Raw genomic sequence first — 123,802 nt, forward strand, 5'->3', positions numbered from 1 at the left:
TGGCCACCTGGGCACACTGCCGGCTCACATTCAGCCGGCTGTCCACCCAGGTCTTTTTCTGCCAGGCAGCTTTCCAGACACACCACCCCCATCCTGTAGTGCTGCAGGGGGTTGTTGTGACCCAAGTGCAGGACCCGGCACTTGGACTTGTTGAAACTCACATCATTGACCTCGGCCCATTAGTCCAGCCTGTCCAGATCCCTCTGCAGAGCCAACCTACCCTCAAGCAGATCAACACTCACGCCTAGTTTAGTGTCACCTGCGAACTTACTGAGGGTGCATTCGATCCCCTCATCCAGATCATTGATAAAGATCTTAAAGAGAACCGGCCCCAGCACCAAGCCCTGGGGGACACCACTTGTGACTGGACACCAACTGGATTGAACTCCACTCACCACCACTCTCTGGGCATGGTCGCCCAAACGGTTTTTTACCCAGCAAAGAGTACACCTGGTCCAGGCCATGAGCACCCAACTTCTCCAGGAGAATGCTGTGGGAAACAGTGTCAAAAGCTTTGCAAAAATCCAGGTAGATAACATCCACAGCTTTTCCCTCATCCACTAAGTGGGTCACCTTGTCATAGAAGGAGATGAGGTTTGTCAGGCATGACCTTCCTTTCACAAACCCATGCTGACTGGGCCTGATCACCCTATTCTCCTGCATGTGCCATATAATGGCCCTGAGGATGATCTGTTCCATGACCTTCCCAGGCACCGAGGTCAGACTGACTGGCCTGTACTTCCCTGGATCCTCCTTCCTGCCCTTCTTGTGGATGGCTGTCACATTTGCCAACCTCCAGTCAGCTGGGACCTCCCCGGTTAGCCAGGACTTCTCATAAATGATGCAAAGTGGGCTGGTGATCACTTCCGCCAGCTCCCTCAGTACCCTTGAGTGGATCCCATCTGGCCCCATTGATTTGTGTACCTCCAGGTGCTGAAGCAGGTCCCTCACCATTTCCCCTTGGATTACAGGGGATGCATTCTGCTCCCCATCCTTGTCTTCCATCTCAAGGGTCTGGGCACTCAGAGAACAACTGGTTCTACTGCTGAAGACTGAGGCAAAGATGGCATAAAGTACCTCAGCCTTTTCCTCATCCTTGGTCACGATGTTACCGGTCCCATCTACTAGAGGATAGAGATTATCCTCAGTCTTCTTTTTATTGCTAATACACTTATAGAACCTTTGTTTGTTGCCCTTGAAAACAGGAGCCAGGTTTAGTTCTAGCTGGGCTTTGGTCCTTCTGATTGTCTCCCTACATAGCCTCACTACCTCTTTGTAGTCCTCATGAGTGTCCTGCCCTTCCAAAGGCCATAAATCCTCTTTTTCTCCCTAGGTTGCAACCCTAGCTCCCCGTTCAGCCAGGCCGGTCTTTTTCCCCGATGGCTTGTGTTTCGGCACAGGAGGACAGCCTGCTCCTGCGCCTTTAAGACTTCCTTCTTGAAAAACATGCAGGCTTCCTGGGCTCCTTTGCCCTGGAGGACTGCCTCCCAGGGGACTTTGTCAACCAGGCTCCTGAAACCCCCAAGTCTGCCCCCCGGAAGTCCAGGGTAGCAGTTCTGCTGACAAGTACGATAGATGGGACTCCTTGTTTTGAACTACAGAAATTCAACAGACCTCGTAAAGGAATAGTTCATCACTTTAGAGAATTATATTTTTGCGTGTGTGTGTATATATACATTAGAAGACAAATATAACAGTAATTTGAGTGAGACTGCACTTTTAGAGGACTCTAGTGTCTGAATTTGTGACTATATTTACTTTATAGCCAGCTGTGGTGTGTGGGTTTCGAGGTCTCAGCGTTTTCGAGCTCGCCCGGTGCGGGGACCTCAGGAGGGAGACCTCAGCACTCAACCCAAGCTGCCACCATGGTTATTTCATACCATGAGCGTCGTCACATTCAATATAGATTAGAAAGTTTGCTGCAAAGTTCATTCTCTCCCTTGATGGCTGCCATCCTGAGAACTTCTTCCCCAGTGCCAGATCCCCCGGCCCTCCCCCTCCTCCCGAAGCTGTAGCGCTCGCAGTGTCCCACATTTACTGTCCACTGCTGGGAGTGCACAGCTTCCGACTGATATCGTTGGCTGAGTGTAGTCTTTGTATATTTTGTATTGGTATCTGGATCCATATTGGTTCTTTGGTGTTAGTAATATAAATTATCCAATCTTTGTCTATTAAATCTGTTGACATTTCCACCCATGTGTTTGCTTGGTTTTTGCCTGATTCCCCTTCCTGGATGGGCAGGGGTCATCGGGTGACAGAGTGATTGTCTAAAGGACCATAAATTGTGAGGGGTTTCTCAAACCATAACACAGGCACAACTTTATGGTGAGGCTCTGGACTTGGTTTCTTCTTCCCCATTGCTCGGGGAAGCCGGGAGGTGGTGTGCGGTTTTCCTACACTCGGCCTTGCTCACCCTCAGACCCCACCACCCCCAGGAAGAGCCCTGAGCCACCAGTGAGGGGCAGGACATGCCTTCCCAGGGCCTGGGGGTCAGGGGTTGGCCTTTCTGCTGCATCAAACCAACCAAGGGGTTCCTCAGCATTACAGCCACCTGCACAGTACCTTTGCCTATCTGCAACCACAGCCTCCAGTTATCTCCTCTAACGAGCCCATGGGGAGACTTTGGCAGTAAGGACCCTCAGTGGGGCCAATCAAGGCTTCAAGGTACTTTGCTTCTGACTTGGACTGCTGGAGCACTTTGTTCAGTCTCCTCTCACTGTCTGAGGTTGATGGAGTCAGGGTCAAATACATCATGGGGCTCCTTAAAGTACAGAAAGTCCTAATGAGCTATTTCTCTCCCTGTCATTTGCTTCAAGTCTTCAATAGAGCTAATTGGAGATGTTTCCTAGTGTAATTTAGAAGGAAGATTTTAAAGAGAACCTAATAGAAAATATTTTTTTAATTTATTTCAAAGGTTCTTTTTATTAGCTTTTCAGTTATAGAAGAGGTGATAGAAGCAGTCAGCAGTTGATATTGATGCAGAGGGTCTCCTCAAGAGGTCTGGACAGCCAGGAAAAGCAGTCCCCTGAGGTCTGAGACTGTATGGACAGCCTTGCTCCTCACCTCCCCTTCCTCCCCATCCCTGTCATTGGCCAACTGGGATTTGCATCACTTTTCCTTACCTCAGACTTCTCCACTGAAGTCTGCAGCGGGGTGTTACAGCTCCATTGCACCATCTCCCTCCTGTGCTCCTCAGAGACCTGGCTGCACCCAGGCGCAGGAGGAGTTTTCCTCTTTGCAAGCAGAGAAAAGTAAAGCATGATCAAGTTTGATAAACAATAAAACACCCTCTGCAACCAGATGCTCAGGACAAGCTGCCTCTAATAAGGTTGCTTTGCTACAAGGGATGATCTTATCAGAAATGCTTTAGATGGACACGTACAAAAAGAGAGATATAAACGTAGTTACAGACTTGGCTAAAGGAGATAATTAGACGACGGAAAGACAGGCAAACTTGTAACTCCCTGAAGCTCAAAGCAGCAGCTGGATAGGTGACAGGAATCTGAATGACCAAAGAGGAAGGGCAGGAGAAAAGTGGAGTGCAATAGAAAAGGCCTTTGTCGAGACAGTCTGCATCTGAAAAGCTGAGTTTAGAAATGGTCATTGTATATAAACAGGTGATACAGGTCTGAAAGATGAGAGACATTCAAACCACTTTATTAACAGGCAGAATAGTGGCAATGAAGTCACAGGGGAAGATCTATACTTCTGTGGAATATAATTTTTGAAAGGTCATTGGATTTGTAGAGGTCTCGTGAGAGAGGACAATCAAGTGTTGGACCCAACTTTGAAGGAGGCCAAAAGTGCAGCTCAGGGAACTACTGGCCCAGAAAGCCAACCACATCCTGGGCTGCATCAAAAGGAGCGTACCCATAATGTGTCCTACAGCCCTAGGCAACAATCCCCGTAGTCCAAATGGTGATCCAGAGAGCTGCTCTCTGTGATTCTTCTTGATGGGTTTCACACCTGGGGCTGATGGCTGTTCCAGGGCAACCCTGGAAGGAGCTGAGCTGAGATGTTCGTTCCTCAGGAGTCTGTAATTGGGGTTTCCATCTGCCACTGTGCCTCTGTGCTCTTCTTGATTTCTGGAGATGGGCTCTTGATGAGCTGATGGCTCTGCTGTGGTGGGTCGGGGAGCAGGACATTAAGTGAGTTACACCCCTGACATTGCTTGTGCCTTCTTCAGTTGCAGATGAGCTTCTTATCACTCAACCTAAATCAATCCAATGAGAACATAAATCTCCTGAGACATCTGTGTTTGGTGGTTATATGCATATTCATTGGTATTATTTAACATAGGAGAGCAGATCATTGGAGTTGCTGTCCAGAAAGGCATCGTGATTGAGGGAAAAGCTATCGTGTTGCACGGGCAATGGCTTCATTCAGGGCCAGTGTCACAGCCTTGTTTCTAAGACTGTAGATGAATGGATTTAAGAATGGGTATAGGACAGTGTTCAGCAAAGCTACCATTCTGTTTGCCTCCAAGGAAACATCTCCTGAAGGATGCACATAGAGAGCAATGCAGCTCCCGTATACAATGGCCAAGGTGGTGAGATGAGAAGAACATGTAGCAAAGGCTTTTTTCCTGCCGGAGGCTGCTGGGAGGTGTAGAATACAGGAAAGGATGCCTATGTAAAATGCCAGAGTTAAACATAAGGAACCGAGAATGACAAACGAAAATAAAACCGAGTCTATTTTCCAAATCAGGCTGGTGTCAGAGCAGGACAATTTGAATAAGGGGGAGTTGTCACAAAAAAAATGATGGATCTTGTTTGAGCCACAGAAAGTCAGCTTGTAGAGGAGGACCGGACGGTAAGTCAAGAGTGTGATGCCCATGACCCAAGCAGCAAGAACCAGGTGGACGCAGAGCTGAGGCTTCATGATGGCAGTGTAACGCAAAGGCTGGCAGATGGCAACATAGCGGTCAAAGGACATGACAACAAGTAGAACAAACTCTGTACAGCCCAGGGCAAAATAGAAATAGGATTGGGCAAAGCAGCTGCTTAGTGAGATTGTTCTCCTACCAGAACCCAGGATCACAAACAATTTGATGCTCGTGGAGGACGTAAACCATATTTCCAGGAAGGACAGGTTGCTGATGAAAAAGTACATGGGGGTTTGCAGGCGGTGATCCACACACACGAGGAAAATGATGGTTGTGTTCCCCATCACTGTTGTCAGGTATATGAGCAGAAGGACCAGAGAGAGAAATAGCTGTAGTCTTTGATCAAGCCCCGAGAAACCCTCGAGGATGAACTCAGTAACTGCAGTTTCATTTTCTGGTCCCATGCTGAATTTCAGTTCATCCTGCCGAGACAGGAACACGGCACAAAGCCAAGTGTGATAATTTCATGGTCTGGATGACAAGGTCTGTCCTTCCTCTTCTACTTCTTTCCTTTCCTGCAGTCTTCCTATAGAACACAGAGATAGTCCTCCAAGCATTTCTCACACCCTGGCTTTTATGTTTTACATTTCAGTCCCCAGAGTATTTGTCATCTTCTTTCTACCTTTTTCAAACACTCACAAAGGGTTCTTTCTGCAGAACAGAAGATTTTAAAGAGGCTTTTAGCCATTTCAGCCCATTCCTGGGAAATTCCAAATTCACTCAGACCTATTGCAAACATCTGTCATACCTATGTGCCAAACTCATCTCTTCTATTGCACAAATGTTAAACATCAAATCAAATCAAATCAAATCAAATCAAATGTGTATGTTGAAAGCTCTTTTTTGTACTTTTCAGTACTTGCCTTTTTGGGCTAGGAATCCCTGAGGATTTGTTGATTTCAAACCAAGTAATATCAAGCACCTCTTTTGTAATCCCCTGCTCTCCTCCACAGATTCTTGCTCTCTTCTTGCTTTCTTCCGGAAAGGGGGAGGGGGTGGAATAGGGACCACATAGAACTTGTCTTCTTCAGTATTCTAAATAATGATTGAAATTTACCATGGTTCCACACACTCTGTCACACGGTCTCCTCTGACATTCGTCTGTGCCGAAATGCAGTGGTTTCCAAACAGCGGCTCATTGCTATTACTACCAAATGTCCTGACCTAAATGCAGGGCGAGAGAAGAGTGTCTGGAAGAGATTTGTAATCTTTCTTTGGCATGCCAGTTATGGGTTGGGAGGACCCAGCCTCTAGCATTTTCTCGTGTCTCCATTGACTGTAGAGGGAGCCTTGGGGAAGCAAGTTCTCATAGGCACCTGCAACAAAGTACATGAAACTCATTATTCAAGTCTCAAATCTCTGACTCATTAACTTACTGTTGTTTTTTTTTTACATCAAAATACACATCTAACAGAAGGAAGCACAAGAAAAAATACATGCAATGAAGACTGATGTTTTCCCCTTCATCTTTGCACTTGCTTTTAGACATAGAAAGAAGCAGAGCAGATGACCCCCAAAGTTAGGATGATTCAAAATGCAAGGGGAGGAGAGGGACGGAAGGAGATGGTGGGTTTGAAGCAGGGATGCAAAGCTTCTCCACAGCCTGTGTTGTCCCCGCAGGCTCTGTCCCAGGGCAGAATGGGTAGCACTCACCCAAGGAGTAAAATGGGAAGTTCAGTATAGGGCGGTGCCCCATGCTTGCATGGACATTTGAGCCTGGGGCTCAGGCTTGTCTTAGAACCCAATCGCCCAGCTTGTTCTTTGCCTCTAGTCTGGCACAGGGGAATTTCTGCACTGGCTTTGCCTGGAAAACTTTCTGAGGTTAAACCACTGGCTGGATGCGGCTCAGGCTCAGTCACCTACAGCAGGATGAGCATAGTGAGTCAGTGCAACAGAGGTCACAGTCCCAGTTTCCATTTTCTGGGTCAGTTCAAACACCCAAAGGGTTGTGTGTTCTTAATCTGTTGGGTGACACCTAAATTATCTGAAAATAAGAGGAGAGAGCAACGCTCATGTTTCATAGTAGCTGGTGCCCACGCGGGCTGCTCCCGGCAAAGGGACAATGCCGCAGAAGAAGCAGTCTCTACACCGGGCACAGAGGGTCCGATGGCATACAAGTTGGTGGGCTGAGCATGGATAGAGTTGTCATTGCCCAGCAGCTAAAGATAAGCATGGAGCACAACCAGGAGTTCGTAAGGACAGAATAGTATGAGGGGTTGCAAATGGCACTGCAGCAAAGGAAACACATCACAACACATAGGTTAAACTCAGCTGGGCCCAGGAAGACAGAGGAGAAGGTCTGTGACTTGTAAGCAGCCACAGAGACTGCCAAACATGTTAGGGGAATGACCAAAGTGAACCAAATGGCCAAGAAGGACAAGGTGCTGAGGAAGGGATCCATGGGGGTGTGGTACTAGCAGCAGAGTCAAATGACGGCAATGGTGACTGCATTCCCCGTGACAGTGAGCAGATAAATCACCAGCAGCGGTGTGAAAAGGAGGACTTTCCACTCTGGAATGACTGGAAAGGTCTTCAGGAAAGATGGGGTACGGTTGTGAGGATCCATTTTGAGTACCCAGTCAGTTGAATGCATGACAAGGGTAACTAATACCATGTTGTGTTTTTGACCCTTCCTTCCCTTTTCTTGGGGTTCCTCTTCCTTCTTGAAATGGGAGACCAGAACTGCCCTCTGTAAGGATTCTGCTTTTCTCTGTGTTTTTACCCAGTGGCATGAAACAAATACTGATCCAGCCCACTTGTCTTCAGACTCAGGAAATGCCTCTCCAGCCTTGCTGGTTTGCATGGGTATTCTGGACTGCCAGCTAGGAACTGATATTTCTGGCAAAAGCTGTATGAATTCTGTTACATTTCTCATGGTGGTGTAGCTGGGCATCAAGCCTGTGCAAGTGTGCAGCCAGAGCACTTCAGTCATTAATCCCCTGGGTGGTCCAGGGACCCTCCCAACTCATCATCTACATCGGCAAGAGGAGACACTGGTCTGAGAGAGGGGATTGACATGGAACCAAAGGATTGAGTTGAGTCACCCCCTTCAAAATTAACCAGCTCCAAAATGAGCCAAAATGAGTCACCTTCAGAATTAACCAGCTCCAAAATGAGCCAAAATGCGTCACCTTCAAAATTAACTGCTGGACATGGCAGTGTTTGGTTAACAGTTGGACTCGATGATCTTAAAGGCTTTTTCCAACCTCGATCACTCTATGATTCTATGATCATTTCAGAAGCATCTCTTCTACAGACCCACGCAGCCATTGCAAAAGTCTCCTTGCAATTTCCGTTTAAGCCCTCCCTTGACTAGGATGCCTACAGCACCATAATCTGTGTATTGCTATATACATCCTGAAATCGGGACTCTCACATAAGTCCCTGTTGTGTGTAGCCCTGGAAAACTCCTTTTGAGTGTAAAGGAAAACAGAACCAGCAGGAAAGTGGTTTGGCAACAAAATAGGAAAACAGAGCAATGGGGAAAAAAGGGACCGTGTGAGTGGAAACAGGTTTCTAGTCAGCAGGCTTCTCTGATGGAGCCCTGCAGTAGCCTGTGTCCCGTGTTCTCATTGGAGCCGATTTCCAACTACCTTCTGTGCGGGCGCATCCTCTGTTCTTAGTGGGCATGTGTGAATGGCAGTGAACTTCAAGCTGGAATCACCGGTGAGGAGGATACGAGGTCTGTCTTCCAGCAACTGGAGCAGGGCTGCAAACATCCTGGACTCCAGTGCCTGGGTGCAGGCAATGAGGAGACCATGAAGACCAGGGTCCAGCAGCTGGATAGAACCAGTGCCTAAGGCAGACCTGGGTCTTCTCCTAGAGAGACTCATGGGCTGGAGAAAGCTGACTGGCTCTCTCCTGCCCTCTGCACAAGGCTCACTGGGCCGTGCTGACCATAGACCTCAACGTTGCAAGAGCTGAGGAACTCCTGGAGGAGCAGCATGGTACAACTTGGCAAAATGGGCTCTGACTCCTTGCCTGGCCTGACTTTCCAGACTGTACCTGCACAGGTTGATCAGGACACACTTCTTCAGCTGCCACCAGCCTCAGGTAGGCACCAGTGAGGACCCTCAGCTCCCTTCAGTCAGGGGAGCAGTGTCTGGAAGCAAGCTGTCTTGTAGAGGAAAAAGGTGGCCAAGGTGTCTGGGAGTCACTATCAGAACCCAAGTGGGAAAGGAAAAATGCTCTTGTTTTTGACAGAAAAGCTCATCTGGAGTTAAAGCGTGGGTCAGACCTTAACTAGAGCCAAGAGTGAACGTAAATATCATCCAGGAAAAAATTCCTTCAGGTGCACTGGCTCAAACCAGATCACTCACAGAATCCCAGGATCACACGGGTAGGGTTTTGGAGGGGGTCTCTGGAGATTGTCTTGTCCCACCCACCTGCTAAACCCCCCTTCAGCTAGTGTGCCTGAAGGGTGGTGGGATATGCCGAGGGAGGGCTGCTCATGGGCCCCTCATCCCCCCGCTCTGGCCTCACACACATCGAAAGCCACCAACAGCTGGGGCACATCTGGAGCAAGGCTTCATGTGTGATCAGAGATGGATCTGCAGAGACCCCCACCAGGAACGGCTACAACCTTACAGTTACAAAAGGACTCTGCTTGTGAAGAAACCATTAGCCTTGGTAACTACATGGTTCCATTCTTATGATGCAAGTGGATGGAGACCTCTCTTATGAAGAGAGGCTGAGAGAGTTGGGGTTCTTCAGTCTGCAGAAGAGAAGGCTCCAGGGAGACCTTACAGTGGCCTTTCAGTACTTAAAGGGGACCTACAAGAAAGCTGGAGAGGGACTTTTTACAAGGGCATGTAGTGATAGGACGAGGGGGAATGGCTTCAAACTGGAAAAGGGGAGATTTAGATTGGATATGGGAAAAGAAATTCTTCGCTCTGAGGGTGGTGAGACACTGGCACAGGTTGCCCAGAGAAGCTGTGGCTGTTCCATCCCTTGAGGTGTTCAAGGCCAGGCTGGATGGGGCTTTGAGCAACTTGGACTGGTGGAAGGTGCCCATGGCAGGGGGTTGGAACAAGATGATTTTTAAGGTCCCTTCCAACTCTAACCATCCTAGAAGTCTATGATTCTATAACCTGAAACGGGAGATTCTGACCTGGAACAGGAAGAACATCAGACAGACAGACATTGGAACAAGTTGTCCAGGCAGGCTATGGAATGTCCACTCTTTGAAGTTTTCAAGACCCTACTGGGCCACAGCTCTGACCACCAAGTCTGACTCCACTGGAGACAATGCTCTGTGCAGTTGCTACCCTAAATGATGTCTCAGGGTCCTTCTCTCCCTTTGCACTCAGAGGAGAGACCTGAGGGGTCCACCTGTCATGAGGAGCAAGTCAGCAGAGCTGAACCTAAGTCAGCTCCCTTATCCTAAAGCTGGAGCCAAGCAGAACCCTGTGCACCATTCCTCTAGGAGGGTGGAGTCCTAACTGTCACTCTAGATCAGCAGCTGAGCTCACTTTAGCCCCCACCACAGAATCACAGAATCACCGAATAGTCAGGGTTGGAAGGGACTTATGGAGGTCATCTAGTCCAACCCCCCCTGCCAGAGCAGGGTCACATACAACAGGTTGCACAGGACAGCGTCCAGGCGGGTTTTCAACATCTCCAGAGAGGGAGACTGCACAACCTCTCTGGGCAGCCTGTTCCAGTGCTCTACTACCCTCAAAGTGAAGAAGTTCCTCCTCATGTTAAGATGGAACATGTTCAAGCTTGTGCCCATTACCCCTTGTTCTATCAATGGGCACCACTGAAAAAAGACTCCTCCCATCCCTCTGGCATCCTCCCTTTAAGTATTTGAAAGCATTAATAAGATCCCCTCTCAGTCTTCTTTTCTCTAGACTAAAGAAACCCAAGTTCCTCAGCCTTTCCTCATATGAAAGATGTTCTAATCCCCTAATCATCTTCGTAGCCCTTTGCTGGACCCTCTCCAGCAGTTCCCTGTCCTTCTTGAACTGGGGAGCCCAGAACTGGACGCAGTACTCCAGATGCGGCCTCACCAGAGCAGAGTAGAGGGGGAGGATGACCTCCCTCGACCTGCTGGCCACACTCTTTTTGATGCACTCCAGGATGCCATTGGCCCTCGTGGCCACCAGGGCACATTGCTGGCTCATGGTCATTCTGTTGTCCACCAGGACTCCCAGGTCCCTTTCCACACAGCTGCTCTCCAGGAGGTCAGCCCCCAACCTGTACTGATGCGTGGGGTTATTCCTCCCCAGATGCAGTACCCTACATTTACCCTGTTGAATTTCATTAGGTTCCTCCCTGCCCAACTCTCCAGCCTCTCCAGGTCACGCTGTAAAGCAGCACAGCCTTCTGGCGTGTCAGCCACTCCTCCCGGTTTAGTGTCATCAGCAAACTTGCTGATGGTACACTCTATCCCTTCATCCAGATCATCGATGAATATATTGAACATCAAATAAAGCACCCTGGCCTCTGGGGAAGGTTTGGGTTTCCCCTCTCCTTAAAGGGCAGAGCCTGGCACCCCTGTGGGGACTTATCCTGTCCCACATTTCCAGTCTCCTTAGCTTGGAGGAAATCACTCCTTCCTCCCCAACAACCATTCGTGGAGTCTAGAAGGAGAAGCTGTGAGGAGCATCTCATTATAGTTCTGCTCCGTGAGCTGGAAGAGATCACGGCTCATTCCCCAGCTTGTTTCCCCGCCTCCGAAGAGCACAGAGGTCCAAGGGAGGGCAGCTCAGGGCTTTCATCCCCCCAGGGCTTCACTTGCACAGGGCTCACTTTCTGTGACACAGAGAGTTGAGCTGCAGCAGGAACCTTCAGGAGCCTCTTCTATAAACCCGGGAGGCACTGCAGAGAAGGGGATATTCAGGTGCTGCTGAAGACTCTCAGAAGGAGATGGTGACAGGTGAGTGCAAGGACAGAGCAGTGACTAAGTCATGGGTCAGGGTCTGCAGGCAGAATTGGAAAGGGGAGGGTGGAATGGAGAAGAGGCAGGAGATAGCCCCCGACCTTGCCTTTCATGCTCCATTCCCCTCAGAGGAAGGGCTGTGACATCCTGCTGGGGACTACAGGTAGGTGCTGGGTTTGCTGAGGTGGGTGTCATTAATGTGCCAATGGCTCTTTGCACAGCGGCCAGTAGAAGTGGGGCCATGTGTCTTGGTACAGCCCTGTCCTGCATGTCTTCTTCTTCCAGCTCACTCTTTCCTCTGGATACCCTCCCTGGGTCCTTGACACCACTGAACAGATAGAGGCAGCGTGGTTGTCAGTGCAGAGACAGAGCTGCGGGGCATCAGCTGATGGGCACTCGGACACCTCCGTGGACATGAAGAGGTTGGAGAGGAGGGTATGGGGCCAGCGTGCCAACACACGTCCTTTAATGTCTCAACTCTTATTCTCTCTCTGTCTCTTTCTCCATCTTGCTTGTGTCTTAGGGTTTCACCTCAATGCCTCAGCTCTCTCACAGCTGTCTCTCAGCCATCCACATGGGGTGTGATTTACTGAGAGCACTGGCTCTGGGGCACCCTCCCCATGGAAGCACCTTCTGGAACAACGCATCCCAGTGTAGGTGCACTAACTCACTGAGTCAAAGGGCTCCTCCATCCCAGGAACTCTCTGGGCTGTCCAGGTGCCTGCCTTGGCCATCTCCAACTCTGTAAAATGTGTGAAGTTTGAGGCAGAGCATCATCAGGGACAGTGTTTTGTCTGACCCGAGTGTTATGGAAGCCCGGAGAGGTGGTGTGGGCTTTCTCTTTCAGCCACAGGCGTTCCCTGGGCAGGCAACCAGGTGTGTATCAGGAATTTACTGGAAACCTGTGCTTCATGAGGATCCTGCACCGCCTCAGCCCCCACTCACCCCCAGGACACTCTTGTGTCTTCATTGCAGTGCTGAACAGGGAGCCCTGAGCACTCAGGTGGCAATGCTGAGGTCCAGGTGCTGCGCTGCTGCAGGGAGGCAGCCCAAATGCACCCAGAAATGTAAGGTGAGGAGGAAGAGATGTCCAGCAAATGATCGTCACCCCTGTCTTTTTTGCCTCCTCCTTGTGCAACATCACTTTTCCTCATTTGGCTTAGAACCTCAGGTACCTCTTCTCTGGAATCCCGTTTTTCCCACCCTTCTCTCCCAAGTTCATATCTGCTTGTGAGTGTCCTGGCTAACAGACCCTTTGCAGTGCCTTCAGCTACCAAGCTAGTAAGTCCTGGACACTCTTGGTCAGTGGAAAGAGATGGCCTGTCCAGGGACAGAATTGCGTCATCAGAAAGCAAATGTTTCAGGGAGTTGAGACCTCTAGCCCTCTTCGGTGTCCATTCTTCCTCAGTGGAAAGAAGCTGTCTATGGCACGATGCGTTCCCCTAAAGGCTTTTTTGCATGATGGAGTTTTCCTCTCTGGCCCATCTTTCTGTTGCTTGAAATTTGGCTAAAACCTATGCTGGGTACTCCTGGCAATAACTTCACGCATCACAATCTAATATGATCAAATGAACATTCTCTTTCATTCCACAGAAATAGGCACCTCGATGCGGCAACTCACCTCTCTAATCAAAGGAGATTCTTCAAAGAAGAGCAGTTTGGCCCTCTCAAAGAACCTTTTCTTGCCCTTTCGCCAGGAATGATGCCCCTAAACCAAGTCGGAATTCAGTCAAATGGGGGAAAACCTCCATGTTGTCTCTGGCAGTGACTTCTTCCCAGTTCATTTTCACAAAAATCACAGAAACACATGCCCTTCCCCAGGTTCCCTTCCTGCCTCATGGGGAAAAGAAAGTCCTACAGCACCTCATGGAGAAAGAAGAATGGGACAACCAGACCTCACCAGTGGTGTTCCTCCTGCTGGGATTGAGTAACGTCCCCAAGCTTCAGGTGCCTCTCTTCATCCTCTCTCTCATGATCTACATGGTGACCATGTTTGGCAACATCCTCGTTGTTGTGCTGGTGGTGGCACATCGGCATCTTCACACTCCCATGTACTTCTTCCTGGGGAATTTATCCAGTGTAGAAATCTGCTATACCTCCACTATCCTGCCCAGGCTGCTGGCCAGCTTCCTAACCAGGGACAGAACCATTTCTGCTCAAGGCTGCATGACGCAGTTCTTTTTCTTTGGCTGTTTTGCAGGTGCTGAGTGCTACCTGCTGGCCACCATGTCCTATGATCGGTACTTGGTCATATGTCAACCCCTGCTCTATGCAAGCCTCATGAACTGGAAGCTCTGTCTCCAGCTGGCGGCTGGGTCCTGGCTAGCAGGATTACTGATGTCTACCATAGTCACTGGACAATTTTCCAAGTTACACTTCTGTGGTCCCAATGCAATTGATCACTTCTTCTGTGATTTTGCCCCGTTGCTAGAGCTCGCCTGCAGTGACACCACCGTGCTTAGACTGGTGACTTTCATAATCTGTTTTCTGGATGTAGTCGTCCCGTTTGTAGTCACTTTGGTATCCTACATCTGCATCATAGCTGCGATCCTGAGGATTCCGACCACCATGGGGAGGCAGAAGGCCTTCTCCACCTGCTCCTCTCACCTCATGGTGGTCACTGTTTTCTATGGCACCCTCGTCGTTGTCTATATGATACCCAGGACAGCCTCACTGAGGCAGCTCAATCAAGTGCTCTCCTTTTTCTACACCATCCTCACGCCCATGGTCAATCCTCTCCTCTACAGCCTGCGGAACAGGGAGGTCAAGGGGGCTCTAGGAAATGCACTCAGAAAAACTGTGGCCTGCGTCGAGAGCTCATACTAGTTGAGATCCACCAGGAAGACACAGGTTGTGGGTCTCCTTTGACCAAGCATGGACAATTCCTAAGTGCATATTTTGTGTCCCAGGTCTATCTTTAGAAGTGCAGAATCTGTGGACTGGTTGTGGAATGAGAAGTGGGAGAGATGAATTTGTGTCTTAAAGAAATACAGGTCCGGTGTTGAAGAGTGTCAAATCTTCCCTGGCTTGCTTCCTTCTTTAAAGTAAACACGATTGTGATCCTGCAGGCGGGAGCTGTGAAATGCCACACCTGCCCAGGAGTGGGAGAAAACTTACGCTAAACATTCTGTTTCCTCTTCCGTTACCCAGCCAAGCTGAGGGCTGCCATTCTTGCATGCCTGGGACTCCTCAGGGCACCTCCCTATTGGCAGTGAGAAGTGGGCAGCTGAATCAAGCCCCGCTAGTGGACACGTCTAAATTCCAGTAGATGCATGCCAGCCCTCGTGTTCTCTGGGCTTCCTAGCAGAGGACAACTGTGACAGCTAGTCTGACAGGGTCACCCCCCCGAAAGAAAAACCAAGATCCATCTTCAGAAGACAGGCAAACAAGCTGGGTCTTGGCTTCCCAATGTTTTAACACAGCAATCATGACTTTCCCCCCTCTTTCCTTCTCCTAATCTGCCTCCCCCTCTCCAACCCTCCTCTCCCAATATCTTTACTTTTTTGTTTCCCACTGGCTGACTGAGGTATGGCAAACTCAGTCCTCCTGTTTTCTTCTTTCTTGCATGAGAGAACAAGGTCAGCTCCTGAGGCTTGACTGAGTACACACACCCCCAGCAGCGGGCATGCCCCATTTCCTGCCCTGAGGCATGCACACAAGATGGAAATGTCTCCATCATCCCTGATTTGCGCAAGGGCCTTCGGCCCTGACATACTGCCACAACACGCTTATTCCTCCTCCAAGCACAGACGAAAATTCCTTCCCACTTCCAGGCTCAAATCACAGTTGCAAGAATTTGCTGCCCTTCAGAAGAGGCCTTGAGCTTCTTGGATCTTCTTGGTGCTCATGGCAATGTTCTTGGCTGCCTCCAGGGTTGATGGGCTTCTTGTCTATAGCAAGGACATTATGACAAACTTTTAGGAAATGTTTGCTTTTCTGTCATTCCGACATGTAGAAAGAGTAGACATAGAAAAGAGTGAAATACACGGAAATGGATGCTGAGCTAAGGGACAGTAAGAACCAGGTGAGACACCCCCATAGCTGTGGCTTCCTGGCAAGAAGTCCATCCTGCAAAGGGGCTCCAGCCTCTGCCGCTCTGGAGTGGGGAATCAGCAGTGTCCATGCCACCTGGGGACACAAACAGTGACTTTTGAAAGACCACCCTTCCTCTGAACTGCTTTGGATTTGTTCTTGAGGATGGGGTATCACGGCTCACGCTGCAAATACTGATTTCACTGGCACTGCCCAGAGCAGCTGTCCAAGATGCAAACTGCTGCATTTAGATTTAGGCAGATTAATGTTTGTGGGTGACTTTGGATTGTTTTTTTGTGATTGGTTGGGCTTTTGTTTAATTTTGGGGGAGGGTGTTACATTTTTTAGATACTGATAGGGAAGTCAACCTCCTGAAGGATTGTTGGAGGATTACTGACAGAAGGCCCCGCATTTCTTGCATCTCAAGGCATGAGATGCCAGAGGCCAAGGGAAAGATGGTTTGGGCACTACCTTGGGATTTGGGGAACAGATATGTGCTCCCCTCTCGCAACACCCTGCTCTCCTCAGTGAGGGCTGTGAGAAACTCTGCCAACCAGGTCTGAACTCACATTTGTCTCAGGTAACTTATGTCTAACTGCAGCCAATGTGGTCCACAGCTCAGGATTTGAGTTTCCATTGGAGGACAAATCATTTCAATTCACACTTCTTTTCCATCTTCACTCTGACACTGAATGTTGTGTGACACAACTGTCCTGGTTCTCCGGGCAGGATGGGCAAAAGTTTGATACCTGAACGGGAACTTTTGCCCTTGCTGGAAATAGGAATGCAGCAGGCTCGAGCCAAGAGACCCAAGAAACAAAACTTCCCATAGGGCCAACTAATGAAAACGTGCCACAGGCTGTGGGACCTTCTCTTTACTGACAGAGAATTAGTGAGTCTAGAAAATACAGCTTCACCTATTTTTCCCTTTCTTTGTAACTTGGCTCTCAGAATTTATGTAGAATAGAATCATGGAATCATAGAATCATAGAATCATAAAATCATGGAATCATAGAATCATAAAATCGTGGAATCGTTTAGGTTGGAAGGGACCTTTAGGATCATTGACTCCAACTGTTAACCAGGTCCACCACTAAACCATGTCCCTCAGCACCACCCCAACATGTCTTTTCAATACCTCCAGGGATGGTGTCTCAACCCCTTCCCGGGTAGCCTGGTCTAATGCTTGATAATCCTCTCAGTCAAGACGTTTTTCCTAATGTCTAATGTAAACCTCCCCCAGTGCAACTCGAGCCCAATTCCTCTTGTCCTATCGCTTGTTACTTGGTAGAAGAGACCAAGCCCCACTTGGCTACAACCGCCTTTCAGGTAGTTGTAGAGAGCAATAAGGTCTCCCCTCAGCCTGCTTTTCTCCAGGTTAAAAACCCCCAGTTCCTTCAGACACTTTGAAGCTGCTTTGCCACTTTGAAACTGTCTCTGAAAAACTAGCTCAGGATACATTTTTTATATTTGATTGAGCCCCAATTAACGTGCTGCATTTAAGTGAGTTTCCATACCTGGAGCAGCTTTGCACAATGTCTGCTCAAAGAGGAGAAATAGCTCAGCCTGCAGTTGGAAATGGGTGAAGCTGGGGGCAATAAATGTGTTGCTTCAGATAATATTTGTTACGCATAAAATACAAAAAGGTTGTGAAGGTGAATGGGCAGGAAAGAAACGGAAAACTGGTCACCCAGTGGAGCTCTGCAAGAGGAGGATGGAGCTGTACATAACATGAGGCCATATAAGTGGGATCAGCATGAAGAGAAGACAACTTTTGTAGGGAAGATGTTTCAAGGGAGTACCTTGACTTCGCCCAACTGCAAAACTGAGTTTGGGCATAGGGCAGAAGTGACGGACAGAGTTGTCCTGGGTTAAAAGACCTTCTCTGAGAGAAGGCTTGTGGGATTTTAGTTGGAGAGATTTGAGGCAGTCCTTTCAAGATCTAAGGTGGCTGAGTTTTGGAAAGAAGGAAGAATCAGAATGCATCTCAAGGATAGTTTGGAATTAGTTGTACTATCTTTTCTCTCTCTTATAATGTAAAGATTACAGTAGTGTCCTTAAGTCATCCATGCTCCATATCTTTGTTCCCTCCTTTTATGAAGAGAGGGAGGTGGAATAGGGGAGTAGTTTCTCAGGCCGATGGAAAGATCCCAGGTTAGTGAAAAGGCACAAAGACAGGCAAATCGGTGATCACACCAGAAGATTACCTGTGTTTCCATTCTCGGAAGTCCGAGCTGTGCAGCAGAGAGCTCAGAGCTGCCTTCATCTGCCCCGCATTCCAGCATGGAAAATGAAACTAATCTAGTCCAAAGGTTGGGTTTGATTCTCTTCACATCCTAAAGCACCACATGGGGCCGGAGACAGGCAGGACACTGAAAGAGGAATCACACTTCCCCACTTCCCTGGACAAAATCTTAGGTGCTTGTGGGAATCTCAGGAGGCATGGCATACCGATTTCTGGGTTCAACAAGCTGGTCAAATGCCTTGTCCCCGTGTCTGTAATGGCGTCTTTGATGTGTGGCTCTCGTGTGCAGACTCTGCACTGGGACGCTGCTGTGTCTTGAGCAACCTGCTCGACCTCAGAGCTAGCCCTGCTTGGAACTAAAGGTCGAAGTAGAGACCCACTGATCACAGGACAGTTCCACCCTGAATTGTCCCATGAGCATCTGCTGTAGCCACCCTCACATCCAGGCTCAGGGAAGGGCTGTAGGGAAAGGGTTTGCTGGGGTCTCTGGTCCAGGCTCCCACCAAAGGGTGGGAAATAGCCAACCTCAGACTCTGGTCGGTTGTGACTGTGGAGCTGAAACCTGAAAACCTCCAAACATGGAGATCAAAGATCCTCTGGGAGGGTCCCGCTGCAGTGCAACACCACCCTCCTACTCAGTTTTCACTCTTATGTCCTCCAGGTCATTATAAACATTTCAAACAGGGCAGGTTATGATATCGACCCCTGCAGGACCCTACTGGTGAGATACCTCCAGGCACAGTACCACACAGGAACCACGAGCCTCTAAGCCCAGCAATTCAGATCGTATTTTACCCACCTGCTTATCTACCCATGCAGATTCTACTGTCCTCAGTTAGAAACAAGCTGGGGGTGATGCTGAATGCCTTTCTGACTTCCCAGTAAAAGTTACCGCTCTCTCTGCCCAGCAATCCTGTCCTTTCAGCACAGAAAGCAAAGAGGATGGCCAGGTGCGATCTGCTTTGGGTAAATCCCGTCACCTTCTGTTTCAAACACACAGAAGAAGTCCCTGAGTGGACATGCTCTGGGGCACAGCCTTCAGCTCCCCTGCTAATTCTTTGGGGCATGCACGTTTTGGGCGCTGCCAGTGAGCAGACAATTCCCCCAGTCTCCGTGATCTTCCAAAGACAAAGCAGAGTGACCACTGTGACACTGGCTGCCCTCTCAGCTCCCTCAGTTTCCACCTCTCCTGTCCATAGACTGGTAAGGATTGTGTTTGCTCGAGGACTTGACCCCAGCCGTTGCTGGTGGTTCTCCTGCAGGTTCCATCCTTGAGCCCGAGGCCTGGGAGACCTTGCTGGGGCAGACTGAGGCGAAGAGTACATGGAGTATTTCAGATCTATCAACACCTGTTCTTATGAAACTCAGCAGTGGCCACACAGTGGCTTTGTTTCTCCTTGAACTGTTCCTGAAGGAGTAAACACTCATTCTGGTGCCCTTGAATTGCCTTTCAGGGTTAGATTGAATTGCCATCTGGACTGCAGCTAAGCTTGAGTCCTTGAAGACCAGCTGGACTGAGCTCTTGCACAATGTCACAGCTCTGTCTACCACAGGAACGGCTCCAGCTCGTCCTGTCTGTGCCCCTGGCTGAGATCATTGCTGCACGTTTGGGCTGAAGCCTCCCCAGCTGTGGCACCAGGCAAGCGGTGACTTGCCATAAGGACTCCTGGTACCAAGAGTCCAAGACAGTGTGTGTGCTACTGATGGGACAAGAAGAGGAGGTACTCGTGCCCAGCTCTTCTTCAGCTGGGAGAAATGACACAGATGGAAGTAAGTGTCTCTGCACAGCTGAGGGAGGGAACATCAGAGATTGCATCAGCCTTTTTCACAGGTGGTTCCCCTGGAGCCCCAGGGACACCTCCAAGGAGGAGCCCAGAGGGGACAGAGAGAGTGGCACCGTGGGCTGGTCCTCTGCTGCTGAGCTGGGCTGGGCTGCTGGGCCGGAGGGAGGTCCTGGCAAGTGGGCAGCGCTGCAGAGAGACAGCTCTGCCCAGGAGCAGGGCTGGGGGCACTGCCTGCAGAGGGGAGACCTGCGAGGCAGAGAGAGCTTAAAGGCAGTTGGGAGTGGGGGGTGCTGAGAGCTCACTGGGGCAGAAATATTCACCAGCTTCTGCGTGGTAAGTCTTGGGGTGCCGGGCAATGCAGCTCCAGTTCCTGGAGGGATCTCCTCAAGCTGGTCCATCTGAGAGCTGCTGGGCTCTGTCAGGAGGACTCTCTCAGTTTCTGTGCTGTAGAGGAGGAGGATGTGCTCCAGAGCAGGGCTTCCCTGCTGCCCAGTGAGAGGGACAGGGCCCGAGGGCTGCCTTCTGCCGGGGATGGTTGTGGAGGTGTGCGTAGGGGTGTGCAGGCAGGGGTGGGCAGGGCTGTCCTTGCCATCAGGGTCCTTGCACCCCAGGGGCTGTGTGCCGGGGCAGGGACTCTGCCAGGGTCAGCTCTCCGCCTGCCCGGGGAGCTCCCACGGAGCTTCTGTGGGGAGAAGCAGTGGGTGGAAGGAGTGACTGCCAGCAAGGCAGATGCCTTCTGTTGCTGAGATGGACCCGTGTGGGTCAGGGCTGCTCGGGATCCCCATCACCCCCAGGACATTTCCAGAGGGCCCTTTTGAAGAAGGACATCGAGGCACCTTTCCCCTGAAAGGGAACAAGTCTGTGCTGTGGGATTTCTCCTCTCGGGTGCTGGGTGGGCAGTGGGAGGTGGGAATGGATTTCTCCTTTACGAAGAAGGCACAGAGACCCCCATTCTCGTTAGCACTTCCCTGAACCCCTCCTGAGCCCCCGCACACCCAGAGATGCCCCCGGGCAGCGCTGTGCTGCCAGGAGGGGTCTGCAGGGCAGAGCTGAGCACACAGCGGGTGTGGGGCACTGGCAGGGAGGAGACCCGGGGGCAGAGAAGCAGCTCCAGGCAGGGGCAGCTCCTGGCAGCCCAGACATAGGCAGGGACAGAGAGGGAGCTGCTGCCAGAAGTGCCCAGGCAGGGGGGATCCTGGCACCTCCGGCCACCCCATGACCTTCAGACAACTTCTCGGCAGGAAGCCTCTGCTCTCCTCTCACACCCGCCCCACAGCCAGTGGGTCCAGAGCCCGAGATGCCTTCTCGGCAGCTGCACCTGCAGTCAAGGAGATGTGTGATTGTCCTACAAGTGATGCACAACATAAAAGCAAGTGCCCTGCAGTGTCTCTGTCTGGAGACACTGTCACTGAGGAGAAGGCTTCACTGCACGCCTGTCTGACTCCCTCTCCTCGCTTCCTTTTTTCAGAGCACAGACGCATTTCTCCTTGTTTCCCCACCCCTCTATTGAACTCTGCATCTCAGGAGTTGGGAGGAGGTGTGGGTCAGCTTCTCTTCTGCCTCTGACTCTGCCTCTGACTCCTGCCCCAGAGGTGCCCTCATGGAAAGTAGGTGTCGAAGCAGTATTTTACCTGATAAGAGAGAGTGTCACTGAGTTTGTGGGGTTGGGAATGAGCTGGGTCATTCCTCATTCAGCTGTGGGAGGGGGATTTCTGTGAGGAGTGGCATGGGGATTTCCTCAGAGAAGTCTCTCCCAGTTTGTCACTGCCTTTTCCTCCTTGGACAGGTCCCCCTGCCCAGAGGCAGCAAATGTCCAACAGCAGCTCCATCACCCACTTCCTCCTCCTGGCATTGGCAGACACACGGGAGCTACAGCTCTTGACCTTCGGGCTCTTCCTGGCCATCTACCTGGCTGCCCTCCTGGGAAACGGCCTCATCATCACCGCCATCGCCTGCGACCACCGCCTCCACACCCCCATGTATTTCTTCCTCCTCAACCTCTCTGTTCTTGACCTGGGCTCCATCTCTACCACTCTACCCAAAGCCATGGCAAACTCCCTCTGGAACACCAGGGCCATCTCCTATGCAGGATGTGCTGTCCAGCTCTTTTTCTTTCTCTTTTTTATTTCAGCTATTTTCTCCTCACCATCATGGCCTATGACCGCTATGTTGCCATCTGCCATCCCCTGCACTACGGGACCCTCCTGGGCAGCAGAGCTTGTGTCCACATGGCAGCAGCTGCCTGGGGCAGTGGGTTTCTCAATTCTCTCCTGCACACGGCCAATACATTTTCACTGCCCCTCTGCCAGGGCAATGCCATGGACCAGTTTTTCTGTGAAGTCCCCCACATCCTCAAGCTCTCCTGCTCACACTCCTACCTCAGGGAAGTTGGGCTGATTGTGGTTAGTGCCTGTTTAGCATTTGTGTGTTTTGTTTTCATTCTGCTGTCCTATGTACAGATCCTGAGGGCGGTGCTGAGGATCCCCTCACAGCAGGGACGGCACAAAGCCTTTTCCACATGCTTCCCTCACCTGGCCGTGATCTCCCTCTTTATCAGCACTGCAGTGTTTGCCCACCTGAAGCCCCCCTCCATCTCCTCCCCACCTCTGGACCTGGTGGTGGCAGTGTTGTACTCGGTGGTGCCTCCAGCAGTGAACCCCCTCATCTACAGCATGAGGAACCAGGAGCTCAAGGATGCCCTGTGGAAACAGGCCCAATGGACGCTGTTTCACCGACAATAACCTACTGCCTCTTCTCCGCACATTGCCCAGAGTTTATCTTAGACCACGAGCCTGAAGTTTTCTCTCGTGATAATCCTGCTTATTGATATTTTTCTGGGTTTATACTACTTTTTCTGAGGTTTGATCCTACTGGGTCTGACCCTTGCACAACACTGAGTCAGATGTAGCTGGTCAGATAACAGCTCTTAAATGAAATGGGATGTCCCAGGTAGAATAGGGAGAAAATGGAGAAATGGGAAAAAAAAGACATGGGCTGAGATAAATAATGTTTAAAAGAACAGTAACAGAAAAGATACTATTACTGCTACTACTACTAATAATAATAGTAAACAAAATAAAGTGATGCAAAACAAATTGCTGTCACTTCCCAATGATTAACTCCACAGCCTGTCCGGAGACGTGATCACCGATCCCTGCCCCCCTGCTAACTCCCATTTATATACTGAGCATGACGTCTATGGGATGGAATATTCCTTTGGCCAGCTTGTCTTGTCTGTGGCCCCCCACCTTCAACAGGAAGTTGAAAAAGTCCGTGACAATATAAGCATCACTCAGCAACAACTAAAACAATATGAGTTAGCAATGTTATTCTCATAGTCAATCCAAAACACAGCAGCTACCAGGAAGGATATTAACTCTATCCCAGGCAAAACCAGAACAGCGTCCACCCCTTATTCTATACCATCTACCTCATGCCCAGGACTTACACTTTTCCATAAATCACCACCATTTTCCTGTCTTTGATATATGTATATATGCACACAGATATCATTCCCTTAGTCCATGGCCCATCCCACTGAAATGTCCATTGAGTTCATTTAGTCCATGACTTTGGGCTCCATCTGTTGTAACTGTCTTTCCCGGCAGGAGATGTGGTGTGTGGTGTTGAATTGTTGCGTGCTGCATCTGGAGCTCACAGCTGGTGTAGCCGGCAGGGCCCATGCCCATCATCTGTGGGTCACTCTCACTGTAATATCATGGCTAGAGCATACGACAACTGTAGTAGTGATGGCATATAGTGGTAATTTAGCAATAAATATCATATAATTTGATTCATTGGCCATTCTCACCAAAATCAAATCCCCTTGAGGAACACGTCGGTCATCCCCATCCTCCCGCATCACCCACCAAGTGCACCAAGGGCCCTAAACAAAAGAAATCCCACGGATAGGATTGCCTTTGCCTGTATCAGGAATAACCCGGATTTTCTTCCCGAACATATTCTTCATGTGCCCTGTGGGGACTTTATCTCCTTCCACAGGATGGAAAAGTTCTCACCGGGCAGGGGCAGCTCCATAGCAGATCCTCAAATGTTACCTAACCAGGTGTCCTTTGCTAAATGGGCATCCCAGCATTTGAAGGTCCCACCACCCATGGCTCTCAGTGTAGTTTATAGCAGTCCGTTGTATCGTTTGATCTTCCCAGAGGCTCGTGCATGGTAGTGTATGTGATACACCCACCCAATTCCATGCTCTTTGGCCCACTGAATGCTCTGCCTGTGGGATGAGGGTGTGCAGGCCCCGTGGCAGGCAACAGCGCCTGGCTCCGAGCACTGCCTGCTGACAGCTCGCAGGAACAAACCAAGAATGGCATCATTGCCCTTTGGGCAGTGCCTGCTGCGACAGGGCAATGGGTAATAGTTCTAAGGTAGAAGAGGGTCGATTTAGACTACATAGAAGTCTTTTCCTCTGTTTTACCAGGTAGAGAAGGGAGCAGCCAGAAACGGACTCATAATGCATGTCAACTCCTGGCTACGTGGCTGGTGCTATCATGAGGGTTTTTGCTTTTATGACAATAAAATATGAACATGGCCTTTTAGAGAGGGATGGGATCCACCTGTCTAGAAGAGGCAAGGGAGTCTTTGGCAGCAGGCTGGCCAGCTTGGTGAGGCAGGCTTGAAACTGTCACATCCAGCTGGGCAATAACCACAGCCAACCAGAGCAGTGACAAATATTCCTTAGCGGACTCCCAAGGTGATATCCAGAAAGCCAACCACCTCCACTGCGTGTACGACTGTGATGGATCCTCTCGCTCTCCTCCAGGGAACCTGCATGCTTGATGACCTCTCTGAAACGCCTGTACACACGCAGCGTGGTTAATGGACAGGAAGAATTACAGATCTGTGTGCGGTCACAGGGCCATGGTTTCATTGCAATTACAGAGACATGGTGGGATAGCTCGCAGGACTGGAATGCTGTCACAGATGGCTATGTACTTTTTTGGAAAGACAGGCCAGCAGGGTGAGGTGGTGGAGTTGCTCTCTATGGGACAGAGCAACTGGAACTCATTGAGCTCTGCCTGCAGCTGGATGAAGAATGTGTTGAGAGCTTATCGTTAAGAATTAAGGGACAGGCTAATGTGGGAGTCACTGTTGTGGGTGTTTACTACAGACCACCAGATAAGGAAGAGGAAGTTGATGAGGCCTTCTACAGACAGCTGGAAATAGCCTCATGGTCACAGGCCCTGGTTCTCTCGGGGGACCTCAGCCACCCTGGTATTTGCAGGAGAAACAACACAGCCAGGCACACAGAGTCCCAGAGGTTTCTGCAGAGCATTGATGAGAACTTTCTGACACAGTTGGTGGGGAAACCAACGAGGAGAGGTGCACTGCTGGGCATTTTACTGACAAATAAAGAAGGACTAGTTGGGGATGTGAAGGCTGGGGGTAGCCTTGGCTGCAGTGACCATGAGATGGTAAAGTTCCGGATCCTGCGTGGAAGCAGGGCAAAATGTAGGACTGGAGCACCTCTTTTATGAGAAACAGCTGAGAGAGCTGCGTCTGTTGAGCCTGGAGAAGAGAAGGCTGAGAGGGGATCTCCTCAATGCTTATCAATATCTAAAGGGAGGGTGTCAAGAGGATGGGGGCAGACTCTTTTCTTTGCTGCCCAGCGAAAGGACAAGGGGAAATGGGCACAATCTGGAACACAGGAAATTCCATCTTAACACAAGGATAAATGTCTTTACTTTGAGGGCACCAAAGCACTGGAAGAGGCTGTCCAGAGAGGCTGTGGAGTCTCCTTCTGTGGAGATATTCAAAAGCCGCCCAGCTGCATTCCTGTCACACCTGCTGTAGGTGACCCTACTTTGGCAGGGGGGTTGCACTAGATGATCTCCAACGGTTCCTTCCAACCCCTACAATTGTGTGATTCTGTGATCCTGTGATTCTGTGATCTTCTATGTTTTCCGTTGGCCAAAGGGATTCCCCACCAGTGCCCACGGATGCTGCCCTGTCTCTCAAAATTGCTCCATTAGAGCTTGCAGTTCCCTGCACGTGTCCTGAACCACCTCTGGCACCTCAAATGTCACCCGATGTTTGCATCGGAAAAGCTCCCTCCTGGCCTCTGTCTCCATTGCTCACAGGGCAGCTCAGAGAAGGAGCTCACTCTGATTTTGGGCAGCTGAACTGAGGCAAGAGGAATCCCCGCTCCCGTCTCCCCAGAGCCTTCTCTTCTCCAGGCTGAACAACCCCAACTCTCTCAGCCTTTCCTCACAGCAGAGGTGCTCCAGCCCTCGGAGCATCTTTGTGGCCTCCTCTGGACCCACTCAAACGGGTCCATGTCTGTCCTGTGCTGAGGGCTCCAGAACTGGAGCAGCACTGCAGGTGGGGTCTCACCAAAGCAGAGCAGAGGGGCAGAATGCCCTCCCTCGACCTGCTGGTTATGCTTCTTTTGATGTATCCCAGGATACCGTTGGCTTTGTGATCTGCGAGCGCACATTGCCAGCTCATGTCCAGCTTTTCACCCCCCAGTATACCCAAGTCCTTCTCGGCAGGGCTGCTCTCCATCCTTTCATACCCCAGGTTGTACTGATATCAGGGATTGCCCGAACCCACGTGCAGGACCCTTCACTTGGCCCTGTTGAACCTCATGCTGTTCATACGGGCTCAGTTCTTGAGCCTGTCCCGGTCCCTCTGGATGACATCCTGTCCGCTGGGAGTTTCAATCGCACCATTCAGCGTGGTGTCATCAGCATACTTGCTGAGGGTGCACTCGATCCCACTGCCTATGTCACTGATGAAGATATTGAACAGTACTGGTCCCAGTATGGACCCCTGAGGTTCACCCCTTGTCACCAGTCTCCATCTGGATGTGAGGCCGTTGACCACTACTGGATGGGACTATCCAACCAGTTCCTCATCCACCGAACAGTCCACCCTTCATATCCATGTCTCTCCAGTTTCACAGAATCACAGAGTGGTCAGGGTTGGAAGGGACTTCTGGAGATCATCTAGTCCAAGCCCCCTCCCAGAGCAGGGTCACCTACAGCAGGTTGCACAGGATAGCATCCAGGCGAGTTTGGAATGTCTCCAGAGTGGGAGATTCCCCCACCTCTCTGGACAGCCTGTGCCAGTGCTCTGCCACCCTCAAAAGAAAGAACTTCCTCCTCATGTTAAGATGGAACTTCCTACATTCAAGTTTGTGCCTGTTCCCTATAGTCCTATCACTGGGCACCACTGACAAAAGACTGTTCCCATCCCCCTGGCACCCTCCCTTTAAGTATATATAAGCATAGATAGGGTCCCCCCTCAGTCTCCTTTTCTCCAGACTAAAAAGCCCCAAGTCCCTCAGCCTTTCCTCATAAGAGAGGTGTTCCAATCCCCTCATCATCTTTGTAGCCCTTTGCTGGACCCTCTCCAGCAGTTCCCTGTCCTTCTTGAACTGGGGAGCCCAGATCTGGACACAGTACTCCAGATGAGGCCTCACCAGGGCAGAGTAGAGGGGGAGGATGACCTCCCTCGACCTGCTGGCCACACTCTGCTTGGTGCACCCCAGGATGCCATTGGCCTTCTCGGCCACCAAGACACATTGCTGGCTCATGGGCATCCTGTTGTCCATTGGGACATGCTGCTGCATGTTCCCCCAAGATCTTCCTTTCTTCCAGCTGGACAAGCCCAGCTTTTTCAGCTTCTTCTCACAGCACAAATGCTCCAACCCTGACCACCTTGGTGTCCCTCCACTGTACGGGCTCCAGTTTACCAGTGTCTCTCAGGCATTGCAGCGGGTCAGAACCTGGGAGAGTGTTCTGGATCTGTTCTCAAATGTGCTGAGCCCAGGGCGGTAATCACTCCCACTGGCTGTGCTCCTGTTCCTACCACCCAGGATGCTTTTGGCCTTTGCTGACGGCTCCATGTTTTGGCTAATGAAACCAAAGGACCACCAGAGCCTTTCCTGCAGTGCTGATACCAACCTAGGCAGTCCCTGCCCTCTGTCACTTCAGGCCCTTAGTCAACCTCAGCGAAAGAACTTTAGATCTGTCCTTGTTGGATAACATGATGTTACTGTTGGCCTGTCCTTCAAGCCTGTCTAGGTCCCTTGGGATGGCAACCCTGCCCTCTAATATAGTGTCTGCTCTCCTCAATGAGGTGTCATCTACAAATGGTATAAAAAAAGCATTTTGTCATCTCCTTTGGGTAATTAAAAGCCCTTGAAACATGGTGGAACCCGACTAGATACATCCCTCTGGGCAGAACACTATGCGTTCACCACGTTCTTCCAAGCCCGAGTACTGATCTCAGTTATTACCCATCTACTTATCCACCCAATCAGACCATAATGTCCTAACTGGACACAAGAATACTGTGGGGAATGAGGCTGATAGCATAGTGTTCGGCGCACAGTCTAGTTGGAGGCCTGTAAGTAGCAGTGCTCCCCAGGGGTCAGTACTGGCCAGTCTTGTTCAACATGTTAATCAACGTCCTGGATGAGGGCACAGAGTGTACCCTCAGCAAGTTTGCTGACATCTGTTGGAAGGGTAACACAGCAGGGCATAGGCAGTCCAGGAGGTTCTTGGATTGTATTGACGACAACTTTTTTCTCCCAGTGGTAGAGGAGCCAATGAGGAGAGGAGCTCTGCTGGACCTTGTCCTTACCAACAAGGAAGGGTTGGTAGGCAGTGTCAAGCTCAAGGGCAGCCTGGGCTGCCATGACCATGAAATGGTCGAGTTTGAGATCCTCAAGGCAGCGAGGAAGGTGCGCAGCAAGCTGACCACCCTGGGCTTTAGCAGAGCTGACTGTGGCTCCTTGAAGAATCTGCTTGGTATAGTGCCATGGGATGAAGCGCTGGAGGGAAGAAGGGCCCAAGTAAGCCAGTTAATATTCAAGGCTCACCTTCTCCAAGCTCTGGAGTCATGCATCCCTACAAAGAAGAAGGCAGGCAGAAAAGCCAGGAGTCCTGCATGGATGAACAAGGAGCTCCTGGACATGCTCACAAGTGAAAAGGAGGCCTATAGGGGGGTGGAAACAGGGGTGGGAAGCCTGGGAGGAATACAGAGAAATTGTTCAAGCAGCCAGTGATCGGGTTAGACAAGCTAAAGCCCAGATAGAACTAAATCTGGCCAGGGGCATCAAGACAAACAGAAATCCTTCTTTAAGTATGTCAGCGAGAAAAGAAAGACTAGGGAAGATGTGGGCCCTCTCCGGAAGGAAATGCAAGAACTGGTCACCCGGGACAGAGACAAAGCTGAGGTCCTCAATGACTTTCTTGCCTCAGTCTTCACTGGCAAAGACTGCAGCCACAATGCCCATGATGCAGAGGGCAAAGGCAAGGAGTGGGAAAATGAAGAACTGCCCACTGTAGGTGAAGATCATGTATAAACCACCTGAGGAACCTGAAGGTGCACAAGTCCATGGGACCTGATGAGACACATCCGCGGGTCCCGAGGGAACTGGCAGATGAAGTTGCTAAGCCACTGTCCCTCATATTTGAGAAGTCGTGGCAGTCTGGTGCGCTTCCTGCTGACTGGCCAAGGGGAAACATAAGCCCTGTTTTCAAAAAGGGAAATAAGGAAGACCTGGGGGACTACAGGCCAGTCAGTCTCACTCCTGTGCCTGGCCCGATCATGGAGCGGATCCTCCTGGAAACTCTGCTGAGGCACATAGAAAATAAGGAGGTGATAGGTAGCATCCAGCATGGCTTCACCAAGGGCAAGTCATGTCTGACAAAATTTGATGCCCTTCTATGAACGGGTTACATAGTCTATGTTACATGTCTATGTCCTTTGCCATGCCAGCCTTTCCTACCAGGGTAGTGTTTTCAAATCCTATGAAAAAGAACACTTGCATCTTCTCCAGGTCCTTAAAAACATGATAAACAGGGCAGGTGGCAGGACAGACCCTTTCAGGAGCTTTCAAGCTAGATGCCTCAAGGCAGAGTACCACGCATTGACCACAGACCTCTGAGCCCAATCAGCCGTCTGGTTAGTTACCCATCTACTTATCTACCCATGCAAGCCATGACATCCTAATTCGGGCACAAGCATACTGTGGGGGAAGATGCTGAAAACTTTGCTAACTTCCAACTTAAAAGACCAGCACTGCTCTCCCTGCGCTGAGCAATCGTTTTCTTCCATCACAGGAAGCAGAGAACGGTGGGACACAAGCTGCCCTGGGTAAATCCAGGGTTTCAGACACCCACAAATGGGTTCTGAGCGGACACACTCTGGGGCACAGCCTTGAGTTCCTCTGCTTATCCGTGGGCCATTTTTCTAAAAGAGCATGCAATATTTGGATGCTGCCAGTCATCAGGGAGTTCCCTCCCTCAACCTCCATGGCCTTTCAATGATTACGGAGTGTCATTGAATACGCTGGCACATTGGCTTACCCTGTCATCTCCCTCAGCTGCCACCCCTCCTGTCCCATAGACTGGTAAGGATTGTCTTAGTTAAGGTGACTTGGGAACAATCCACTGCTGGTGGCGTTCCTCCAGATTCCTGCCCTGAAGTCTCAGAGCTCTGGGAGACCTTGCTGGGGCAGAATGAGGCAAAGAGGATGTAGAGAATCTCCGATATAGCTCCACCTGCTCTATGAAACTCAGCAGTGGCCACACAGTGGCTTTGTTTCTCCTTGAACACTTCCTGAAGGAGTAAGCACTCATTCTGGTGCCCTTGAATTGCCTTTCAGGGTTAGATTGAATTGCGATCTGGACTGTACCTGAGCTTGGAGGAGGCTGTCCTTGAAGACCAGCTGGACTGAGCTCTGCCACCATGTCACAGCTCTGTCTGCCACAGGAACGGCTCCAGCTCGTCCTGTCTGTGCCCCTGTCTGATATCATTGCTGCACGTTTGGGCTGAAGCCCCCCAGCTGTGGCACAAGGCAAACAGTGATTTGCCATAAGGAATCCTGGTACTAACAGTCCAACACCCTGTGTGTGCTACTGATGGGACAAGAAGAGGGGTTACTCATGGCCAGCTCTTCTGCTGGGAGAAATGACACAGATGGAAGTAAGTGTCTCTGCGCAGATGAGGGAGGGAACATGAGAGATTGCATCAGTCTTTTTCACAGGCGGTTCCCCTGGAGCCCCAGGGACACCTCCAGGGAGCCCAGAGGGGACAGAGAGAGTGCCACCGTGGGCTGGTCCTCTGCTGCTGAGCTTGGCCGGGCTGCTGGGCCGGAGGGAGCTCCTGACAAGCAGGCAGTGCTGCAGAGAGACAGCTCTGCCCAGGAGCAGGGCTGGGGACACTGCCTGCAGGCAGAGAGGGGAGACCTGCGAGGCAGAGTGAGCTTAAAGGCAGTTGGGAGTGGGGGGTGCTGAGAGCTCACTGGGGCAGAAATCTTCACCGCCCTCTGTGTGGTAAGTCTCAGGGTGCCGGGCAATGCAGCTCCAGTTCCTGGAGGGATCTCCTCAAGCTGGTCCATCTGAGAGCTGCTGGGCTCTGTCAGGAGGACTGCACCCCGGGGCTGTGTGCCGGGGCAGGGACTCTGCCAGGGTCAGCTCTGCGCCTGCCTGGGGAGTTCCCACGGAGCTTCTGTGGGGAGAAGCAGTGGGTGGAAGGAGTGACTGCCAGCAAGGCAGATGCCTTCTGTTGCTGAGATGGACCTGTGTGGGTCAGGGCTGCTCCCGGATCCCCATCACTCCCAGGACATTTGCACAGAGTCCTTTTGAAGAAGGACATCGAGGCACCTTTCCCCTGAAAGAGAACAAGTCTGTGCTGTGGGATTTCTCCTCTCGGGTGCTGGGTGGGCAGTGGGAGGTGGGAGTGGATTTCTCCTTTGTGGAGAAGGCACAGACACCCCCGTTCTCGATAGCACTTCCCTGAACCCCTCCTGAGCCCCCGCACACCCAGAGATGCCCCCGGGCAGCGCTGTGCTGCCAGGAGGGGTCTGCAGGGCAGAGCTGAGCACACAGCGGGTGGGATGGGCTCTGGGGCACTGGCAGGGAGGAGACCCGTTGGCAGAGAAGCAGTTCCAGGCAGGGGCAGCTCCTGGCAGCCCAGACACAGTCAGGGACAGAGAGGGAGCTGCTGCGAGACATGGCCAGGCAGGGGGGATCCCGGCACCTCCTGCCATCCCCTCACCTTCAGACAACTTCTCCGCAGCAAGCCTCTGCTCTCCTCTCCCGCCCACCCCACAGCCACAGGGTCCATGGCCCGAGATGCCTTCTCGGCAGCTGCACCTCCAGTCCAGGAGAAGTGTTTTTGTCCTACAAATGATGCACAACACAAAAACAAGTACCCTGCAGTGTCTCTGTCTGGAGACACTGTCACTGAGGAGAAGGCTTCACTGCATGCCTGTCTGACTGCCTCTCCTCACTTCCTTTTTTCAGAGCACAGACGCATTTCTCCTCGTGTCCCCACCCGTCTGTTGAACTCTGCATCTCAGGAATTGGGGAGGGGGTGCGGGTCAGCTTCTCTTCTGCCTCTGACTCTGGGAGTCCTGCCCCAGACGTGTCCTCATGGAAAGTAGGTGTCGAAGCAGTATTTTGCCTGATAAGGGAGCGTGTCACTGAGTTTGTGGGGTTGGGAATGAGCTGGGTCATTCCTCATTCAGCTGTGGGAGGGGGATTTCTGTGAGGAATGGCATTGGGATTTCCTCAGAGAAGTCTCTCCCAGTTTGTCACTGCCTTTTCCTCCTTGGACAGGTCCCCCTGCCCAGAAGCAGCAAATGTCCAATGGCAGTTCCATCACACAGTTCCTCCTCATGGAGTTTGCAGAAACACGAGAGCTGCAGCTCTTGACCTTCGGGCTCTTCCTGGGCATCTACCTGGCTGCCCTCCTGGGAAACAGCCTCATCATCACTGCCATCGCCTGCGACCACCGCCTCCACACCCCCATGTACTTCTTCCTCTTCAACCTCTCTGTTCTTGACCTGGGATCCATCTCCACCACTCTCCCCAAACCCATGGCCAATTCCCTCTGGAACACCAGGGCCATCTCCTACGGAGGGTGTGCTGTCCAGCTCTTTTTCTTTCTCTTTTTTATTTCAGCTGAGTATTTTCTCCTCACCGTCATGGCCTATGACCGCTACATTGCCATCTGCCATCCCCTGCACTACGGGACCCTCCTGGGCAGCAGAGCTTGTGTCCGCATGGCAGCAGCTGCCTGGGGCAGTGGGTTCCTCAATTCTCTCCTGCACACGGCCAATACATTTTCACTTCCCCTCTGCCAGGGCAATGCCCTGCACCAGTTCTTCTGTGAAATCCCCCACATCCTCAAGCTCTCCTGCTCACACTCCTACCTCAGGGAAGTTGGGCTGATTGTGGTTAGTGCCTGTTTAGTCTTTGGGTGTTTTGTTTTCATTGTGGTGTCCTATGTGCAGATCCTGAGGGTGGTGCTGAGGATCCCCTCACAGCAGGGACGGCACAAAGCCTTTTCCACGTGCCTCCCTCACCTGGCCGTGGTCTCCCTATTTATCATCACTGGAGTGTTTGCCCACCTGAAGCCCCCCTCCATCTCCTCCCCATCTCTGGACCTGGTGGTGTCATTTCTGTACTCGGTGGTGCCTCCAGCAGTGAACCCCCTCATCTACAGCATGAGGAACCAGGAGCTCAAGGATGCCCTATGGAAACTGACCCAATGGACGCTGTTTCACCGACAATAACCTGCCACCCCTTCTCTGCACATTGCCCAGGGCTTATCTTAGATCATGAGCCCAATTTTCCTCTTGTCATAACCCTGCTTATTCATATTTTTCTGGGTTTATACTACTTGTTCTAAGGCTTCATCCTACTGGGTCTGACCCTTGCACAACACTGAGTCAGATGTGGCCGGTCAGGTAACAGCTCTTAAATGAAACGGGATGTCTCAGGTAGAATAGCGAGAAAAGGGAAAAGCAGGGAAAAAAAAAAAAAACAACCATGGGCTGAGATAAATATCGTTTAATAGAACAGTAACAGAAAATAAAAGCAGTAGCAGTAACAACAACAATAATAATAATAAGTATATATAGAATAAAGTGATGCAAAATATATTACTGTCACCACCCAATGATCATTTGCCCCGCCTGTCTGGAGAAGTGATCACCGATTCCTTCCCCCAAGCCAACTCCCATTTATATACTGAGCATGACGTCTATGAGATGGAACATTCCTTTGGCCAGCTTGTCTTGTCTGTGCCCCCCCACCTTCTACGGGACGTTGAAAAAGTCTGTGACTTAATATAAGCATCACTCAGCAACAACTAAAACAATATGAGTTAGCAATGTTATTCTCATAGTCAATCCAAAACACAGCAGCTACCAGGAAGAATATTAACTCTATCCCAGGCAAAACCAGGACAGCGTCCGCCCCTTATTCTATACCATCTACGTCATGCCCAGGTCTTACACTTTTCCATAAATCACCACCATTTTCCTGTCTTTGATATATGTATATATGCACACAGATATCATTCCCCTAGTCCATGGCCCATCCCACTGAAATGTCCCTTGAGTTCATTTAGTCCATGACTTTGGGCTCCATCTGTTGTAACTGTCTTTCCCGGCAGGAGACGTGGTGTGTGATGTTGAATTGTTGCGTGCTGCATCTGGAGCTCACATCTGGTGTAGCCGGCAGGGCCCATGCCCATCATCTGTGGGTTGAAGATGTCGATCTCAAGACAATTCCCGGGTGCCAGTTGCTGCAGCCACTTCTGGTTCCATCACTTCTGCACTTTGCTCAGTTTCATCAAAGTTCATTCTTCATTAATTTAGGTCACTTTCACTGCAATGCCATAGATAGAGCATATAGCAACCGTATCAGTGATGACATATAGTGGTAATTTAGCAATAAATATCATATCATTTGATTCATTGGCCATTCTCACCAAAATCAAATCCCCTTGAGGAACACATCGGTCATCCCCATGCTCCCGCATCACCCACCAAGTGCACTCAGGGCCTTAAAAAAAAGCAATCCCACAGATAGTTTTGCCTTTGCCTGTGTCAGGAATAACCCAGACTGTCTTCCCAACGATATTCAAATCCTCAAATGTTACCTAACCAGGTGGCGTTTGCTAAATGTGTATCCCGACTTTTGAAGGTCCCATCACCCATGGCTCTCAGTGTAGTTTATAGCAGTCCATTGTATTGTTTCATTTTCCCAGAGGCTCGTGCACGGTAGGGGATGTGATACACCCGCCCAATGCCATGCTCTTTGGCCCAGGTGTCTATGAGGCTGTTTGGAAATGAGTCCCATTGTCTGACTCAATTCTCTCTGGGGTGCCATGTCGCCATCAGACTTGCTTTTCAAGGGCCAGGATAGTTGTTCAGGTCGGTGGCATGGGGTAGAGGGTGTGTTTCCAGCCGTCCGGTGTTTGCTTCCACCGTTGTGAGCACGTGGCGCTTGCCTTGGCGGGTTTGAGGGAGTGTGATAGAACCAATCTGCCAGGCCTCCCCGTATTGATATTTCAGCCAACGTCCTCCAGATCAAAGAAGCTTTAACCGCTTGGCTTGCTTAAATGCAGCACACGTTTCACATTCGTGGATAACCTGTGCAATAGTGAACGTGATCAAGTCCACCCCCTGGTCACAAGCCCATCTATATGTCGCAATCTCTTCCTTGATGGCTTGAGGCGTCATGGGCCCACCAAGCTATGAATAGTTCACCCTTACGTTGCCAGTCCATGTCCACCTGAGCCACTTCAATCTTAGCAGCCTGATCCACCTGCTGGTTGTTTTGATGATCCTCAGTGGCCTGACCCTTGGGTACGTGGTCATCTACACGATGTACTTTCACAACCAGATTCTCTATCTGGGCAGCAATGTCTTGCCACAGTTCAGCAGCCCAGATGGGTCTACCTCTGCACTGCCAGTTGCTCTGCTCCCACTGCTGTAACCACTCCCACAGAGCATTTGCCACCACCCATGAATCAATATGGAGGTAAAGCGCCAGCTGCACGGGGGCTCACAGCCGGTCCCGGGTCACCCCTGCGCCTGTGATTTCACTTTGGGGCACATTCCAGAGCCACCAGACAGGCAGGGGTTGGGAGACGGTGTTGGAGGGAGGGCACGGACAAAGCGCTGTAGCACCTCCAGGAGAAGCACTTTCCACTGCCACAGGCTGTGACGTGGGCGATAGCTTGGCTCCCAGCGACACTCATCCTCACCCAGGGAGAGGAAGATGAGTGCTGTGCTTTGCACCGCCTTCAGTGAACTTTGCCTGGAGGAGAGACTCTGCGATGTGGTTCTCAGCGTGGGTGGCATTGAGTTCAGTGCTCACAAGAACATCCTCTGTAGCTGCAGTCAATAGTTCAGGTCAGTGCTTGGAACAAGAGGGGATGGGGACACACAGCATTTCCCAGGCTGTGTCACGCTGCCTTAGTGTCTCTCCAGTGCTTCCCTCGGCACTGAACCTCTTTTCCAGCACTTCCCCATAGTCCTGGTGCCTCCTTGGACACTGGAATTCATCCCCAACCCAAGATCTCACAGCAGCGCTGGAAGCGGTGCCTGACGAACCGCCCGATGCGGTGCAGGGCTGGAGCGTGGCCAGCCGGGCTTGTCTGCCGTGGGGCGGGAGGTGTTCCTTCCCCACACAGCGCCATTCTCTGTTGGTCTTGTTGAAGCAACGGGGGCACTGGCCCTGTGCCTCTCTGTGCACAGCCGGAGGCGGTGACTCCTTGTTAAAACAACCGGCTCGTAACACATGAATTAATAAACCCCACAGCCTCCCAGCGTGGCTACTGCGTGTGCCCAAATTGGTGCCCCGGGAAGGAGGCACAGGGGATAACAGGGTCCGGGTTTAATGCAGAAAGATGCTTTTCCCCCAGCACTGCTTTGCTTTGAAAAAAGCCCTGAAAAGGGCTTTGTTTTCCACCCACTGGAGCAATGCCGGGAACGATGTCTATAAAATCCCTGGCACTCCACCTGAAATGATGCGGCTCATTATCAAGTACGCCTACACCGGCACAGTACCGGTCACGGCCGACAATGTTGAACGTTTGCTGATAGCGGCCGACCAGTTCAACGTCATGGGCATCGTCAGACTGTGCTGCGAGTTCTTAAAGTCCCAGCTGTGCTTGGAGAACTGCGTCGGCATCTGGAGATTCACCGAATATTACTACTGCCTTTATTATTGACTTTATTATTGACCTGCGAGAAGAAGCCCATGCTTTCATCTTCCATCACTTGGAGGGGGTGACCAGTGTGTCGAGAGAGTTTCTGCAGCATTCCGTCAAAGACCCCCTGTGTGTCCTGCAGAAAGAGGAGCTCAGTGGGAAAGAAGAGGCCGTGTTCAAGGCCGTTCTGCAATGGATGGCTCACGACCCGCAGAACAGGAGGCAGCAGTCTTGCTGGGCAAGGAAGAGTGGAAGGGGGGACAGAGGGCATTTATTTAAAACAAAAAAAGTCTAGGTTATTCTTAGCTTAGAAAAAATAAACTCAGCATTTTTGACAGTAAGGACTTTGCTTGAAACTTTTGAAATCCTGCCTTCACAAGGGTATAAATTTGTAGTTCATATTCACTGTACATACACACCACTCACCCAAATCCCATTGCTTGTTGGCATGTGCATGGTTTCCGAAGGCACACACACTGACACTGACACTATGGAAATGATCAGGTATGTGTTGTCTATGAGTGCCCAGGCCACAGTTGTGTGAGGCATTGCACAAGCATCGGAAATCCTTGCCCAAAAGAGTTTGCAAACCACCTGTTCCTTTCGACTGGGCTCGAAAGGGGGACCATCTTGCAAAGGGGAGGATGGCACATCGCTCTCATGTTCTTGAGGCAGTCCTATTCGAGTCATGGTTTCAGTCAGAGTCCTTCCTGAACGATCATTGCCTGGGAGGACAGCACCATAAAGGCAGTCAAGTGCCTTCTGGGCCACCCCTGGGGACAATTCTCGGCCTTCGAGGATAACATCATGAAAACTTTCCAACTGCCCATGCTGTCCCAGGAGAGAGACTGGGACACAAAGTATGGAATTACACGAGTGATTCTCTGTTCACGAGTACGAGCGGTCCCAGTCAAATTGGGACACCCCAAATGCAGTTTCACACATGGTTCTTATACCTTTAGAGCATTCAGGTACAACACAATTTGAGTGATCGCTACTTAACACGCACACGCAGGCTACTGTTTGGCAAAGCAACTCTCATGCTGTGGCATCATCATCCACCTGCTGCTCTCCTAATGGAGACGTCCCTGGAGTTGGTCTTGCTGCAGTTCCTTATCTCTGATGCCAGATCAGGGGAGGGTTTCACAGGGGTGTCAGAGGGGCTGGGAGTCTGGTGTCATCCGGGCAGTGCTGGAGTATCCTTTCTTCTTCAGGCTGGGGGCTGTCTTCTCCTCCCGACAATGAGCTGGGTCCTGTAGTCATGCTGACTGAACCATGGCTATGCAGTACGCAATAGAAATGCTGTATATCTTAAGAAAGTTCATACAATTTCCTACTCTAAAGAGTAATTGTTACAATAGTTCAGGAAAGAGATTTTCCTAACAGTCCCTCCTTTTCCTTTCACCGTCAGGGTCACACTATACTCTTCATTATTTAAGTCGTAAGTCAAGTTCATAAGGTAATACTACACTGTAAACACACCCATCTAATTAGAAAGCAAAACAAGAGAGTGAATACAACAACCCAAATCCTTTCAGTTCACAGTCCTGTTCCTAAGTCTGGGAGCCAAGAGGTTAGCCACCCAAAGAGATTTAGGGGAGATCCCTGCCCTATTTTGTGTAATATTTTTAAATGAGTCTTTCTCTTGTTTCTCTCAGTTTTGTTTTTCTGGTCTTGACTGACATAAAAACCCCAGCAGCTGTTTTTCAAGAACGCACCTACTGTGTCCTGTACTTCTAAAGGGTGCTCTAGAGCTAAGCCATTCTATATTACCATTTTTGATAATAATTTGATTTCTTTCTCTAAGGCTGTCATACTGCCTGCCCTCATTAATGGCTTTTTCTAATTCTCTTGACGCATTTGGAGTAGCCCTTTCTAGTTTTGCAGCCCCTCACTGTGGGATAAAATCTGATACAGACAGGTGGAACTCAGTGCCACATTATCAAAGGCATTTATGAAAGGCAGGTCCTGCTTGACTAACCTGATCTCCTTCTACAACGTGGTCACGCGCTCAGTGGATGAGGGAAAAGCTGTGGATGTTGTCTATCTGGACTTTAGTAAAGCCTTTGACACTGTTTCCCACAGCATTCTCCTGGAGAAACTGGCTGCTCATGGCTCGGATGGGCACACGCTTTGCTGGGTAAAAAACTGGCTGGAAGGGCATGCCCAGAGAGTGGTGGTGATTGGAGTTAATTGCAGTTGGCGGGCGGTCAGGAGTGGTGTCCCCCAGGGCTCAGTGCTGGGGCCAGTCCTGTTTAACATCTTTATCAATGATCGGGATGAGGGGATGGAGTGCTCCCTCAGTCAGTTTGCGGATGATACCAAGTTGGGTGGGAGTGTTGATCTGCCTGAGGGTAGGGAGGCTCTGCAGAAGGATTCGGACAGAATGGACCCATGGGCCAAGGCAGACTGTAGGAGGTTCAATGAGGCCAAATGCCACCTCTCACACTTTGGCCACAACAACCCCCGCCAACGCTACAGGCTTGGGGAGGAGTGGCTGGAAAGCTGCTCACAGAGAGGGACCTCTCTTGTTGGTTGATAGCGGCTGAAAGTGAGACAGCAGTGTGCCCAGGTGGCCAAGAAGCCCACCGGCATCGTGGCCTGTATCAGGACTAGTGTAGCCAGTAGGACCAGGGAGGAGATTTTCCCCCTGTACTGGGCAATGGGGAGGCCGCATCTTGAGTACTGTGTTCACTTTCGGCCCCCTCACCACAAAAAGGACACCAGAGCGTGTCCAGAGAAGGGCAACGAAACGGGTGAGGGGTCTGGAGCACATGTCTTATGAGGAGCGGCTGAGGGAACTGCGATCGTTTAGCCTGGAGAAAAAGAGGCTGATTGGAGACCTTATCGCTCTCTAAACATATCTGAAAGGAGGTTGCAGAGAGGTGGGTGTCGACGTGTTCTGTCAGGTAACGGGTGTTAGAACAAGAGGAAATGGTTCAAGTTGCGCCAAGGGAAGTTTTGACTGGGTATTAGGAAGAATTTCTTTACTGAAAGGGTCATCAGGCATTGGAATGCGTTACCCAGGGCAGTGGTGGAGTCCCCATCCCTGCAGGTGTTTAAGGGTCATGTAGTTATTGTGCTGAGGGACATAGTTTAGTGATGGGCTTGTCAGTGTTAGGGTAATGATTGGACTATGTGATCTTACAGGTCTTCTCCAATCTAGGAAATTCTGTGATACGGTGATTCTGTGATGATGGCCCTGGGACAACTTCCCCGGGGTGTCCATTGAGCACAGGCACAGCCCAGACCCTGCTCTGCTGGTCCCTCATGCCCCTTGTAGGAGCCCGGCTGTGCCAGGACACTGCTGTGTGCCCCGACCCTGCACATTCCCTCACTTCAGCTCTTCCCTGGGGTTCTCTCCTCTAGGGCACTTGCCAGCCCTGCCAGCCCAGACCCTCCCTGAATCTGGCCACCTCCTGCCCTCTCCCAGCACAGACCAGCAGAGCAGCCCCATTGGGACTGGTCCCACAGCAGGACACAGAGGCCAGTGAGAATTTCCACCCATCCGGCATGATGAGGAGATCTCTGCCCCAGGCAGCTTGCAGCCCCACCTGCCAAACATCCTTCCCAGGATGGCATGAGAGAATTGGCCCAGGGCACCCTCAGGAAGGTCCTTTGGCCCCAGGGACAGGGCAGCCTGCCCTGAGCTGTCCCACCAGAGCAAAGGGTTCCTCTTGCCATGGCTGCCCTGCACACACGCGGTGCCCTGCTCTTCTCCCACCACAGCCCATCTCCCCTCAGAGCCTTTTCCTGAGAGAGCTCATCTGTGCTGGCCTGGCCAGCCGTTCCTGCACCCCCTCCCCAGGCGTCCCACAGCCCCCGAGCTGGTGGTGCAGCTCTGCAGAGCCGGGGGCTGTGGTGCCCAGGGCCATGCTGGTCAGGCTGGGAGGCAGACCCAGCTCAGATCACTCCTGCCCCCTCCACCTCAGCACACAGACGTGGCCCCTGCACCTCCAGAGAAGTTCTCGGAGAAAGGATGTCAGACAAACAAGTCAGTGCAGGGTCCTTCAGTTTTTCAAAAACAAAGAGAGAACAGTTTCTTATTTACACAAAGTCTGTGGCTCCCACAACACAGATCCTGACATAGCAATAGGATAAAGGATGATTCTTCACTTTTATTGACAGCATTAACAAACCCCAGAAAAGCTAAAAAACACATAAATGAAAGGAAAAATGTATTAAAGACAATGTGGGCCTGTAATGAGTTACATCATGTGTGATATGCAGAAGATGGGCAGTTCATTGCTGCTTCTGACAAGATACCAGTCATCAGTTTCCACAGGGCATCCTTGAGCTCCTGGTTCCTCATGCTGTAGATGAGAGGGGTCACTGCTGGAGTCACCACTGAGTACAGAAATGACACCAACAGGTCCAGAGATGGGGAGGAAATGGTGGGGGGGTTCAGGTGGGCAAACATGGCAGTGCTGATAAACAGGGAGATCACAACCAGGTGAGGGATGCCCGCGGAAAAGGCTTTGTGCCATCCCTGGTCCGAGGGCATCCTCAGCACAGCCCTCAAGATCTGCACATAGGAAAAGAGAATGAAAGCAAAAGCCCTGAATGCTAGTAAGACACTAAGCACCAGAAGCCCAACTTCCCTGAGGTAGTCTGAATGTGAGCAGGAGAGCTTGAGGATGTGGGGGATTTCACAGAAGAACTGGTGCAGGGCATTGCTCTGGCAGAGGGGCAGTGAAAATGTATTGGCCGTGTGCAGGAGAGAATTGAGGAACCCACTGCCCCAGACAGCTGCTGCCATGCAGACACAAGCTCTGCTGCCCAGGAGGGTCCCGTAGTGCAGGGGATGGCAGATGGCAACGTAGCGGTCATAGGCCATGATGGTGAGAAGAGAAAACTCTGCTGAAATGAAAAAGACAAACAGCAAGGCCCGTGTAGCACGTCCTGCATAAGAGATGACCCTGGTGTACCAGAGGGAATTGGCCATGACTTTGGGGAGAGTGGTGGAGATGGAGCCCAGGTCCAGAACAGAGAGGTTGAAGAGGAAGAAGTACATGGGGGTACCAAGAAGACCGAGTGGATAAGGTCCTCTATAGACAGATTGGAGTAGGCTCACATTCACAAGCCCTGGTCCTCAGAGGGAACTTTAGCCACCCTGATAGCTGTTGGAAGGAAAGCACACCAGCGCACTGGCAATCCAGGAGGTTCCTGGAACACATTAACGATTACATCCTTCTCCAAGTGACAGCAGAGTCAATGAGGAGAGATGCCATGCTGGACTTTGTCCTGACCAAGAAAGAGGGGCCCATGGGGAATGTCATGGTCAAGGGCAGCCTTGGCTGCAGTGACCTTGAGGTGGCAGAGTCTGGGATCTTTAAGGTGGCTAGGAGAGCGCACAGTAAGCTCGCTATCCTAGACTTCAGGAGATAGACACTGGCCTCTTCAGGGACCTGCTTGGTGAACTACATTGGGACAAAGCCCTGGAAGGAAGAGGGACCCATGAAAGTTGGCTAATATCCAAGGGCTACCTCAGCCAAGCTCAGGAGCAATACATACCGGCAAAGAGGAAGTCAGGCAAAGACAGCAGGAGGCCTGCGTGGATGACCAAGGAGGTCCTGGTCAATCTCAAACAGGAAAAGGAAGCCTACAGAGGGTTGAAGCAAGGACAGGTATCCTGGAAAGAATTGTCCGAGCAGCGAGAGATCAGGTTAGGAAAGCTAAAGACCAGGTAGAGGTGAATCTGGCCAGGCGCATGAGGGCACAGCAGTCCTGGCCTTGGGGTCCCCTCAGGCACCTCATGCGTCTCCCCACTCTCCCCTCCCTGTGCCTGATGAGGCCCTGCTGACTCCCTCGGCACTGCAGCGTCCCTGTGCGTGGACACATTGATTCAGTGCTTTATATTGGTGGACTTCACCTTGGAGGGTGTTTCACCTTCGGAGTCTCCATCCGTTCCATCTCAAGGGCAAGTGTTGAGTCCCTAATCCCGCCTCTCTTCCCGCCTGAGATACATTTCCAGAACGTCCAGTATATGCCATCAGTCCTGTCATACATGAAGAAGACTGAGGAGATAATGGGAGCTCATGGACCGTCTCCCCTTCTATTGGGCACCAAGAAGAGCGCCTTTAAATCCAGAATATTTGGTGAAGTGGAAACTAATTATACCATGAGCTTAGCTCCAGAAACTTTGAAAACACAAGGAGAAGAGACTCCTTACAATATTGATTCCTTGAACATGTTCTTGGAAGGAACTTTGGAGGAACAGCCTATCTTTCAGGCACTGCAATTCGGAGATGCCCTTTTATTGAAGAGCTGTTATCTGTCAGGCCACACCTGACACACTGTTGTGCAAGGGTCAGACACAGTAGGATCAAGCCTCAAGACAAGCAGCGTAAACTCAGAAAATTATCTATAAACTGGATTATCACAAGAGAAAAAAGCATAATCACAGCCTAAGATAAGCCTTGGGCAATGTGCAGAGAAGGGGTGGCAGGTTATTGTCGATGAAACAGTGTCCATTGGGCCTGTTTCTGCAGGGCATCCTTGAGCTCCTGGTTCCTCATGCTGTAGATGAGGGGGTTCACTGCTGGAGGCACCACTGAGTACAACACTGCCACCACCAGGTCCAGAGATGGGGAGGAGATGGAGGGGGGCTTCAGGTGGGCAAATGTTCCAGTGCTGAGAAAGAGGGAGACCACGGCCAGGTGAGGGACACACGTGGAAAAGGCTTTGTGCCGTCCCTGCTCAGAGGGGATCCTCAGCACCGCCCTCAGGATCTGCACATAGGACACCACAATGAAAACAAAACGCCCAAAGGCTAAACAGACACTAACCATAAGAAACCCAACTTCCCTGAGGTAGGAGTGTGAGCAGGCGAGCTTGAGGATGTGGGGGATTTCACAGAAGAACTGGTGCAGGGCATTGCCCTGGCAGAGGGGCAGTGAAAATGTATTGGCTGTGTGCAGGAGAGAATTGAGGAACCCACTGCCCCAGGCAGCTGCTGCCATGCGGACACAAGCTCTGCTGCCCAGGAGGGTCCCGTAGTGCAGGGGATGGCAGATGGCAATGTAGCGGTCATAGGCCATGACTGTGAGGAGAGAACACTCTGTTGACATAAAAAAGAAAAAGAAAAAGAGCTGGACAGCACAGCCAAAGTAAGAGATATCCTGGGTGTTCCAGAGGGAATTGGCCATGGCTTTGGGGAGAGTGGTGGAGATGCAGCCCAGGTCTATGAGGGAGAGGTTGAGAAGGAAGAAGTACATGGGGGTGTGGAGGCGGTGGTCACAAGCGATGGCAGTGATGATGAGTCCGTTTCCCAGGACGGCAGCCAGGTAGGTGCCCAGAAAGAGCCCAAAGGTCAAGAGCTGCAGCTCCCGTGTGTCTGCGAATTCCATGAGGAGGAAGTGGGTGATGGAGCTGGTGTTGGACATTTGCTGCCTCTGGGCAGGGGCACCTGTCCAAGAGGGAAACAGAGTAAGTCAATGGAGTTCATAGGGAGGCTGGCGGCAGGAGCCAGTCCTGGTGTTCTCCTTTGGCTGAGGAACCCACACCTAATGCAGATGGGCTTTTCAACATCTGAACACTCACTGCTATGGAACAGGGATGGCAGAAGGCAGTTGGAGAGGCTTTGGGTATTTTACAGCTCTCCCACCTCCCCTGGGCACTGTTCTGGGATGTCAGAAACCCTCAGCATTTCTGCTGCACTCCAGGAGAACAGAGTGAGTGCTGTGAGACATGAGGATTGCCTGGGGCAGAGAGCAGAGTCAGGGGAGATGGTTTGTCCCTCCATCTTGCACCTTCATGAGATGGAGGGGGATTACCCTCTTGTATTATGCCATCAGACAGTGCTGAGAGCAGAAGGATCCATCTCAGACCACTAAATGTCTCACCCTTTCTCAAGGTCTCAGAAGCCCACCTCTAGCCAAGGACACACATGACTCATTTCACCCACCCAACAGCATTTCCTCAGTCACAGAGTCTCTGTGTTTCTCTGTGGGGCTTTCGGATAACACAAAAGTTCTATGGGACAGGTTGGCATCCTGGATGGCAGCTCACAGCTTCCATGGACACCCAAAGGACATACCCAGTTTTTGGCATCTCAGTGAGAGAAAATGGACTCCTTCCCCACCCCCACGGCCTGCATTGCCCACAGCCCCACAGGTCAGAGGAAAGCTGGGACACTGCTTCCCATGGACACATAGTCAGGAGTGGATGAACAAGATCAGTGTGGGACTCTGCAGCTGAAATTCCCATCCCAGGGAGGCTGACAGCAATAAAACGATAACTTTAAAGGAGACATGTGGAGAAACCAGGAGAAATCCCATGAGGGTCTGACTGGGAGAGGCACGGGGAGAGGCAGCCGGGCACTCAGGACAGCGTTACCCTCACCCTGCTGGGCACGCCACCGCCCAGACACTGATCATGCAGGGCAGGTGCCCTCAGCCCCACCGCTGGGCAGCAGCAATGGGGCACGTGGCAGGAGGGATGCCCTTCGCCTCTCCTGCTGCTCTGCCGGGCACAGAGCTGACTCCCACCCCAGAGCCCATGGCCGTGAGGGCTGAGGGCTGTGCTGGGTGGCTCAGGGAAGGCATCTGCACTGCAGGGGTGGCTGGAGGTGCCCCTATCTCCCCTGCAGCAGGGCTTCCAGGAGCAGCTCCCTCCTTCCCTGCCCATCTCCGCTGCCTGGAGCTCTCCCTGCCAGCAGCCTTTTCCCTGCCCCCACATCTCTTCCCTGCCAGTGCTCGCAGACCCCATGGCAGCCCCCGTGTGACCAGCTCTGCCCTGCAGCCTCTGCGTGTGTGCAGGGGCTAAAGGGCAGGTGCCACAGACCCTGGTGAGACTGGAAAGGGGATGCTGCTGCTGTCTGTAGCCCCCAGAGCTGGAAACCGAAGACACAGACTCAGGAAAGCTCCTTATCTCTACATGAACCCTCCTTTGATCTTTCATTTGAAAGTCCTCTTGGACATGTGCCACTGCCCACCCAGCCAACCAAGAGAAGAAACAGCAAAAGAAATTTACCTTCATATTAAGGGAACTCCATCTTGAAAAGTCCCTCCAGGAATGACCAGAGGTCATCTGGAGGTGTAAAGAGCCCTGACCCACACAGCGCCCTCTTCAAGGTGAAGGACATTGCCCAGCCAGGGGTCACTCCTTCCACCCACAGCTTCCCCCCACAGAAGCTACGTGGGACTTCTCTGGGCAGGCGGAGAGCTGACCCTGGCAGATGGCAGAGTCCCTGCCCAGCACACAGCCCCCGGGGTGCAGGGACCCTGCTGGCAAGGAAAGCCCTGCACACCCCTGCCTGCACACCCACCTTCACAGGCCTTTGGCCATTCCTGGGAGAAGGCAGCTGTCATGCCCTGATCCTCTGATGGTGAAGCAGGGAAGCCCCAATCTAGAGAATGTCCTCTTCTTCCACAGCAGAGAAATTATGAGCGTCCTTCTGAAAGATCCCACGGGCTGTGGGAGGTGCCAGCTTTTGGAGATCTCTCCAGCTACTGCAGCTGCTCGGCTTTACGAAGAGTTCTCCCCCCATTCGCCCTCAGCATCCTCCCTCTCCAGACTGCCTTCAACCTCTCTCTGCCTCCCTGCTCTGCCCTCGCTGCCTGCAGGCAGTGCCCTCAGCCCTGCTGCGCTGTGCAGAGGAGCTGCTCCTGGGCAGAGCTGTCTCTCTGCAGCGCTGCCCGCTTGCCAGGAGCTCCCTCCGTCGCAGCAGCCCGGCCCAGCTCAGCAGCAGAGGACCAGCTGTGGCTTTCTCTGCCTCCTCCCCGCACTGCCCCAATCCCTCGAGGTGTCCCTGCGCCTCCAGGGCTGACAGCTCCTCCAAGGCAGCGGGGTCTCTCCTGGGGAGCAGAGTTTGAAGCACAATGAAGTCATCACCGACTGTCCCTCTCTGAACCCTGGACAGACTGATCCCTGTGGTGGAAAGTGCTCTGCCAGGGTGTGCGGACCTACAGGAGGTATCCGTGTGCCCCTCTGGAAACCCCCATTCCTGCCGCATTGCCAGGCAGGGCACGGAGGCAGTGATGGGCCGGGGATCATTCCCACCGGTGCAGGGCAGGGATTGAGCCAAGTCAATGAGGCATCTCAGCTCTCAGCAGTGTTTCTGAGGCCGGAGGGACAGTCTGCTTCTCCAGTGCACCCCACAGACCCACCAGAGGGAGGATTCCTCTTGCCTCACCTTAGCTGCCCTAAATCGGAGTGAGCTCCTTCTCTGAGCTGCCCTGTGAGTAATGGAGACAGAGGCCAGGAGGGAGCTTTTCCAATGCAAACACCGGGTGACATCTGAGGTGCCAGAGGTGGTTCAGGACACGTGCAGGGAACTGCAAGCTCTAATGGCGCAATTTTGAGAGACAGGGCAGCATCCGTGTGCACTGGTGGGGAATCCCTCTGGCCAACAGAAAACATAGAAGATCACAGAATCACAGGATCACAGAATGGTAGGGGTTGGAAGGAACCCTCAGAGATCGTCTAGTGCAACCCCCCTGCCAAAGTAGCCTCACCTACAGCACGTTGGACAGGAATGCAGCCGGGCAGCTTTTGAATATCTCCACAGAAGGACACTCCACAGCCTCTCTGGACAGCCTCTTCCAGTGCTTTGGTGCCCTCAAAGTAAAGACATTTTTCTTTGTGTTCAGATGGAATTTCCTGTGTTCCAGTTTGTGCCCATTTCCCCTTGTCCTGTCACTGGGCAGCACAGAAAAGAGTCTGGCCCCATCCTCTTGACACCCTCCCTTTAGACACTGATAAGCATGGAGGGGATCCCCTCTCAGCCTTCTCTTCCCCAGGCTAAACGTACCCACCTCTCTCACCTGATTCTCATAAGAGAGGTGCTCCAGTCCCCTGATCATCTTTGTAGCTCTCTACTGGACTCTCTCCAGCAGTTGCCTGTCTTTCTTGCACTGGGGTACCTAGAACTAGACACGGTACTTCAGATGCAGACTCAGCAGGGCAGAGCAGAGAGGGAGGAAGACATCTCTCCACCTGCTGGCCACTGTCTTTTGTAATGCACCCCAGGAGACCATAGGCCTTCTTGGCCACCAGGGCACATTGCTGGCTTATGGTCAACTTATTGTCCACCAGGACTCCCAGGTCCCTCTCGGCAAAGCTGCTTTGCAGCAGGTGAACCCCCAACCTTTACTGGTGCATGGGTTTTTTCCTCCCTGGATGCAGGACCCTACACTTACCCTTGAACTTTATCATGTTCCTCTCCACCCAGCTCTCCAGCCTTTCCAGGTCTCACTGACCGGCCTGCTGTTTCCTGGGTCCTCCTTCCTGCCCTTTTTCAAGATAGGCATGACTTTGGCTTTCCTCCAGTCCTCAGGCAGTTCTCCTGTCCCTCGTGACCATTCAAAGATGATGGAGAGCACCTTTGCAATAACATCTGCCAGGTCCCTCAACACTCCTGGGTGTGACCCATCAGGGCCCATGGATTTGCGGGTGTCAAGTTTGCCTAAATCATCTCTAACCTGATTCTCCTCCACCAAGCGAAAGTCTTCCTTTTTCCAGACTCTTTCTCTTCGCTCCAGTCTCTGGGATTGCTTAGGGCCGGCCTTAACAGCAAAGACTGAAGCAAAGAAGGCATTCAGTAACTGCACCTTCTCTGTGTCCTCCGTCACCAGGGCACCCACCTCATTCAGTAGCAGGCCCACATTTTCCCTGGTCTGCCTTTTACTACTGATGTACTTGGAGAAGCCCTTCTTATTGTCCTTGACATCCCTGGCCAGGTTTAATTCCAAGTGCGTTTCAGCCTTCCTCATTGCATCCCTATGTACTCTCGCAATGTTTATATACTCCTCCCAAGTCGCCACTCACTTTTTCAACATTCTGTAAACTTCCCTCTCGCACCTGAGGTTTTCCAGAAGGTCCTTGCTTGTCCATGCAGATTTCCTGCCTCCTCTGCCTGATTTATTACTCATAGGCATGCACTGATGTTGAGCTTGGAGGAAGTGGAGCTTTTCTATTAATCAGCTCTCCTCCACCCCCCTTCCTGCCAAACCCTTTGCCCATGGGATTCCTCCAAGTATGTCAGCCCTCATCATGTCCGGGCTTTTGATTCTACTTTTTGCCCTGCTTCTTCCATGCTGGATCTGGAACTCCACCATCTCATGGTCACTGCAGCCAAGGCTACCCCCAACCTTCACATCCCCAACTAGTCCTCCTTTATTTGTCAGTAATACGTCCAGCAGCACACCTCTCCTCGTTGGTTTCTCTACCAACTGGGTCAAAAAGTTCTCATCAATGCTCTGCAGAAACCTCCGGGACTGTGTGTGCCTGGCTGTGTTGTTTCTCCTGCAAATACCAGAATGGCTGAGGTCCCCCGTGAGAACCAGGGCCTGTGACCATAAGGCTATTTCCAGCTGTCTGTAGAAGGCCTCATCAATTCAGGCATTTCAGAGAGGTCCTCAAGCATGCAGGTTTCCCTGGAGGAGAGGGAGAGGATCCATCACAGTCGGACACACCCTGCAGGTGGTTGGTGCTCTGGATATCACCTTGGGAGTCCGCCAAGGAATATTTGTCACTGTTCTGGTTGGCCGGGCTTATTCTCCAGTAAGCTGTGATGGCATGAGCATTGTCCCCTTCAACCCAGCCCCAAGTCTTCTGGATTCAAGCCCGCCTTACCAAGCTGGCCAGCCTGCTGCCAAAGATGTAGTCTATGTAGTCTAAATCGACCCTCTTTTGCCTTAGAACCTCTACCCATTGCCCTGTCGCAGCAGGCACTGCCCGAAGGGCAATGAGGCCACGCTTGGTTTGTCAGCAGGCAGTGCTCGGAGCCAGGCGCTGCTGCCTGCCACAGGGCCTGCACACCCTCATCCCACAGGCAGAGCATTCAGCGGGGTCTCTCGGGGGTGTCCCATCCCAGCTTCTGCCTCCCCTCCTGCTTGGAACCCCCCAGGCTGCCCCTCCTTCCCCCTGAGAGGCCACCATGCCCAGCACCCGGAACCAGCGACTCTGTGACATCAGTCCTGGGAACAAGGTCACCGCAGGCACCATGAGGACTGTGGGCAATATGTCGGCTGCTGCACTGGTGGTGACGACCCCTTGGCTCTTCCAGCTGCAACGTGCCGCCGCTGGCAGTGATGAATGTGCTCCCTGTCGTCGTCCTGACGGCCCTGTGCTGGCCCATGAACAGTACATGGGACAGCAGTGGGTAAACGTCCTGAGGTTCTGAGAGGGAGCTTGGGCAACACTTATGGGCTTCACTGGAGGGTGCCTGCTTGTCCCCTGTGGCCACTCCACAGCTTCTCAAACCCCACATGGGAGCCTGAGACCCTTGCCAGCACCCAGGATGCTGGCCCATCTCACCTGTGGGGCTCAAGCAGAAACAGAGGCAGGCATACGCATGCCCCACAGGGTTCCTTGGCCCTACTGTCCATGCAACACCTTGTGGGGAGGGGAGATGGCTGACCTTCAACCTGAACCACAGCAAGCCATCGAGAAGGGCAGTCATGAGTTTCTAGTGACAGAGGGACCTGCAGGCTCTGGCCCATGGGTTCCGGCTATGGCACGTCGCACGTGGTGGGTGGCACAGATGCCCGGCCAGGCGCCTGGCCCTACATCACCAGCATCCAGCCTGGAGAAGAGAAGGCTCTTTGGGAGACCTTATAGTGGCCTTCCAGTATCTGAAGGGGGACTACAGGAAAGCTGGGGAGGGACTTTTTACAAGGGTAAAAGGTATGTTTAAAAAAATTAGGGATAGGACGAGGGGGAATGTTTTCAAGCTGGAAGAGGGGAGATTTAGAATAGATATTAGGGAAAAAAACATTCACATGAGTGTGGTGAGCCCCTGGCGCAGGTTGCCCAGGAAAGCTGTAGCTGCCCCATCCCCGGAGGTATTCAAGGCCAGGTTGGACAGGGCTTAGAGCAACCTGGTCTAGTGGGACATGTCCCTGCCCAGGGAAAGGAGGTTGAGACTTGGTGATCTTTAATTTCCTTTCCAATCTAAACTATCATATGAGTCTATGATTCTACCATTCTACTCACACCGCTCAAGCTGCACCATCTATTTGATGCTGTGCACTTCACATACTGCCTCCACAGGGGCAAACACTCACAGAAATTTTGCTGCCTCAACCAGAAAAATCATTTTCACTGTGTTTTCTGTAACTCCAATTCCAGATTTACTGCACTTCACAGTTCCGTTGGTTCGGAGCATCCAGAGAGCCAGACCAAAAGCTGCATGGCGGGTCATTGCAGTCACCACCATCACCCACGAACCTTCCACTTTGACTGCAGGGTTGTCCCTCAGTTTACAGACCACGGAATGAAGCTGGGATGAAGCTGTTGCATCAGATAGCTTACCAGAAAAAATGCTGTTTGAGTCTAGCCAAGGGTGTGTCGGGAACAATTCCTCGAGGCAGCCAACCAAATATTAAATGAGCACAGAGTTATTTGTGGATGGAATTCTGTGTGCAGGAGCAAGGACTGCCATCAGTCCAACAGTGCAGTTCCTGCTCTCTTGTCGTAGTTATGGCTGGACTGGCCACTGTGACACAGTCTCCCATTGTCTCCCCCACCTCTCTCTCTCTAAGAAGAGGAAGAAGAGAGAGCAAGAAACTTGTGAATGTAGGAGGAACTCAACTGCTTGAAGGAAATATTAATAAAAAAACAATAAAAAAGATATAAAGAAATAGATACTAATCTGGATCAAGCTCCCAGGATGATGATCACGTCACCGGCAGGCATGGGGAAAATCCAATACTTGACTCAGGGACGGATGGGAATCGGATTCCAGATCTGCATTCAGGAATTTGCAGATCGGGATCAAAGGCAGACAAACAGCCAGAGTCCTCCTGGGACACAAACCACTGAAGGAAGAGAGGTGACCCTTTGATCCCTCAGCTTTTATACTGAGCATGAGGCAGATGGGATGGAATACCCTGATGGTCAGTTTGGGGTCACCTGTCCTGTCCGCTCCTTCCCGCAGGTACCACCCCTCTATGCTCTTCTGCTTCTGACCCTCCAATGGGGCAAAGAACCAAGTCAGCTGGCCTTGGGGGTTATACCAATAAGTATGAGAAAGAGAATTCTGCATACCATTCCTCGGCATACATTACAACTTATCAGGTTTTATCGCTCTGAACAGTGTCACCACAAATGCTGTTAATTTCAGAGTTCACTTAGTTCAAAGAGGCTCAGCTGCAAAGTAAAGTTGCTGAACAGAAGAGGGGTTCTGTTTCACCTCAAACCAGCACAGGTGGGCTGTTCTTTTGGGAGGGTATGAGGAGAATAAAAGAGAAGCACTCGTGATTTCAGGGAATGAAAAGAGAAGCAAAGGATGCTGTTGGCTGTCTTTGCTGAGGGCTCCTGTTTTGCCAAATGAAACCCAAGGACCACCACAGCCTTTCCTGTGGAGCTGCTACTCAGCCACACAGCCCCTGCCCTCTGCCATTGACAGCGATGGAGTCACTGTGAAGGTGCAGTAGAAGAAATGAAACAGTTTGTGGTGCTGCAATGGATGGGCACATAGTTCTCAGTACAGACAGGCTGGAAGGCTCAGGGGTGGGGTTCCCTCTTGTGGCTCCATCTCTGGTGACAGTGGAGTATTAGGAGGGCTTTGGAAGAAGCTGCACAGGTTATGGGGAACTCATTGGCAAAAGCTCAGAAAAACATGGCTTTGTGTTTGAAGAATTAGTGAAGACAGAGAGTCATGAGTAAAGCTTGGGTCAGCACGGGGTGGGAGTGAGGTGGGGAAGCAGGGGTGGTGGTTGAAATCTGCAGAGAAATGGGCACAGGCAGAGGAAAGTGTAGGACAGCCTGTGGTCAGCGTGCACGACACCCCACCCCCCCAGCAGAACTGAAATCCTTGTCCTTTCCACTATGGCTGCGGACTCTTCCACTGGAGCCCCTGAGAGCACTCCAGTTCCTCACAGACACACTGCTTCGCTGCCTCCTCCCCCACCCTCCAGACAGCCCGAGACGTTTCCTACACACACCCCCTCATCTCACTGCTCCCAGAAAGAGCCCTGAGCATCCCTTGAAGGAAAGAATCCCCATTGCCAGGGTGTGGGGATCAGCGCTTGAATATCCTGCTTGATGAGACACGGCAAGGGCTTTCACAGACACTTTCACATTTCATTTCCAACTGGAAGCAGTGCCTCTGGCTTTCTGCTTCAGGGATAGTCAGGATGGCCCTCAGTGGGGACCGCTGACGCCCTCAGAACCTTGGAGGCTGACTTGCACTGCTCTAGAGACCACTTCAATCCACCCTCAGTACCTGCAGTTCAGGAACTGGGCACCAGAGGGCTCATTAACATGCAAAATGCCATAACGAGCCATGGTTCTGGGCATAATTTTCTTATTATACAATTCTGCTGTGGTTAATTAGAGAGATTTCAGAAGTGAAAAGGTTTCAATAGTAAATAACAAGAAGAAAGGATTTATTTTTCTTACTTTTTTTTTATTTGTCTGCTTAATTTCTCTGTCTATTGATATCAGCAATTTCCAAATGACACTGAAACTGGACCTCTCCAAACAGAGTCTGACTGAGTAGGGCAGTCAAGACCCTGTATGTCAGACACTCTGTGGGCAGCCTTTGTCCCCACCTCCAACCCCGCCTTTCTCTCATCAGCCACCTGGGACTTACAGCACCTTTCCTCAAATCTGAGCTTTCTCTGCTACACTCTGGAGTTGCAGGTTTCAGCCCTTTGGAAACAGTTTCCACCTGTTTCACTTGGGGAATGAACTGCACCCAGACACAGAATTTTCTTTGTAGCCCAAAAACAAGCCCAAAGGAAGGCATGGTTGAATAGAAAAATACAATATACAAAATGCAAAATACACTCCTCTGCTGTACATTAAGTCCACCTTACCTCCACTGAAGTCCACTCTCCACAGTGGATAGCCTTAGACCAAAGGAAAACACATTTTTGTGCCAAACTGGGATCCCACGAACACCAAAGCACTCCCTGTCCTGGACTCGGTTCACATGGGCTCACAGCGAGTCACACGCTAAGGTCACGAGCTCCCTCCATTCACAGAGGGAAGCAAAGAGAGAAAGTGAACGGCGTGCTCTTTTGAAGGGGTCTGGGTTACGGGAACATCTCCAAGCAGACTCTGCAACATCCGCACCCACTCCTTGCCCATCCTCCTCCAGCGCTGGACAGCTTGGGTGCAATTGTCCAGGCTTCCTTTTCTCCCGGAGGGAGAGAAATCAGTTGTCTCAGCTGAGATGCTTTGGCCTACCTTGACTGTCCACCAGCTCCAGCTCCACAACTACCACTTGTAAAAAGTCCCTCTCCAGCTTTCCTTTAGGCCCCCTTCAGCTACTCGGTCTGCTATAAGGTCTCCCGGAGTCTTCTCTTCTCCAGGCTCAACAACCCCAACTCTCTCAGCCTGTCCTCACAGCAGAGGTGCTCCACCCCTCTGATCACCTTTGTGGCCTCCTCTTTTCCCACTCCAACAGATCCATGTCCTCCTTATGCTGGGGCCCAGCAGCTGGATGAAGCACTGCGGGGTCTCCCCAGAGAGAGTAGAGAGGCAGAACCACCTCCCTCGCCCTGCTCACCATGCTGCTGGTGATGCAGCCCATGATGCGGTTGGCTTTTTGGGCTGCCAGCACACATTGCAAGCTCATCTTGAGCTTCTCATCCACCAGCACCTCCAAGTCCTTTTTCTCAGGGCTGCTCTCAAGCCATTCTTCACCCAGCCTGGATTTGTTCACAGGATTGCCCTGACCCACATGCAGGACCTTGCCCTTGGCATAGTAGAACTTCACGAGGTTTGCACAGGCCCACCTCTCAAGCCTGTCCAGGTCCCTCTGGATGGCATCCCTCCCCTCCAGAATGTCAACCGCTCCACACAGCTTGGTGCCATTGGCAAACTTGCTGAGGGTGCACTCCATCCCAACATCCATGTCACCAACAATGATGTTAAACAGCACCAGACCCAGTACGGACCTCTGAGGAACACCACTCGTCACTGCCCACCATTTGGACAGGGAGACCTTGACCACAACTCTAATTTTCTTTCCAGTGGCTGCTGTGTTTCAGATTTGGTAGGAAAAGAATGTTAGTAATGCATATTGTTTTAGTTGTTGCCAGGTGTTGTTCATATTTTTCAAGGACTTTTCTTTCAGCTTTCCGTAGAAGCTCAAAGGGGCCGAGAGAGAATGATGGAATGGGCAATGAAATATTCCATTCCACAGAAGTCATGCTCAGTATTTGGATGGGTTTAACCAGGGGGCGGGTACGTGCAAACGCTGCTCGGGAAGGCACCAATTCACTGAGTGGTGACAGTGACTTGTATTGTCATTAGTAGCAGTAGTAATATTGTTGTTGCTGTTGTTGTTGTTTTCCTTTTCTGTTATTGTTCTATTAAACTCTCTTTACCTCAACGCATGACTTTGGGTTTTTTTGTTTGTTTGTTTGCTTATTTGTTTTCTTTCCCTTTCCACTCTTTTTCACCCTCTTCTCCCTTTCCTCCTGGGGGAAGGGGGAGAACTGCACCAGTGGGTGCATGGTCCTAGCTGCTGGCTGGGGTTAAACCACGACACCTGTGCTGAGGCCTCCAGAGCTGGAGGCAGCACTCCATGTGGGGTCCCATGAGAGCAGAATAGAGGGGCAGAACCACCTCCCTTTCCCTGCTGGCCATGCTTCTTTTGATGGAACCCAGGACACAGCTGGATTTCTGGGCTGTGAGTGCACATTGTTGGCTCATGTCCAGCTTTTCATTGCCCCATACCCCCGGGTCCTCCTCAGTGGGGCTGCTCTCAATCCCTTCATCCCCCCGACCTATACTGATATGGGAGGTTGCCCCAACCCGTGTGCAGGACCCCGCACTTGGCCTTGTTGAACTTCATGAGGTTCAAATGGGCCCACTTCTCCATCTTATCCAGGTCCCTCTGGATGCCATCCCATCCCTCAGGCAAGTCAACAGCACCACTCAGCTTGGTGTCTCCATCTTGGGTGATTTCTCACTTTGTGGGGCTCCATTCCATGCCCACCCCAGGCAAATGCTGCTTCTGGAGAGCCCAGGGGATCTCCAGGAAACTCCATTTCCCCCTTGAGAATAAAGTTGTCTGTCACGGCTTGTATGTGACAGCCTTGGCTATGTCACTCAGTGACCAGCCATTGCTTCCACTGTCACTACATGCTGACGAGTGAGTCCTAAATCCCATCCTCGAGCTCTAAAAGAACCCAAAAGCAACAGTCCTTTTGGGGATGCCATTGCTCAGGCCTTCTCCTGAGACCAACTTTTAGAAGAAAGGACCAGTGTTTCTGCATAGCACAAAGTAGATCCCATTTTGTTATAGGGATGCTGTGAGAGTTTCAGTCCTGACCTGGTGTTAGACACTGTTATAGAGGCACCAGTGGAGAGATAGTGGGTTAATGCCTCTTTTGAAGTGGAAGGCATCGAAACCTTTCTGCAGGAAAAATCTAAAAAAAAAAGTAAGAATGAAAATAAGAATGAAGAGAAGAAAGACAGCTCAGGACTGGCGTAGAACATCCTATGAGTCATCTGTGGAGAGAGATGGTAATTTTATTGCTGCTTAGAAGGTGACCATGAAATCAGTTTCTGAATGGAATCTTTGAGCTCCTGGTTCCTCATGCTGTAGAGGAGGGGGTTCAATGCTGGAGTCATCACCGAGTACAGAAATGACACAACCAGGTCCAGAGATGGGGAGGAGATGCTGGGGGGCTTCAGGTGGGCAAACACTCCAGTGCTGAGAAAGAGGGAGACCACGGCCAGGTGAGGGAGGCACGTGGAAAAGGCTTTGTGCCGTCCCTGCTGTGAGGGGATCCTCAGCACCACCCTGAAGATCTGCACATAGGACACCACAATGAAAACAAAACACCCCAATGCTAAACATGAACTAACCACAAGAAGCCCAACTTCCCTGAGGTAGGAGTGTGAGCAGGAGAGCTTGAGGATGTGGGGGATTTCACAGAAGAACTGGTCGATGGCATTGCCATGGCAGAGGGGGAGTGAAAATGTATTGGCCGTGTGCAGGAGAGAACTGAGGAACCCACTGCCCCAGGCAGCTGCTGCCATGCGGACACAAGCTCTGCTGCCCAGGAGGGTCCCGTAGTGCAGGGGATGGCAGATGGCAACGTAGCGGTCATAGGCCATGACTGTGAGAAGAGAAAACTCTGCTCCGAGCAAGAAGAAAAGCAGAAATACCTGTGCAGCACATCCTGCGTAGGAGATAGCCCTGATGTCCCAGAGGGAATTGGCCAGAGCTTTGGGAACAGTGGTGGAGATGGAGCTCAGATCAAGAACAGAGAGGTTGAGGAGGAAGAAGTACATGGGGGTGTGGAGGCAGTGGTCGCAGGCGATGGTGGTGATGATGAGGCCGTTTCCCAGGAGGGCAGCCAGGTAGATGCCCAGGAAGAGCCAGAAGGTCAAGAGCTGCAGCTCCCGTGTATCTGTGAATGCCAGGAGGAGGAAGTGGGTGATGGAGCTGCCATTGGGCATCTTCTTCTTCTGGGCAGGGGGACCTTTTCAAAATGTAAAGACAGTGACAAGTTAGGGTAGAATTCATAGAATCATAGAATGGTTTAGGTTGGAAGGGAACTTGAAGATCACTGAGTTGCAACCCCCTTGCCATGGGCAGGGACACCTCCAACCACACCAGGTTGCTCAAAGCTCCATCCAGCCTGGCCTTGAACACCTCCAGGGTTGGAGCTTCCGCAACTTCTTTGGAACATCTGCTCCAGTGCCTTAACACGATAAAAGTGAAAAATTTCTTCCTAATATAAATCTACCTTCTTCCAGTTGAAAGCCATTCCCCCTCAGCCTGTCACTACGTACTCGTGTAAAATGTCCTTCCCCAGCTCTCCTGTAGCCCCTTTAGTTACTGGAGGGCCGCAGTAAGTTCTCCATGGAACCGTCTCTTCTCCAGGCTGAGAAACTCTAACTCTCCCAGCCTGTCCTCATCGGAGAGGGCCTCCAGCCCTCTGATCATCTTTGTGGCCATCCTCTGGACCCACTCCAACAGGCCCATGCCCTTCTTTTGTTTGGGGCTCCAGAGCTGGAATTCTCTGAGTATAATCTATCCAATTTCTCATAAAACACCCCCAAACCACTTTTACCTTTCCAGGAAGACCTTTTGTGAGCTCAGATTGGTGCTGTCTGAGGGTGCCCCAGAGAACAGGAGGTTCTGTTGTTGGCTCTGCAGGACTCAGACCTGTCCTACAGCAAAAGGAAAATAGGAACTTGGGGTGATCTCAGATTAAATCCACTTTTGATAGCAAAGAGCTGTTCAGCATTGTGGCTCCCAATGCACCCGGCTGCAGAGCAGAGCTGTGGGGATGTTGTTGTGTTCGTACTGTTTTAGTTGCCCCAACACACCTTAGGAGTGTTTTTAAGACAGAAATCCTGCTGCGCCTTGTGGGTCCTGAGACACAAACGGGCTGTCATTGCAGGGGGTTGACTAGGTGACCCGTAAAGGCCCCTTCCAACCACACCATTCTAGGAGTCTACGATTCTGTGGCACTGGTGAGAGCAGAGGAATGCGCCTTCCAAGTGCATCTCTCTAAAGCCCTCAGCCCCTCTAATCGTACCTGAGGAAGACCTCAGCTCTGCCCTCCCAGCCAGGGACACAGAGGGCTCATTACAGCTGCCCACAGACAGCTGCCCAGCAGCGTTTCCATGGCTTTAGCACCACGATGTCTTCTCTGTGGGACTGCTAGATAACACAGAGATGCCGTGGGAGAACTGTGTCCTTCTGGAGGGCAGCCTGCAGCCCAGCAGGACCCCTTAAAGAAGGAATCACTTATCTTAAATTTGCTCATCCTGAAGGCACGATCAGGTCATTTCCAGCCGCATACACTGTGATTCCCAGAGCGCCAAAGGCAGACAGGATGCAAGTTGGCTGCTTTTCCTCCATGGACATACGTGCACGAAAGTACGTGCAGTGTTGGTGTCTCAGCTGCGCTTCAATCCTTAGTCCCCCCAACCAGGGAGTGTAACAGTAAGAACAAGGGCAGACGGGAGAAGAGGGAATGCCAAAGTACCTCTGCCAGGGCAGGCAGGTGAGGGAGACACAGTCGGACACTTGAGCAAATCTCCTCTGTGGTGGTCAGGTTGCTGGAAAGGCAACTCATGACCAAACCCGCATGACACGAAGGGCAGAGGCTCTGCTGTGTGAGCGAGGGGACCAGGGGTTGCTCCAGGGAAGGCATCTGCACTGTCGGGGAGGGCAGGGAGATGCCTGTATCCCCCTTCCCACAGCATTTCTGGGAGCCCGGCTCTCTTCCTCCCTGCCCATGACTCTCTTACCTGGAGCTTGTCTTGGCCAGGACCTGTTTCTCTGTCCCCATATCTCCTCCCTCTTCATGCTCACAGACCCCATTCCGCCTGCTGCGTGCACAGCTCTGCCCTGCAGACCCCTCCTGGCATCAGGGCACTGCCCAGGGACATCTTCGTGTGCAGGGGTTAACGAGAACCTCAGACAAGTCCTATCAACAAATGGGGTCTCAGAACCTTGTGCACGGTGGAGAAATCCATTCCCATCTCTCCCTGCCCATCCAGCCAACCAAGAGGAGAAAACTCACAGCATAGACTTGTTCCCTTGCAGGTGAATAGTTCCTTGACATTGTTTTTCAAAAGAACCCTCTGAAAATGTCCTTGGGGTGATCTGGAGCTGGGACCAGTCCTCAACCCTGCAGTTCCCTTGCAAAAGCAGAAGTAATCTGCCTCACTGGCGGTCACTCCTTCCACCCACAGCTTCTCCCCACAGTGCCGTGGGAGCTCCCCGGGCAGGCTGAGAGCATACCCTAGCAGACGGCAGAGCCCCTGCCCCGGCACACAGCCCCCGGGGTGCAGGGACCCTGCTGGCAAGGACAGCTCTGCCCACCCCTGCCTGCACACCCAGTGTCACCTCCTGCAGACGTCCCCAGGAGCAGGCAGCCATCGTGCCCTGTGCCTCTGATGGTGGGGCAGGGAAGCCCTGCTCTGGAGCACGTCCTTCTCCTTTGCCCCAGCCATGGAAGGTGCCAGCTGTAGATGGTGCCAGGAGCTGCAGCTGCACTGCCCCGCAGCCAGAGACTTACTGTGCCGAGGGCTGTGGAGATGCCTCCCCTGGTGAACACTCTGCTCTGCCCTCGCTGCCTGCAGGCAGTGCCCTCAGCCCTGCTGCGCTGTGCAGAGGAGCTGCTCCTGGGCAGAGCTGTCTCTCTGCAGCGCTGCCCGCTTGCCAGGAGCTCCCTCCGTCCCAGCAGACCGGCCCAGCTCAGCAGCAGAGGACCAGCCCACGGTGGCACTCTCTCTGTCCCCTCTGGGCTCCCTGGAGGTGTCCCTGGGGCTCCAGGGGAACCCGCTGGAAAACAGCCTGATGCAATCCCTGATGTTCCCTCCCTCAGCTGGGCAGAGATACTTACTTCCAGCTGTGTCCTTTCTCCCAGCAGAAGAAGAGCTGGCCATGAGTAACCCCTCTTCTTGTCCCATCAATAGCACACACAGGGCTTTGCACACCAGGATTCCTTATGGCAAGTCACCGCTTGCCTGGTGCCACAGCTGGGGGGCTTCAGCACAAACGTGCAGCAATGATCTCAGCCAGGGGCACAGAAAGGACGAGCTGGAGCCGTTCCTGTGGTAGACAGAGCTGTGACATGGTGGCAGAGCTCATTCCAGCTGGTCTTCAAGGACAGCCTCCTCCAAGCTCTGCTATAGTCCAGAGCACAATTCAATCTAACCCCGAAAGGCAATTCAAGGGCACCAGAATGAGTGTTTACTCCTTCAGGAACAGTTCAAGGAGAAACAAAGCCACTGCGTGGCCACTGCTGAGTTTCATAAGAACTGGTGCTGATAGATCTGAAATACCCCATGTCCTTTTTGCCTCAGTCTGCCCCAGCAAGGTCTCCCAGGCCTCGGGCTCAAGGATGGAACCTGCAGGAGAACCACCAGCAACGGCTGGGGTCAAGTCCTCGAGCAAACACAATCCTTACCAGTCTATGGACAGGAGGGGCAGAAGCTGAGGGAGCTGAGGGGGCAGCCAGTGTCACAGTGGTAACTCTGTGATTTGGAAGATCACGGAGACTGGGGGTATTGTCTGCTCACTGGCAGCGCCCAAAAAGTGCATGCCCCAAAGGATTAGCAGGGGAGCTGAAGGCTGTGCCCCAGAGCATGTCCACTCAGGGCCTTTTTCTGTGTGTTTGAAACAGAAGGTGACGGGTTTTACCCAAAGCAGATCGCACCTGGCCATCCTCTTTGCTTTCTGTGCTGAAAGGACAGGATTGCTGGGCAGAGAGAGCGGTAACTTTTACTGGGAAGTCAGAAGGGCATTCAGCATCACCCCCACCTTGTTTCTAACTGAGGACAGTAGAATCTGCATGGGTAGATAAGCAGGTGGGTAAAAAAACAGCTGAACTGCTGGGCTTGGAGGCACGTGGTTCCTGCATGGTACTGTGCCTGGAGGTATCTCTCCAGTAGGGTTCTGCAGGGGTCGATATCGTAATATGCCCTGTTTGAAATGTTTATAATGACCTGGAGGACATAAGAGTGAAAACTGAGTAGGAGGGTGGTGCTGCACCGCAGCGGGACCCTCCCAGAGGATCTTTGATCTCCATGTTTGGAGGTTTTCAGGTTTCAGCTCCACAGTCACAGCTGACCAGAGTCTGAGGTTGGCGATTTCCCACCCTTTGGTGGGAGGCTGGACCAGAGACCCCAACAGACCCTTTCCCTACAGCCCTTCCCTGAGCCTGGATGTGAGAGTGGCTACAGCAGATGCTCATGGGACAATTCAGGGTGGAACTGTCCTGTGATCAGTGGGTCTCTACTTCGACCTTTAGTTCCAAGCAGGGCTAGTTCTGAGGTCAAGCAGGTTGCTCAAGAAACAGCAGCGTCCCTGTGCAGACTCTGCACACGAGAGCCCAACATCGAAGCCACCATTACAGACACGGGGACAAGGCATTTGACCAGCTCGTTGAACCCAGAAATCGGTATGCCATGCCTCCTGAGATTCCCACAAGCACCTAAGATTTTGTCCAGGGAAGTGGGGAAGTGTGATTCCTCTTTCAGTGTCCTGCCTGTCTCCGGCCCCATGTGGTGCTTTAGGATGTGAAGAGAATCAAACCCAACCTTTGGACTAGATTAGTTTCATTTTCCATGCTGGAATGCGGGGCAGATGAAGGCAGCTCTGAGCTCTCTGCTGCACAGCTCGGACTTCCGAGAATGGAAACGCAGGTAATCTTCTGGTGTGATCACCGATTTGCCTGCCTTTGTGCCCTTTCACTAACCTGGGATCTATCCGTTGGCCTGAGAAACTACTCCCCTATTCCACCTCCCTCTCTTCATAAAAGGAGGGAACAAAGATGTGGAGCATGGATGACTTAAGGACACTATTGTAATCTTTACATTATAGGAGAGAGAAAAGATAGTACAACTAATTCCAAACTATCCTTGAGATGCATTCTGATTCTTCCTTCTTTCCAAAGCTCAGCCACCTTAGATCTTGAAAGGACTGCCTCAAATCTCTCCAACTAAAATCCCACAAGCCTTCTCTCAGAGAAGTCCTTTCAGCACAGGACACCTCTGCCCGTCACTTCTGCCCTATGCCCAAACTCTGTTTTGCAGTTGGGCGAAGTCAAGGTGTCAAGGTACTCCCTTGCAACATCTTCCCTACAAAAGTTGTCTTCTCTTCATGCTGATCCCACTTGCATGGCCTCATGTTATGTACAGCTCCATCCTCCTCTTGCAGAGCTCCACTGGGTGACCAGTTTTCCGTTTCTTTCCTGCCCATTCACCTTCACAACCTTTTTGTATTTTATGCGTACCAAATATTATCTGAAGCAACACATTTATTGCCCCCAGCTTCACCCATTTCCAACTGCAGGCTGAGCTATTTCTCCTCTTTGAGCAGACATTGTGCAAAGCTGCTCCAGGTATGGAAACTCACTTAAATGCAGCACATTAATTGGGGCTCAATCAAATATAAAAAACGTATCCTGAGCTAGTTTTTCAGAGACAGTTTCAAAGTGGCAAAGCAGATTCAAAGTGTCTGAAGGAACTGGGTGTTTTTAACCTGGAGAAAAGGACGCTGAGGGGAGACCTTATTGCTCTCTACAACTACCTGAAAGCCAGGTGGGGCTTGGTCTCTTCTACCAAGTAACAAACGATATGACAAGAGGAATTGGGCTTGAGTTGCACTGGGGGAGATTTAGATTAGACGTTAGGAAAAACGTCTTGACTGAGAGGGTTATCAAGCATCGGACCAGGCTACCCGGGAAGGGGTTGAGTCACCATCCCTGGAGGTATTGAAAAGACATGTAGGGGTGGTGCTGAGGGACATGGTTTAGTGGTGGACCTGGTTAACAGTTGGAGTTGATGATCCTAAAGGTCCCTTCCAACCTAAACGATTCCATGATTTTATGATTCTATGATTCCATGATTCTATGATTCCATGATTCTATTCTACATAAATTCTGAGAGCCAAGTTACAAAGAAAGGGAAAAATAGGTGAAGCTGTATTTTCCAGACTCACTAATTCTCTGTCAGTAAAGAGAAGGTCCCACAGCCTGTGGCACGTTTTCATTAGTTGGCCCTATGGGAAGTTTTGTTTCTTGGGTCTCTTGGCTCGAGCCTGCTGCGTTCCTATTTCCAGCAAGGGCAAAAGTTCCCGTTCAGGTATCAAACTTTTGCCCATCCTGCCCGGAGAGCCAGGACAGTTGTGTCACACAACATTCAGTGTCAGAGTGAAGATGGAAAAGAAGTGTGAATTGAAATGATTTGTCCTCCAATGGAAACTCAAATCCTGAGCTGGCTGGACCACATTGGCTGCAGTTAGACATAAGTTACCTGAGACAAATGTGAGTTCAGACCTGGTTGGCAGAGTTTCTCACAGCCCTCACTGAGGAGAGCAGGGTGCTGCGAGAGGGGAGCAAGTATCTGTTCCCCAAATCCCAAGGTAATGCCCAAACCATCTTTCCCTTGGCCTCTGGCATCTCATGTCTTGAGATGCAAGAAATGCTGGGCCTTCTGTCAGTAATCCTCCAACAATGCTTCAGGCGGTTGTGTGAGTTCCCTATCAGTATCTAAAAAAAGTAACACCCTCCCCCAAAACTAAACAAGCAAAAGCCCCACCAATCACAAAAAAACAATCCAAAGTCACCCACAAACATTAATCTGCCTAAATCTAAATGCAGCAGTTTGCATCTTGGACAGCCGCTCTGGGCAGTGCCAGTGAAATCAGTATTTGCAGCGTGAGCCGTGATACCCCATCCTCAAGAACAAATCCAAAGCAGTTCAGAGGAAGGGTGGTCTTTCAAAAGTCACTGTTTGAGTCCTCAGGTGGCATGGACACTGCTGATTCCCCACTCCAGAGCGGCAGAGGCTGGAGCCCCTTTGCAGGATGGGCTTCTTGCCAGGAAGCCACAGCTATGGGGGTATCTCACCTGGTTCTTACTGTCCCTTAGCTCAGCATCCATTTCCGTGTATTTCACTCTTTTCTATGTCTACTCTTTCTACATGTCGGAATGACAGAAAAGCAAACATTTCCTAAAAGTTTGTCATAATGTCCTTGCTATAGACAAGAAGCCCATCAACCCTGGAGGCAGCCAAGAACATTGCCATGAGCACCAAGAAGATCCAAGAAGCTCAAGGCCTCTTCTGAAGGGCAGCAAATTCTTGCAACTGTGATTTGAGCCTGGAAGTGGGAAGGAATTTTCATCTGTGCTTGGAGGAGGAATAAGTGTGTTGTGGCAGTATGTCAGGGCCGAAGGCCCTTGCGCAAATCAGGGATGATGGAGACATTTCCATCTTGTGTGCGTGCCTCAGGGCAGGAAATGGGGCATGCCCGCTGCTGGGGGTGTCTGTACTCAGACATGCCTCAGGAGCTGACCTTGTTCTCTCAGGCAAGAAAGAAGAAAACAGGAGGACTGAGTTTGCCATACCTCAGTCAGCCAGTGGGAAACAAAAAAGTAAAGACATTGGGAGAGGAGGGTCGGAGAGGGGGAGGCAGATTAGGAGGAGGAAAGAAGGGGGAAAATGATGATTGCTGTGTTCAAACATTGGGAAGCCAAGACCCAGTTTGTTTGCCTTTCTTCTGAAGATGGATCTTGGTTTTTCTTTTCGGGGGGGGAGGGGGGGTGGAGTTGGCGGGGGGAGGTGTGTGACCCTGTCAGACTAGCTTTCACAGTTGTCCTCTGCTAGGAAGCCCAGAGAACACGAGGGCTGGCATGCATCTACTGGAATTTAGACGTGTCCACTAGCGGGGCTTGATTCAGCTGCCCACTTCTCACTGCCAATAGGGAGGTGCCCTGAGGAGTCCCAGGCATGCAAGAATGGCAGCCCTCAGCTTGGCTGGGTAACGGAAGAGGAAACAGAATGTTTAGCGTAAGTTTTCTCCCACTCCTGGGCAGGTGTGGCATTTCACAGCTCCCACCTGCAGGATCACAATCGTGTTTACTTTAAAGAAGGAAGCAAGCCAGGGAAGATTTGACACTCTTCAACACCAGACCTGTATTTCTTTAAGACACAAATTCATCTCTCCCACTTCTCATTCCACAACCAGTCCACAGATTCTGCACTTCTAAAGATGGACCTGGGACACAAAATATGCACTTAGGAATTGTCCATGCTTGGTCAAAGGAGACCCACAACCTGTGTCTTCCTGGTGGATCTCAACTAGTATGAGCTCTCGACGCAGGCCACAGTTTTTCTGAGTGCATTTCCTAGAGCCCCCTTGACCTCCCTGTTCCGCAGGCTGTAGAGGAGAGGATTGACCATGGGCGTGAGGATGGTGTAGAAAAAGGAGAGCACTTGATTGAGCTGCCTCAGTGAGGCTGTCCTGGGTATCATATAGACAACGACGAGGGTGCCATAGAAAACAGTGACCACCATGAGGTGAGAGGAGCAGGTGGAGAAGGCCTTCTGCCTCCCCATGGTGGTGGGGATCCTCAGGATCGCAGCTATGATGCAGATGTAGGATACCAAAGTGACTACAAACGGGACGACTACATCCAGAAAACAGATTATGAAAGTCACCAGTCTAAGCACGGTGGTGTCACTGCAAGCGAGCTCTAGCAACGGGGCAAAATCACAGAAGAAGTGATCAATTGCATTGGGACCACAGAAGTGTAACTTGGAAAATTGTCCAGTGACTATGGTAGACATCAGTAATCCTGCTAGCCAGGACCCAGCCACCAGCTGGAGACAGAGCTTCCAGTTCATGAGGCTTGCATAGAGCAGGGGTTGACATATGGCCAAGTACCGATCATAGGACATGGTGGCCAGCAGGTAGCACTCAGCACCTGCAAAACAGCCAAAGAAAAAGAACTGCGTCATGCAGCCTTGAGCAGAAATGGTTCTGTCCCTGGTTAGGAAGCTGGCCAGCAGCCTGGGCAGGATAGTGGAGGTATAGCAGATTTCTACACTGGATAAGTTCCCCAGGAAGAAGTACATGGGAGTGTGAAGATGCCGATGTGCCACCACCAGCACAACAACGAGGATGTTGCCAAACATGGTCACCATGTAGATCATGAGAGAGAGGATGAAGAGAGGCACCTGAAGCTTGGGGACGTTACTCAATCCCAGCAGGAGGAACACCACTGGTGAGGTCTGGTTGTCCCATTCTTCTTTCTCCATGAGGTGCTGTAGGACCTTCTTTTCCCCATGAGGCAGGAAGGGAACCTGGGGAAGGGCATGCGTTTCTGTGTTTTTTGTGAAAATGAACTGGGAAGAAGTCACTGCCAGAGACAACATGGAGGTTTTCCCCCATTTGACTGAATTCCGACTTGGTTTAGGGGCACTATTCCTGGCGAAAGGGCAAGAAAAGGTTCTTTGAGAGGGCCAAACTGCTCTTCTTTGAAGAATCTCCTCTGATTAGAGAGGTGAGTTGCCGCATCGAGGTGCCTATTTCTGTGGAATGAAAGAGAATGTTCATTTGATCATATTAGATTGTGATGCGTGAAGTTATTGCCAGGAGTACCCAGCATAGGTTTTAGCCAAATTTCAAGCAACAGAAAGACGGGCCAGAGAGGAAAACTCCATCATGCAAAAAAGCCTTTAGGGGAACGCATCGTGCCATAGACAGCTTCTTTCCACTGAGGAAGAATGGACACCGAAGAGGGCTAGAGGTCTCAACTCCCTGAAACATTTGCTTTCTGATGACGCAATTCTGTCCCTGGACAGTCCATCTCTTTCCACTGACCAAGAGTGTCCAGGACTTACTAGCTTGGTAGCTGAAGGCACTGCAAAGGGTCTGTTAGACAGGAGACTCACAGGCAGATATGAACTTGGGAGAGAAGGGTGGGGAAAACGGGATTCCAGAGAAGAGGTACCTGAGGTTCTAAGCCAAATGAGGAAAAGCGATGTTGCACAAGGAGGAGGCAAAAAGGACAGGGGTGACGATCATTTGCTGGACATCTCTTCCTCCTCACCTTACATTTCTGGGTGCATTTGGGCTGCCTCCCTGCAGCAGCGCAGCACCTGGACCTCAGCATTGCCATCTGAGTGCTCAGGGCTCCCTGTTCAGCACTGCAATGAAGACACAAGAGTGTCCTGGGGGTGAGTGGGGGCTGAGGCGGTGCAGGATCCTTATGAAGCACAGGTTTCCAGTAAATGCCTGATACACACCTGATTGCCTGCCCAGGGAACGCCTGTGGCTGAAAGAGAAAGCCCACACCACCTCTCCGGGCTTCCATAACACTCGGGTCAGACAAAATACTGTCTCTGATGATGCTCTGCCTCAAACTTCACACATTTGACAGAGAGTTGGAGATGGCCAAGGCAGGCACCTGGAGAGCCCAGAGAGTTCCTGGGATGGAGGAGCCCTTTGACTCAGTGATTCAGTGCACCTACACTGGGATGCATTGTTCCACAAGGTGCTTCCATGGGGAGGGTACCCCAGAGTCGGTGCTCTCAGTAAATCACACCCCATGCGGATGGCTGAGAGACAGCTGTGAGAGAGCTGAGGCATTGAGGTGAAGCCCTAAGACACAAGCAAGATGGAGAAAGAGACAGAGAGAGAATAAGAGTTGAGACATTAAAGGACGTGTGTTGGCACGCTGGCCCCATACCCTCCTCTCCAACCTCTTCATGTCCACGGAGGTGTCCGAGTGCCCATCAGCTGATGCCCCGCAGCTCTGTCTCTGCACTGACAACCACGCTGCCTGTATCTGTTCAGTGGTGTCAAAGACCCAGGGAGGGTATCCAGAGGAAAGAGTGAGCTGGAATAAGAAAACGTGCAGGACAGGGCTGTACCAAGACACATGGCCCCACTTCCTAGTGGCCGCTGTGCAAAGAGCCACTGGCACATTAATGATACCCACCTCAGCAAACACAGCACCTACCTGTAGTCCCCAGCAGGATGTCACAGCCCTTCCTCTGAGGGGAATGGAGCATGAAAGGCAAGGTCGGGGGCTATCTCCTGCCTCTTCCCCATTCCACCCTCCCCTTTCCAATTCTGCCTGCAGACCCTGACCCATGGCTTAGTCGCTGCTCTGTCCTTGCACTCACCTGTCACCATCTCCTTCTGAGAGTCTTCAGCAGCACCTGAATATCCCCTTCTCTGCAGTGCCTCCCAGGTTTATAGAAGAGGCTCCTGAAGGTTCCTGCTGCAGCTCAACTCTCTGTGTCACAGAAAGTGAGCCCTGTGCAAGTGAAGCCCCGGGGGGATGAAAGCCCTGAGCGGCCCTCCCTTGGACCTCTGTGCTCTTTGGAGGCGGGGAAACGAGCTGGGGAATGAGCCGTGATCTCTTCCAGCTCATGGAGCAGAACTGTAATGAGATGCTCCTCACATCTTGTCCTTCTAGACTCCACGAATGGTTGTTGGGGAGGGAGGAGTGATTTCCTCCAAGCTAAGGAGACTGGAAATGTGGGACAGAATAAGTCCCTCACAGGGGTGCCAGGCTCTGCCCTTTAAGGAGAGAGGAAACCCAAACCTTCCCCAGAGGCCAGGGTGCTTCACTTGCTGGGGACTAAAGTGAGCTCAGCTGCTGATCTAGAGTGACAGTTAGGACTCCACCCTCCTAGAGGAATGGTGCACAGGGTTCTGCTTGGCTCCAGCTTTAGGTTAAGGGAGCTGACTTAGGTTAAGCTCTGCTGACTTGCTCCTCATGACAGGTGGACCCCTCAGGTCTCTCCTCTGAGTGCAAAGGGAGAGAAAGACCCTGAGACATCATTTAGGGTAGCAACTGCACAGAGCATTGTCTCCAGTGGAGTCAGACTTGGTGGTCAGGGCTGTGTCCCAGTAGGGTCTTGAAAACTTCAAAGAGTAGACATTCCATAGCCTGCCTGGACAACTTGTTCCAGTGTCTGTCTGTCTGATGTTCTTCCTGTTCCAGGTCAGAATCTCCCGTTTCAGGTTATAGAATCATAGACTCCTAGGATGGTTAGAGTTGGAAGGGACCTTAAAAATCATCTTGTTCCAACCCCCTGCTATGGGCACCTTCCACCAGTCCAGGTTGCTCAAAGCCCCATCCAGCCTGGCCTTGAACACCTCAAGGGATGGAACAGCCACAGCTTCTCTGGGCAACCTGTGCCAGTGTCTCACCACCCTCAGAGTGAAGAATTTCTTTTCCCATATCCAATCTAAATCTCCTCTTTTCCAGTTTGAAGCCATTCCCCCTCGTCCTATCACTACATGCCCTTGTAAAAAGTCCCTCTCCAGCTTTCTTGTAGGCCCCCTTTAAGTACTGGAAGGCCACTGTAAGGTCTCCCTGGAGCCTTCTCTTCTGCAGACTGAAGAACCCCAACTCTCTCAGCCTCTCTTCATAAGAGAGGTCTCCATCCACCTGCATCATAAGAATGGAACCATGTAGTTACCAAGGCTAATGGTTTCTTCAAAAGCAGAGTCCTTTTGTAACTGTAAGGTTGCAGCTCTTCCTGGTGGGGGTCTCTGCAGATCCATCTCTGATCACACATGAAGCCTTGCTCCAGATGTGCCCCAGCTGTTGGTGGCGTTCGATGTGTGTGAGGCCAGAGCGGGGGGACGAGGGGCCGATGAGCAGCCCTCCCTTGGCAGATCCCACCACCCTTCAGGCACACTAGCTGAAGGGGGGTTTAGCAGGTGGGTGGGACAAGACAATCTCCAGAGACCACCTCCAAAACCCTACCGGTGTGATCCTGGGATTCTGTGAGTGATGTGGTTTGAGCCAGTGCACCTGAAGGAATTTTTTCCTGGATGATATTTACGTTCACTCTTGGCTCTAGTTAAGGTCTGACCCACGCTTTGACTCCAGGGGAGCTTTTCTGTCAAAAACAAGAGCATTTTTCCTTTCCCACTTGGGTTCTGATAGTGACTCCCAGACACCCTGGCCACCTTTTTCCTCTACAAGACAGCTTGCTTCCAGACACTGCTCCCCTGACTGAAGGGAGCTGAGGGTCCTCACTGGTGCCTACCTGAGGCTGGTGGCAGCTGAAGAAGTGTGTCCTGATCAACCTGTGCAGGTACAGTCTGGAGAGCCCATTTTGCCAAGTTGTACCATGCTGTTCCTCCAGGAGTTCCTCAGCTCTTGCAACGTTGAGGTCTATGGTCAGCAGGGCCCTGTGAGCCTTGTGCAGAGGGCAGGAGAGAGCCAGTCAGCCTTCTCCAGCCCATGAGTCTCTCTAGGAGAAGACCCAGGTCTGCCTTAGTCACTGGTTCTATCCAGTTCCTGGACGCTGGTCTTCATGGTCTCCTCATTGCCTGCACCCAGGCATTGGAGTCCTGCAGGCCCTGCTCCAGTTGCTGGAAGACAGACCTCGTATCCTCCTCACCGGTGATTCCAGCTTGAAGTTCACTGCCATTCACACATGCCCACTAAGAACAGAGGATGCGCCCGCACAGAAGGTAGTTGGAAATCGGCTCCAAGGAGAACACGGGACACAGGCTACTGCAGGGCTCCATCAGAGAAGCCTGCTGACTAGAAACCTGTTTCCACTCACACTCCTTTTTCCCCCTTTGCTCTGTTTTCCTATTTTGTTGCCAAACCACTTTCCTGCTGGTTCTGTTTTCCTTTACACTCAAAAGGAGTTTTCCAGGGCTACACACAACAGGGACTTATCCAAGAGTCCCGATTTCAGTATAGATATAGCAATACACGGATTATGGTGCTGTAGGCATCCTAGTCAAGGGAGGGCTTAAAGGGAAATTGTAAGGAGACTTTTGCAATGGCTGCGTGGGTCTGTAGAAGAGATGCTTCTGAAATGATCATAGAATCATAGAGTGATTGAGGTTGGAAAAAGCCTTTAAGATCATCGAGTCCAACTGTTAACCTAACACTGCCAAGTCCAGCAGTTAATTTTGAAGGTGACTCATTTTGGCTCATTTTGGAGCTGGTTAATTTTGAAGGGGGTGACTCAACTCAATCCTTTGGTTCCATGTCAATCCCCTCTCTCAGACCAGTGTCTCCTCTTGCCGATGTAGATGATGAGTTGGGAGGGTCCCTGGACCACCCAGGGGATTAATGACTGAAGTGCTCTGGCTGCACACTTGCACAGGCTTGATGCCCAGCTACACCACCATGAGAAATGTAACAGAATTCATACAGCTTTTGCCAGAAATATCAGTTCCTAGCTGGCAGTCCAGAATACCCATGCAAGCCAGCAAGGCTGGAGAGGCATTTCCTGAGTCTGAAGACAAGTGGGCTGGATCAATATTTGTCTCATGCCATTGGGTAAAAACACAGAGAAAAGCAGAATCCTTACAGAGGGCAGTTCTGGTCTCCCATTTCAAGAAGGAAGAGGAACCCCAAGAAAAGGGAAGGAAGGGTCAAAAACACAACATGGTATTAGTTACCCTTGTCACGCATTCAACTGACTGGGTACTGAAATGGATCCTCACAACCATACCACATCTTTCCTGAAGACCTTTCCAGTCATTCCAGAGTGGAAAGTCCTTTTCACACCGCTGCTGGTGATTTATCTGCTCCCTGTCACGGGGAATGCAGTCACCATTGCCGTCATTTGACTCTGCTGCTAGTACCACACCCCCATGGATCCCTTTCTCAGCATCTTGTCCTTCTTGGCCATTTGGTTCACTTTGGTCATTCCCCTAACATGTTTGGCAGTCTCTGTGCTGCTTACAAGTCACAGACCTTCTCCTCTGTCTTCCTGGGCCCAGCTGAGTTTAACCTATGTGTTGTGATGTGTTTCCTTTGCTGCAGTGCCATTTGCAACCCCTCATACTACTCTGTCCTTACGAACTCCTGGTTGTGCTCCATGCTCATCTTTAGCTGCTGGGGAATGACATCTCTGTCCATGCTCAACCCACCTACTTGTATGCCATCGGACCCTCTGTGCCCAGTGTAGAGACTTTCTTCTGCGGCATTGTCCCTTTGTCGGGAGCAGCCCGCGTGGGCTCCAGCTACTATGAAACATGAGCATTGCTCTCTCCTCTTATTTTCAGATAATTTAGGTGTCACCCAACAGAATAAGAACACACAACCCTTTGGGTGTTTGAACTGACCCAGAAAATGGAAACTGGGACTGTGACCTCTGATTCACTGACTCACTATGCTCATCCTGCTGTAGGTGACTGAGCCTGAGCCGCATACAGCCAGTGGTTTAACCTCAGAAAGTTTTCCAGGCACAGCCAGTGCAGAAATTCCCCTGTGCCAGACTAGAGGCAAAGAACAAGGCGGGCGATTGGGTTCTAAGACAAGCCTGAGCCCCAAGCTCAAATGCCCATGCAAGCATGGGGCACCGCCCTATACTGAACTTCCCATTTTACTCCTTGGGTGAGTGCTACCCATTCTGCCCTGGGACAGAGCCTGCAGGGACAACACAGGCTATGGAGAAGCTTTGCATCCCTGCTTCAAACCCACCATCTCCTCCCCTCCCTCTCCTCCCCTTCCATTTTGAATCATCCTAATTTGGGGGGTCATCTGCTCTGCTTCTTTCTATGTCTAAAAGCAAATGCAAAGATGAAGGGAAAAACATCAGTCTTTAATGCGCTATTTTTTCTTGTGCTTCCTTCTGTTAGATGTGTATTTTGATGTAAAAAAAGAAAACCCACTAATTTAATGAGTCAGAGATTTGAGACTTGAATAATGAGTTTCATGTACTTCGTTGCAGGTGCCTATGAGAACTTGTTTCCCCAAGGCTCCCTCTACAGTCAATGGAGACACAAGAAAATGCTAGAGGCTGGGTCCTCCCAACCCATAACTGGCATGCCAAAGAAAGATTACAAATCTCTTCCAGACACTCTTCTCTTGCCCTGCATTTAGGTCAGGACATTTGGTAGTAATAGCAATGAGCCGCTGTTTGGAAACCACTGCATTTCGGCCCAGACGAATATCAGAGGAGACCGTGTGACAGAGTGTGTGGAACCATGGTAAATTTCAATCATTATTTAGAATACTGAAGAAGACAAGTTCTATGTGGTCCCTATTCCAGCCCCTCCCCCTTTCCTGAAGAAACAGAGAGCCAGAATCTGTGGAAGAGAGCAGGGGATTACAAAAGAGGTGCTTGATATTACTTGGTTTGAAATCAACAAATCCTCAGGGATTCCTAGCCCAAAAAGGCAAGTACTGAAAAGTACAAAAAATAGCTTTCAACATACACATTTGATTTGATTTGATTTGATTTGATTTGATTTGATTTGATTTGATTTGATTTGATGGTTTAGCATTTGTGCAATAGAAGAGATGAGTTTGGCACATAGGTATGACAGATGTTTGCAATAGGTCTGAGAGAATTTGGAATTTCCCAGGAATGGGCTGAAATGGCTAAAAGCCCCTTTAAAATCTTCTGTTCTGCAGAAAGAACCCTTTGTGAGTGTTTGAAAAAGGTAGAAAGAAGATGACAAATACTCTGGGGACTCTAACTGAAATGTAAAACATAAAAGCCAGGGTGTGAGAAATGCTTGGAGGACTATCTCTGTGTTCTATAGGAAGACTGCAGGAAAGGAAAGGCGTAGAAGAGGAAGGATAGACCTTGTCATCCAGACCATGAAATTATCACACTTGGCTTTGTGCCGTGTTCCTGCCTCGGCAGGATGAACTGAAATTCAGCATGGGACCAGAAAATGAAACTGCAGTTACTGAGTTCATCCTCGAGGGTTTCTCGGGGCTTGATCAAAGACTACAGCTATTTCTCTCTCTGGTCCTTCTGCTCATATACCTGACAACAGTGATGGGGAACACAACCATCATTTTCCTCGTGTGTGTGGATCACCGCCTGCAAACCCCCATGTACTTTTTCATCAGCAACCTGTCCTTCCTGGAAATCTGGTTTATGTCCTCCACGAGCATCAAATTGTTTGTGATCCTGGGTTCTGGTAGGAGAACAATCTCACTAAGCAGCTGCTTTGCCCAATCGTATTTCTATTTTGCCCTGGGCTGTACAGAGTTTGTTCTACTTGTTGTCATGTCCTTTGACCGCTATGTTGCCATCTGCCAGCCTTTGCGTTACACTGCCATCGTGAAGCCTCAGCTCTGCGTCCACCTGGTTCTTGCTGCTTGGGTCATGGGCATCACACTCTTGACTTACCGTCCGGTCCTCCTCTACAAGCTGACTTTCTGTGGCTCAAACAAGATCCATCATTTTTTTTGTGACAACTCCCCCTTATTCAAATTGTCCTGCTCTGACACCAGCCTGATTTGGAAAATAGACTCGGTTTTATTATCGTTTGTTGTTCTCAGTTCCTTATGTTTAACTCTGGCGTTTTACATAGGCATCCTTTCCTGTATTCTACACCTCCCAGCAGCCTCCGGCAGGAAAAAAGCCTTTGCTACATGTTCTTCCCATCTCACCACCTTGGCCATCGTATACGGGAGCTGCATTGCTCTCTATGTGCATCCTTCAGGAGATGTTTCCTTGGAGGCAAACAGAATGGTAGCTTTGCTGAACACTGTCCTATACCCATTCTTAAATCCATTCATCTACAGTCTTAGAAACAAGGCTGTGATACTGGCCCTGAATGAAGCCATTGCCCGTGCAACATGATAGCTTTTCCCTCAATCACGATGCCTTTCTGGACAGCAACTCCAATGATCTGCTCTCCTATGTTAAATAATACCAATGAATATGCATATAACCTCCAAACGCAGATGTCTCAGGAGATTTATGTTCTCATTGGATTGTTTTAGGTTGAGTGATAAGAAGCTCATCTGCAACTGAAGAAGGCACAAGCAATGTCAGGGGTGTAACTCACTTAATGTCCTGCTCCCCAACCCACCACAGCAGAGCCACCAGCTCATCAAGAGCCCATCTCCAGAAATCAAGAAGAGCACAGAGGCACAGTGGCAGATGGAAACCCCAATTACAGACTCCTGAGGAACGAACATCTCAGCTCAGCTCCTTCCAGGGCTGCCCTGGAACAGCCATCAGCCCCAGGTGTGAAACCCATCAAGAAGAATCACAGAGAGCAGCTCTCTGGATCACCATTTGGACTACGGGGATTGTTGCCTAGGGCTGTAGGACACATTATGGGTACGCTCCTTTTGATGCAGCCCAGGATGTGGTTGGCTTTCTGGGCCAGTAGTTCCCTGAGCTGCACTTTTGGCCTCCTTCAAAGGTGGGTCCAACACTTGATTGTCCTCTCTCACAAGAGACCTCTACAAATCCAATGACCTTTCAAAGATGATATTCCACAGAAGTATAGATCTTCCCCTGTGACTTCATTGCCACTATTCTGCCTGTTAATAAAGTGGTTTTAATTTCCCTCATCTTTCAGACCTGTATCACCTGTTTATATACAATGACCATTTCTAAAGTCAGCTTTTCAGATGCAGACTGTCTCGACAAAAGCCTTTTCTATTGCACTCCACTTTTCTCCTGCCCTTCCTCTTTGGTCATTCAGATTCCTGTCACCTATCCAGCTGCTGCTTTGAGCTTTAGGGAGTTACAAGTTTGCCTGTCTTTCAGTTGTCTAATTATCTCCTTTAGCCAAGTCTGTAACTACGTTTATATCTCTCTTTTTGTACGTGTCCATCTAAAGCATTTCTGATAAGATCATCCCTTGTAGCAAAGCAACCTCATTAGAAGCAGCTTGTCCTGAGCATCTGGTTGCAGAGGGTGTTTTATTGTTTATCAAACTTGATCATGCTTTACTTTTCTCTGCTTGCAAAGAGGAAAACTCCTCCTGCGCCTGGGTGCAGCCAGGTCTCTGAGGAGCGCAGGAGGGAGATGGTGCAATGGAGCTGTAACACCCAGCTGCAGACTTCAGGGGAGAAGTCTGAGGTAAGGAAAAGTGATGCAAATCCCAGTTGGCCAATGACAGGGATGGGGAGGACAGGGAGGTGAGGAGCAAAGCTGTCCATACAGTCTCAGACCTCAGGGGACTGCTTTTCCTGGCTGTCCAGACCTCCTGAGGATACTCTCTGCATCAATATCAACTGCTGACTGCTTCTATCGCCTCTTCTCTAACTGAACTGTTAATAAAAAAACCCTTTGAAATAAATTTAAAAAATATTTTCTATTAGGTTCTCTTTAAAATCTTCTTTCTAAATTACAGTATGAAACAACTCCAATTAGCTCTATTGAAGACTTGAAGCAAATGACAGGGAAAGAAATAGCTCATTAGGACTTTCTGTACCTTAATGAGCCCTATGGTGTATTTGACCCTGACTCCATAAACCTCAGACACTGAGAGGAGACTGAACAAAGTGCTCCAGAAGTCCAAGTCAGAAGCAAAGTACCTTGAAGCCTTGATTGGCCCCACTGAGGGTCGTTACTGCCAAAGCCTCCCCATGGGCTCGTTAGAGGAGATAGCTGGAGGCTGTGACTGCAGGTAGGCAAAGGCACTGTGCAGGTGGCTGTAATGCTGAGGAAACCCCTTGGCTTGGTTGATGCAGCAGAAAGGCCAGACCCTGACCCCCAGGCCCTGGGAAGGCAGGTCCTGCCCCTCACTGGTGGCTCAGGGCTCTTCCTGGGGGTGGTGGGGTCTGAGGGTGAGCAAGGCTGAGTGTAGGAAAACCGCACACCACCTCCCGGCTTCCCCGAGCAACAGGGTAGAAGAAACCACGTCCAGAGCCTCACCATAAAGTTGTGCCTGTGTTATGGTTTGAGAAACCCCTCACAATTTATGGTCCTTTAGACAATCACTCTGTCACCCCATGACCCCTGCCCACCCAGGAAGGGGAATCAGGCAAAAAACAAGCAAACACATGGGTGGAAATGTCAACAGATTTAATAGACAAAGATTGGATAATTTACATTACTAACACCAAAGAACCAATACGGATCCAGATACCAACACAAAATATACAAAGACTACACTCAGCCAACGATATCAGTCGGAAGCTGTGCACTCCCAGCAGTGGACAGTAAATGTGGGACACGGTGAGCGCTACGGCTTCGGGAAGAGGGGGAGGGCTGGGGGATCTGGCACTGGGGAAGAAGTTCTCAGGATGGCAGCCATCAAGGGAGAGAATGAACTTTGCAGCAAACTTTCTAATCTATATTGAATGTGACGACGCTCATGGTATGAAATAACCGTGGTGGCAGCTTGGGTCGAGTGCTGAGGTCTCCCTCCTGAGGTCCCCGCACCGGGCGAGCTCGAAAACGCTGAGACCTCGAAACCCACACACCACAGCTGGCTATAAAGTAAATATAGTCACAAATTCAGACACTAGAGTCCTGTAAAAGTGCAGTCTCACTCAAATTACTGTTATATTTGTCTTCTAATGTATATATACACACACACGCAAAAATATAATTCTCTAAAGCAATGAACTATTCCTTTAAGAGGTCCGTTGAATTTCTGTAGTTCAAAACGAGGAGTCCCATCTATCGTACTTGTCAGCAGAACTGCTACCCTGGACTTCCGGAGGGCAGACTTGGGGGTTTCAGGAGCCTGGTTGACAAAGTCCCCTGGGAGGCAGTCCTCCAGGGCAAAGGAGCCCAGGAAGCCTTCATGTTTTTCAAGAAGGAAGTCTTAAAGGCACAGGAGCAGGCTGTCCTCCTGTGCCAAAAGACAAACCATCGGGGAAAAAGACTGGCCTGGCTGAACGGGGAGCTAGGGTTGCAACCTAGGGAGAAAAAGAGGATTTATGGCCTTGGAAGGGCAGGCCACTCATGAGGACTACAAAGAGGTAGTGAGGCTATGTAGGGAGAAAATTAGAAGGACCAAAGCCCAGCTAGAACTAAACCTGGCTTCTGTTGTCAAGGGCAACAAAAACAGGTTCTATAAATGTATTAGCAATAAAAAGAAAACGGAGGATAAGCTCTGTCCTCTGGTAGATGGGACCGGTAACAGAGTGACCAAGGATGAGGAAAAGGCTGAGGTACTTTATGCCATCTTTGCCTCAGTCTTCAGCAGTAGAACCAGTTGTTCTCTAAGTGCCCAGACCCTTGAGATGGAAGACAGGGATGGGGAGCAGAATGAAGCCCCTGTAATCCAAGGGGAAATGGTGAGGGACCTGCTTCAGCACCTGGAGGTACACAAATCTATGGGGCTGGATGGGATCCACCTGAGGGTACTGAGGGAGCTGGCGGAAGTGCTCACCAGCCCACTTTGCATCATTTATGAGAAGTCCTGGCTAACCAGGGAGGTCCCAGCTGACTGGAGGTTGGCAAACGTGACAACCATCCACGAGAAGGGCAGGAAGGAGGATCCAGGGAACTACAGGCTGGTCAGTCTGACCTCGGTGCCTGGGAAGGTCATGGAACAGATCATCCTCAGGGCCATTACATGGCACATGCAGGAGAATAGGGTGATCAGGCCCAGTCAGCATGGGTTTGTGAAAGGCAGGTCATGCCTGACAAACCTCATCTCCTTCTATGACAAGGTGACCCACTTAGTGGATGAGGGAAAAGCTGTGGATGTTATCTACCTGGATTGTAGCAAAGCTTTTGACCCCGTTTCCCACAGCATTTTCCTGGAGAAACTGGCTGCTCATGGCCTGGACAGGTGTACTCTTCGCTGGGTAAAAAACCATCTGGATGGCCGTGCCCAGAGAGTGGTGGTGAATGGAGTTCAATCCAGTTGGTGTCTGGTCACAAGTGTTGTATCCCAGGGCTTGGTGCTGGGGCCGGTTCTCTTTAATATCTTTATCAATGATCTGGATGAGGGGATCGAATGCACCCTCAGTAAGTTCGCAGATGACATTAAACTAGGTGGGCGTGTTGATCTGCTTGAGGGTAGGTTGGCTCTGCAGAGGGATCTGGACAGAGTGGACTGATGGGCCAAGGCCAATGGTGTGAGGTTCAACAAGGCCAAGTGCTGGGTCCTGCACTTGGGTCACAACAACCCCATGCAGCACTACAGGATGGGGGCGGTGTGTCTGGAAAGCTGCCCGGCAGAAAAGGACCTGGGGGTGTTGGTGGACAGCCGGCTGAATGTGAGCCAACAGTGTTCCCAGGTGGCCAAGAAGGCCAACAGCATCCTGGCCTGTACCAGGAATAGTGTGGCGAACAGAACTGGGGCAGTGATCATCTCCCTGTACTCAGCACTGGTGAGACCCCACCTCGAGTACTGTGTTCAGTTTTGGGCCCCTCACTACAAGAAGGACATTGAGGTGTTGGAGCATGTCCAGAGAAGGACTACACAACTGGTGAGGGGTCTGGAGGACAAATCTTATGAGGAACGACTGAGGGAATTGGGGTTCTTTAGCCTGGAGAAGAGGAGGCTGAAGGGAGACTTTATCACCGTCTACAACTACCTGAAAGGAGGTTGTAGAGAGGTGGGGGCTGACCTCTTCTCCCTGGTGACAAGTCATAGGACCAGAGGAAATGGGTTCAAGTTATGTCAGGGGAGGTTTAGACAGAATATTAGGAAACACTTTTTCACTGAAAGGGTTCTTAAACATTGGAATAGGCTGCCCAGGAAGGTGGTGGATTTGCCATCCCTGGAGGTGATTAAAAAAAGGGTAGATGTGGTACTTAGGGACATGGTTTAGAAGTGGTTTCTGTCAGGGTACCTTCATGGTTCGATTGATGATCTCAAAGGTCCCTTCAAACCTCAGCTATTCTATGATTCTACAACATGTACTGCTGAATGGTGTTACTGCTGCCTGGGCATTTCCACTTGTTGAACTCGGTGAAGTTCCCCTCTGCTCCTTTCTCCAGCCTGCTGAGGTCCCTCAGCAGGGCAGCACAACCATCTTGTGTAGCAGCAACTCCTCTCAGTTTCATATCGTCTGCAACCCGCTGAGGGTGAACTCTGCCCCACCATCCAGGCCATTAACCAAGTTGTTAAAGAGCATTGGTCCCAGTGTCGACTCCCCACGTACAGACATAGTAAATGACCTCTAGCTGGATTGTATATCTCTGGTCACAACCTTCTGACCCCAGGTGTTCAGCAAGCTTCCAATCGACCACCCTTTCACAGAACCACAGAATCATAGAACCTATGATAGAGAACTCCTATATTCTTTTCTGTGTTCTCTCTCTAATCATAGAGATCTCCAGTGACAATAATGGCATTGTTCCCCTGTTCAGCCCCACATTGCCTGACAGAATTTGGGGCAGCTACTCAATTTCATGTTCAAACCTAGGCCCAGAGAGCTACATGAGATGCCAAGGCTGGCATGGACCACACGGGACCTACGAGAAAACAGTTCCCATTCAGGGTGGATGCATCACAGATGCCCCAGACAGCATCGCAGAGAGTGCTATTTGGTGTCTGTTCTGTTGTCTGATGCCGTCACTCAGAGGCATGAGCCAGACGTATCTGTCACCAGGTCTATTCAGAGGCAAGGTCTGACCCTTCTCTATCCCACAGCAGCACGCATTGCATGGACATGAAGCACATCACACAGGCATCTTCACTCACTCCCTTGGTGATACAGTCAATGAAAAGACCAATAACTTGAACAGTGTGCCCAAATATATCTTGTCCTAAAGGAGAGCATCGTCCAGGCCCAGCAATGGTCCATATCAAAACTCAATTGAAACTCAAAAGGAATTCCAGGGCACCAAGATGAGCTTTTGCTACTTCGGGAACAGTTAAAGAAGCCCAAGGGATAATGTAGCATCACTGCTGAATTTAGTAGGAGTAGGTGTAGATAGATCTGAGATACTTGATGCCCTCTTTTCCTCGGTTACCACCAGCAAGGTCTCCCAGGCCTTTGTGCTTTGAGGCAGGATTCTGGAGGAGAACAACCAGCAGTGGATGGGGAACAAGCCAGGATTCACATGAGCCAACTACACACTTACCAGTGCGTAGGACCAGAGAGTTTGCATCCAAGGGTGGTTTTTTTCACCAGGAGGTGCTGCTCTGTGATGATCCCAGCAAGAAAGGCACTCAGCCTCCATAAGGGACCTTTGAAACTCTTCTGACATCTACCCAGAGAAGTCTCCAGGTTCATGAGCAGGTTCCCATGAAGAACCGTAAGTATCCTGGCATTCAGTGGCCAGGCAAAGCAACAGGGTGCCAACAGTCTGGAGGATCTTGGGATGACTTCTTAACACAGCTGCCAGGTGGGCCAGGAAGGGTGGTGCTCACCTAGCCCAGGTACTGGCCAACATGGAAGAGCTGGTCAGGGTGTGATCATCCGTGTCAGCCCTGGCTGTCTTGACCAGCAAATAGTGGCGTCCCAGGTGCCAAAGAGGAGTGAGGAAGGCCAGCAGCTGAGCACAGATGGGGAGAAGACGACTTTGACGTGCGTGGGAGACTGATACAAGCGGTGCCCTGGGAAGCAGCTCTGAAGGGTGAAGGAGCTCAGGGAATCTCATAGGCCTTACAGGACAGCCTCCTCCAAGGGCAGGAAAGATCTCTCTGAATAGCCATGAAGAGAAACATCCCTCTGAGGAGGCTGCTGGTGTAAAGTGAGTGAGCGCCAGGGCCAAAAGGCAGCAGGCAGGAGGTGGAAGCAGGGGCAGCTGCCAAGGAGGAACTGGGAACCCTTGGCCCAGCATGGAGGGAGGGTGTCAAAGCCAAAGCTGCCATGGGCTGGAGCGTTGCAGTGCTGGGGAGCAAAAGCCCAATGAGCTGATGCAGGCTTGGAGGGTCATGGGGAACGAGTCAGCCTCTGCCGGGAGGCCTGTGACAAGTGGGCACTGCAGAGGTTTGCATCTTGAATGCATGCCTCAGCCTAGGAGAGGGGGGGTGCCTCCTGCAAGGGATGGTGCGGGGGCTGTGCCAGTCCATCCATATGGCTCTGGATGGTGCCGACTCTACTTGAAGTCATTCCTCTAAGCCAAATGCATTGGCATTAATGCAAAAGTGGCTAGTTAAAATCAAACCTTTTCTTCCCTTTGTCTCTCTGCTTTGACATCTTTTCACTTTGACTGCACTCCCAAAATCTCTTTAATGAGCCACATGAGAACTGAAGACTAAAGGAAATTTAGGTCCCGACTTGGTTCCTTCGGGTGTTTTTTTGTGGGAATGAGCCCTCTGGTGCCGAGTTCCTGAACTGCAGATCCTGAAAAGCTGACCAAGCTTCTGGAGAAGCAGCAAACCTGGAGGTTTCTGAGGGTGTTGGCAGGCCCTGCTGACGTCCCTCACTGAAGAGACCATGGAGGGAATGAGCAGACAAAGCACCTGTCTCTGGGGACTGGTAAAGCAGGAAGTCGAAGGCACTTGGTACAGGAGGAAATTTAAATGTGAAGACCCCTGTGAAAACCCTTGATGTGCTTCACCAAGCAGAATGGTCAAGCCCAGAGCCCCATCCCCTGGGAAGGGGTATCCTCGGCCTCTTGAAATACTCTTGGCTCTTCCTGGGGGCAATGCAATGTGGGAATGTGTAACACCAGGTGCAGATCAGCGGTAGCGCACGTCCCAGGCTCTGTGGAGGGCAGGTGAGGAGAAAAAATGCACTGGAGCTGTCAGAATCTGGTGTCCTCTCATGGCGCACAGTGGGAGAGACAGAAGCCATAGCTGAGCAGACAAGGCTCTCAGTTCTGTTTGGGTGTCAAAGCCCCACCAAGGTCCTTGGCCGTCCCCACCACAGCTGCACACTCCTACTCCTGTGCCTGCTTCCTTCCTGCCAGCACTGGGGTTTTCTGGGGCTATGCCGATGCCTGTGACTTCCCGACAATGCATGTGGATTCTTCAGTCATGATGACTTTCCAAAATGTATCACAGCAGCCCTCTTGTGACATTGGGCTGCTCTCCCAACATCTTTAGATTCATCCCATCTGGTCCAATGGACTACTAAGGGTTGACCTTAGCTAAGTATCCCCAGACTTGATCTCCATCCACTGCTGGGTTTTGCATGGGGTTTTGCCTCTTAGGCACATGGAACTGGGAGGCCTTGCTGGTGAAGAAGGAGGAGAGAAGAGAACAGAGAAAAACTTGGATCTATCTACACATGCTCTTACCGAATTCAGCAGTGGTCACACACGATGTTCAATTCTTCTTTCAAAGTTCCTGGAGTAGTAACAGCTCATCCTTATGCCCTTGAACTTCCGTGCAAGTGTCAGCTCTATAGGACCTGTGGCTTTTCTAAAACCAACCATATTTCTGAATTCTTCCTTTGTTTTAACACATGCCTCCTCATCTCGCATGCTTCATTTTCTCTATGGAGCTTCCCCATGAATTTTCTGTTTCCCCAAGCTCCTCTCCTGACAGCTGGGCTTGTTTTTTTCTGACTATTGGTATGACTACACTCTCATACTTGACACATGCTGTCCTTGCAGATGAGGTATACTGAGCTCTGCTGCCCTTCTGTGCTGCTCACATGGGCTCCCCGACTAAAAGTCACAAGACGAGGCCAAAGACTGCTCCTCTGAGGTCTAGCATCTACATTCTTCTATTCTCCTTCCTTTTGGGAGGAGAGACCCCACTATTTCATGGACATGATAGCCAAAGCTGACATTCTTTACATGTCCATGTCCAGCTCTACCTTCTTTGAAATTAACAGATGCAGATGAGCATTACCATTGTTGGCCAATCTGGCAGCTGTGCTATAAAGACTGGGGTCCTCAGCTGTGTCTTGACCAATATTCTCGAGAAGCCTCCAGGACAGTTTGCATGCAGTTGTGGTCCCCTTCCAGTGAATGCCAGGGCAATTAAAGTTGACAGGGTGATGTAAATAGATTTGTTGTCTCCCACCACAATGTAACCCTTACCAGTCTCTTTTCTGATCCTTACTGGTTCACCCAGTTTATTTATCACCTAGAGGAGCTCCACAAATCTAAGCAGGTCCTTCACCCTGAGGGCAAGCCTCTCTCAAAATTTCTGGCCTCCTGATCATCCTGCACCCACCCATCACAGCACCTCAGTCATGGGAGATGTCCCAACACCCCTCAGCTCTTCTTCCCTCCAAGTGGAATGAAGAGATGGCACACACAGCTCCAGCCCCTCCTCTCTGTGCCCAGGCTGAAGGCCCTGGGGCATGGCTGGGCTGTGGCACCTGAGCTGTGGCACACTTGGGCTGAGAGCAGACTCGCAAGACCTGCTTCCAAGGCCCCAAGACCTCAGTTGCGCAAAGGATTTGCTTCAGAGCAGAGACATGCTGGAGTGGATGGCAAAGGGCAGTGTGAAGAGGAACTGAGGTGCACACAAAGGGAGCAAACTCTGTGGTGGAGATGAAGCTGGTCTGAGGAAGAACAAGATGGTGTTGAAAATGTCCTTGGTGTGAACATGCTGTGATTCAGGCCCACTGTGAAAATCATTGGCCTGATCCATGATTCTATCATCAAGGGGATGGCTAAACAATTCAGGAGAGAAGAACCAGCATAGTTTGAGAGTGAAGGAACACGAGAGGAGACCATGGTGTGATGTGCTTGCTGTTCAGGTGCTGCCCAGTTTCTCTGGAGAGAGAAAGGGACAGAGCTTGTGCCAATGCAGGGGTGGGACTCAGTCAGTGGCCCAAAGGCACCCACTCTGTCTGAGATGCTCTGGGTGATGGCTGTCACACAGCCAGGCTGGATGGGGATGGAGTTCCTGTACAGGACCTCGGCTGTCCCTGTCAGGCACATGCAGTTGTGCTGGAGAGCCCTGGCACCTCCCCTACCACTACAGCCCTGAATTTGTAAACTAAATTGAGGTTCAGCTGCCCTGAATTAGGTCAGGCAATGAAGGGATGCACGTGAGACACCTGCCATTCTACTCCAGGGACATGTGGAAAAGACAACTGATGGAGAAGAGAGAAACTTAACTCTGCCCATGCCGCACGACTGCATTTGGTCAGCTGAATCCCTCTATGGGCTGCCCTGGGCAGAAGGAAGAGTTACAGGGGCACATGTCCTCCACGTGGACACCTTCTGTCATTGAAGTTGGCCAAAGGGATTTCCCTCCAGCCTCCACCAAGATGCCCCCAGATGCTGCCCTGTCTCTCTGAACTGCTCCAATAGAGCTTGCAGTTCCCAACATGCCTCTTGGTCACCTCTGGCACCACAGATGTCCCCAGGTGTCTGTGTCCGAACATCTTCCTCCTGCCCTCCCTCTCCACTCATTCACAAGTGAGCTGAGACCAGGAGCTCTCATGCAGGAGCTGCTCTTGTGCCCATGTGAAGTGAGGCCAGAGGAATGCCACCTGCTGGGGGTTTGTGGTGGGCATGGGATGGAGCTCTTGTAGCCCCAGGGACTACAAACCCAGGCTGAGAAGCCTCCATTGACTCAGCTGAATCCCTTCCCTCCAAAGAAGAAAAGGAGGTTGCTCCCTGGCATTATCCTGCTGTCATGTCTAATACTAAACCAAAACAGTTACTCTTAGACTTAAATTTGCAACAGCTAGAAATAAGTCTCTCTCCACATCTAAGGGTGGGAACACGAGGGACTCCTTCAGGCTGTTTACCAGTAGGTTCCCCTGGAGCCCCAGGGACACCTCCAGGGAGCCCAGAGGGGACAGAGAGAGTGCCACCGTGGGCTGGTCCTCTGCTGCTGAGCTGGGCCGGGCTGCTGGGATGGAGGGAGCTCCTGGCAAGCAGGCAGCGCTGCAGAGAGACAGCTCTGCCCCGGAGCAGGGCTGGGGGCACTGCCTGCAGGCAGCGAGAGGAGAGGAGCAAGGCAGAGAGAGCTTAAAGGCAGTTGGGAGTGGGGGGTGCTGAGAGCTCACTGGGGCAGAAATCTTCACCGCCCTCTGCGTGGTAAGTCTCGGGGTGCCGGGCAATGCAGCTCCAGTTCCTGGAGGGATCTCCTCAAGCTGGTCCATCTGAGAGCTGCTGGGCTCTGTCAGGAGGACTCTCTTAGTTTCTTTGCTATAGAGGAGGAGGATGTGCTCCAGAGCAGGGCTTCCCTGCTGCCCGGTGAGAGGGACAGGGCCCGAGGGCTGCCTTCTGCTGGGGATGGTTGTGGAGGTGTGCGTAGGGGTGTGCAGGCAGGGGTGGCCAGGGCTGTCCTTGCCATCAGGGTCCCTGCACCCCAGGGTCTGTGTGCCGGGGCAAGGACTCTGCCAGGGTCAGCTCTCCGCCTGCCCGGGGAGCTCCCATGGAGCTTCTGTGGGGAGAAGCAGTGGGTGGAAGGAGTGACTGCCAGCAAGGCAGATGCCTTCTGTTGCTGAGATGGACCTGTGTGGGTCAGGGCTGCTCCCAGATCCCCATCACCCCCAGGACATTTGCACAGAGTCCTTTTGAAGAAGGACATCGAGGCACCTTTCCCCTGAAAGGGAACAAGTCTGTGCTGTGGGATTTCTCCTCTCAGCTGCTGGGTGGGCAGTGGGAGGTGGGAATGGAATTCTCCTTTGTGGAGAAGGCACAAAGACCCCCGTTCTCGATAGCACTTCCCTGAACCCCTCCTGAGCCCCCACACACCCAGAGATGCCCCCGGGCAGCGCTGTGCTGCCAGGAGGGGTCTGCAGGGCAGAGCTGAGCACACAGCGGGTGGGATGGGCTCTGGGGCACTGGCAGGGAGGAGACCCGGGGGCAGAGAAGCAGCTCCAGGCAGGGGCAGCTCCTGGCAGCCCAGACACAGGCAGGGACAGAGGGAGCTGCTGCCAGACATGCCCGGCCAGGGGAAATCCCGGCACCTCCCGCCATACCCTCACCTCCGAAGCAAGCCTCTGCTCTCCTCTCCCGCCCACCCCACAGCCACAGGGTCCATGGCCCGAGATGCCTTCTCGGCAGCTGCACCTCCAGTCCAGGAGAAGTGAGTGTGTCCTACAAGTGATGCACAACATAAAAACAAGTGTCCTTCAGTGTCTCTGTCTGGAGACACTGTCACTGAGGAGAAGGCTTCTCTGCACACCTGTCTGACTCCCTCTCCTCGCTTCCTTTTTTCAGAGCACAGAGGCATTTCTCCTCGTTTCCCCACCCCTCTTTTGAACTCTGCATCTCAGGAGTTGGGGTGGGGGAGCGGGTCAGCTTCTCTACTGTCTCTGACTCTGGGAGTCCTGCCCCAGAGCTGTCCTCATGGAAAGGAGGTGTTGAAGCAGTATTTTAATCGATCAGGGAGTGTGTCATTGAGTTTGTGGGGTTGGGAAGGAGCTGGATAATTCCTCATTCAGCTGTGGGAGGGGGATTTCTGTGAGGAATGGCATTGGGATTTCCTCAGAGAAGTCTCTCCCAGTTTGTCACTGCCTTTTCCTCCTTGGACGGGTCACCCTGCCCAGACGCAGCAAATGTCCAATGGCAGTTCCATCACACAGTTCCTCCTCATGGAGTTTGCAGAAACACAGGAGCTGCAGCTCGTGACCTTCTGGCTCTTCCTGGGCATCTACCTGGCTGCCCTCCTGGGAAACGGCCTCATCATCACCGCCATTGCCTGCGACCACGGCCTCCACACCCCCATGTACTTCTTCCTCCTCAACCTCTCCCTCATAGACCTGGGCTCCATCTCCACCACTCTCCCCAAAGCCATGGCCAATTCCCTCTGGAACACACAGGATATCTCTTACTTTGGCTGTGCTGTCCAGCTCTTTTTTGTACTCTTTTTTATGTCAACAGAGTGTTCTCTCCTCACAGTCATGGCCTATGACCGCTACGTTGCCATCTGCCATCCCCTGCACTACGGGACCCTCCTGGGCAGCACAGCTTGTGTCCGCATGGCAGCAGCTGCCTGGGGCAGTGGGTTTCTCAATTCTCTCCTGCACACGGCCAATACATTTTCACTGCCCCTCTGCCAGGGCAATGCCCTCGACCAGTTCTTCTGTGAAATCCCCCACATCCTCAAGCTCTCCTGCTCACACTCCTACCTCAGGGAAGTTGGGCTGATTGTGGTTAGTGCCTGTTTAGTCTTTGGGTGTTTTGTTTTCATTGTGGTGTCCTATGTGCAGATCTTGAGGGCAGTGCTGAGGATCCCCTCTGAGCAGGGACGGCACAAAGCCTTTTCCATGTGTGTCCCTCACCTGGCTGTGGTCTCCCTCTTTCTCAGCACTGCCATGTTTGCCCACCTGAAGCCCCCCTCCATCTCCTCCCCATCTCTGGACCTGGTGGTGGCAGTGTTGTACTCGGTGGTGCCTCCAGCAGTGAACCCCCTCATCTACAGCATGAGGAACCAGGAGCTCAAGGATGCCCTATGGAAACTGGCCCAATGGACGCTGTTTCACCGACAATAACCTGCCACCCCTTCGCTGCACATTGCCCAGGGCTTATCTTAGATCATGAGCCTAATTTTTCTCTTGTCATAACCCTGCTGATTGATATTTTTCTGGGTTTATACTACTTGTGTTGGGGCTTGATCCTACTGTGTCTGACCCTTGCACAACACTGAGTCAGATGTGGCCGGTCAGGTAACAGCTCTTATATGAAACAGGATGTCTCAGGTAGAATAGCAAGAAAAGGGAAAAGCAGGGAAAAACAAAACATTGGCGGAGATAAATATTTTTTAATAGAACAGTAACAGAAAATAAAAGCAGTAGCAGTAGCAGTAGCAGTAACAACAACAATAATAATAATAAGTATATATAGAATAAAGTGATGCAAAATATATTACTGTCAACACCCAATGATCATTTGCCCCGCCTGTCCAGAGAAGTGATCACCGATTCCTTCCCCCAAGCCAACTCCCATTTATATACTGAGCATGACGTCTATGGGATGGAACATTCCTTTGGCCAGCTTGTCTTGTCTGTGCCCCCCCACCTTCTACGGGAAGTTGAAAATGTCCGTGACTTAATATAAGCATCACTCAGCAACAACTAAAACAATATGAGTTAACAATGTTATTCTCATAGTCAATCCAAAACACAGCAGCTACCAGGAAGGATATTAACTCTATCCCAGGCAAAACCAGGACAGCGTCCGCCCCTTATTCTATACCATTTACCTCATGCCCAGGTCTTACACTTTTCCATAAATCACCACCGTTTTCCTGTCTTTCATATATGTATATATGCACAGAGATAACTTTCCCTTAGTCCATGGCCCATCCCACTGAAATGTCCATTGAGTTCATTTAGTCCATGACTTTGGGCTCCATCTGTTGTAACTGTCTTTCCCGGCAGGAGACGTGGTGTGTGATGTTGAATTGTTGCGTGCTGCATCGGGAGCTCACAGCTGGTGTAGCCGGCAGGGCCCATGCCCATCATCTGTGGGTTGAAGATGTCGATCTCAAGACAATTCCCGGGTGCCAGTTGCTGCAGCCACTTCTGGTTCCATCACTTCTGCACTTTGCTCAGTTTCATCAAAGTTCATTCTTCATTAATTTAGGTCACTTTCACTGCAATGCCATAGATAGAGCATATAGCAACCGTATCAGTGATGACATATAGTGGTAATTTAGCAATAAATATCATATCATTTTATTCATTGGACATTCTCACCAAAATCAAATCCCCTTGAGGAACAAATCGATCATCCCCATCCTCCAGCATCACCCACCAAGTGCACTCAGGGCCTTAAAATAAAGGAATCCCACAGATAGTTTTGCCTTTGCTTGTGTCAGGAATAACCCAGACTGTCTTCCCGAACATATTCAGATCCTCAAATGTTACCTAACCAGGTGGCCTTTGCCAAATGTGTATCCCGACTTTTGAAGGTCCCACCACCCATGGCTCTCAGTGTAGTTTATAGCAGTCCGTTGTATTGTTTCATTTTCCCAGAGGCTCGTGCATGGTAGGGGATGTGATACACCCGCCCAATGCCATGCTCTTTGGCCCAGGTGTCTATGAGGCTGTTTGGAAATGAGTCCCACTGTCTGACTCAATTCTCTCTGGGGTGCCATGTCGCCATCAGACTTGCTGTTCAAGGCCCACGATAGTTGTTCAGGGTGGTGGCATGGGTCACAGGGTGTGTTTCCAGCCATCAGGTGTTTGCTTCCACCGTTGTGAGCATGTGGTGCTTGCCTTGGCGGGTTTGAGGGAGTGTGATAGAACCCATCTGCCAGGCCTCCCCGTATTGATATTTCAGCCAACGTCCTCCATATCAAAGAAGCATTAACCGCTTGGCTTGCTTAAATGCAGCACACGTTTCACATTCGTGGATAACCTGTGCAATAGTGAACGTGATCAAGTCCACCCCCTGGTCACGAGCCCATCTATATGTCGCATCTCTTCCTTGATGGCTTGAGGCGTCATGGGCCCACCAAGCTATGAATAGTTCACCCTTACGTTGCCAGTCCATGTCCACCTGAGCCACTTCAATCTTAGCAGCCTGATCCACCTGCTGGTTGTTTTGATGTTCCTCAGTGGCCTGACCCTTGGGTACGTGGTCATCTACATGATGTACTTTCACAACCAGATTCTCTATCTGGGCAGCAATGTCTTGCCACAGTTCAGCAGCCCAGATGGGTCTACCTCTGCACTGCCAGTTGCTCTACTCCCACTGCTGTAACCACCCCCACAGAGCATTTGCCACCACCCATGAATCAATATGGAGGTAAAGCACCAGCTGCACGGGGGCTCACAGCCGGTCCCGGGTCACCCCTGTGCCTGTGATTTCACTTTGGGGCACATTCCAGAGCCACCAGACAGGCAGGGATTGGGAGACGGTGTTGGAGGGAGGGCACGGACAAAGCGCTGTAGCACCTCCAGGAGAAGCACCTTCCACTGCCACAGGCTGTGACGTGGGCGATAGCTTGGCTCCCAGCGACACTCATCCTCACCCAGGGAGAGGAAGATGAGTGCTGTGCTTTGCACCATCTTCAGTGAGCTTTGCCTGGAGGAGAGACTCTGTGATGGGTGGCATTGAGTTCAGTGCTCACAAGAACATCCTCTGTAGCTGCAGTCAATAGTTCAGGTCAGTGCTTGGAACAAGAGGGGATGGGGACACACAGCATTTCCCAGGCTGTGTCACGCTGCTTTAGTGTCTCTCCAGTGCTTCCCCCCGATGCGGTGCAGGGCTGGAGCGTGGCCAGCCGGGCTTGTCTGCCGTGGGGTGGGAGGTGTTCCTTCCCCACACAGCGCCATTCTCTGGTGGTCTTGTTGAAGCAACGGGGGCACTGGCCCTGTGGCTCTCTGTGCACAGCCGGAGGAGGTGACTCCTTGTTAAAACAACCGGCTCGTAACACATGAATTAATAAACCCCACGGCCTCCCAGCGTGGCTACTGCGTGTGCCCAAATTGGTGCCCCAGGAAGGAGGCACAGAGGATAATAGGGTCTGGGTTTAATGCAGCAAAGATGCTTTTCCCCCAGCACTGCTTTGCTTTTTTCAGGGCTTTGTTTTCCACCCGCTGGAGCAATGCCGGGAACGATGTCTATAAAATCCCCGGCACTTCACCTGAAATGATGCGGCTCATTACCAAGTACGCCTACACCAGCACAGTACCGGTCACGGCCGACAACGTTGAACGTTTGCTCATAGCGGCCGACCAGTTCAACGTCATGGGCATCGTCAGACTGTGCTGCGAGTTCTTAAAGTCCCAGCTGTGCTTGGAGAACTGCGTCGGCATCTGGAGATTCACCGAGTATTACTACTGCCTTTATTATTGACTTTATTATTGACCTGCGAGAAGACACCCATGCTTTCATCCCCCATCACTTGGAGGGGGTGATCAGGGTGTCGAGAGAGTTTCTGGAGCTCTCCGTCAAAGACCTCCTGTGTGTCCTGCAGAAGGAGGAGCTCAGTGGGAAAGAAGACGCCGTGTTCAAGGCCGTTCTGCAATGGATGGCTCACGACCCGCAGAACAGGAGGCAGCAGGTTGCAGTCTTGCTGGGCAAGGAAGAGTGGAAGGGGGGACAGAGGGCATTTATTTAAAAGAAAGAAAGTCTAGGTTATTCTTAGCTTAGAAAAAATAAACTCAGCATTTTTGACAGTAAGGACTTTGCTTGAAACTTTTGAAATCCTGCCTTCACAAGGGTATAAATTTGTAGTTCATATTCACTGTACATACACGCCACTCACCCAAATCCCATTGCTTGTTGGCACGTGCATGGTTTCCGAAGGCACACGCACTGACACTGACACTATGGAAATGATCAGGTATGTGTTGTCTATGAGTGCCCAGGCCACAGTTGTGTGAGGCATTGCACAAGCATCTGAAATCCTTGCCCAAAACAGTTTGCAAACCACCCGTTCCTTTCGACTGGGCTCGAAAGGGGGACCATCTTGCATAGGGGAGGATGGCACATCTCTCTCATGTTCTTGAGGCAGTCCTATTCGAGTCATGGTTTCAGTCAGAGTCCTTCCTGAACGATCATTGCCTGGGAAGACAGCACCATAAAGGCAGTCAAGTGCCTTCTGGGCCACCCCTGGGGACAATTCTCGGCCTTCGAGGATAACATCATGAAAACTTTCCAACTGCCCATGCTGTCCCAGGAGAGAGACTGGGACACAAAGTATGGAATTACACGAGTGATTCTCTGTTCATGAGCACGAGTGGTCCCAGTCAAATTGGGACACCCCAAATGCAGTTTCACACATGGTTCTTATACCTTTAGAGCATTCAGGTACAACACAATTTGAGTGATCGCTACTTAACACGCACACGCAGGCTGCTGTTTGGCAAAGCAACTCTCATGCTGTGGCATCATCATCCACCTGCTGCTCTCCTAATGGAGACGTCCCTGGAGTCGGTCTTGCTGCATTTCCTTATCTCTGATGCCAGATCAGGGGAGGGTTTCACAGGGGTGTCAGAGGGGCTGGGAGGCTGGCGTCATCCGCGCAGTGCTGGAGTATCCTTTCTTCTTCAGGCTGGGGGCTGTCTTCTCCTCCCGACAATGAGCTGGGTCCTGTAGTCATGCTGACTGAACCATGGCTATGCAGTACGCAATAGAAATGCTGTATATCTTAAGAAAGTTCATACAATTTCATACTCTAAAATGTAATTGTTACAATAGTTCGGGAATGAGATTTTCCTAACAGTCCCTCCTTTTCCTTTCACCATCAGGGTCACACTATACTCTTCATTATTTAAGTCGTAAATCAAGTTCATAAGGTAATATTACACTGTAAACACACCCATCTAATTAGAAAGCAAAACAAGAGAGTGAATACAACAACCCAAATCCTTTCAGTTCACAGTCCTGTTCCTAAGTCTGGGAGCCAAGAGGTTAGCCACCCAAAGAGATTTAGGGGAGATCCCTGCCCTATTTTGTGTAATATTTTTAAATGAGTCTTTCTCTTGTTTCTCTCAGTTTTGTTTTTCTGGTCTTGACTGACATAAAAACCCCAGCAGCTGTTCTTCAAGAACGCACCTACTCTGTCCTGTATTTCTAAAGGGTGCTCTAGAGCTAAGCCATTCTATATAACCATTTTTGATAAAAATTTGATTTCTTCCTCTAAGGCTGTCATACTGCCTGCCCTCATTAATGGCTTTTTCTAATTCTCTTGGCACATTTGCAGTAGCCCTTTCTAGTTTTGCGGTCCTTCGCTGTGGGATAAAATCTGATATAGACAGGTGGAACTCAGTGCCACATTATCAAAGGCATTTATGAAAGGCAGGTCCTGCTTGACTAACCTGATCTCCTTCTACAACGTGGTCACCCGCTCAGTGGATGAGGGAAAGACTGTGGATGTTGTCTATCTGGACTTTAGTAAAGCCTTTGACACTGTTTCCCACAGCATTCTCCTGGAGAAACTGGCTGCTCATGGCTCGGATGGGCACACGCTTTGCTGGGTAAAAAACTGTCTGAAAGGCCGTGCCCAGAGAGTGGTGGTGAACGGAGTTAATTGCAGTTGGCGGGCGGTCAGGAGTGGTGTCCCCCAGGGCTCAGTGCTGGGGCCAGTCCTGTTTAACCTCTTTATCAATGATCGGGATGAGGGGATGGAGGGCACCCTCAGTCAGTTTGCGGATGACACCAAGCTGGGTGGGAATGTTGATCTGCCTGAGGGTATGGAGGCTCTGCAGAGGGATTCGGACAGACTGGACCCATGGGCCAAGGCAGACTGTAGGAGTTTCAATGAGGCCAAGTGCTGCGTCTCACACTTTGGCTACAACAACCCCCGCCAATGCTACAGGCTTGGGGAGGAGTGTCTGGAAAGCTGCTCACAGAGAGGGACCTCTGTTGTTGGTTGATAGCAGCTGAACATGAGCCAGCAGTGTGCCCAGGTGGCCAAGAAGCCCACCGGCATCGTGGCCTGTATCAGGACTAGTGTAGCCAGTAGGACCAGGGAGGTCATTTTCCCCCTGTATTGGGCACTGGGGAGGCAGCATCTTGAGTACTGTGTTCACTTTCGGCCCCCTCACCACAAAAAGGACGTTGAGGCACTGGAGCGTGTCCAGAGAAGGGCAACGAAACGGGTGAGGGGTCTGGAGCACATGTCTTATGAGGAGCAGCTGAGGGAACTGCGGTGGTTTAGCCTGGAGAAAAAGAGGCTGATTGGAGACCTTATCGCTCTCTAAACATATCTGAAAGGAGGTGGCAGAGAGGTGGGGGTCGACGTGTTCTGTCAGGTAACGGGTGTTAGAACAAGAAGAAATGGTTCAAGTTGAGCCAAGGGAAGTTTTGACTGGGTATCAGGAAGAATTTCTTTACTGAAAGGGTCATCAGGCATTGGAATGCGTTACCCAGGGCAGTGGTGGAGTCCCCATCCCTGGAGGTGTTTAAGGGTCATGTAGTTATTGTGCTGAGGGACATGGTTTAGTGGTGGGCTTGTCTGTGTTAGGTTAATGATTAGACTATGTGATCTTACAGGTCTTCTCCAATATAGGAAATTCCATGATAGTGCGATTCTGTGATGATGGCGCTGGGACAACTTCCCCGGCGTGTCCAGTGAGCACAGGCACAGCCCAGACCCTGCTCTGCTGGTCCATCATGTCTCTCGCAGGAGCCCGGCTGTGCCAGGACACTGCTATGTGCCCCCACCCTGCACACTCCCCCACTTCAGCTCTTCCCTGAGGTTTTCCTCTCTGGGGCACTTGCCAGCCCCGCCAGCCCACACCCTCCCTGAATCTGGCCACCTCCTGCTCTCTCCCAGCACAGACCAGCAGAGCAGCCTCATTGGCAATGGTCCACCCAGCCTTCATGCTGAGGAGATATCCACCCCAGGCAGCTTGCAGCCCCCCGTGCCAAACGTCCTTCCCAGGATGGCATGAGAGAATTGGCCCAGGGCACCCTCAGGAAGGTCCTTTGGCCCCAGGGACAGGGCAGCCTGCCCTGAGCTGTCCCACCAGAGCAAAGGGTTCCTCTTTCCATGGCTGCCCTGCACACACGCGGTACCCTGCTCTTCTCCCACCACAGCCCATCTCCCCTCAGAGCCTTTTCCCGAGAGAGCTCATCTGTGCTGGCCTGGCCAGCCGTTCCTGCACCCCTCCCCAGGCGTCCCACAGCCCCCGAGCTGGTGGTGCGGCTCTGCAGAGCCGGGGGCTGTGGTGCCCAGGGCCATGCTGGTCAGGCTGGGAGGCAGACCCAGCTCGGGTGGCTCCTGCCCCCTCCACCTCAGCACACAGATGAGGCCCCTGCAGCTCCAGAGAAGTTCTCAGGGAAAGGATCTCAGACAAACAAGTCAGTGCAGGGTCCTTCAGTTTTTTAAAAACAAAGAGAGAAGAGCTTCTTATCTACGCGAAGTCTGTGGCTCCCACAACACAGACGGATCCTGACATAGCAATAGGATAAAGGATGATTCTTCACTTTTATTGACAGCATTAACAAAACCCAGAAAAGCTAAAAAACAAATAAATGAAAGGAAAAAAAGTACTAAAGACAATCTGGGCCTGTAATGAGTTACATCATGTGTGATATGTAGAAGATGGGTAGTTCAGTGCTGCTTCTGACAAGATACCAGTCATCAGTTTCCACAGGGCATCCTTGAGTTCCTGGTTCCTCATGCTGTAAATGAGAGGGTTCACTGCTGGAGTCACCACTGAGTACAGAAATGACAGCAACAGGTCCAGAGATGGAGAGGAAATGGAGGGGGGCTTCAGGTAGGCAAACATGGCAGTGCTGTTAAACAGGGAGATCACAACCAGGTGAGGGATGCCCGTGGAAAAGGCTTTGTGCCGTCCCTGCTCAGAGGGGATCCTCAACACAGCCCTCAAGATCTGCACATAGGAAAAGAGAATGAAAGCAAAAGCCCCGAATGCTAGTAAGACACTAAGCACCAGAAGCCCAACTTCCCTGAGGTAGTCTGAATGTGAGCAGGAGAGCTTGAGGATGTGGGGGATTTCACAGAAGAACTGGTGCAGGGCATTGCCCTGGCAGAGGGGGAGTGAAAATGTATTGGCCGTGTGCAGGAGAGAATTGAGGAACCCACTGCCCCAGGCAGCTGCTGCCATGCGGACACAAGCTCTGCTGCCCAGGAGGGTCCCGTAGTGCAGGGGATGGCAGATGGCAACGTAGCGGTCATAGGCCATGATGGTGAGAAGAGAAAACTCTGCTGAAATGAAAAAGACAAACAGCAAGGCCCGTGTAGCACGTCCTGCCTAAGAGATGACCCTGGTGTCCCAGAGGGAATTGGCCATGATTTTGGGGAGAGTGGTGGAGATGGAGCCCAGGTCAAGAACAGAGAGGTTGAGGAGGGAGAAGTACATGGGGGTACCAAGAAGACCGAGTGGATAAGGCCCTCTATAGACAGATTGGAGTAGGCTCACATTCACAAGCCCTGGTCCTCAGAGGGAACTTCAGCCACCCTGATAGCTCCCCAGCCCCTGCCCAGCTCTGCCCACCTCCCCAGCCCTCTCCCCAGGACAGCCAAGCCCAGCAGCCCAGTCTGGACTGGCCCCACAGCACTGCCCGCCGCGGGCTGATGCAGAGCTCTGGGCACTCACCGCACAGCCCCAGATCCTCCCAAGGGCGCAGCAGCTCCTGGGGGGCAGACAAGGAGGTCAGCCTGCCCATCAGCCCCAGGGCTCGTGCTGGCACTGAGGGAATGAGAAAAAAGAGGCTGGTCACTCTCTGCCTCTCCGGAATTCATATTGTGCCTCATCCCCAGCCCTGACTGAATTTGCCCCCTGCTCTCCCCAGTCAGCCCCACGCCCCAGGACAGCACAGCAGTCCTGGCCCTGGGGTTCCCTCAGGCACCTCCTGCATCTCCCCACTCTCCCCTCCCTGTGCCTGATGAGTCCCTGCTGACTCCCTCGGCACTGCAACGTCCTTGTGCGTGGACACATTGATTCAGTGCTTTATATTGGTGGACTTTACCTTTGAGGGTGTTTCACCTTCGGAGTCTCCATCCGTTCCAGCCCAATGGCATATGTCGAGTCCCTAATCCCGCCTCCCCTTCCCCTCAAAAATGCATTTCCAGAACATCCTGTATATGCCGTCAGTCCTGTCATACATGAAGAAGACTGAGGAGATAATGGGAGCTCATGGACGGTCTCCCCTTCTATTGGGCACCAAGAGCGCTTTTAAATCCAGAATATTTGGTGCAGTGGAACCCAATAGTACCGTGAGCTTGGCTCCAGAAACATTGAAAAAACAAGAACAGACTCCTTAAAATATTGATTCCTTGAACATGTTCTTGGAAGGAACTTTGGAGGAACAGCCCATCCTTCAGGCACTGCACTTGGGAGGTGCCCTTTTACTGAAGAGCTGTTATCTGTCAGGCCACACCTGACTCAGTGTTGTGCAAGGGTCAGACACAGTAGGATCAAGCATCAAGACAAGCAGCGTAAACTCAGAAAATGATCTATAAGCACGATTATCACAAGAGAAAAAAGCAGAATTGCAGCCTAAGATAAGCCTTGGGCAATGTGCATGGAAGGGGCGGCAGGTTATTGTCGGTGAAACAGCGTCCATTGGGCCTGTTTCCGCAGGGCATCCTTGAGCTCCTGGTTCCTCATGCTGTAGATGAGGGGGTTCACTGCTGGAGGCACCACCGAGTACAGAAATGACACAACCAGGTCCAGAGATGGGGAGGAGATGGAGGGCGGCTTCAGGTGGGCAAACACTCCAGTGCTGATAAAGAGGGAGACCACGGCCAGGTGAGGGAAGCATGTGGAAAAGGCTTTGTGCCGTCCCTGCTCAGAGGGGATCCTCAGCACCGCCTTCAAGATCTGCACATAGGACACCACAATGAAAACAAAACACCCAAAGGCTAAACAGGCACTAATTACAAGAAGTCCAACTTTCCTGAGGTAGGAGTGTGTGCAGGCGAGCTTGAGGATGTGGGGGATTTCACAGAAGAACTGGTCCATGGCATTGCCCTGGCAGAGGGGCAGCGAAAATGTATTGGCCGTGTGCAGGAGAGAATTGAGGAACCCACTGCCCCAGGCAGCTGCTGCCATGCGGACACAAGCTCTGCTGCCCAGGAGGGTCCTGTAGTGCAGGGGATGGCAGATAGCAACGTAGCGGTCATAGGCCATGACGGTGAGGAGAGAACACTCTGTTGACATAAAAAAGAAAAAGAAAAAGAGCTGGACAGCACAGCCAAAGTAAGAGATATCCTGGGTGTTCCAGAGGGAATTGGCCATGGCTTTGGGGAGAGTGGTGGAGATGCAGCCCAGGTCTATGAGGGAGAGGTTGAGGAGGAAGAAGTACATGGGGGTGTGGAGGTGGTTGTTGCAGGTGATGGCAGTGATGATGAGGCTGTTTCCCAGGAGGGCAGCCAGGTAGATGCCCAGGAAGAGCCCGAAGGTCAAGAGCTGCAGCTCACGTGTGTCTGCAAACTCCATGAGGAGGAAGTAGGTGATGGAGCTGCTGTTGGACATTTGCTGCCTCTGGGCAGGGGCCCCTGTCCAAGGAGGGAAACAGAGTAAGTCAATGCAGACTTCTGTAAGAAAAATGAAAGCCATTTCCCGTTGGCTCTGTCTCTGTTGCAAACACTCCCTTTTCATTTTCCAGGAGACCTTCCTCACCTCCATGGCTGGAGCTCTGGTTGGCGTTGGCTGCCTGTTCCGTGAGGAGCAGGGCGCTGCCCACTGGCTGCCGAGGAGTCAGCGCTGCTCTGCAGCAGGGAGTTCATAGGGAGGGTGGCGGCAGGAGCCAGTCCTGGTGTTCTCCTTTGGCTGAGGAACCCACACCTAATGCAGATGGGCTTTTCAACATCTGAACACTCACTGCTATGGAACAGGGATGGCAGAATGCAGTTGGAGAGGCTTTGGGTATTTTACAGCTCTCCCACCTCCCCTGGGCACTGTTCTGGGATGTCAGAAACCCTCAGCATTTCTGCTGCACTCCAGGAGAACAGAGTGAGTGCTGTGAGACATGAGGATTGCCTGGGGCAGAGAGCAGAGACAGGGGAGATGGTTTGTCTTGCACCGTCATGAGATGGAGGGGGATTACCCTCTTGTATTATGCCATCAGACAGTGCTGAGAGCAGAAGGGTCGATCTCAGACCATGAAATGTCTCACCCTTTCTCAAGGTCTCAGCAGCCCACCTCTAGCCAAGGACACCCACGGCTCATTTCACCCACCCATCAGCATTTCCTCAGTCACAGAGTCTCTGTGTTTCTCTGTGGGGCTTTCCGGTAACACAAAGGTGCTATGGGACAGGTTGGCATCATGGAGGGCAGCTCACAGCTTCCATGGACAGCAAAAGGACATACCCAGTTTTTGGCATCTCAGTGAGAGAAAATGGACTCCTTCCCCACCCCCACAGCCTGCATTGCTCACAGCCCCACAGGTCAGAGGAAAGCTGGGACACTGGTTCCCATGGACACACAGTCAGGAGTGGATGAACAAGGTCAGTGTGGAACTCTGCAGCTGAAATTCCCATCCCAGGGAGGCTGACAGCAATAAAAAGGTAACTTTAAAGGAGACATGTGGAGAGACCAGGAGAAATGCCGTGAGGGTCTGACTGGGAGAGGCACGGGGAGAGGCAGCCGGGCACTCAGGGCAGCAATACCTTCACCCTGCTGGGCACGCCACCGCCCAGACACTGATCATGCAGGGCAGGTGCCCTCAGCCCCACCGCTGGGCAGCAGCAATGGGGCACGTGGCAGGAGGGATGCCCTTCGCCTCTCCTGCTGCTCTGCCGGGCACAGAGCTGACTCCCACCCCAGAGCCCATGGCCGTGAGGGCTTAGGGCTGTGCTGGGTGACTCAGGGAATGCATCTGCACTGCAGGGGTGGCTGGAGGTGCCCCTATCTCCCCTGCAGCAGGGCTTCCAGGAGCAGTCTCCCTCCTTCCCTGCCCGTCTCCACTGCCTGGAGCTCTCCCTGCCAGCAGCTCTTTCCCTGCCCCCACGTCTCTTCCCTGCCAGTGCTCGCAGACCCCATGGCAGCCCCCGTGTGACCAGCTCTGCCCTGCAGCCTCTGCGTGTGTGCAGGGGCTAAAGGGCAGGTGCCACAGACCCTGGTAAGACTGGAAAGGGGATGCTGGTGCTGTCTGTAGCCCCCAGAGCTGGAAACCGAAGACACAGACTCAGGAAAGCTCCTTATCTCTACATGAACCCTCCTTTGATCTTTCATTTGAAAGTCCTCTTGGACATGTGCCACTGCCCACCCAGCCAACCAAGAGAAGAAACAGCAAAAGAAATTTACCTTCATATTAAGGGAACTCCATCTTGAAAAGTCCCTCCAGGAATGACCAGAGGTCATCTGGAGGTGTAATAAGCCCTGACCCACACAGCACCCTCTTCAAGGCGAAGGACATTGCCCAGCCAGGGGTCACTCCTTCCACCCACAGCTTCTCCCCACAGAAGCTACGTGGGAGCTCTCTGGGCAGGCGGAGAGCTGACCCTGGCAGGTGGCAGAGTTCGTGCCTGGCACACAGCCCCTGAGGTGCAGGGACCCTGCTGGCAAGGACAGCCCTGACCACCCCTGCCTGCACACCCACCTTCACAGCCCTTTGACCATTCCTGGGAGAAGGCAGCCGTCATGCTCGTGCCTCTGATGGTGAAGCAGGGAAGCCCCAATCTGGAGAATGTCCTCTTCTTCCACAGCAGAGAAGTTGTGAGCGTCCTCCTGAAAGATCCCACGGGCTGTGGGAGGTGCCAGCTGTTGGAGATCTCTCCAGCTACTGCAGCTGCTCTGCTTTGGGAAGAGTTCTCCCCCCACTCACCCTCAGCATCCTCCCTCTCCAGACTGCCTTCAACCTCTCTCTGCCTCCCTGCTCTGCCCTCGCTGCCTGCAGGCAGTGCCCTCAGCCCTGCTGCGCTGTGCAGAGGAGCTGCTCCTGGGCAGAGCTGTCTCTCTGCAGCGCTGCCCGCTTGCCAGGAGCTCCCTCCGGCCCAGCAGCCCGGCCCAGCTCAGCAGCAGAGGACCAGCTGTGGCTTTCTCTGCCTCCTCCCCGCACTGCCCCAATCCCTCGAGGTGTCCCTGCGCCTCCAGGGCTGACAGCTCCTCCAAGGCAGCGGGGTCTCTCCTGGGGAGCAGAGTTTGAAGCAGAATGAAGTCATCACTGACTGTCCGTCTCTGAACCCTGGACGGATTGATCCCTGTGGTGGAAAGTGCTCTGCCAGGTTGTGCAGACCTGCAGGAGGTGTCCATGTTTCCCTCTGGAAACCCCCATTCCTGCCCCATTGCCAGGCAGGGCACAGAGGCAGTGACGGGCCGGGGATCATTCCCACCGGTGCAGGGCAGGGATTGAGCCAAGTCAATGAGGCATCTAGGCTATTAGCAGTGTTCCTGAGGTTGGAGAGACAGTCTGCTTCTCCAGTGCACCCCACAGACCCACCAGAGGGGGGATTCCTCTTGCCTCAGCTCAGCTGCCCAACATCATTGTGAGCTCCTTCTCTGAGCTGCCCTGTGAGCAATGGAGACAGAGGCCAGGAGGGAGCTTTTCCAATGCAAACACCGGGTGACATCTGAGGTGCCAGAGGTGGTTCAGGACACGTGCAGGGAACTGCATGCTCTAATGGAGCAATTGTGAGAGACAGGGCAGCATCTGGGGGCATTGTCTTGGATGCTGGTGGGGAATCCCTTTGGCCAACAGAAAACATAGAAGACCACAGAATCACAGAATCACAGAATGGTAGTTGTTGGAAGGAACCCTCGTAGATCGTCTAGTGCAACCCCCGTGCAACCCCCGTGCCAAAGTAGGGTCACCTAAAGCAGGTTGGACAGGAATGAAGCCGGGCAGCTTTTGAATATCTCCACAGAAGGAGACTACACAGCCTCTCTGGACAGCCTGTTCCAGTGCTTTGGTGCCCTCAAAGTAAAGACATTTTTCCTTGTGTTCAGATGGAATTTCCTGTGTTCCAGTTTGTGCCCGTTTCCCCTTGTCCTGTCAGTGGGCAGCACAGAAAGGAGTCTGCCCCCATCTTCTTGAAACCCTCCCTTTAGAAACTGATAAGCATTGAGGAGATCCCCTCTCAGCCTTCTCTTCTCCAGGCTAAACGTACCCACCTCTCTCAGCTGATTCTCATAAGAGAGGTGCTCCAGTCCCGTGAACATCTTTGTAGCTCTCTACTGGACTCTTTCCAGTAGTTCCCTGTGTTTCTTGCACTGGTGTACCTAGAACTGGCCACACTACTCCAGATTCGGCCTCAGCAGGGCAGAGCAGAGGGGAAGGATGACCTCCCTCCACCTGCTGCCCACGCTCTTTGGTAATGCACCCCAGGAGACCATAGGCCTTCTTGGCCAACAGGGCACATTGCTGGCTTATGGTCAACTTATTGTCCACCAGGACTCCCAGGTCCCTCTCAGCAAACTGCTTTGCAGCAGGTGAACCCCCAACCTTTACTGGTGCATGGGGTTTTTCCTCCACAGGTGCAGGACCCTACACTTCCCCTCGCTGAACTTCATTATGTTCCTCTCCACCCAACTCTCCAGCCTTTCCAGGTCTCACTGACCAGCCTGCCGTTTCCTGGGTCCTCCTTCTTGCCCTTTTTGAAGACTGGCGTGACTTTGGCTTTCCTCCAGTCCTCAGGCACCTCTCCTGTCCCCCTGACCTTTCAAAGATGGTGGAGAGCGACTTCATAATAACATCTGCCAGGTCCCTCAACACTCCTGGGAGTGACCCATCAGGGCGGTGGGTGTCAAGTTTGCCTAAATGATCTCTAACCCGATCCTCCTTGACCGAGGGAAAGTCTTCATTTTCTCAGATTCTTTCTCTTCACTCCAGAGTCTGGGATTGCTGAGGGCCGGCCTTAGCAGTAAAGACTGAAGCAAAGAAGGTATCAGTAATTCTGCCTCCTCTGCATCCTCCGTCACCAGGGCACCCACCTCATTCAGTAGCAGGCCCACATTTTCCCTGGTCTGCCTTTTACTACTGAGGTACTTGGAGAAGCCCTTCTTATTGTCCTTGACATCCCTGGCCAGGTTTATTTCCACGTGCGCCTCAGCCTTCCTCGTTGCACCCCTACATACTCTCGCAATGTTTATATACTCCTCCCAAGTCGCCACTCCCTTTTTCCACATTCTGTAAACTTCTCTCTCGCACCTGAGTTTTTCCAGAAGGTCCTTGCTTGTCCATGCAGATTTCCTGCCTCCTCTGCCTGATTTATTACTCATAGGCATGCACTGATGTTGAGCTTGGAGGAAGTGGAGCTTTTCTATTAATCAGCTCTCCTGCACCCCCCTTCCTGTAACAGCCTTTTCCCGTGGGATTCCTCCAAGTATGTCTTTGAAGAGGCCAAAGTCAGCTCTCCTGAAGTCCAGGCTTGTAATTCTACTTTTTGCCCTGCTTCTTCCACACAGGATCCAGAACGCCACCATCTCATGGTCACTGCAGCCAAGGCTACCACCAGCCTTCACATCCCCAACCAGTCCTTCTTTATTTGTCAGTAAGACATCCTGCAGCGCACCTCTCCTCGTTGGTTTCCCCACCAACTGTGTCAGAAAGTTCTCATCAATGCTCTGCAGAAATCTCCAGGACTGTGTGTGCCTGGCTGTGTTGTTTCCAGCAAATATTGGGGTGGCTGAGGTCCCCCGTGAGAACCAGGGCCTGTGACCATGAGGCTATTTCCAGCTGTCTGTAGAAGGCCTCATCAACTTCCTCTTCCTGATCTGGTGGTCTGTAGTAAACACCCACAGCAGTGTCTCCCACATTAGCCTGTCCCTTCATTCTTAACGATAAGCTGTCAACACGTTCTTCATCCAGCTGCAGGCAGAGCTCAATGAGTTCCAGTTGCTCTGTCCCGTAGAAAGCAACTCCACCACCTCACCCTGCTGGCCTGTCTTTCCGAAACAGTACATAGCCGTCCGTGACAGCATTCCAGTCCTGCGAGCTATCCCACCATGTCTCTGTAATTGCAATGAGACCATGGCCCTGTGGCCATCATCCCCTCTGGAAGGGTTTTGTGGAAAGGAAGGCTGGGACGCTGTGTCAGGGTTTTCACTGAAGGAAGTATTGACCCAGAAGCCTCATCATTTTACTGCTGTCCTTCAGTCCTTGTGCCCAACACATATCCTTCAGACACATGTCCTTCAACACATAACCTCCCAGAAATGGAGAAAGTATGCCAAAGAAAAAGAAGTCATTATCGGGGGATTTGTTGGGAAAGAGCACAGGATGGGCTCAAAGATGTCTCCCTTAACTTGTCAATGTCTTCTTCTCTTTCAGCAGTGCGCCATGCCCAGAGTAGCTGTTCAATAGCAGCTCCATCACCCAGTTCCTCCTTCTGGCATGTGCAAACACTCGGGAGCTGCAGCTCTTGACCTTCGGGCTCTTCCTGGGCATCTACCTGGCTGCCCTCCTGGGAGATGACCTCATCATCACCGCCATCACCTGCGACCACCGCCTCCACACCCCCATGTACTTCTTCCTCCTCAACCTCTCTGTTCTTGACCTGGGCTCCATCACCACTCTCCCCAAAGCCATGGCCAATTCTCTCTGGGACACAAGGGCCATCTCTTACTCAGGATGTGCTCTTCAGGTGTTTGGTTGTTTTTTTTTTTCTTTTTCTGTGTTGCAGCAGAGCTTTCTCTTCTCACTGTCATGGCTTACAAACACTACATTGACATCTGCCAACCCCTGCACTACGGGACCCTCCTGGGCAGCAGAGCTTGTGTCCGCATGGCAGCAGCTGTCTGGGGCAGTGTTTTACCCTATGCTGTGCTGCACATGGCCAATACATTCTCACTCCCCCTCTGCCAGGGCAATGCCCTGCACCAGTTCTTCTGTGAAATCCCCCACATCCTCAAGCTCCCGTGCTCAGACACCTACCGCAGAGAAGATGCAGTACTTGTGATTAGTATCGTTTTTGGATTTGGCGGTTTTGTTTTCATTGTGCTGTCCTATGTGCAGATCTTGAGGGCTGTGCTGAGGATCCCCTCGGAGCAGGGGCAGCACAAAGTCTTTCCCATGTTCCTCCCTCACCTCCTCATGGCCTCTGTTTGTCAGCACATCAGCGTTTACCCACCTGAAGCCCCTGTCTATCTCACCTCCCTATCCCTTGACCTGGTGGTGTCAGTGCTGTACTCGGCGGTGCCTCCAGCAGTGAACCCCTCATCTACAGCATGAGGAACCAGGAGCTCAAGGATGCTCTGAGAAAAATGATGGTTGGATGTTTTTCAGAAGCAACAGAGTGCCTGTTTTCTTCTGCACAGCATTCAGAGTGTAACTCATTACAGGCCCAGAATGTCTTCTCAGGTTTTTGCTGTGTGTGTGTTTCTTTGTTTTTCTTGTTATAATGTTGTGCTCAGCAAAATTGTATTATTCTTCCCACTTCTAATTCATTGTGTACCTGTAGAATTTGACCCACAGACTGTGTAAATCAGGTGCAGTGCTCTCTGTGTATTCAAACAAAAGAAAGGACCCTGCAGCGACTTGTTTGTCTTAGATCCTTCCTCTGAGACCTCTGTAAAGACACAGGGCAGTGCCTGTGTGCAGAGGTGGAGGGGAACGAGTCCCAGCACAGCAGCACTGCCAGGGCGCACCAGCCTCGGTCTTGCCAGAGCTGCTCTCTTGCCACTCCCACGCTCTCCTTTGGAGCCCTTGTGTAGGTGTAAGGCCTCAGGGGTCACAGTCCTGCTGTGTGGTAGTCCTGTGACTGCAGGCAGGGACAGGCCATGAGCACTTCTGTGACACAGCTGACCTCTATAACGGCATCTCCATCATGACAGGGCATGTCCTCAGCACAGTGCTTGAAGGCTTCGGTCTTCTTCCAAAGTTGCTCTCAAGAACATGCCCAAGGAATAGACTCTAAAGAGCCTTGTTGCTTTGTTTGTTCTCTGTGGGCTCAGTGCGATGAGACTGTGGTCCCAGGATGGCCTTCTAGGGACTTAGGGCTGGTTCAGGTGTTGCTTGTTGGTGGCCAGGGCCCATGCAGACAATGAATGGTCTCCAACGAACCTGCCTGGGGCTCTGCAGCAGTTCATAGGGCTGATGGCAGAGCAGCGTTTTTTTGGAGGGACTTGGGAGCTGCCAGAAGAGCATAAGGGATCTGCAGGGACAGCGTGTGCCAGGGAGTCAGCAGTGAATGGTGCCGACTGAGCACGAGCTTGTCTGTTGTGGTGTCACCCACAGACAACACACCAAGTCTGTGTATGAGCCTGCAAATGAGAGCTCTGCAGCCACGAGGGAGACAGCTGGCACAGGGAAAGGAGTCTGGCAAGTGATTCATTTTACCCTCAGTGAACTTTCACAGACTGGATCCAGCGCAGCACCCAAACACATCTCACAGCACTGGAGTAAGGCAGGGTACCTCTGAGCACCTTCCATGGCCACATAAGAGCTTGTGTGGGAGGTGCTCAGTGGCAGTGACCACCATCAGCTGGGTCTGCCTCCCAGCCTGACCAGCACAGCCCAGCAGAATCACCCCATTGGTCCTGGGCACCATAGCCCACTTGCTCTGCAGAGCAGCATCACCAGCTCGAGGGCTGTGGGGACCATGGGGACAGGGCGCAGCAATGACTGGCTGAGCCAGCACAGACATGCTGACCTTGGGAAAAGGCTCTGTGGGCAGGTGGGATGTCCTGGGAGAAGAGCAGGGAACGGTGTGTGTGCAGGGGAGACATGGAAAGAGAAACACTTCGCTGTGCCAGCTTGGGCCAGGTTGAGCAAGGTTGCCCTGCGGCTGGGACAGCAGAAGCTTCCAGAGGAGCGCCGGGGCCAGGACTCTGTGCTTTCCTGGGGAGCGCTGCTGGTAACGGGGGCTGCACGCTTCCTGGGATGGGATCTCCAGGACATGACAGCAGAAGAGACACTGCTACTTACCTCCGTTTCCTCCTTGCTGCAGGGCCCAACTAGACCGGGCTGCTCTGCTCGGCTGGGGAGAAGGTAGAGGAGTGGGGAGAGCTGGGAAGGACTGGGACGGCTGGGCTCGGAAACGCTGGGGAGGAAGAAACACCAATGTACAGCTAAAGTGTGTGAGCGTGCATGGTAGGGGCACACAGCAGTGTCCTCACACAGCCCGGGCTCCTGGGAGAGACACACAGGAGCAGCAGAGCAGGGTGATGTCTCTGCCTTTGTTCATGGTGTTATAAGTTGATCCCACAAATTGATGCGAGACAGAGTCAATTAAAATTTGGAATATTTATTTAGCAAGCGGCAACAAGCAAAACAGCGCTGGGCGGCCCGGGAGACTCACTCCGCCGACGGCACGCGCCTGGTTCCCGAAAATCTTTTGGTTTTATACTCTTCTTTTTCCGGTATAGGCGTACTCCGCATTTGCACGCCTTGACTTGTTGCTAGGGGGTCGTTTTCTGCTTTCCTTTTCCTCCGGTGGTCGCAGGGATGAAAGATTCATGACTTCCTTACATTACGCACTCTTCGTCTTCATGAGCCCCCCTCCCCTCCTTCAAGTCTTTTCACATCCTACTTTGTTTGCATAACCTGACCTTTGCAGTTTTTAACCTTGCCCGCTCACAGGATGCTGTGCTGGCTATCTTGCAACATCCGGTTCAGCAATTGCTTTTTTGTAAAACAATGTGACAATGTAAATTTCTAGGTTTGGTGAACAAACAACGCTGGGCTTATCACAATGCGACACCCCAGGGAAGCTGCCCTGGGGCAATCGTCACAGGGCAGCCACTAACAAGCACTGTTTCCAGCACTGCCCTCTCGCCCAGCTCAGAGAGGTTGTTCTTCCCTCCACAGAGGGACATTGAAAGACGAGGTGTGAAGACCGTGTTTGCGTTGTACAGAGGAGACAGAAGTATACACATTGCATGTGGGTGGTAAGATGAACCCAAGTGAGCACAAACGCCATCACCTGTTCTTAGGGGTGCCATGAAGGACTGTGGGACAGACTATGTCCTGAGGTCACTCCACCTGGAGAGTATGGTCCCCTGGGAAACCCTCTTAATGAAGCACTGGAATGTGCTTCCTTGAACTGACATCCCCCTGTTCATTCTTCACGATTTGGGGCATCTCAGATGAGTGAAGAGCAGGGGGACACACCACAGGGCTGAGGTGCCGGCCAGCCTCTGGGACTGGCAACAGGAGGCCAGGGAGACACTACGACTGCTGCAGTGCTTTGCCTCTGCCTGTGGAAGGGAAGGAATCGTGTCTCCAAACACCCCTGTGTGTACAAGGAGTGCATGAGGCCAAATGAGGTGGGGACACCTCACAGCCCTGACATTTGTGTGACTGACTCCTGTAACAACCCCCACCATCCCAGTGAGGTTCATCTCACCTGCCTTGGACAGGCTCATTACCAATTCCTCTGTCTGCTATGTTATCCCTCCTTGGCTTTCTGGCCAAGAAAGGGGAGGGGGACAATCGAACCTCCTTGATGCAGTTTCCCCTCCTGCAAATGGGGAACATCACCAACACTTTGACAAATCTCTTCATCCTCTTTCATGAGTTCCCTGTATCTTCTTGCATTAAAAGGCTACCAAGCTCTTCCTTGTTGTGCATGATGGGAGGAGGAAGGCCAATGGACGTCAGCTGAAAAACATGAAGAAAATCTTTCTCCCCATCAAGATAGTCAAGCACTGGAGGAGATCTCTCAGAGAGCTTATGTCATCTCTTATTTCATATTTCTTATTCCATATTTCATGGAATCATAGAATGGTTTAGGTTGGAGGGGAATTTAAAAACCATCTACTTCCAACCCTACTGCCATAGGCAGGGACACCTCCCACTAGACCAGCTTGCTCAAAGCCCCATCCAGCCTTCCAGGGACGGGGCATCCACCACTTCCCTGGGCAACATGTTCCAGTGTCTCACTACCCTTGGAGTAATGAATTTGTTCTTAATATCTAATCTCAGTCTCCCCTCTTTCAGTTTCAAACCGTTATCCCTCATCCTATCGCTACACTCCCTGAAAACAGTGCCTCCCCAGATCTCCTGTAGGCCCCCTTTAGGTACTGGAAGGCTAAAATAAAGTCTCCCCAGAGCCTTTTCTTATACAGGCTGAACAACCCCAACTCCCTCAGCCTGTCTTCAGAGGAGAGGTGCTCCAGCCCTCTAATCATCTTTGTGAGCCTCCTCTGGACTCACTCCAACAGGTCCATGTCCTTTTTCTGTTGGAGGCTCCAGAGCTGGATGCAGTACTCCAGGTGGAGTCTCACAAGAGTAGAGTAGAGGGGAAGAATCACCTCCGTGGACCTGCTGGCTATGCTGCTTTTAATGAAGCTCAGGATGTGCTTGGCTTTCTGGGATGCAGGCACTCATTTCTGGCTCATGTTGAGCTTCTCATCCACCAACACCTCCAAGTCCTTCTCCTCAGGGCTTCTCTCTATCCATTCTGCACCCAGCCTGTATTTGTGCTTTGGTTGATTTCCTCTTGCAACTCTAAACTTCAAACATTTTTGGTGTTATTCTCTTTGCTTGGTTTTGTCTTGTTTTAATAAGTGATTTCTCAGCGATTTTGTGTGCTGCCTCTGTTTGCAAAGGCAAGTGATCATAAAATTGGGGTGGGATGCAGTGGCAGGGACACGGGAGCGCGGTGCCAGTGTAGGTGCCCGGGACCCTCTGCCCAGGCTCCAGCTGCAGCTTCCCAGGGGCTCTGGTCTCCAGCAGCTCCTCTGGGACAGCGGCCAGGCCCAGGCAGGTGCTTCAGAGACACGGGGTCCTCTGTAGGTACCACTGGGTACTGATGGTCAGACAGCGGAGCGCTGCCTGGAAGCCTGAGACATTTTGACACATGTATGAGCACGACCTCATCAGCTGAAACAAGAGAATACTTTTAATAAACATTTGGTGTTCTCCCATGAGATGTAGATGAGGAGTTTTCAGGATGTCCATTGACAGAAAGATGAGAGCTACTGACCTTTCCCTCTCTTTGCATTGTCAGGACTCTCTCTCAGCCTCTGAATTTAATCCCCCTCATCTTTCACGTATTTCCACCTCTCCTAAACGAAGTGGCCATGTCTGAAGGCACCTTTCCAGCAATGCACGTGAACAGAAGCACTTGCGATTGCTCTCTACATACCCCTTCCCCTTCCTCTTTCATCATTCAGACACCTCTCAACAATCCCACTGCTGCTTTGAGCTTCAGGCAGTTAAAATTTGACTTTCAGTAGTCTGTTGAATTCTGGTTTTAGGAAACTCTTCATTTGTGCTTATTTCCATAAGAACAGGTTCAACAAGGCTTTAGGTTCAACAAGGTTTCAGGTTCAACAAGGCCAAGTGCCAGGTCCTGCCCTTGGGTCACAACAACCCCATGGACACTACAGGCTTGGGGCAGAGGGGCTGGAAAGCTGCCCAGGGGAGAAGGACCTGGGGGTGTTGGTTGACAGCTGCCTGAATATGAGCCAGCAGTGTGCCCAGGTGGCCAAGAAGGCCAATGACATCCTGATTTGTATCAGAAATAGTGTGGTGAGCAGGACTGGGGCAGTGATCATCCCTCTGTACTCAGCACTGGTGAGGCCCCACCTCGAGTACTGTGTTCCGTTTTGGGCACCTCACTACAAGAAGGACATTGAGGTGTTGGAGCGTGTCCAGAGAAAGGCAACGAAGCTGGTGAGGGGTCTGGAGGACAAGCCTTATGAGGAGCGGCTGAGGGAACTGGGGTTGTTTAGCCTGGAGAAGAGGAGGCTGAGGGGATACCTTGTTGCTCTCTACAGTTTCCTGAAAGGAGCTTGTAGAGAGGTGGGGGCTGACCTCTTCTCCCTGGTGACAAGTGATAGGACAAGAGAAAATGGGTTCAAGTTATGCCAGGCAAGGTTTAGATTGGATATTAGGATTTTTTTTTTTTTTTCACTGAAAGAGTTATCAAGCATTGGAATAGGCTGCCCAGGGAGGTGGTGGATTCGCCATGCCTGGAGGTGTTTAAAAGGGGGTAGATGTGGTACTTGGGGACATGGTTTAGAAGTGGTTCTGCCAGGGTAGGTTAATGGTTGGATTTCATGATCCTAAACGTGCCTTCCAACCTCAACAATTCTATGATTCTGTGATTCTATTCTATGAAATCCATGCTGATGGTTCTAGGCCACATTCTTCTGCTGCTGGTGCCCGGAAATGTCACCACGGAGGGCTCTGACTGATGGCACAACACTCCTCACCAAAGTGAGCTTGGACAGCCAGTGGCTCCCTGGGTTGCACATTTGGACTCTTTCAAAGACAGGTGCTACACTTGCTTGTCCTCTCTCACCAGAGACCTCTGCAATCCCATGACCTTTCAAAAGAGATATTCCAAAGAAATATTGATCTTCCCCTGTAACCTCATTACCACTCTTCTCCCTGTTACACACTGTGTGTACTTTCTCTAATCTTTCAGATGCTTACCCTTCTCCTGAGACAATGCTCATTTCTAAAGTCATCTTTGCAGATGCAGACTCTCTGGGCAAAGGCCCTTTCCATTCTTCGCCCGTTTTCTCCTCCCCTTACTCTTTCTTCACTCAGATACCTCTCACCTGTGCTGCTGCTTTGACTTTCAAGGAGTTCAAAGCTAGCCTGTCTTTCAACAATCTAATTGTCTCCTCAGCCAACTCCTTAATTGTGTTTATATCTGTCTTGTCTATCTACCTTCCTAAACTCTTTCTCATAAGAACTCCCTTGTAGAAAGGCAGCCTCATTAGAGGTAGCTTGTCCTGAGCGTGTGATTGCGGACTGTGTATTATTGTTTAGGAAATCTGATTATGCTTTACTTTTCTTTTCTTACAAACAGGAAAAGTTCTCCTGCGCCTGGGTGCAGCCAGGGCTCTGAGGAGCGCAGGTGGGAGATGGGGCAATGGAGCTGTGACATCCAGCTGCAGACTTCAGTGGAGAAGTCTGATGCAAGGACCAGGGGTGTCAGTCCCAGGTGGCCAATGTCAGAAATGGGGAGGGTGGGGAGGTGAGGAGCAAAGCTGTCCTACAGTGTCAGACCTCCAGGGACTGCTTCTCCTCCCTGTCCAGACCCCTTGAAGGGACACCCTGTATCCAGAACAATCAGAGAATGCTTCTATCCTAATCGTAAGGGATAATCAGGAGTAATATAGTATATCCTTTAAAATAAAAAAGACATTTTTATTAGGTGCGCTTTGAAATCTCCTCCTTAATTACACTCTGAAACCTCTCTAATTGGCTGTACAAGTCTTGAAGATTTGAAGAAAATTACAAGAACGATGAACACCTTGTTAGGGCTTTCTGTCTTTTAATGAGCCCCACGGTGTATTTGGTGCTGAGTCCATGAGCGTCAGGCACTGAGAGAAGATTGAACAAAGAAGTCCAAGTCAGAAGCAAAGTACCTTGAAGCCTTGATTGGCCCCACTGAGGGTCCTTACTGCCAAAGCCTCCCCAGGGACTCGTTAGAGGAGATAACTGGAGGCTGTGGCTGCAGGTAGGCAGAGGCACTGTGCAGGTGGCTGTAACGCTGAGGAACCCCTTGGTTTGGTTGATGCAGCAGAAAGGCCAACCCCTGACCCCCAGGCCCTGGGAAGGCAGGTCCTGCCCCTCACTGGTGACTCAGGGCTCTTCCTGGGGGCAGTGGGGTGTGAGGGTGAGTGAGGCCGAGTGTAGGAAAATTCTGTGACAACTCCTGCCCTCCCAAAAAGGGGCAAGGACTAAACAAAATCCAGAGTCCCAAAAGAATCACAGAATCATTGAGAATTGCAAAAGACCTTTAAGATCATAGAGTCCAACTGTAAACCTAACACTGCCGAGTCCACCACTAAACCATGTCCCTGTGTGCCACATCTGCACATCCATTAAATACCTCCAGGGATGGTGACTCAACCACTTCCCTGGGCCGCCTGTTCCAGTGTTCGAAAGCCCTTTAGCTGAAGAAATTTTTCCTAATACGCAATGTAAATCTCCCCTGGAAAAACTTGAGGCCATTTCCCTCAAGTCCTCTCTCTCATTACTTGGGAGAAGAGACCAACCCCCACCTCGCTACAACGTCCTTTCAGGGAACCGTAGCGAGCGAGAAAGTCTCCCCTCAGCCTCCTCTTCTCCAGTCTGAACAACCCCAGTTCCCTCAGCCGCTCCCCACAAGACTTGTCCTCCAGACCCCTCACCAGCTTCGTTGCCTTTCTCTGGACACGCTCCAACACCTCAATGTCCTTCTTGTCATGAGGGGCCCAAAACTGAACACAGTACTCGAGGTGGGGCCTCACCAGTGCAGAGTACAGGGGGACGATCACTTTCCTAGTCCTGCTCACCACACTCTTACTGGTACAAGCCCGGATGCTGTGGGCCTTCATGGCCACCTGGGCACACTGCCAGCTCATATTCAGCCACCAACACCCCCAGGTCCTTTTCTGCTGGGCATCTTTCCAGCCACTCTGCCCCAAGCATGTAGCGCTGCGTGAGGTTGTTGTGACCCAAGGGCAGGACCCGGCTCTTGGCCTTGTTAAACCCCACACCATTTGCCTCGGCCCATGGATCCAGCTTGTGCAGATCCCTCTGCAGAGCCTTCTGACACTCAGGCAGATCAACACTCCCACCTTAATTGGTGTCATCTGCAAACTTACTGAGGGGGCACTCCACCCCCTTGTCTAGATCGTTGATAAAGTTGATAAAATGTTATGAAAAAAGCATTTTCTCATCTCCTTTGGGTAATTAAAAGCCCTTGAAACATGGTGGAACCCGACTAGATACATCCCTCTGGGCAGAACACTATGCGTTCACCAAGTTCCTTCAAGCCCAACTACTCATCTCAGTTATTACCCATCTACTTATCCACCCAATCAGACCATAATGTCCTAACTGGACACAAGAATACTGTGGGGAATGAGGCTGATAGCATAGTGTTCGGCGCAGAGTCTAGTTGGAGGCCTGTAGTAGCAGTGCTCCCCAGGGGTCAGTACTGGCCAGTCTTGTTCAACATGTTAATCAACGTCCTGCATGAGGGCACAGAGTGTACCCTCAGCAAGTTTGCTGACATCTGTTGGAAGGGTAACACAGCAGGGCATAGGCAGTCCAGGAGGTTCTTGGATTGTATTGCCAATGTCTTTCTCCCAGTGGTAGGGGAGCCAACGAGGAGAGGAGCTCTGATGGACCTTGTCCTTACCAACAAGGAGGGGCTGGTAGGCAGTGTCAAGCTCAAGGGCAGCCTGGGCTGCCATGACCATGAAATGATCAAGTTTGAGATCCTCAAGGCAGCGAGGAAGGTGCGCAGCAAGCTGACCACCCTGGGCTTTAGCAGAGCTGACTGTGGCTCCTTGATGCAACTGCTCAGTATAGTGCCATGGGATGAAGCGCTGGAGGGAAGAAGGGCCCAAGTAAGCCAGTTAATATTCAAGGCTCACCTCCTCCAAGCTCAGGAGTCATGCATCCCTACAAAGAAGAAGGCAGGCAGAAAAGCCAGGAGTCCTACATGGATGAACAAGTTGTTCCTGGACATGCTCACAAGTGAAAAGGAGGCCTATAGGGGGTGGAAACAGGGGCGGGAAGCCTGGGAGGAATACAGAGAAATTGTTCAAGCAGCCCCGGATCAGGTTAGGCAAGCTAAAGCCCAGATTGAACTAAATCTGTCCAGGGGCATCAAGACAAACAAAAAATCCTTCTTTAAGTATGTCGGTGAGAAAATAAAGACTAGGGAAGATGTGGGCCCTCTCCGGAAGGAAATGCAAGAACTGGTCACCCGGGACAGAGACAAAGCTGAGGTCCTCAATGACTTTCTTGCCTCAGTCTTCACTGGCAAAGACCGCAGCCACACTGCCCATGATGCAGAGGGCAAAGGCAAGGAGTGGGAAAATGAAGAACCACCCACTGTAGGTGAAGATCATGTATAAACCACCTGAGGAACCTGAAGGTGCACAAGTCCATGGGACCTGATGAGACACATCCGCGGGTCCCGAGGGAACTGGCAGATGAAGTTGCTAAGCCACTGTCCCTCATATTTGAGAAGTCGTGGCAGTCTGGTGAGCTTCCTGCTGACTGGCCAAGGGGAAACATAAGCCCTGTTTTCAAAAAGGGAAATAAGGAAGACCTGGGGGACGACAGGCCAGTCAGTCTCACCCCTGTGCCTGGCCCGATCATGGAGCGGATCCTCCTGGAAACTCTGCTGAGGCACATAGAAAATAAGGAGGTGATAGGTAGCATCCAGCATGGCTTCACCAAGGGCAAGTCATGTCTGACAAAATTTGATGCCCTTCTATGAACGGGTTACATAGTCTATGTTACATGTCTATGTCCTTTGCCATGCCAGCCTTTCCTACCAGGGTAGTGTTTTCAAATCCTATGAAAAAGAACACTTGCATCTTCTCCAGGTCCTTAAAAACATGATAAACAGGGCAGGTGGCAGGACAAACCCTTGCAGGAGGTTTCAAGCTAGATGCCTCAAGGCAGAGTACCACGCATTGACCACACACCTCTGAGCCCAATCAGCCGTCTGGTTAGTTACCCATCTACTTATCTACCCATGCAAGCCATGACATCCTAATTCGGGCACAAGCATACTGTGGGGGAAGATGCTGAAAACTTTGCTAACTTCCAACTTAAAAGACCAGCACTGCTCTCCCTGCGCTGAGCAATCGTTTTCTTCCATCACAGGAAGCAGAGAACGGTGGGACACAAGCTGCCCTGGGTAAATCCAGGGTTTCAGACACCCACAAATGGGTTCTGAGGGGACACACTCTGGGGCACAGCCTTGAGTTCCTCTGCTTATCCGTGGGCCATTTTTCTAAAAGAGCATGCAATATTTGGATGCTGCCAGTCATCAGGGAGTTCCCTCCCTCAACCTCCATGGCCTTTCAATGATTACGGAGTGTCATTGAATACGCTGGCACATTGGCTTACCCTGTCATCTCTCATCTTACCCTGTTCCCACGGAGCTTCTGTGGGGAGAAGCAGTGGGTGGAAGGAGTGACTGCCAGCAAGGCAGATGCCTTCTGTTTCTGAGATGGACCTGTGTGGGTCAGGGCTGCTCCCGGATCCCCATCACTCCCAGGACATTTGCACAGAGTCCTTTTGAAGAAGGACATCGAGGCACCTTTCCCCTGAAAGAGAACAAGTCTGTGCTGTGGGATTTCTCCTCTCGGGTGCTGGGTGGGCAGTGGGAGGTAGGAGTGGATTTCTCCTTTGTGGAGAAGGCACAGAGACCCCTGTTCTCGATAGCACTTCCCTGAACCCCTCCTGAGCCCCCACACACCCAGAGATGCCCCCGGGCAGCGCTGTGCTGCCTGGAGGGGTCTGCAGGGCAGAGCTGAGCACACAGCGGGTGGGATGGGCTCTGGGGCACTGGCAGGGAGGAGACCAGTTGGCAGAGAAGCAGTTCCAGGCAGGGGCAGCTCCTGGCAGCCCAGACACAGGCAGTGACAGAGAGGGAGCTGCTGCGAGACATGGCCAGGCAGGGGGGATCCCGGCACCTCCTGCCATCCCCTCACCTTCAGACAACTTCTCCGCAGCAAGCCTCTGCTCTCCTCTCCCGCCCACCCCACAGCCACAGGGTCCATGGCCCGAGATGCCTTCTCGGCAGCTGCACCTCCAGTCCAGGAGAAGTGTTTTTGTCCTACAAATGATGCACAACACAAAAACAAGTACCCTGCAGTGTCTCTGTCTGGAGACACTGTCACTGAGGAGAAGGCTTCACTGCATGCCTGTCTGACTGCCTCTCCTCACTTCCTTTTTTCAGAGCACAGACGCATTTCTCCTCGTGTCCCCACCCGTCTGTTGAACTCTGCATCTCAGGAATTGGGGAGGGGGTGCGGGTCAGCTTCTCTTCTGCCTCTGACTCTGGGAGTCCTGCCCCAGACGTGTCCTCATGGAAAGTAGGTGTCGAAGTAGTATTTTACCTGATAAGGGAGTGTGTACTTGAGTTTGTGGGGTTGGGAATGAGCTGGGTCATTCCTCATTCAGCTGTGGGAGGGGGATTTCTGTGAGGAATGGCATTGGGATTTCCTCAGAGAAGTCTCTCCCAGTTTGTCACTGCCTTTTCCTCCTTGGACAGGTCCCCCTGCCCAGAAGCAGCAAATGTCCAATGGCAGTTCCATCACACAGTTCCTCCTCATGGAGTTTGCAGAAACACGAGAGCTGCAGCTCTTGACCTTCGGGATCTTCCTGGGCATCTACCTGGCTGCACTCCTGGGAAACGGCCTCATCATCACTGCCATCGCCTGCGACCACCGCCTCCACACCCCCATGTACTTCTTCCTCTTCAACCTCTCTGTTCTTGACCTGGGATCCATCTCCACCACTCTCCCCAAACCCATGGCCAATTCCCTCTGGAACACCAGGGCCATCTCCTACGGAGGGTGTGCTGTCCAGCTCTTTTTCTTTCTCTTTTTTATTTCAGCTGAGTATTTTCTCCTCACAGTCATGGCCTATGACCGCTACGTTGCCATCTGCCATCCCCTGCACTACGGGACCCTCCTGGGCAGCAGAGCTTGTGTCCGCATGGCAGCAGCTGCCTGGGCCAGTGGGTTCCTCAATTCTCTCCTGCACACGGCCAATACATTTTCACTTCCCCTCTGCCAGGGCAATGCCCTGCACCAGTTCTTCTGTGAAATCCCCCACATCCTCAAGCTCTCCTGCTCACACTCCTACCTCAGGGAAGTTGGGCTGATTGTGGTTAGTGCCTGTTTAGTCTTTGGGTGTTTTGTTTTCATTGTGGTGTCCTATGTGCAGATCCTGAGGGTGGTGCTGAGGATCCCCTCTGAGCAGGGACGGCACAAAGCCTTTTCCACGTGCCTCCCTCACCTGGCCGTGGTCTCCCTATTTATCATCACTGGAGTGTTTGCCCACCTGAAGCCTCCCTCCATCTCCTCCCCATCTCTGGACCTGGTGGTGTCATTTCTGTACTCGGTGGTGCCTCCAGCAGTGAACCCCCTCATCTACAGCATGAGGAACCAGGAGCTCAAGGATGCCCTATGGAAACTGACCCAATGGACGCTGTTTCACCGACAATAACCTGCCACCCCTTCTCCGCACATTGCCCAGGTCTTATCTGAGATCATGAGCCTAATTTTCCTCTTGTCATAACCCTGCTTATTCATATTTTTCTGGGTTTATACTACTTGTTCTAAGGCTTCATCCTACTGGGTCTGACCCTTGCACAACACTGAGTCAGATGTGGCCGGTCAGGTAACAGCTCTTAAATGAAACGGGATGTCTCAGGTAGAATAGCGAGAAAAGGGAAAAGCAAGGAAAAAAAAAAAAAACAACCATGGGCTGAGATAAATATCGTTTAATAGAACAGTAACAGAAAATAAAAGCATTAGCAGTAACAACAACAATAATAATAATAAGTATATATAGAATAAAGTGATGCAAAATATATTACTGTCACCACCCAATGATCATTTGCCCCGCCTGTCTGGAGAAGTGATCACCGATTCCTTCCCCCAAGCCAACTCCCATTTATATACTGAGCATGACGTCTATGGGATGGAACATTCCTTTGGCCAGCTTGTCTTGTCTGTGCCCCCCCACCTTCTACGGGACGTTGAAAAAGTCCGTGACTTAATATAAGCATCACTCAGCAACAACTAAAACAATATGAGTCAGCAATGTTATTCTCATAGTCAATCCAAAACACGGCAGCTACCAGGAAGAATATTAACTCTATCCCAGGCAAAACCAGGACAGCGTCCGCCCCTTATTCTATACCATCTACCTCATGCCCAGGTCTTACACTTTTCCATAAATCACCACCATTTTCCTGTCTTTGATATATGTATATATGCACACAGATATCATTCCCTTAGTCCATGGCCCATCCCACTGAAATGTCCCTTGAGTTCATTTAGTCCATGACTTTGGGCTCCATCTGTTGTAACTGTCTTTCCCGGCAGGAGACATGGTGTGTGGTGTTGAATTGTTGCGTGCTGCATCTGGAGCTCACAGCTGGTGTAGCCGGCAGGGCCCATGCCCATCATCTGTGGGTTGAAGATGTCGATCTCAAGATAATTCCCGAGTGCCAGTTGCTGCAGCCACTTCTGGTTCCATCACTTCTGCACTTTGCTCAGTTTCATCAAAGTTCATTCTTCATTAATTTAGGTCACTTTCACTGCAATGCCATAGATAGAGCATATAGCAACTGTAGTAGTGATGACATATAGTGGTAATTTAGCAATAAATATCATATAATTTGATTCATTGGCCATTCTCACCAAAATCAAATCCCCTTGAGGAACACATCGGTCATCCCCATGCTCCCGCATCACCCACCAAGTGCACTCAGGGCCTTAAAAAAAAGCAATCCCACAGATAGTTTTGCCTTTGCCTGTGTCAGGAATAACCCAGACTGTCTTCCCAACCATATTCAAATCCTCAAATGTTACCTAACCAGGTGGCCTTTGCTAAATGTGTATCCCGACTTTTGAAGGTCCCATCACCCATGGCTCTCAGTGTAGTTTATAGCAGTCCATTGTATTGTTTCATTTTCCCAGAGGCTCGTGCACGGTAGGGGATGTGATACACCCGCCCAATGCCATGCTCTTTGGCCCAGGTGTCTATGAGGTTGTTTGGAAATGAGTCCCACTGTCTGACTCAATTCTCTCTGGGGTGCCACGTCGCCATCAGACTTGCTTTTCAAGGCCCAGGATAGTTGTTCAGGGCGGTGGCATGGGTCACAGGGTGTGTTTCCAGCCGTCCGGTGTTTGCTTCCACCGTTGTGAGCACGTGGCGCTTGCCTTGGCGGGTTTGAGGGAGTGTGATAGAACCAATCTGCCAGGCCTCCCCATATTGATATTTCAGCCAACGTCCTCCATATCAAAGAAGATTTAACCGCTTGGCTTGCTTAAATGCAGCACACGTTTCACATTCGTGGATAACCTGTGCAATAGTGAACGTGATCAAGTCCACCCCCTGGTCACAAGCCCATCTATACGTCGCAATCTCTTCCTTGATGGCTTGAGGCGTCATGGGCCCACCAAGCTATGAATAGTTCACCCTTACGTTGCCAGTCCATGTCCACCTGAGCCACTTCAATCTTAGCAGCCTGATCCACCTGCTGGTTGTTTTGATGATCCTCAGTGGCCTGACCCTTGGGTACGTGGTCATCTACACGATGTACTTTCACAACCAGATTCTCTATCTGGGCAGCAATGTCTTGCCACAGTTCAGCAGCCCAGATGGGTCTACCTCTGCACTGCCAGTTGCTCTGCTCCCACTGCTGTAACCACCCCCACAGAGCATTTGCCACCACCCATGAATCAATATGGAGGTAAAGCGCCAGCTGCACGGGGGCTCACAGCCGGTCCCGGGTCACCCCTGCGCTTGTGATTTCACTTTGGGGCACATTCCAGAGCCACCACACAGGCAGGGGTTGGGAGACGATATTGGAGGGAGGGCACGGACAAAGCGCTGTAGCACCTCCAGGAGAAGCACTTTCCACTGCCACAGGCTGTGACGTGGGTGATAGCTTGGCTCCCAGCGACACTCATCCTCACCCAGGGAGAGGAAGATGAGTGCTGTGCTTTGCACCATCTTTAGTGAGCTTTGCCTGGAGGAGAGACTCTGCGATGTGGTTCTCAGCGTGGGTGGCATTGAGTTCAGTGCTCACAAGAACATCCTCTGTAGCTGCAGTCAATACTTCAGGTCAGTGCTTGGAACAAGAGGGGATGGGGACACACAGCATTTCCCAGGCTGTGTCACGCTGCCTTAGTGTCTCTCCAGCGCTTCCCTCGGCACTGAACCTCTTTTCCAGCACTTCCCCATAGTCCTGGTGCCTCCCTGGATACTGGAATTCATCCCCAACCCAAGATATCACAGCAGCACTGGAAGCGGTGCCTGACGAACCCCCAGATGCGGTGCAGGGCTGGAGCGTGGCCAGCCGGGCTTGTCTGCCGTGGAGCGGGAGTTGTTCCTTCCCCACACAGCGCCATTCTCTGGTGGTCTTGTTGAAGCAAGGAGGGCACTGGCCCTGTGGCTCTCTGTGCACAGCCGGAGGCGGTGACTCCTTGTTAAAACAACCGGCTCGTAACACATGAATTAATAAACCCCACAGCCTCCCAGCGTGGCTACTGCTCGTGACCAAATTGGTGCCCCAGGAAGGAGGCACAGGGGATAACGGGGTCCGGGTTTAATGCAGAAAGATGCTTTTCCCCCAGCACTGCTTTGCTTTGAAAAAAGCCCTGAAAAGGGCTTTGTTTTCCACCCACTGGAGCAATGCCAGGAACGATGTCTATAAAATCCCCGGCACTCCACCTGAAATGATGCGGCTCATTATCAAGTACGCCTACACCGGCACAGTACCGGTCACGGCCGACAACGTTGAACGTTTGCTCATAGCGGCCGACCAGTTCAACGTCATGGGCATCGTCAGACTGTGCTGCGAGTTCTTAAAGTCCCAGCTGTGCTTGGGGAACTGCGTCGGCATCTGGAGATTCACCGAGTATTACTACTGCCTTTATTATTGACTTTATTATTGACCTGCGAGAAGACGCCCATGCTTTCATCCCCCATCACTTGGAGGGGGTGACCAGGGTGTCAAGAGAGTTTCTGGAGCTCTCCGTCAAAGACCTCCTGTGTGTCCTGCAGAAGGAGGAGCTCAGTGGGAAAGAAGACGCCGTGTTCAAGGCCGTTCTGCAATGGATGGCTCACGACCCGCAGAACAGGAGGCAGCAGGTTGCAGTCTTGCTGGGCAAGGAAGAGTGGAAGGGGGGACAGAGGGCATTTATTTAAAAGAAAGAAAGTCTAGGTTATTCTTAGCTTAGAAAAAATAAACTCAGCATTTTTGACAGTAAGGACTTTGCTTGAAACTTTTGAAATCCTGCCTTAACAAGGGTATAAATTTGAAGTTCATATTCACTGTACATACACGCCACTCACCCAAATCCCATTGCTTGTTGGCACGTGCATGGTTTCAGAAGGCACACACACTGACACTGACACTATGGAAATGATCAGGTATGTGTTGTCTATGAGTGCCCAGGCCACAGTTGTGTGAGGCATTGCACAAGCATCTGAAATCCTTGCCCAAAAGAGTTTGCAAACCACCCGTTCCTTTCGACTGGGCTCGAAAGGGGGACCATCTTGCATAGGGGAGGATGGCACATCGCTCTCATGTTCTTGAGGCAGTCCTGTTCGAGTCATGGTTTCAGTCAGAGTCCTTCCTGAACGATCATTGCCTGGGAGGACAGCACCATAAAAGCAGTCAAGTGCCTTCTGGGCCACCTCTGGGGACAATTCTCGGCCTTCAAGGATAACATCATGAAAACTTTCCAACTGCCCATGCTGACCCAGGAGAGAGACTGGGACACAAAGTATGGAATTACATGAGTGATTCTCTGTTCACGAGCACGAGTGGTCCCATTCAAATTGGGACACCCCAAATGCAGTTTCACACATGGTTCTTATACCTTTAGAGCATTCAGGTACAACACAATTTGAGTGATCGCTACTTAACACGCACACGCAGGCTGCTGTTTGGCAAAGCAACTCTCATGCTGTGGCATCATCATCCACCTGCTGCTCTCCTAATGGAGACGTCCCTGGAGTCGGTCTTGCTGCAGTTCCTTATCTCTGATGCCAGATGAGGGGAGGGTTTCACAGGGGTGTCAGAGGGGCTGGGAGGCTGGCGTCATCCGGGCAGTGCTGGAGTATCCTTTCTTCTTCAGCCTGGGGGCTGTCTTCTCCTCCCGACAATGAGCTGGGTCCTGTAGTCATGCTGACTGAACCATGGCTATGCAGTACGCAATAGAAACGCTGTATATCTTAAGAAAGTTCATACAATTTCATACTCTAAAATGTAATTGTTACAATAGTTCGGGAATGAGATTTTCCTAACAGTCCCTCCTTTTCCTTTCACCGTCAGGGTCACACTATACTCTTCATTATTAAAGTCGTAAGTCAAGTTCATAAGGTAATACTACACTGTAAACACACCCATCTAATTAGAAAGCAAAACAAGAGAGTGAATACAACAACCCAAATCCTTTCAGTTCACAGTCCTGTTCTTAAGTCTGGGAGCCAAGAGGTTAGCCACCCAAAGAGATTTAGGGGAGATCCCTGCCCTATTTTGTGTAATATTTTTAAATGAGTCTTTCTCTTGTTTCTCTCAGTTTTGTTTTTCTGGTCTTGACTGACATAAAAACCCCAGCAGCTCTTATTCAAGAACACACCTACTCTGTCCTGTACTTCTAAAAGGTGCTCTAGAGCTAAGCCATTCTATATTACCATTTTTGATAAAAATTTGATTTCTTCCTCTAAGGCTGTCATACTGCCTGCCCTCATTAATGGCTTTTTCTAATTCTCTTGACACATTTGCAGTAGCCCTTTCTAGTTTTGCAGACTCACTGTGGGATAAAATCTGATACAGACAGGTGGAACTCAGTGCCACATTATCAAAGATATTTGTGAAAGGCAGGTCCTGCTTGACTAACCTGATCTCCTTCTACAACGTGGTCACATGCTCAGTGGATGAGGGAAAAACTGTGGATGTTGTCTATCTGGACTTTAGTAAAGCCTTTGACACTGTTTCCCACAGCATTCTCCTGGAGAAACTGGCTGCTCATGGCTTGGATGGGCACACGCTTTGCTGGGTAAAAAACTGTCTGGAAGGTCGTGACCAGAGAGTGGTGGTGAATGGAGTTAATTGCAGTTGGCGGGCGGTCAGGAGTGGTGTCCCCCAGGGCTCAGTGCTGGGGCCAGTCCTGTTTAACATCTTTATCAATGATCGGGATGAGGGGATGGAGTGCTCCCTCAGTCAGTTTGCGGATGACACCAAGCTGGGGGGGAGTGTTGATCTGCCTGAGGGTAGGGAGGCTCTGCAGAGGGATTCGGACAGACTGGACCCATGGGCCAAGGCAGACTGTAGGAGTTTCAATGAGGCCAAGTGCTGCGTCTCACACTTTGGCCACAACAACCCCCGCCAATGCTACAGGCTTGGGAAGGAGTGTCTGGAAAGCTGCTCAGCAGAGAGGGACCTCTGTTGGTTGACAGTAGCTGAACGTGAGCCAGCAGTGTGCCCAGGTGGCCAAGGCGGCCACCATCATCCTGGCCTGTATCAGGACTAGTGTAGTCCTGATTTTCCCCCTGTACTGGGCACTGGGGAGGGCGCATCTTGAGTG

At 51.4% G+C, this 123,802-nt stretch overlaps 6 protein-coding genes and 1 pseudogene across 7 annotated transcripts; 4 read left to right on the forward strand and 3 right to left on the reverse strand.

Moving 5' to 3' along the window:
- Nucleotides 1–4,353: 4,353 nt before the first annotated feature.
- LOC309684385 (olfactory receptor 6E1-like) lies at nucleotides 4,354–5,289 on the reverse strand (the record flags this gene model as incomplete). The annotated part of the gene is made up of 1 exon (XM_082500309.1): nucleotides 4,354–5,289. The coding sequence occupies one exon, from the start codon at nucleotides 5,287–5,289 to the stop codon at nucleotides 4,354–4,356; it is 936 nt and encodes a 311-aa protein (XP_082356435.1).
- An 8,345-nt stretch (nucleotides 5,290–13,634) lies between these two features.
- LOC309684417 (olfactory receptor 8A1-like) lies at nucleotides 13,635–14,594 on the forward strand (the record flags this gene model as incomplete). The annotated part of the gene is made up of 1 exon (XM_082500339.1): nucleotides 13,635–14,594. The coding sequence occupies one exon, from the start codon at nucleotides 13,635–13,637 to the stop codon at nucleotides 14,592–14,594; it is 960 nt and encodes a 319-aa protein (XP_082356465.1).
- A 7,044-nt stretch (nucleotides 14,595–21,638) lies between these two features.
- On the forward strand, nucleotides 21,639–22,570 carry LOC309684418 (olfactory receptor 14J1-like; annotated as a pseudogene). Its single transcript has one exon. The product of its transcript is annotated as an olfactory receptor 14J1-like (transcript).
- A 9,878-nt stretch (nucleotides 22,571–32,448) lies between these two features.
- Nucleotides 32,449–33,384, forward strand: LOC309684419 (olfactory receptor 14I1-like; the record flags this gene model as incomplete). Its single annotated transcript, XM_082500340.1, has 1 exon — nucleotides 32,449–33,384. The coding sequence occupies one exon, from the start codon at nucleotides 32,449–32,451 to the stop codon at nucleotides 33,382–33,384; it is 936 nt and encodes a 311-aa protein (XP_082356466.1).
- A 9,880-nt stretch (nucleotides 33,385–43,264) lies between these two features.
- Nucleotides 43,265–57,185, reverse strand: LOC309684420 (olfactory receptor 14C36-like; the record flags this gene model as incomplete). Its single annotated transcript, XM_082500341.1, has 2 exons — nucleotides 43,265–43,906; nucleotides 56,892–57,185. The coding sequence occupies 2 exons, from the start codon at nucleotides 57,183–57,185 to the stop codon at nucleotides 43,265–43,267; spliced, it is 936 nt and encodes a 311-aa protein (XP_082356467.1).
- Nucleotides 57,186–65,333: 8,148 nt separating this feature from the next.
- LOC309684421 (olfactory receptor 5AP2-like) lies at nucleotides 65,334–71,890 on the reverse strand (the record flags this gene model as incomplete). Its single annotated transcript, XM_082500342.1, has 2 exons — nucleotides 65,334–66,212; nucleotides 71,831–71,890. The coding sequence occupies 2 exons, from the start codon at nucleotides 71,888–71,890 to the stop codon at nucleotides 65,334–65,336; spliced, it is 939 nt and encodes a 312-aa protein (XP_082356468.1).
- A 1,753-nt stretch (nucleotides 71,891–73,643) lies between these two features.
- LOC309684389 (olfactory receptor 6E1-like) lies at nucleotides 73,644–74,576 on the forward strand (the record flags this gene model as incomplete). The annotated part of the gene is made up of 1 exon (XM_082500313.1): nucleotides 73,644–74,576. The coding sequence occupies one exon, from the start codon at nucleotides 73,644–73,646 to the stop codon at nucleotides 74,574–74,576; it is 933 nt and encodes a 310-aa protein (XP_082356439.1).
- Between the last annotated feature and the right edge of the window lie 49,226 nt (nucleotides 74,577–123,802).

This window comes from Vanellus vanellus, assembly GCF_965231255.1.
Source record: "Vanellus vanellus genome assembly, contig: HAP1_SCAFFOLD_70, whole genome shotgun sequence".
NCBI classification, from domain to species: Eukaryota; Metazoa; Chordata; class Aves; order Charadriiformes; family Charadriidae; genus Vanellus; species Vanellus vanellus.